The sequence below is a fragment of the Scyliorhinus torazame genome, chromosome 20 (assembly GCF_047496885.1).
Source record: "Scyliorhinus torazame isolate Kashiwa2021f chromosome 20, sScyTor2.1, whole genome shotgun sequence".
NCBI lineage: Eukaryota > Metazoa > Chordata > Chondrichthyes > Carcharhiniformes > Scyliorhinidae > Scyliorhinus > Scyliorhinus torazame.
In genome coordinates, this window is record NC_092726.1 from 27286970 (window position 1) to 27430652 (window position 143683).

A 143683-nucleotide genomic window follows, 5' to 3' on the forward strand; every position below is an offset into this window, starting at 1 on the left:
CTCGCTTGAGATGGGCTGCTCACCTCAGAATCGCAGTCTGTGGAGGAGTTGGCAATTGAAAATAACACGGTAGCACGGCGGTTAGCACTGTGGCTTCGCAGCGCCAGGGTCCCGGGTTCGCTGCCCGGCTTGGGTCACTGTCTGTGCGGAGGCTGCACGTTCTCCCCGCGTCTGCGTGGGTTTCCTCCGGGCGCTCCGGTTTCCTCCCACAAGTCCCCGAAAGACGTCCTTGTTAGGTGAATTGGACATTCTGAATTCTCCCTCTGTGTACCCGAACAGGCGCCGGAATGTGGCGACGAGGGGATTTTCACAGTAACTTCATTAGTGTTAATGTAAGCCCACTTGTGACAATATAATAATCTTTAGGGTTTAGGTAGGGTGCTCTTTCCAAGAGCCGGTGCAGTCTCGCTGGGCCGAATGGCCTCCTCCACTGTAAATTCTATTCTATGATTCTAAGTCAGCTTACATTAACACTGCAATGAAGTTACTGTGAAAAGCCCCTAGTCGCCACACTCCGGCGCCTGTTCGGGTACTCAGAGGGAGAATTCAGAATGTCCAATTCACCTAACAAGCACGTCTTTCGGGGACTTGTGGGAGGAAACCGGAGCACCCGGAGGAAACCCACGCAGACACGGGGAGAACGTGCAGACTCCGCACAGGCAGTGACCGAACCCGGGTCCCTGGAGCTGTGAAGCAACAGTGCTAACCACTGTGCTACCGTGCCGAACATAATTAATAATCCTCCACCATGGTTCTTTTTCCCACTAAATGTTCCTGTCGGAAGGGAGTTTTCAGCGTTAGACCTCCGACCATGCTGAGACCTGAGACCCATTCAAACACACCGCTCTTGTTCATTCATAACTTTACATAGTGTGTTTCACACGGAAAAATGTCCGAAGGCTCTTCGGAGAGTGTTATCAGCCAGAAATGACACTGATGTGAGGTGACTAAAAGCTCGATCGGTGGTAGTCTAACAACGGGGGGAAAAAAGGCTTATTTAAGTACCTTTTGCGGTGTAGTCACTGTTGTCATAGCGTTTTACAACACACAAAGAAGCCTACGGCCCATTGAGTGTGTGCTGGCCATCGAGCACCTCTATTCTAATCCCATTTCCCAGCACTAGGCCCGAGGCCTTGTCTGCTGCGGTGTTTCAAGAGCTCATCTAAACACTTTTTAATAGTTGTGAGAGTTGCTGCCTCTACCACCCTTTCAGGCAGCGAGTCCAAGATTCCCACCACCCCGTAGGGTGAAAACGTTTCCTCAAATCCCCCCGAAATCTCCTGCCCCTCACCTTAAATCTGTGCCCCCTGGTTATTGACCCTCTACTAAGGGGAAAAGTTCCTCCCTATCTGTGTCCCTCATAATGTTGTCCACCTCAATCAGGTCCCCCCTCAGCCTTCTCTGCTCCAAGGAAAACAACCCCAGCCTAACCAGCCTCTCTCCATAGCTGAAACGCTCCAGCCCAGGCAACATCCTGGTGAATCCCCTCTGCACCTTCTCTAGTGCAACCACATCCTTCCTATAGAGTGGCGACGAGAACTGCACACAGTACTCTAGCTGTGACCTAACCAGCGTTTTACACAGCTCCACCATAACCTCCCCGCTCTTATAGTCTATACCTCGGCTAATAAAGGCAAGTATCCCATCTGCCTTCTTAACCACCTTATCTACCTGTCCTGCTGCCTTCAGGGATCGATGGACATGTACCCCAAGGACCCTCTGGTCCTCTGTACGTCCCACAGTTCATTGTGTATTCCCTTGCCTTGTTAGTCCCCCCACAATGCATCACCTCACACTTTTCAGGGTTAAATTGCATTTGCCACCAATCGGCCCATCTTACCAGCCCGTCCATATCGCTCTGTAATTGCTATTCGTCCTCGCTATTTACTACTAATTTTCGAGATCATACCCCCCCCCCCCACCCCTCACATCCCACATTCCTGTCTAGATGATCAATGTACACTGCAAACAGCAAGGGAGCCAGCACCGATCCCTGCGGAACACCACTGGACACGGGGGGGGGGGGGGGGGGGCTAGTCACAAAAACAACCTTCGACCTGCCACTCCGCAAATTTGAATCCAATTTTCCCGTGGATCCTATGGGCTCTTACCTTCTTGATCAGTCTCCTCATTGAAGTCCACATAGACTATATCAACTACACTTCCCTCATCTACACTCCTAGCCATCACCTCGTAAAATTCAATCAAATTTGTTCGATACTAATCTCCTTGACAAAGCCATGCTGACTATTCTTGATTAATCCTTGCCTCTCCAAGTGGAGATTTATTCTGTCCGTCACAATTGTTAATAGTTTCCCTTCCAGTGATGTTAGACTCACTGGCCTGTAAATTACTTGTGATTTTCCCTACTTGCCTTATCGTACCACATTAGCTGTCGTCCAGTCCTCTGGAACCTCCCCTGTGGCCAGAGAGGATTTGGAAACAAACGTCAGAACCCCAGCAATCTCGTCTCTCGCCTCCCACACCAGCCTATGATACATTCATCTGGGCCTGGGGATTTATCCACTTCCAAACCCATTAAAATCGCCAACATCTCAATGCTAATCTGTTGAATTATATCTCAGTTCCCCCTCCCTGCTTTTGATACCTACATCATCCTTCTCGGTAGAGAACACAGATGCGAAATACTCATTTGTTAAATTCCATTTGTGTAGCATCGCCCATTCCCTCGCTAATCTCGGTATCCAAACTTGTCCCTGGCCACTTTGAATGGGAACCCCCCCCCCTAGATTGGCTCATTCACCAGGGACACTTCGCATTCCCCTACATTTAACGAATATCCCGAGTAGGGGCTGGTTTAGCACAGAGGGCTAAACAGCTGGCTTGTCATGCAGAACAAGGCCAGCAGCGCGGGTTCGATCCCCGTACCGGCCTCCCCGAACAGGCGGCGGAATGTGTCGACTAGGGGCTTTTCACAGTAACGTCATTGAAGCCTACGTGTGACAATAAGCCATTATTATTATTTTTAGAATGCCCGAAGCTTCCCCAACAGGCCCATGATGCTCTCCAGCGGGTCTGAAACGTACAAAGTAGGTTGTCCACGTACAGCAACACCCGATTCTCCCTTTGTCCCCTCGTAATCTCTTCTCACTCTGTCGAGTCCCTAAGAGCCAATGCCAGAGGCTCTATAGCCAACGCAAACAGCAGCGGGCACCCCGGCCTTGTATCCCCTGCGCAGTTCAAAGTTCCGTGAACCCGTGGCATTGCTCAGCACACTCTCCATCATTGCCACGTATAACTGGCGCACCCAGGCCACAAACTTTGGCCCAAACCCAAACCTTCCCAGGACCTCAGGCAGGTATCGCCGCTCCACCCGGTCGAATGTCTTCTCCGCATCCATAGACACCACTACCTCCGGTACCTGGGCTCTCGACATGGTCACGATCACGTTTAACAGCCCCCTTATAATACTAGAAAGCTGCCTGCCCTTTGCGAAGCTCAATTACTCCAAATTGCCACCACCTCCGTCTTCCAAAATTGTTCAGTCCAGTCCTCCCCCAGTTTATGCTCCTTGACAAAGTCATTGGCCTCTTCTGGGGTCTTAAAATAGTATTCCCGGCCTTCATAGTTTCGCCAGATCGAGCCCCCCAAACCTTAGCCGCTGATACAGCACCGCCTTGGCCCTGTTGAACCCCGTACGCCTTTTTGCCAGCTCAGCCCCAATGTCCTGGTATATTCGGACCTTGTTCCCCTCCCATTCGCAGTTGCTCTTCTCCCTGGCCCACTTCTTCTCCACGAACTTGTGGAGCCTCGCGATCACCGCCCGCGGCGGCTCCCCCGCTCCAGGCCTCTGCCACCGAGACCTGTGGGCTGTGTCCACCTCAGGGGCCTTGTCCAGCACCCCCTCCGCCACCAACCCCCACAAAACGGACCTCGTGGCACTCGCACCTTCCACTCCTTCAGGCAGGCCCATTATCCGCAGATGCCGACTTCTCGATCTATTTTCCTGCTTCTCCACGTCTTGCAAAGGCCTCCAATTCCACCTCTCGATCGCTGAGCTCCAACATCGCCCTCTCAGTCCCTCGGATGCCTGCTCCTCCACCCGCTCCTCCACCTTCTCCATCGATCCATTCAGGGATGCCACAGCCCCTTCGAGCGGTCCTCCTGCATATCCTTCCTCTATGGGCGGAACTCTTTCCTTGATGAAGGCCCATCAACTGTTCCATCTGGGGCCTTCCAACTTGCATTCGCCCTCCCCCCTCCTTCCACTGCCTGCTGTGCCACAGGCCCCTTCCAGCACGTTGGCCAAGGCTTTCACCCTCTTCTGCCGGGTTTGATAACCAGTAGGTATATACCACTCCCGGGGGAAACATCTCCTCCAACCTTCAGTTACACCTTCCTGTCGACGTTGCCCCCGATTTCGGGTAAAAAGAGCTCTTTTCTATGCCTTCAAGCAAGAGCTGCCCCGTGTCTGACCACTCACACTATGGCTGCCACCGGAAGTAATGCAAACTACTCATTTAATACCTCACCCATGTCTTTTTTCTCTATGCACAGTTGGGCCCTAATGAGCCCTCCTCTTTCCCTGGGTTCCCTCTTGCCTTTAAAAAAAACATTTTTCTTTATTTTACCCGCCAGAAATGTGGCAGCCGATTGGTGCATAGCAAGATCCCGCAAACAGCATTGAGATAATGAGCAGATCATTTAAAAAAAAAAAAAGGTTGATTGTGGGATAAATATATACCCGGTGACCAGGAATAACTTCCTTGCTCTTGTTCAAAATAGCGCTACGGTCTGATATACCTGCCCGAGGAGGCAGATCGCACCTTGATTCAGTGTCACATGCAAAGGACATCTCTTGACAGTGCAGCATTCCCTCAGTCCTGTACTGGCGAGTCTGCTCAAAGCCTGGAGTGTGGGGGTGTGGAATGCGGAACCGTCTGGTCGGCACAGTGGTTAGCTCTGCCGCCTCCAGTGCCAGGGTCCTGGGTTCGATTCCGGCCTCGGGGGCTGCGGAGTCTGCACGTTCCCCCCCCGTGACTGCGTGGGTTTCCTCCGGGTGCTCCCACTGTCAGAGATGTCGTCCTTTGGATGTGACGTTGAATCGAGGGGCGGTCTGTGGGTTTCCTCCCACAGTCCAAAGATGTGGTTAGGTGGATTGGCCACGCAACATTGCTCCTTTGTGTCCGGGGATGTGCAGGTTAGGTAAGGGGAAGAGGCTGGGAGTGGACCTGGTTAGTGTGCTCTGTCGGAGGGTCGGTGCAGACGGAGGGCGGAACGGCCTCCTTCTGCACTGTAGGGATTTTATTCTATTCTGTGTGGTTCAGGGACCAACAGGGCAACTCAAAGGAATGTCTGCAAGAATGAGAGAGGTGAAGACGTTTAAGGACACCTGATTTTGCCAGTCCAACTTTAATGGACTGAACAGAAGATAAACCTTGTTCGAGACACACATTTGGTCGGGGCAGCACGCTGGTGCAGTCGATCCCGGCCCCAGGTCACTGTCCACGTGGAGTTTGCACATTCTCCCAGTGTCTGCGTGCTCTCCCAAAGGTGTGCAGGGTAGGTGAATTGACTAAGCTAAATGACCCGTTAATTGGAAAAGTTAATTGGGTACTCATAAAAATAATAATTTTTATATCTGTGAACATTTGACATCAGTGTGATTATGAAATATGAAGACAGTACTAACGGCATTGAGGGGATTGCAGTCAGGGTGATATTGATGGAGACAGGTTTGTGTGATCCTGTCAGTATTGAGGGGATTGCAGTCAGGGTATGTTTATGGAGACAGGTTTGTGTGATCCTGTCAGCATTGAGGGGATTGCAGTCAGGGTGATATTGATGGAGACAGGTTTGTGTGATCGTGTCAGCATTGAGGGGATTGCAGTCAGGGTATGTTTATGGAGACAGGTTTGTGTGATCCTGTCAGCATTGAGGGGATTGCAGTCAGGGTATATTTATGGAGACAGGTTTGTGTGATCCTGTCAGCATTGAGGGGATTGCAGTCAGGGTATGTTTATGGAGACAGGTTTGTGTGACCCTGACAGTATTGAGGGGATTGCAGTCAGGGTGATATTGATGGAGACAGGTTTGTGTGATCCTGTCAGCATTGAGGGGATTGCAGTCAGGGTATGTTTATGGAGACAGGTTTGTGTGATCGTGTCAGCATTGAGGGGATTGCAGTCAGGGTGATATTGATGGAGACAGGTTTGTGTGATCCTGTCAGCATTGAGGGGATTGCAGTCAGGGTATATTGATGGAGACAGGTTTGTGTGATCGTGTCAGCATTGAGGGGATTGCAGTCAGGGTATGTTTATGGAGACAGGTTTGAGTGATCCTGACAGTATTGAGGGGATTGCAGTCAGGGTATATTGATGGAGACAGGTTTGTGTGATCCTGTCAGCATTGAGGGGATTGCAGTCAGGGTATGTTTATGGAGACAGGTTTGTGTGATCGTGTCAGCATTGAGGGGATTGCAGTCAGGGTGATATTGATGGAGACAGGTTTGTGTGATCCTGTCAGCATTGAGGGGATTGCAGTCAGGGTATGTTTATGGAGACAGGTTTGTGTGATCCTGTCAGTATTGAGGGGATTGCACTCAGGGTATGTTTATGGAGACAGGTTTGTGTGATCCTGTCAGCATTGAGGGGATTGCAGTCAGGGTATGTTTATGGAGACAGGTTTGTGTGATCCTGTCAGCATTGAGGGGATTGCAGTCAGGGTATGTTTATGGAGACAGGTTTGTGTGATCCTGTCAGCATTGAGGGGATTGCAGTCAGGGTATGTTTATGGAGACAGGTTTGTGTGATCCTGACAGCATTGAGGGGATTGCAGTCAGGGTATGTTTATGGAGACAGGTTTGTGTGATCCTGTCAGCATTGAGGGGATTGCAGTCAGGGTATGTTTATGGAGACAGGTTTGTGTGATCCTGTCAGTATTGAGGGGATTGCAGTCAGGGTATATTGATGGAGACAGGTTTGTGTGATCCTGACAGCATTGAGGGGATTGCAGTCAGGGTATATTTATGGAGACAGGTTTGTGTGATCCTGTCAGCATTGAGGGGATTGCAGTCAGGGTATGTTTATGGAGACAGGTTTGTGTGATCCTGACAGTATTGAGGGGATTGCAGTCAGGGTGATATTGATGGAGACAGGTTTGTGTGATCCTGTCAGCATTGAGGGGATTGCAGTCAGGGTATGTTTATGGAGACAGGTTTGTGTGATCCTGACAGCATTGAGGGGATTGCAGTCAGGGTATGTTTATGGAGACAGGTTTGTGTGATCCTGTCAGCATTGAGGGGATTGCAGTCAGGGTATATTGATGGAGACAGGTTTGTGTGATCCTGACAGCATTGAGGGGATTGCAGTCAGGGTATATTTATGGAGACAGGTTTGTGTGATCCTGTCAGTATTGAGGGGATTGCAGTCAGGGTATGTTTATGGAGACAGGTTTGTGTGATCCTGTCAGCATTGTGGGGATTGCAGTCAGGGTATGTTTATGGAGACAGGTTTGTGTGATCCTGTCAGCATTGAGGGGATTGCAGTCAGGGTATGTTTATGGAGACAGGTTTGTGTGATCCTGACAGCATTGAGGGGATTGCAGTCAGGGTATGTTTATGGAGAGAGGTTTGTGTGATCCTGTCAGCATTGAGGGGATTGCAGTCAGGGTATATTGATGGAGACAGGTTTGTGTGATCCTGTCAGCATTGAGGGGATTGCAGTCAGGGTATGTTTATGGAGACAGGTTTGTGTGATCCTGTCAGCATTGAGGGGATTGCAGTCAGGGTATATTGATGGAGACAGGTTTGTGTGATCCTGTCAGCATTGAGGGGATTGCAGTCAGGCTATGTTTATGGAGACAGGTTTGTGTGATCCTGTCAGCATTGAGGGGATTGCAGTCAGGGTATATTTATGGAGACAGGTTTGAGTGATCCTGTCAGCATTGAGGGGATTGCAGTCAGGGTATGTTTATGGAGACAGGTTTGTGTGATCCTGTCAGCATTGAGGGGATTGCAGTCAGGGTATATTGATGGAGACAGGTTTGTGTGATCCTGTCAGCATTGAGGGGATTGCAGTCAGGGTATGTTTATGGAGACAGGTTTGTGTGATCCTGACAGTATTGAGGGGATTGCAGTCAGGGTATATTTATGGAGACAGGTTTGTGTGACCCTGTCAGCATTGAGGGGATTGCACTCAGGGTGATATTGATGGAGACAGGTTTGTGTGATCCTGTCAGCATTGAGGGGATTGCAGTCAGGCTATATTGATGGAGACAGGTTTGTGTGATCCTGTCAGCATTGAGGGGATTGCAGTCAGGGTATATTTATGGAGACAGGGCTGTGTGATCCTGTCAGCATTGAGGGGATTGCAGTCAGGGTATATTTATGGAGACAGGTTTGTGTGATCCTGTCAGCATTGAGGGGATTGCAGTTAGGGTGATATTGATGGAGACAGGGCTGTGTGATCCTGACAGCATTTCGGGGATTGCAGTCAGGGTATGTTTATGGAGACAGGTTTGTGTGATCCTGACAGCATTGAGGGGATTGCAGTCAGGGTATGTTTATGGAGACAGGTTTGTGTGATCCTGTCAGCATTGAGGGGATTGCAGTCAGGGTATATTGATGGAGACAGGTTTGTGTGATCCTGTCAGCATTGAGGGGATTGCAGTCAGGGTATGTTTATGGAGACAGGTTTGTGTGACCCTGTCAGCATTGAGGGGATTGCAGTCAGGGTATATTGATGGAGACAGGTTTGTGTGATCCTGTCAGCATTGAGGGGATTGCAGTCAGGGTATGTTTATGGAGACAGGTTTGTGTGATCCTGTCAGCATTGAGGGGATTGCAGTCAGGGTATGTTTATGGAGACAGGTTTGTGTGATCCTGTCAGCATTGAGGGGATTGCAGTCAGGGTGATATTGATGGAGACAGGGTTGTGTGATCCTGTCAGCATTGAGGGGATTGCACTCAGGGTATGTTTATGGAGACAGGTTTGTGTGATCCTGTCAGCATTGAGGGGATTGCAGTCAGGGTATGTTTATGGAGACAGGTTTGTGTGATCCTGACAGCATTGAGGGGATTGCACTCAGGGTATATTTATGGAGACAGGTTTGTGTGATCCTGTCAGCATTGAGGGGATTGCAGTCAGGGTATGTTGATGGAGACAGGGCTGTGTGATCGTGTCAGCATTGAGGGGATTGCAGTCAGGGTATGTTTATGGAGACAGGTTTGAGTGATCCTGTCAGCATTGAGGGGATTGCAGTCAGGGTATATTGATGGAGACAGGTTTGTGTGATCCTGACAGTATTGAGGGGATTGCAGTCAGGGTATGTTTATGGAGACAGGTTTGTGTGATCCTGTCAGCATTGAGGGGATTGCAGTCAGGGTATGTTTATGGAGACAGGGCTGTGTGATCGTGTCAGCATTGAGGGGATTGCAGTCAGGGTATGTTTATGGAGACAGGTTTGAGTGATCCTGTCAGCATTGAGGGGATTGCAGTCAGGGTATATTGATGGAGACAGGTTTGTGTGATCCTGTCAGCATTGAGGGGATTGCAGTCAGGGTATGTTTATGGAGACAGGTTTGTGTGATCCTGTCAGCATTGAGGGGATTGCAGTCAGGGTATATTGATGGAGACAGGTTTGTGTGATCCTGTCAGCATTGAGGGGATTGCAGTCAGGCTATGTTTATGGAGACAGGTTTGTGTGATCCTGTCAGCATTGAGGGGATTGCAGTCAGGGTATATTTATGGAGACAGGTTTGAGTGATCCTGTCAGCATTGAGGGGATTGCAGTCAGGGTATGTTTATGGAGACAGGTTTGTGTGATCCTGTCAGCATTGAGGGGATTGCAGTCAGGGTATATTGATGGAGACAGGTTTGTGTGATCCTGTCAGCATTGAGGGGATTGCAGTCAGGGTATGTTTATGGAGACAGGTTTGTGTGATCCTGACAGTATTGAGGGGATTGCAGTCAGGGTATATTTATGGAGACAGGTTTGTGTGACCCTGTCAGCATTGAGGGGATTGCAGTCAGGGTGACATTGATGGAGACAGGTTTGTGTTATCCTGTCAGCATTGAGGGGATTGCAGTCAGGGTATATTGATGGAGACAGGTTTGTGTGATCCTGTCAGCATTGAGGGGATTGCAGTCAGGGTATATTTATGGAGACAGGGCTGTGTGATCCTGTCAGCATTGAGGGGATTGCAGTCAGGGTATATTTATGGAGACAGGTTTGTGTGATCCTGTCAGCATTGAGGGGATTGCAGTTAGGGTGATATTGATGGAGACAGGGCTGTGTGATCCTGACAGCATTTCGGGGATTGCAGTCAGGGTATGTTTATGGAGACAGGTTTGTGTGATCCTGACAGCATTGAGGGGATTGCAGTCAGGGTATGTTTATGGAGACAGGTTTGTGTGATCCTGTCAGCATTGAGGGGATTGCAGTCAGGGTATATTGATGGAGACAGGTTTGTGTGATCCTGTCAGCATTGAGGGGATTGCAGTCAGGGTATGTTTATGGAGACAGGTTTGTGTGATCCTGTCAGCATTGAGGGGATTGCACTCAGGGTGATATTGATGGAGACAGGTTTGTGTGATCCTGTCAGCATTGAGGGGATTGCAGTCAGGGTATGTTTATGGAGACAGGTTTGTGTGATCCTGTCAGCATTGAGGGGATTGCAGTCAGGGTATGTTTATGGAGCCAGGTTTGTGTGATCCTGACAGTATTGAGGGGATTGCAGTCAGGGTGATATTGATGGAGACAGGTTTGTGTGACCCTGTCAGCATTGAGGGGATTGCAGTCAGGGTATGTTTATGGAGACAGGTTTGTGTGACCCTGTCAGCATTGAGGGGATTGCAGTCAGGGTATATTGATGGAGACAGGTTTGTCTGACCCTGTCAGCATTGAGGGGATTGCAGTCAGGGTATGTTTATGGAGACAGGTTTGTGTGATCCTGTCAGCATTGAGGGGATTGCAGTCAGGGTATATTTATGGAGACAGGTTTGTGTGATCCTGTCAGCATTGAGGGGATTGCAGTCAGGGTATGTTTATGGAGACAGGTTTGTGTGATCCTGTCAGCATTGAGGGGATTGCAGTCAGGGTATGTTTATGGAGACAGGTTTGTGTGATCCTGTCAGCATTGAGGGGATTGCAGTCAGGGTGATATTGATGGAGACAGGTTTGTGTGATCCTGTCAGCATTGAGGGGATTGCACTCAGGGTATGTTTATGGAGACAGGTTTGTGTGATCCTGTCAGCATTGAGGGGATTGCAGTCAGGGTATGTTTATGGAGACAGGTTTGTGTGATCCTGTCAGCATTGAGGGGATTGCAGTCAGGGTATGTTTATGGAGACAGGGCTGTGTGATCGTGTCAGCATTGAGGGGATTGCAGTCAGGGTATGTTTATGGAGACAGGTTTGAGTGATCCTGTCAGCATTGAGGGGATTGCAGTCAGGGTATATTGATGGAGACAGGTTTGTGTGATCCTGACAGTATTGAGGGGATTGCAGTCAGGGTATGTTTATGGAGACAGGTTTGTGTGATCCTGTCAGCATTGAGGGGATTGCAGTCAGGGTATGTTTATGGAGACAGGGCTGTGTGATCGTGTCAGCATTGAGGGGATTGCAGTCAGGGTATGTTTATGGAGACAGGTTTGAGTGATCCTGTCAGCATCGAGGGGATTGCAGTCAGGGTATATTGATGGAGACAGGTTTGTGTGATCCTGTCAGCATTGAGGGGATTGCAGTCAGGGTATGTTTATGGAGACAGGTTTGTGTGATCCTGACAGTATTGAGGGGATTGCAGTCAGGGTATGTTTATGGAGACAGGTTTGTGTGATCCTGTCAGCATTGAGGGGATTGCAGTCAGGGTATGTTTCTGGAGACAGGTTTGTGTAATCCTGTCAGCATTGAGGGGATTGCACTCAGGGTGATATTGATGGAGACAGGTTTGTGTGATCCTGTCAGCATTGAGGGGATTGCAGTCAGGGTATGTTTATGGAGACAGGTTTGTGTGATCCTGTCAGCATTGAGGGGATTGCAGTCAGGGTATGTTTATGGAGCCAGGTTTGTGTGATCCTGTCAGCATTGAGGGGATTGCAGTCAGGGTATATTTATGGAGACAGGTTTGTGTGATCCTGTCAGCATTGAGGGGATTGCACTCAGGGTATATTGATGGAGACAGGTTTGAGTGATCCTGTCAGCATTGAGGGGATTGCAGTCAGGGTATGTTTATGGAGACAGGTTTGTGTGATCCTGTCAGCATTGAGGGGATTGCACTCAGGGTGATATTGATGGAGACAGGTTTGTGTGATCCTGTCAGCATTGAGGGGATTGCACTCAGGGTATGTTTATGGAGACAGGTTTGTGTGATCCTGTCAGCATTGAGGGGATTGCAGTCAGGGTATGTTTATGGAGACAGGTTTGTGTGATCCTGTCAGCATTGAGGGGATTGCAGTCAGGGTATATTTATGGAGACAGATTTGTGTGATCCTGTCAGCATTGAGGGGATTGCAGTCAGGGTATATTGAGGGAGACAGGTTTGTGTGATCCTGTCAGCATTGAGGGGATTGCAGTCAGGGTATGTTTATGGAGACAGGTTTGTGTGATCCTGACAGTACTGAGGGGATTGCAGTCAGGGTATGTTTATGGAGACAGGGCTGTGTGATCCTGACAGTATTGAGGGGATTGCAGTCAGGGTATGTTTATGGAGACAGGTTTGTGTGACCCTGTCAGCATTGAGGGGATTGCAGTCAGGGTGATATTGATGGAGACAGGTTTGTGTGATCCTGTCAGCATTGAGGGGATTGCAGTCAGGGTATGTTTATGGAGACAGGTTTGTGTGATCCTGTCAGCATTGAGGGGATTGCAGTCAGGGTATGTTTATGGAGACAGGTTTGTGTGATCCTGTCAGCATTGAGGGGATTGCAGTCAGGGTATGTTTATGGAGACAGGTTTGTGTGATCCTGTCAGCATTGAGGGGATTGCAGTCAGGGTATGTTTATGGAGACAGGTTTGTGTGATCCTGTCAGCATTGAGGGGATTGCAGTCAGGGTATGTTTATGGAGACAGGTTTGTTTGACCCTGTCAGCATTGAGGGGATTGCAGTCAGGGTATGTTTATGGAGACAGGTTTGTGTGATCCTGTCAGCATTGAGAGGATTGCACTCAGGGTATATTTATGGAGACAGGTTTGAGTGATCCTGTCAGCATTGAGGGGATTGCAGTCAGGGTATATTGATGGAGACAGGTTTGTGTGATCCTGACAGCATTGAGGGGATTGCAGTCAGGGTGATATTGATGGAGACAGGTTTGTGTGATCCTGACAGTATTGAGGGGATTGCAGTCAGGGTATGTTTATGGAGACAGGTTTGTGTGATCCTGTCAGCATTGAGGGGATTGCAGTCAGGGTATGTTTATGGAGACAGGTTTGTGTGATCCTGTCAGCATTGAGGGGATTGCAGTCAGGGTGATATTGATGGAGACAGGTTTGTGTGATCCTGACAGTATTGAGGGGATTGCAGTCAGGGTATGTTTATGGAGACAGGTTTGAGTGATCCTGTCAGCATTGAGGGGATTGCAGTCAGGGTATATTGATGGAGACAGGTTTGTGTGATCCTGACAGCATTGAGGGGATTGCAGTCAGGGTGATATTGATGGAGACAGGTTTGTGTGATCCTGACAGTATTGAGGGGATTGCAGTCAGGGTATGTTTATGGAGACAGGTTTGTGTGATCCTGTCAGCATTGAGGGGATTGCAGTCAGGGTATGTTTATGGAGACAGGTTTGTGTGATCCTGTCAGCATTGAGGGGATTGCAGTCAGGGTGATATTGATGGAGACAGGTTTGTGTGATCCTGACAGCATTGAGGGGATTGCAGTTAGGGTATGTTTATGGAGACAGGTTTGTGTGATCCTGTCAGCATTGAGAGGATTGCACTCAGGGTATATTTATGGAGACAGGTTTGAGTGATCCTGTCAGCATTGAGGGGATTGCAGTCAGGGTATGTTTATGGAGACAGGTTTGTGTGATCCTGTCAGCATTGAGGGGATTGCAGTCAGGGTGATATTGATGGAGACAGGTTTGTGTGATCCTGAAAGTATTGAGGGGATTGCAGTCAGGGTATGTTGATGGAGACAGGTTTGTGTGATCCTGTCAGTATTGAGGGGATTGCAGTCAGGGTATATTTATGGAGACAGGTTTGTGTGATCCTGTCAGCATTGAGGGGATTGCACTCAGGGTATATTGATGGAGACAGGTTTGTGTGATCCTGTCAGCATTGAGGGGATTGCAGTCAGGGTATGTTTATGGAGACAGGTTTGTGTGATCCTGACAGTATTGAGGGGATTGCAGTCAGGGTATGTTTATGGAGACAGGTTTGTGTGATCCTGACAGCATTGCGGGGATTGCAGTCAGGGTATGTTTATGGAGACAGGGCTGTGTGATCCTGACAGTATTGAGGGGATTGCAGTCAGGGTATGTTTATGGAGACAGGTTTGTGTGATCCTGACAGCATTGAGGGTATTGCAGTCAGGGTATGTTTATGGAGACAGGTTTGTGTGATCCTGTCAGCATTGAGGGGATTGCAGTCAGGGTATGTTTATGGAGACAGGTTTGTGTGATCCTGTCAGCATTGAGGGGATTGCAGTCAGGGTATGTTTATGGAGACAGGTTTGTGTGATCCTGTCAGCATTGAGGGGATTGCAGTCAGGGTATGTTTATGGAGACAGGTTTGTGTGATCCTGTCAGCATTGAGGGGATTGCAGTCAGGGTATGTTTATGGAGACAGGTTTGTGTGATCCTGTCAGCATTGAGGGGATTGCAGTCAGGGTATGTTTATGGAGACAGGTTTGTGTGACCCTGTCAGCATTGAGGGGATTGCAGTCAGGGTATGTTTATGGAGACAGGTGTGTGTGATCCTGTCAGCATTGAGAGGATTGCACTCAGGGTATATTTATGGAGACAGGTTTGAGTGATCCTGTCAGCATTGAGGGGATTGCAGTCAGGGTATGTTTATGGAGACAGGTGTGTGTGATCCTGTCAGCATTGAGGGGATTGCAGTCAGGGTATGTTTATGGAGACAGGTTTGTGTGATCCTGACAGCATTGAGGGGATTGCAGTCAGGGTATATTGATGGAGACAGGTTTGTGTGATCCTGTCAGCATTGAGGGGATTGCAGTCAGGGTATATTTATGGAGACAGGTTTGTGTGATCCTGTCAGCATTGAGGGGATTGCAGTCAGGGTATATTTATGGAGACAGGGCTGTGTGATCCTGTCAGCATTGAGGGGATTGCAGTCAGGGTATATTTATGGAGACAGGTTTGTGTGATCCTGTCAGCATTGAGGGGATTGCAGTCAGGGTATATTGATGGAGACAGGTTTGTGTGATCCTGACAGCATTGAGGGGATTGCAGTCAGGGTGATATTGATGGAGACAGGTTTGTGTGATCCTGTCAGCATTGAGGGGATTGCAGTCAGGGTATATTTATGGAGACAGGTTTGTGTGATCCTGTCAGCATTGAGGGGATTGCAGTCAGGGTGATATTGATGGAGACAGGTTTGTGTGATCCTGACAGCATTGAGGGGATTGCAGTCAAGGTGATATTGATGGAGACAGGTTTGTGTGATCCTGTCAGCATTGAGGGGATTGCAGTCAGGGTATATTTATGGAGACAGGTTTGTGTGATCCTGTCAGCATTGAGGGGATTGCAGTCAGGGTATGTTTATGGAGACAGGTTTGTGTGATCCTGTCAGCATTGAGGGGATTGCAGTCAGGGTATGTTTATGGAGACAGGTTTGTGTGATCCTGTCAGCATTGAGGGGATTGCAGTCAGGGTATATTGATGGAGACAGGTTTGTGTGATCCTGTCAGCATTGAGGGGATTGCAGTCAGGGTATATTGATGGAGACAGGTTTGTGTGATCCTGTCAGCATTGAGGGGATTGCAGTCAGGGTATGTTTATGGAGACAGGTTTGTGTGATCCTGTCAGCATTGAGGGGATTGCAGTCAGGGTATGTTTATGGAGAGAGGTTTGTGTGATCCTGTCAGCATTGAGGGGATTGCAGTCAGGGTATGTTTATGGAGACAGGTTTGTGTGATCCTGTCAGCATTGAGGGGATTGCAGTCAGGGTATGTTTATGGAGCCAGGTTTGTGTGATCCTGTCAGCATTGAGGGGATTGCAGTCAGGGTATATTTATGGAGACAGGTTTGTGTGATCCTGTCAGCATTGAGGGGATTGCACTCAGGGTATATTGATGGAGACAGATTTGAGTGATCCTGTCAGCATTGAGGGGATTGCAGTCAGGGTATGTTTATGGAGACAGGTTTATGTGATCCTGTCAGCATTGAGGGGATTGCACTCAGGGTGATATTGATGGAGACAGGTTTGTGTGATCCTGTCAGCATTGAGGGGATTGCACTCAGGGTATGTTTATGGAGACAGGTTTGTGTGATCCTGTCAGCATTGAGGGGATTGCAGTCAGGGTATGTTTATGGAGACAGGTTTGTGTGATCCTGTCAGCATTGAGGGGATTGCAGTCAGGGTATATTTATGGAGACAGGTTTGTGTGATCCTGTCAGCATTGAGGGGATTGCAGTCAGGGTATATTGAGGGAGACAGGTTTGTGTGATCCTGTCAGCATTGAGGGGATTGCAGTCAGGGTATGTTTATGGAGACAGGTTTGTGTGATCCTGACAGTACTGAGGGGATTGCAGTCAGGGTATGTTTATGGAGACAGGGCTGTGTGATCCTGACAGTATTGAGGGGATTGCAGTCAGGGTATGTTTATGGAGACAGGTTTGTGTGACCCTGTCAGCATTGAGGGGATTGCAGTCAGGGTGATATTGATGGAGACAGGTTTGTGTGATCCTGTCAGCATTGAGGGGATTGCAGTCAGGGTATGTTTATGGAGACAGGTTTGTGTGATCCTGTCAGCATTGAGGGGATTGCAGTCAGGGTATGTTTATGGAGACAGGTTTGTGTGATCCTGTCAGCATTGAGGGGATTGCAGTCAGGGTATGTTTATGGAGACAGGTTTGTGTGATCCTGTCAGCATTGAGGGGATTGCAGTCAGGGTATGTTTATGGAGACAGGTTTGTGTGATCCTGTCAGCATTGAGGGGATTGCAGTCAGGGTATGTTTATGGAGACAGGTTTGTTTGACCCTGTCAGCATTGAGGGGATTGCAGTCAGGGTATGTTTATGGAGACAGGTTTGTGTGATCCTGTCAGCATTGAGAGGATTGCACTCAGGGTATATTTATGGAGACAGGTTTGAGTGATCCTGTCAGCATTGAGGGGATTGCAGTCAGGGTATATTGATGGAGACAGGTTTGTGTGATCCTGACAGCATTGAGGGGATTGCAGTCAGGGTGATATTGATGGAGACAGGTTTGTGTGATCCTGACAGTATTGAGGGGATTGCAGTCAGGGTATGTTTATGGAGACAGGTTTGTGTGATCCTGTCAGCATTGAGGGGATTGCAGTCAGGGTGATATTGATGGAGACAGGTTTGTGTGATCCTGACAGTATTGAGGGGATTGCAGTCAGGGTATGTTTATGGAGACAGGTTTGAGTGATCCTGTCAGCATTGAGGGGATTGCAGTCAGGGTATATTGATGGAGACAGGTTTGTGTGATCCTGTCAGCATTGAGAGGATTGCACTCAGGGTATATTTATGGAGACAGGTTTGAGTGATCCTGTCAGCATTGAGGGGATTGCAGTCAGGGTATGTTTATGGAGACAGGTTTGTGTGATCCTGTCAGCATTGAGGGGATTGCAGTCAGGGTGATATTGATGGAGACAGGTTTGTGTGATCCTGAAAGTATTGAGGGGATTGCAGTCAGGGTATGTTGATGGAGACAGGTTTGTGTGATCCTGTCAGTATTGAGGGGATTGCAGTCAGGGTATATTTATGGAGACAGGTTTGTGTGATCCTGTCAGCATTGAGGGGATTGCACTCAGGGTATATTGATGGAGACAGGTTTGTGTGATCCTGTCAGCATTGAGGGGATTGCAGTCAGGGTATGTTTATGGAGACAGGTTTGTGTGATCCTGACAGTATTGAGGGGATTGCAGTCAGGGTATGTTTATGGAGACAGGTTTGTGTGATCCTGACAGTATTGAGGGGATTGCAGTCAGGGTATGTTTATGGAGACAGGTTTGTGTGATCCTGACAGCATTGAGGGGATTGCAGTCAGGGTATGTTTATGGAGACAGGGCTGTGTGATCCTGACAGTATTGAGGGGATTGCAGTCAGGGTATGTTTATGGAGACAGGTTTGTGTGATCCTGACAGCATTGAGGGGATTGCAGTCAGGGTATGTTTATGGAGACAGGTTTGTGTGATCCTGTCAGCATTGAGGGGATTGCAGTCAGGGTATGTTTATGGAGACAGGTTTGTGTGATCCTGTCAGCATTGAGGGGATTGCAGTCAGGGTATGTTTATGGAGACAGGTTTGTGTGATCCTGTCAGCATTGAGGGGATTGCAGTCAGGGTATGTTTATGGAGACAGGTTTGTGTGATCCTGTCAGCATTGAGGGGATTGCAGTCAGGGTATGTTTATGGAGACAGGTTTGTGTGATCCTGTCAGCATTGAGGGGATTGCAGTCAGGGTATGTTTATGGAGACAGGTTTGTGTGACCCTGTCAGCATTGAGGGGATTGCAGTCAGGGTATGTTTATGGAGACAGGTGTGTGTGATCCTGTCAGCATTGAGAGGATTGCACTCAGGGTATATTTATGGAGACAGGTTTGAGTGATCCTGTCAGCATTGAGGGGATTGCAGTCAGGGTATATTGATGGAGACAGGTTTGTGTGATCCTGACAGCATTGAGGGGATTGCAGTCAGGGTGATATTGATGGAGACAGGTTTGTGTGATCCTGACAGTATTGAGGGGATTGCAGTCAGGGTATGTTTATGGAGACAGGTTTGTGTGATCCTGTCAGCATTGAGGGGATTGCAGTCAGGGTATGTTTATGGAGACAGGTTTGTGTGATCCTGTCAGCATTGAGGGGATTGCAGTCAGGGTATGTTGATGGAGACAGGTTTGTGTGATCCTGTCAGTATTGAGGGGATTGCAGTCAGGGTATATTTATGGAGACAGGTTTGTGTGATCCTGTCAGCATTGGGGGGATTGCACTCAGGGTATATTGATGGAGACAGGTTTGTGTGATCCTGTCAGCATTGAGGGGATTGCAGTCAGGGTATGTTTATGGAGACAGGTTTGTGTGATCCTGACAGTATTGAGGGGATTGCAGTCAGGGTATGTTTATGGAGACAGGTTTGTGTGATCCTGACAGTATTGAGGGGATTGCACTCAGGGTATATTGATGGAGACAGGTTTGTGTGATCCTGTCAGCATTGAGGGGATTGCAGTCAGGGTATGTTTATGGAGACAGGTTTGTGTGATCCTGTCAGCATTGAGGGGATTGCAGTCAGGGTATGTTTATGGAGACAGGTTTGTGTGATCCTGTCAGCATTGAGGGGATTGCAGTCAGGGTATGTTTATGGAGACAGGTTTGTGTGATCCTGTCAGCATTGAGGGGATTGCAGTCAGGGTATGTTTATGGAGACAGGTTTGTGTGATCCTGTCAGCATTGAGGGGATTGCAGTCAGGGTATGTTTATGGAGACAGGTTTGTGTGATCCTGTCAGCATTGAGGGGATTGCAGTCAGGGTATGTTTATGGAGACAGGTTTGTGTGATCCTGTCAGCATTGAGGGGATTGCACTCAGGGTATGTTTATGGAGACAGGTTTGTGTGATCCTGACAGCATTGAGGGGATTGCAGTCAGGGTATGTTTATGGAGACAGGTTTGTGTGATCCTGTCAGCATTGAGGGGATTGCAGTCAGGGTATATTGATGGAGACAGGTTTGTGTGATCCTGTCAGCATTGAGGGGATTGCAGTCAGGGTATGTTTATGGAGACAGGTTTGTGTGATCCTGTCAGCATTGAGGGGATTGCAGTCAGGGTATGTTTATGGAGACAGGTTTGTGTGATCCTGACAGTATTGAGGGGATTGCAGTCAGGGTATGTTTATGGAGACAGGTTTGTGTGATCCTGACAGTATTGAGGGGATTGCAGTCAGGGTATATTGATGGAGACAGGTTTGTGTGATCCTGTCAGCATTGAGGGGATTGCAGTCAGGGTATATTGATGGAGACAGGTTTGTGTGATCCTGTCAGCATTGAGGGGATTGCAGTCAGGGTGATATTGATGGAGACAGGTTTGTGTGATCCTGTCAGCATTGAGAGGATTGCACTCAGGGTATATTGATGGAGACAGGTTTGTGTGATCCTGTCAGCATTGAGGGGATTGCAGTCAGGGTATGTTTATGGAGACAGGTTTGTGTGATCCTGTCAGCATTGAGGGGATTGCAGTCAGGGTATGTTTATGGAGACAGGTTTGTGTGATCCTGTCAGCATTGAGGGGATTGCAGTCAGGGTATGTTTATGGAGACAGGTTTGTGTGATCCTGACAGCATTGAGGGGATTGCAGTCAGGATTTATTTATGGAGACAGGTTTGTGTGACCCTGTCAGCATTGAGGGGATTGCAGTCAGGGTATATTTATGGAGACAGGTTTGTGTGATCCTGTCAGCATTGAGAGGATTGCACTCAGGGTATATTTATGGATACAGGTTTGAGTCATCCTGTCAGCATTGAGAGGATTGCAGTCAGGGTATGTTTATGGAGACAGGTTTGTGTGATCCTGTCAGCATTGAGGGGATTGCAGTCAGGGTATGTTTATGGAGACAGGTTTGTGTGATCCTGTCAGCATTGAGGGGATTGCAGTCAGGGTATTATTATGGAGACAGGTCTGTGTGATCCTGTCAGCATTGAGGGGATTGCAGTCAGGGTATGTTTATGGAGACAGGTTTGTGTGATCCTGTCAGTATGGAGGGGATTGCAGTCAGGGTATGTTTATGGAGACAGGTTTGTGTGATCCTGTCAGCATTGAGGGGATTGCAGTCAGGGTATTTTTATGGAGACAGGTTTGTGTGATCCTGACAGTATTGAGGGGATTGCAGTCAGGGTATATTTATGGAGACAGGTTTGTGTGATCCTGTCAGCATTGAGGGGATTGCACTCAGGGTATATTGATGGAGACAGGTTTGTGTGATCCTGTCAGCATTGAGGGGATTGCAGTCAGGGTATATTGATGGAGACAGGTTTGTGTGATCCTGTCAGCATTGAGGGGATTGCAGTCAGGGTATGTTTATGGAGACAGGTTTGTGTGATCCTGTCAGCATTGAGGGGATTGCAGTCAGGGTATGTTTATGGAGACAGGTTTGTGTGATCCTGTCAGCATTGAGGGGATTGCAGTCAGGGTATGTTTATGGAGACAGGTTTGTGTGATCCTGACAGCATTGAGGGGATTGCAGTCAGGGTATATTGATGGAGACAGGTTTGTGTGATCCTGTCAGCATTGAGGGGATTGCAGTCAGGGTATATTTATGGAGACAGGTTTGTGTGATCCTGTCAGCATTGAGGGGATTGCAGTCAGGGTATATTTATGGAGACAGGGCTGTGTGATCCTGTCAGCATTGAGGGGATTGCAGTCAGGGTATATTTATGGAGACAGGTTTGTGTGATCCTGTCAGCATTGAGGGGATTGCAGTCAGGGTATATTGATGGAGACAGGTTTGTGTGATCCTGACAGCATTGAGGGGATTGCAGTCAGGGTGATATTGATGGAGACAGGTTTGTGTGATCCTGTCAGCATTGAGGGGATTGCAGTCAGGGTATATTTATGGAGACAGGTTTGTGTGATCCTGTCAGCATTGAGGGGATTGCAGTCAGGGTGATATTGATGGAGACAGGTTTGTGTGATCCTGACAGCATTGAGGGGATTGCAGTCAGGGTGATATTTATGGAGACAGGTTTGTGTGATCCTGTCAGCATTGAGGGGATTGCAGTCAGGGTATGTTTATGGAGACAGGTTTGTGTGATCCTGTCAGCATTGAGGGGATTGCAGTCAGGCTATGTTTATGGAGACAGGTTTGTGTGACCCTGACAGTATTGAGGGGATTGCAGTCAGGGTGATATTTATGGAGACAGGTTTGTGTGATCCTGTCAGCATTGAGGGGATTGCAGTCAGGGTATGTTTATGGAGAGAGGTTTGTGTGATCCTGTCAGCATTGAGGGGATTGCAGTCAGGGTATATTTATGGAGACAGGTTTGTGTGATCCTGTCAGCATTGAGGGGATTGCAGTCAGGGTATGTTTATGGAGAGAGGTTTGTGTGATCCTGTCAGCATTGAGGGGATTGCAGTCAGGGTATATTTATGGAGACAGGTTTGTGTGATCCTGTCAGCATTGAGGGGATTGCAGTCAGGGTGATATTTATGGAGACAGGTTTGTGTGATCCTGTCAGCATTGAGGGGATTGCACGCTGCGCCTGCGCAATACCGCCGGGGAAGCGGCTGGTCGGCCAGCCAGTGGCCGGGACGGTTGGTGATGGCGGCGGTGAAGCGGCAGCTGGAGGCGGCGGAAAGCGGGGACGAGGCCGAGCTGGAGCTAGGTACCTGCACCGGGCTGCACACGAGTGGGGGGGGGAGGGGAGAGGAAGCGACAGTGCGGGGAAGGCGGTGGAGGGGGGGGGTTCGTCGGCGCTGCGGCAGCCGGGCCCCGGACTTTTCTCCAGAATGTTCTCCAAGGGGGGAGGCTCACCGCGCGGCCTAGCCGTGCGCAGCCGCAGTGACTCCCGACTCCCGGGCGGTTGGTCCGCGCAGCCGCGGTGACTCCCGGGCGGTTGGTCCGCGCAGCCGTAGTGACTCGGCTCCCGGCCGTTCGTCCGCGCAACCACGGACTCCCGGCTCCCTGGCGGTTGTTCCGCGCAGCCGCAGTGACTCTCAGCTCCCCGGCGGTAGGTTCGCGCAGCCGCAGTAGGCCCGTCTGACTCAATGGTCATGGTGCAGAAGGAGGCCATTTGGCCCATCACGTCTGCACCTGCTGTCTCAATAGGCATGCTGATTTAGTACCCCTGTAGATTGTTTTTGTTCAAATTATCATCCAATACTCTCTGGAACGCCTTGATTGAAGCTGCCTCCACTACAATGGGCAGCACGGTAGCACAGTGGTTAGCACTGTGACTTCACAGCTCCAGGGTCCCAGGTTCGATTCCCCGCTGGGTCACTGTCTGTGCGGAGTCTGCACGTCCTCCCCGTGTGTGCGTGGGTTTCCTCCGGGTGCTCCGGTTTCCTCCCACAGTCCAAAGATGTGCAGGTTAGGTGGATTGGCCGTGCTAAATTGCCCTGAGTGTCCAAAATTGCCCTTCGTGTTGGGTGGGGTTACTGGGTTATGGGGATAGGGTGGAGGTGTGACCTTGGGTAGGATGCTCTTTCCAAGAGCCGGTGCAGACTCGATGGGCCGAATGGCCTCCTTCTGCACTGTAAATTCTATGATAATCCCAGCCTGTGCATTCCAGACCCAAACCACTCGCTCGGTAAATAATTTTTTCACATCACATTTGCTTCTTTTGCAAACCGCTTTAAATCTGTCGCCCCCTCGTTCTCAATCCTTTTCTGAGCAGGAACGGTTTCTCCCTGTCTACTCTGTCCAGCCCCCTCATGAATTTGACCATCTCGATCAAGTCCCCTCTCAGCCTCCTTCTCTCCCAGGAGAACAGGCCCAACCTCTCCGATCTACCCTCAACCAAAGTTTCTCATCCCTGAACCATTCTTGTGAACCTCTTTTGCGCTCGCTCCAAAGTGTTCACATCCTTCCCATAGTGTGGCCCCCAGAACTGTGCACAATATTCCAGCTGAGGTCGAACTAGTGTCTTGTATAAGTTCAGCATAACCTCCTCGCTCTCGTACTCTGTACCCCTATTGATAAGGCCCAGAATACTATACTCTTTATTCACTGCGCTCTCCATCTGTACTGCCATCTTCAATGATGAATGTACATATACACCCAGGTCACACTTCTTAATAATAATAATCTTTATTGTCACAAGTAGGCTGACATTAACACTGCAATGAAGTTACTGTGAAAATCCCCTCGTCGCCACATTCCGGCGCCTGTTCGGGTCACAGAGGGAGAATTCAGAATGTCCAATTCACCGAACAAGCGCGTCTTTCGGGGACTTGTGGGAGGAAACCGGAGCGCCCGGAGGAAACCCACGCAGACACGGGGAGAACGTGCAGACACCGCACAGGCAGTGACCCAAGCCGGGAATCGAACCTGGGACCCTGGAGCTGTGAAGCAACAGTGCTAACCACTGTGCTACTGAGCCGCCCTTTAAGCAATGTACCCCTTATTCAATATTGTCTTTCCATGTTCTTCCTACGAACATGAATCACCTCACACTTCTCCGCATTGAACTTCATCTGCCACCTCTCTGCCCACTCCACCCACTTGTCTATGTCCTTTAGAAGTTGTACACTGTTCTAAATACTTACAAGTTTTGTGTCAGCTGCAAAGTTTTAAATTGTCCCCTGCACACCAAGATCTAGATCATTAATATATATCAGGAAAAGCAAGAGTCCCAATTCTGACCCTGGGGAACACCACTAAAAACCTTCCTCCAGCCCAAGAAATATCCATTGACCATCACTCTCTGCTTCCTACAACTCAGCCAATTTTGTATCCACGTTGTTGCTGTCCCTTCTATTCCGCGAGCTTTAATGATTTTCACAAGTCTGTTGTGTGGCACTGTGCCGAATGTCTTCTGAAATTCCATGCACAGCACATCAAGAGGATTTTTGTTTGGGAAATATTTTAATTAACATTTTAAACAATTTTAATACAAAATCTACAGAAACATAGTATAACAGTTAAACAGTAAGAGCTCCATTTCCCCTTACAACAGTAGAACTTAGTTACTAAATCCCCCCTACCCACCTTATGCCCCCACTCCTAACGCGACCAGCTTTTTAAAGGACAATTGAAACGGTCATCGTCTGCGATAAAATCCTTCCACTGACCCTCTCACGGCAAAGTTCATCTTGTCCAGGTGTTAGAAAACACCCAGGTGCTTGGCGGCGTAGACGACCTCCAGCCCATGACGATGTGCCACCTTGCCATTAGTGAGGCAAAGGTGATGTCGGGTTCATTCTCCTCAGCGCCTCACTCCAAACCTCCTCCAAGATCGGTCCCAGCTTCTCCATCCACTTTGTCTTCATGCCCTCAACAGAGCCCCTATTATCCGCCGGTATACACCCGACATGTTGGCCACCTCCGAACCACAGCAGGATAAGAGCCTCTCGGGTAAGGTAGAAGGCTCCTTCATCGGTAAGGTTGGAAAGTACTTTTAGATCCAGATGAACATTGGCGGCACGGTAGCATAGTGGTGAGCACATTGCTTCACAGCTCCAGGGTCCCAGGTTCGATTCCGGCTTGGGTCACTGTCTGTGTGGAGTCTGCACGTTCTCCCCATGTCTGCGTGGGTTTCCTCCGGGTGCTCCGGTTTCCTGCCACAGTCCAAAGATGTGCAGGTTGGGTGGATTGGCCATGATCAATTGCCCTTCGTGTCCAAGAAGTTTAGATGGGGTTACTGAGTTACGGGGATAGGGTGGGGTGGGGGCTTAGATAGAGCACCCTTTCCAAGGGCCGGTGCAGACTCGATGGGCTGAATGGCCTCCTTCTGCACTGTAAATTCTATGAACACCTGGAGAAACCTGAAGCCATCAGCGTCCGTGAGCCCAGATTATTCTTTCAGTTCCTCTAAGCAGCCAACCGATCTTCTAAAAATAACTCTCCCACTTTCTCTAAACCATTCCGTTCCCTAAATTTCACATCCGCCCCAGCAGTTTCGAATAACTGATTCAAACAGATGGGGGGTCAGCCTCGAGGCAGCCCTCAAGTGAAAATGATGGCGGTCTTGCCTCCAAATTTTTAACATGGCTCCTTCTACCGAGTTTGACAAATGTTTCTTCAGTATCGGTAACGAGGCTGAAACCAGCACTGTTCGGCTTGCTCCCCTCACAAACTCTGCTTCCAACCTGGACCCAAAGCTCATCCGAATCTCCGACCCACTCTCGCACCTTTTCGGCATTAGCCGCCCAATAATAGTATCGAAAGCTCGACAAGACCCAACCCCTCAATTGTCTCTCCCTCTGGAGCACCGTCCTCCTGATCCTCAGGCTCTTACCCGCCCAGAGTAGGTCGATCTCTCTGACAAAAGCTTTGGGCAAGAATATCGGAAGGCACTGGAATAAAAATAAATGTATTAATTTATAAATTTTTGCAACTCTGCTTTGCCATTTGCCATCAGATTCGTATAATTCAACCTCTGGAGTTTCCCCCAGTCTCTTGCTATCTGGACACCCAGATACCAAAAATGACTTGCAGCTAGCCGGAACGGCACATCCCTAAGTCCCCCTCTCTGCTTCGCCACCCCACTCGCAAAGAACTTACTCTTTCCCATATTTATCTTAGAGCCAGAGAGGCCCCAAACCGCTGTAAGATTCCTATAATGTTTCCTATTGACATCTCTGGATTCCTCACAGATATTAGTAAGTTGTCGACGTACAGCTCCTCCTCTAACTATTCCTCCCCATGCATTCGAAGTCCTCAGGGCCAAGGCTAGTGGCTCTATTGCTAGTGCAAGCAGCAACGGGGCCATCGGACATCCCTCCCTGGTACCCCAGTACAGACGAAAAGGGGTGCAGGTCCCTTTGTTCGTGCAAACACTGGCAAATGGGGTGGCACGCCTTCTCCGCATCAAGCGAGATTATGATCTCCGGGACTCGACCCTCCCCCGGAGCAAGCATCGCATTGAATCGTCTCACATTCCCTGTCGACCTCCGCCTCATAACAAAACCCATGTAGTCTTTCCCCAACATATCTGCCAGATATGTTTCCAGTATTAATGCCAACACCTTAGCTAACAGCTTCGTGTCCACATTTAATGGCGATCGGTCGATACACCCCACAGTCTCAGGGGTCCTTATCTTTTTTCAAGAGCAGGGAAATAGAAGCCCGCCTCAGTGCCTGTGGCAAAACACCTCTCTCTAAGGAATCCCTGAATATCCCTAACAATAGTGGGGCTGATAGGTCGATGAATCTTTTATAGAATTCCTGTTGGGTCCCGGTGCCTTCCACGTTGCATCAATTTCAGCGCTTGTTTGATCTCATCCAACTCCAGCGGAGCTTCAAGGTCCATCATAATCCGCCTGCACATTGGGAGACTCCAACTGATCCAGAAATCGCACCCTATCATTCCCATTCCATGGAGGATCCGACAAGTATACATTTTGGTCAACGGTCTGAAAAACCTCATTTACCTTCTGATCCGAGACCATCTCCCCCACCCCGTGTCCTAATCTGGGCAATCTCCCTCTCAATCTTCTTATTCCTCAGCTGATATGCCAGGAACCGACTTTGATTTCTCCCCATATTTGTCGCTCACTTCAGCTGTCGTACAGCCCCCTCTCTGTCGTGATCAGATTAAACTGCATTTGTAGCTTTTTCCTCGTCCCTAACTGTTCTGGGGATGGACTTTCGCATACTTGTGATCTATCTCTATAACCTTGTGGACTAGCTTTTCCTACTCCCTCCTTGCCTCTAGCTCTACGTGGGCCTTGAGAGATATAATTTCTCACCTAATTGCTCTTCCCATAGACCTCCCCATTGTCATTGTGCAAAATATAATCCTGGATGAATCCTGAGATCATTGCACAGAACCCAACGTCTGTGGCAGAGCCACATCCAGCCGCCGCCACCCCTTTCAAATACCCCTGCCTACCCCCAACTCTAGGCCCCCCCCCAATGTGGGGCATGGTCAGAAATGACCACCGGCGAGTACTCAGATTTCTTCACCTCTGTCATTGGCACTCGGTTTATAACAAAATAGTCAGTCCTGGAAAAAATATTGTGTACTGAGGTGAAGAAGGAGAACTCTTTTTTTCCCCTCGGGTGTCTGATCTCCCTCTCCCTCTCTCTATCCCTCTCTCTCTCTGTCTGTCTGTCTCTCCCTCTATCTGTCTCTCTCCCTCTGTCTCTCCTCTCTCTCTGTCTGTCTCTCTCCCTCTCCCTTTGTCTCCCTCTGTCTCTCCCTCTGTCTCCCTCTCTCTCTCCCTCTGTCTGTCTCTCTCCCTCTCCCTTTGTCTCTCTCTCGCTCCTCCCTCTGTCTGCCCATCTCCCTCTCTCTTTCCCTCTCTCTCTTCCCCTCTCTCTCCCCGTCAGTCTGTCTCTCTCTCTCTCTCTGTCTGTCTCTCTCCCTCTGTCTCTCTCGCTCTCTTCCCCCCCCCCCCCTCTGTCTGCCCATCTCCCTCTCCCTCTCTCTTTCCCTCTCTCTCTTTCCCTCTCTCCCCAGTCAGTCTGTCTCTCTCTCTCCCTCTGTCTCTCTCTCTCCCCCCTCTGTCTGCCCATCTCCCTCCCCCTCTCTCTCTCTCCCCTGTCTGTCTCTCCTCTCTCTCTTTCCCGAGTGGAAAACCTGACTCACCCAAGCCTTCCGAAGACGTGCTAGCGCATGTGGGTCTCCTGAAGGAATGTCACCTTGGTTCCCACCCCTATCAACAGATAGCCTGTCGTCTCTTCGAATCACCTCCCCTTCCAGACCCATCTAGCTCGTACAGCTATAGACCAATAACAGACCAATATATCTCGATAAGTCGCAGCCCTATCCCCCACTTGACTTCCGTTAACTCGCTTACTTTCTAGTGCTAGTAAGGTGACCACCCCACCCCAGGTCCTACCTATTCCTTATCCAGCACCTTCTGCCCCAAGCTCGTCTCTCACCCAGATCATCTTTCGCCCCCAAAGGCTTTAGATTAAGGAAAGACTCCCCTATTCCCCATCCGTAAAGATTGATAATCTTAAAAAGAAAACAGAGTAGTGGAAACAATCCCATCCAAACACCTCCACCATGAACGCAACTCAACTCGTAACAAGGTGAAGAATAAAACAGGAATATCATAACAGCCCTGACGCATCCCTCAAGCCGTGTCTGGACCACGCTCCCAGATAAAGTCCTCCGCTTGCTTGGGAGTTTTGAAACGTGACCCTTAGCTTCGCTGGGTGCTCGACCCCAAATCGCACTCCTCGATTGAACAGGCCCATCTTCACCTTATTGAAAGCCGCCCGTCATTCCATGCCATTGTCCTGGTAAATCCTTCCCATATCACCGTCCCAGCTGATGTTCCGAGCTGTCCAGGACCTGCCCCTTTCTCGGGAAACTATGAACCCGAATTATCACCGCCCAAGATGGCTCCTTCGGTCACGGCCCTGTGCCCTGTCGATCTCCGACCCAGAAATGAAAATAGCTTATTGTCACAAGTAGGCTTCAAATGAAGTTCCTGTGAAAAGCCCCTAGTCGCCACATTCCGGCGCCTGTTCGGGGAGGCTGGTACGGGAATTGTACCGTGCTGCTGTCCTGCCTTGGTCTGCTTTAAAAGCCAGCTCTTTATCCCAGTGTGCTAAACCAGCCCCTATACCTCATCGCCGTTCATCAACTGGGAGAACTTTGCAGCAAAGTACTCGGGCAGCCTTGAACCCTCAACTCCCTCGGTAGACCCACCTGCCTCAGGTTCATGGACCTATTTTCCAATTCATCCAGCTTCGCCTTGAGGCCCTTATTCCTGTCCCAACGATTGCCATTTCAGCCTCCAAAGACGTCTGTCTTCACGTTGGGATAAGGCTTCCTCCACCCCTTTCAATTTCTCCACCTGAGCGCCTATGGCTTTCGTTAACTGGGCCCAAAGATATCTTGCACCGTAGCATTAAATGAAGCCTTCAATTCCCTTTTTTAAAGTTAGAGTACCCAATTTTTTCCCAATTAAGGGGCAATTTAGCGTGGCCAATCCACCTACCCTGCACATCTTTGGGTTGTGGGGCAGAGACCCACGCAGACACAGGGAGAATGTGCAAACTCCACACGGACAGTGACCCAGAGCCGGGATCGAACCTGGGACCTCGGCGTCGTGAGGCAGCAGTGCTAACCACTGCGCTGCCGTGCCACCCCAAAGCCTTCAATTCCTGACCGTGTATCTTGAAGCATTCATTCATTTAGCTGCCAAATTTTCACAAGTTCTCTGGCTACCGCCCCACCATCATGCCTTGGTTGCTTCCCCGCCATATTCAATGCGTCCTTATTCAGGCTCGATGTTTGCAATCTCACCCCGATGTCAATTTCGACATCGCCTGATTCCCAGCTGATTGCTCTGCCGGTCAAGCCCGTTTTAAAAAATCCCCAAATCGGGCAGGTGAGCCCAAAGCTTGCGCGGGAGTCACCGAAATGCAACCGCTCCTTCATACCGGCGCACCGGATATTCCACATCAACAACATTACCCCCATCGACCCTCTCTGTTACCACAAAATTGTACTGCAAGTTAGTTAAATACGATTCCCCCTTTCGAAATCCGTGCTGGCTCTTCCTCATAAACCCACATTTTCCCACTAATTCTATCCCAAATAATTGTTTCGAGAAGCTTCCCACCGTGTGGGTGGCACAGTGGTTATCACTGTTTCCTCACAGCTCCAGGGTCCCAGGTTCGATTCCCGGCTTGGGTCACTGTCTGTGCGGAGTCTGCACGTTCTCCCCCGTGTCTGCATGGGTTTCCTCCGGGTCGCTCCGGTTTCCTCCCACAGGTCCCCGAAAGACGTGCTTGTTAGGTGAATCGGACATTCTGAATTCTCTCTCAGTGTACCCGAACAGGCGCCGGAATGTGGCGACGAGGGGATTTTCACAGTAACTTCATTGCAGTGTCAATGTAAGCCTACTTGTGACACTAATAAAGATTATTATTACTTTTCCACTAATGTTAAACTGACTGGCCTTTAATTGCAAGGGCCACCCTTGAAACCTCTGATGTAGAAGGGCGTGAGGTTTGCAATTCTCCAGACGCTGCAAAGGAGCGGGTTTGTGTGGGTATAGGAACGTGGACTGGGATTTTGTGCCGTCCTGTGATCAGTATGCCTCAATCGTGACACTGTGTAGGGGAACCTCAAGCGTTGCCATTACAGATCAGCTCATTGCTCATCTCTCAAATGCTTCTGGGACCTCACAGGCTGTCAGTTTACCACAGAGACTACACTCGGGAAAAGAATTGATTTTTGGGAGCCACTTGATATTTCCATCTCCTGACACCCCGTTGTCCTTTCTTTCTCCTCCTACCTAGCGGCCTCGAAGATTGCAAGAATTCATTCTCAGGAAGAGGAAGATGATCGAAGCAGACACTGCCCCTATTTAGATACAATCAATAGGTGAGTGTTGGCTCGGACTGTCTTGGATTACATTTTTAAAAAAAAACAAGCACGTTACACCCAGGAACAAGGACCGGGATTCTCCGAAAATGGGGCTATGTGCCCACTCCCGCCGGAAAACGGGCGCGAATCACTCCCGATTCTTTTCACAAAGAGGGATTCTCCGGTTTTAAGAGGGACAGCTCCGATGTGCGCCGCACAGCTCCTGCTGCCGATACGGGGCCCTGCACTTCGGGCTGTGGGTCCGCGCTTGCGTGCGGCGGCCGTTTTCGCGCCAGCCGCCGCACAACATGGCGGGCCAGCGCGGAAGAAAATAAGCCCCCCCCCCCGGATCGCGCGCGCCCGCCGATAGGTAGCCCATGATCGCGGGCCTGTCCGTCGTGGAGGAACCCCGCCCCCCACCAGGATGGCCAGCGCGGCCGCGAGCCCGAGCTCCCGCCAGGTGAAACCATGCCGGCGGAACTCGGCGGGAACTCGGCCGGTCGCAGAGAATCGCTGCGGGGGCCTCTTTCAATGGCCCCCGAGCGGCGCCGCGTCACGGTCCTAAGATGTGCAGGTTAGGTGGATTGGCCATAGAATATAGAATTTACAGTGCAGAAGGAGGCCGTGTGGCCCATCGAGTCTGCACCGGCCCTTGGAAAGAGTGCCCTCCACCCTATCCCCGTAACCCTAGTAACCCCACTTAACCTTATTGGACACTAAGGGCAATTTATCATGGCCAATCCACCTAACCTGCACATCTACGGAGTGTGGGAGGAAACCGGAGCACCCGGAGGAAACCCACGCACACACGGGGAGAACGTGCAGACTCTGCACAGACAGTCACCCAGCGGGGAATCGAATCTGGGACCCTGGAGCTGTGAAGCAACCGTGCTAACCACTGTGCGACCCCATGCTAAATTGTCCCTTAGTGTCCAAAAGTTAAGTACGGTTACTGGGTTACGGGGATAGGGTGGAGGTGTGGGCTTAAGTAGGGTGCTCTTTCCAAGAGCTGGTGCAGACTCGATGGGCCGAATGGCCTCCTTCTGCACTGTAAATTCTATGAATGTGAGGAATGGTGTACCACCCAGTGAGGACCAGTCCAGTCATTGTGTGAACAGTTAATAAAGAATATTTATTAACTTAAAAGGAAGACAAAAACCCATGACAAGGACTACAATACACCATAACACTTAAATATACTGATATACACACATCATTTTACATGGAACTATCCAGTGGTCCCCAACTACGTGAACTCTGAGACACTCTTTTTCCCCAACAGCATTCAATATTAAGTAACTTTCTTAGCTAAATTCAGTGAGTAATTACCACGGCCAGGTGAAGGTGGCCACTTCTGGGCAATAGTCTTCAGCTTCAGCGAAGGTGGAAAATGGCTGTTGCTTTCGGTGGAGACTATGGGTGGGTTTCTCAGTCCCACCGTACCAGATTTCTGGTCCGGCACGCCGTCGGAATTCTCCATTGCCGGCTGGCCAATGGGGTCTCCCATTGTGGGGCACCCCCACGCCGTCGGAAACCCCCCTGGGCTGCCGGCAAAACAGAGCATCCCGCCGGCGGAGAATCCAACCCCATATCTGCAACTTGCTGCAGTTCTGATGTGCTCTCTCTCTTGTCCGCTCTCTCTCTCTCTCTCTTGCGCGCCCTCTCTCTCTTGCGCGCCCTCTCTCTCTTGCGCGCCCTCTCTCTCTTGCGCGCCCTCTCTCTCTTGCGCGCCCTCTCTCTCTTGCGCGCCCTCTCTCTCTTGCGCGCCCTCTCTCTCTTGCGCGCCCTCTCTCTCTTGCGCGCCCTCTCTCTCTTGCGCGCCCTCTCTCTCTTGCGCGCCCTCTCTCTCTTGCGCGCCCTCTCTCTCTTGCGCGCCCTCTCTCTCTTGCGCGCCCTCTCTCTCTTGCGCGCCCTCTCTCTCTTGCGCGCCCTCTCTCTTGCGCGCCCTCTCTCTCTTGCGCGCCCTCTCTCTCTTGCGCGCCCTCTCTCTCTTGCGCGCCCTCTCTCTCTTGCGCGCCCTCTCTCTCTTGCGCGCCCTCTCTCTCTTGCGCGCCCTCTCTCTCTTGCGCGCCCTCTCTCTCTTGCGCGCCCTCTCTCTCTTGCGCGCCCTCTCTCTCTTGTGCGCTCTCTCTCGTGTGCGCTCTCTCTCGTGTGCGCTCTCTCTCGTGTGCGCTCTCTCTCGTGTGCGCTCTCTCTCGTGTGCGCTCTCTCTCGTGTGCGCTCTCTCTCGTGTGCGCTCTCTCTCGTGTGCGCTCTCGCTCTGTCTCTCTCGTGCGCTCTCTCTCGTGCGCTCTCTCTCGTGCGCTCTCTCTCGTGCGCTCTCTCTCGTCCGCTCTCTCTCGTCCGCTCTCTCTCGTGCGCTCTCTCTCGTGCGCTCTCTCTCGTGCGCTCTCTCTCGTGCGCTCTCTCTCGTGCGCTCTCTCTCGTGCGCTCTCTCTCGTGCGCTCTCTCTCGTGCGCTCTCTCTCGTGCGCTCTCTCTCTTGTGCGCTCTCTCTCGTGCGCTCTCTCTCTTGTGCGCTCTCTCACTTGTGCGCGCTCTCCCTCTTGTGCACTCTCTCGTGCGCTCTCTTGTGCGCTCTCTCTTGTGTGCTCTTTCCCTCGCTCTCTCTCTTTTTCTTTAGTTAGTTCTACAGTTATACTATTTCTTTCCATTTGATGTTACTCACCCTGTGGCATTGGCTTTTGGCAGGTACATGTCCATTTGCTTCTCTCTCCACTTTGATGTTACTCCTCTCTAGCCCCCATTGTTGCTCTAGTCACATTTGTAAAATACTTGTTTTCCACTGATAGGCGAATTCACATCTCATACTGCCCTAGGCTATAAATACCAGGCTTTTCTTTGTTTTTCTAAACTGAATTTCCCCCGATTTGTAACAGTGCGTCTATGTTAAAGTTAATGAGACTCTGAGACAGCGGTGGGACAGTGCAGTAACTTGAGCTTTATGCTGTTTCCTTGATGTGTGTGTGCGACTCTTTGGGAGAGAGGGAGCTGTTTCTGTTTTTATGAGGGCATTGATGGACCTTTCTTGTCCTTCTGTGAACAGGAGCGTGCTGGATTTTGACTTTGAAAAGCTGTGCTCAGTCTCTCTATCCCACATCAACGCCTACGCTTGCCTGGTGTGTGGCAAATACTTCCAAGGTAAGGTTACTCCGAACCTTTGATGGTTTCCCAAGATGTTCTATGATTCAATTTCATTTACTGCCAGCGATCCCTCTTGGGATCAAGGACGACTCGCTTCCGCCCCGGTTTGATGGCTTCCGAAATGCCCAGTGCGCGATCTGCAGCCTCTGCCACTTGGGGAGGCAGGTGATGCTCGAAGAGTTTGGTAGATTGGTTAGGTTTGTGCTCTCCGCACATTCCCGACCAAATCTCTCCGCACGTTCCCGACCAAATCTCTCCGCCTTCCCGAATGAACGGCGGTCACAAGCCAGCGACTCCCATGAATCGGCGTTGGTGTTTGATGTCTTCACGGATACCTGCAGGCCGTCCCTAAAGCATTTCCACTTTCCCCTCCTGCGAGTCTCCCTCCACGACTGAGTTCTGAGTACAGCAGTCACTCCGGGAGTCTGGTATCAGGCTAATGTGGGCAACATGTCCTGCTCAGTGCAACATGGTTTTGAGCGCCTGGAGGCTGGGCACGTTGGCTTGGGAGAGGAAGCTGTCGTTGCCAGTGGATTTGGAGGACCTTGCGAGGGCTCAGCTGGGACTTCTCCAGTGTTTTGAGGTGTCTGCTGCTGTTGTCCCAAGTTCTCCAAAGGATTTAGTATTATCGTTTGACACTTGACTTCCGGCCTCGCAGATAAAGCCTGGCTCCCTGGATGAGGCTGGTAACTATCGGACCGCACCCTGCAAAGAGCCTACCATCTTCTGCTGCAGGAACGATTGCTGCGGGCGTAGCTTTGACTGTGAACGTTTTGTGTCCCTATAGGACGAGGCCTGAAGTCCTACGCCAACATACACAGTGTTCAGGTCGGACATCACGTCTTTCTGAATCTACATACGCTGAAGTTTTACTGCCTACCGGACAATTACGAAATCATTGACTCCTCACTCGAGGACATCACGGTAAGCGTTTGGCTCGAGACTTCGGCACCCGTGGAAGTAGCTTTATTTACCCTCTTGCTCTGAAAACGTTTGATTCCTGCTGAGATATTTTTGGCCCTGAATATCGATTGAAAGTGCACCCATTCGAGCCTGGAGGGTGAATTTTGACAGAATGAATCCGGTGTGAAATGTAAGTTTGTTCTTTTCCCAAGAAATATCTGCTCAGTTTTTTGGGGGGGAGTATCTTAGAATCATGGAATCCCGGCAGTGCAGGAGGAGGCCATTCGGCCCATTGATTATGTCCCGACTCTCCGAAGGAGCCCCCTACCCAGCTCCGCTCCCTGGCCCATCCCCGTAACCTAACCTGCACATCTTTGGACTGTGGGAGGAAACCGGAGCACCCGGAGGGAACCCACCCAGACACGGGAGAACATGCAGACTCCGCACAGACAGTGCGGGAATTGAACCCGGGTCCCTGGAGCTATGAGGCAGCTAACCGCTGTGCCACCGTGCCGCCCATCTTCACTGAGGTTCACAAACATTGAGGATTAACAATTCCCGTACCAGCCTCCCCGAACAGGCGCCGGAATGTGGCGACTAGGGGTTTTTCACAGTAACTTCATTTGAAACCTACTTGTGACAATAAGCGATTTTCATTTCATTTCATTTCATCTTGTTAAAACTTTGCAGTAAAGATTCACCCTCGGCTAATTGTCAGGACATCCTTGGTACAGCCCTGAATCCATCGTATTAGATGGTCATCATGAACTCTGTACTTGAGGGCCATCCCCTCCGTATTATTGGAGATTGTTGCCTCGTGTTTTTCTCTGCGTTTGGTGTTTGAGGGAGGAGTGAGGAGAATAACTCTGTCCTTTATCTCCCAGTATGTGCTGAAACCAACCTTCACAAAGCAACACATTGCAAACCTGGACAAGCAGTCTAAGCTGTCGCGGGCGTACGATGGAACCACCTATCTGCCAGGAATTGTCGGACTCAACAACATCAAGGCCAATGACTACGCTAATGTGGTGCTTCAGGTAAGGAAACCTAAAACCAATGATCCAGGTTAGACGGAGATCTGCGTTGTGAATGATGCTGATCCTGCTTCAGGCACGGTCTATAATGCGTCTCCTTCCGCGTGCCCCCCGGGCTGACGCGCCTCCTCCACCTGCCTCCGCTTTCCTTTCAGGCCTTGTCGAACGTGCCTCCGCTGCGGAACTATTTCTTGGAGGAAGAAAACTACAAGGACATCAAGCGGCCTCCTGGCGACATCATGTTCCTGCTGGTGCAGAGGTTTGGAGAGTTGATGAGAAAACTCAGGAACCCCAGGAACTTCAAGGCGCACGTTTCCCCGCATGAGATGCTGCAGGCGGTAGTCCTGTGCAGCAAGAAACGTTTCCAGATTACCAAACAAGGTGAGTGACTGGGCCACGTAAACCGTATCATAGCAGCTGGTAAACCTCCACACAGACGATTGACCAAGGTTTGTTTTAAGGATTGCAGGTCATTCTGAATTGGGCGGGGGGGAGGGGGGGGGGGGGGGTCATTGTTAATGGAACAGTGGTTATCGAGGCTGATCTTCGGGAGGTTGGAATGAGCACCTGCCAGAAGTTATTAACGTCAGAGGCAAAAGGCGTTTCATCTCAATCGTGGTTCACGTCAGAAGGTTGCGGGTTTCAAGTCCCACTAAAGTCTACACTGACCCTTCTGGTGCCATGCTGAGAGAGCGCACCACTGTTTAAAGATAGCGGGCGGGATTCTCCATCCCGTGAACCCCGCTTTTCGGCGCAGCGCGCCCCTACTGATTCTCAGCTCCTGCAGTTAGCCAATGGAGTTTCCCATTGTTATGGGCCAGGGCTTAGAGAACCCCAAAGTGTATCATGGAGTTCACCTGACCCACAACTTTTTATAGATTGTGGTTATGGGGAGCACACGGGCCTACTCTGCAGGTGTGATGCAACAGACAGCTAAAGTACTTTTAAAACAAAACAATGTTTATTCTATGAATCCAGTTAACATTTTATAAACCCACAGTAAACATCTTAGCAACTATCAACTCAAATACTCCCTCCAAAGTATACAGTACTCTATAAGTAACCCTTAATCTTTCCTAGCAACATCCATAAGACAATACCTTCTTTAACAAAGATAGCAGGTTTAAATTCTCTACTGAGAGCAGTTATCACTTTTAAATTAGCAACTGATCTGAAGACATTGTTTACATGCAGAGAGAGATCAAAATTACACCTTGTTTGACTGGATGCAGCTCTAACTCTGAAAAAGAAACTAAAACACACGCCAGCTTTTAGCTCACAGCGAAAGGAAAAGCCAAAACCCAGCTCCCCCACACTCTGCCATCACTGCAGCTATTTGATAAACACCCATTTCTTGAAGGTACTCTCACATGATACCATTGTGGTCACCTCGCGCTGTCGGGGACCCCGTGGGCGTGGATGCACTGCCGGAAAATCCCGCTGAGCATCTTTCAGATGAGATGGCAAACAGCCCCATTTTCCCTCTGTATGTTAAAGATCCCGAGGCAGGGGTCAGCACGGCGGCGCAGTGGTTAGCACTGCTGCTTACGGCGCCGAGGTCCCATAGTTCGATCCCGTCTCTGGGTCACTGTCCGTGTGGAGTTTGCACATTCTCCCCGTGTTTGCGTAGGTTTCACCCCCACAACCCAAAGATGTGCATGGTAGGTGGATTGGCCACACTAAATTGCCCCTTAATTGGAAAAAAATTAATTGGGTACACTAAATTTATAAAGAAAAGATCCCGAGGCATCATTTCGGAGAACAGGGAGTTCCCTGGTACCCTGTCCCATCAATGTATCTTAAAGAAAAACCAATGATCTGGTCACTATCACATCGACATTGGTGGGAGCTTGCTGTTCGCAAATTGGCTGATGTGTTTCCTGCATTTGACAACAGCATATACACTAGCAAACCCTTCTCGAACTGCTCGCCCTGTCTCTTTGGGGTCTCTTTGGTCTTTTGCTTGCAAAGTATGTAAGTGCTTTAAAACGTTGCAGAGCGTTTTCATGCAGAATCACAGAACAATCAATCACAGCATATATCAGGAAGTTATTTTAAATTAGCTTTAAAATCCAGTCATGCTCAAATGTTAATGTCAAAATGTGGAGCAATTTCCAAGAAGGTTTCAGCAGCTGTGGAATATTTGTCTGCCGTTGCAGGTGACGCTGTCGACTTTCTGTCCTGGTTCCTAAATGCACTCCATATGGCGTTAGGAGGAAACAAGAAGAAGAAAAGTAAGTAGCATAGGGACTGAGCTCTCCGACCGCCGCGCACAATCTGTGCCTTTCCCCTGTCTTTCCATCGTTCAGAGTGCGACGCTGTGAAAATCTCACAGCCGTTGTCTCCTTGACATCAGGGGAGACCAAACGCAAACTGGGTTGACCGCTTGGCGGAACCCCCCCCCCTCAGTCCGCAAACACGTTCCCCGCCGTGCGGGTTTCTTGCTGAATAAATCTTCACCTTTCTCTCACATTCTTGTCCTCTGCCTGACTATGTTCCAGTGAAGCATAGAAACTTAGAAAATAGAAGCAGGCGGAGGCCATTCGGCCCTTCGAGCCTGCTCCCCCATCCATTATGATCATGGGTGACCATCAAGTTCAATACCCTGATCCCGCCTTCCCCCCCATATCCCTCGATTCCTTTAGCCCCAAGATCAAAATCTCATTCCTTCTTGAAATCACACAATGTTTTGGCCTCAACTACTTTCTGTGGTAGCGAATTCCACAGAGTCACCACTCTGGATGAAGGAATTCCTCCTCACCTCAGTCGCCTGGGGCAGCACGGTAGCACAGTGGTTAGTACTGCTCACAGCTCCAGGGTCCCAGGTTCGATTCCCTGCTGGGTCACTGTCTGTGCGGAGTCTGCACGTTCTCCCCCGTGTCTGCGTGAGTTTCCTTTGGGAGCTCCGGTTTCCTCCCACAGTCCAACGATGGGCAGGTTAGGTGGATTGGCCGTGATAAATTGCCCCTTAGTGTGTGGGATCAGGGGTGAGGCGGGGGAGTGAGCCTAGGTAGGGAGCTCTTTCAGAGGGTCGGTGCCGACTCGATGGGCCGAATGGCCTCCCCTCTCCACTTTCGGAATTCTAAAGTTCTTTGGTTCCAAAAGGTTTACCCCCTTATCCTCAAAACTATGACCCCCTAGTTCTGGACATATACCATCATCAGGAACATTTAAAGCAAGCACGAGGAACAGGGCCTCATCTTCTGAACACAACATTGAGTTCAACTATTTCAGACCGTGAACTCGCTCCTCTCCGTTGATTTTTTCTTTGTTGCCCAGTGTATCTCGTTTTCCTGTTTCTTGTTTGCAGCCAGAGCTGTTCATTATTCTGCCATTAACACCCACTCTGGACCAATGCTTTGTATCTTTTACGAAAGCCATTACCAAGATGTCCCAGGACATCTTTGTTATCGAATCTCTCCCCCACTCTATCCCAGACCTCCCCTTTTGTTCCAGCTTCTTCCCCCCCACCCGTCAACAGCATAAAACCCAGCACATATCTTTTATTTAAATTTATTTTACCCCCAAATACAATCATTACCATACACAAAGCAACTAAAAACATGTTTCATAGAACATACAGTGCAGAAGGAGGCCATTCGGCCCATCGAGTCTGCACCGACCCACTTAAGCCCTCACTTCCACCCTATCCCCGTAACCCAACAACCCCATCTAACCTTTTTTGGTCACGAAGTGCAATTTATCACGGCCAATCCACCTAACCTGCACGTCTTTGGACTGTGGGAGGAAACCGGAGCACCCGGAGGAAACCCACGCAGACACGGGGCGAACGTGCAGACTCTGCACAGACAGTGACCCAGCGGGGAATCGAACCTGGGACCCTGGCGCTGTGAAGTAACAGTGCTTTTTAAAAAAAATATATATTTATTAAAGTTTTTTAACACAATTTTTCTCCCTTACAAACAATGACCCCCCCCCCCCTCGTAACAAAACAAAACGAGAAATCGCGCAGAGCAAGATATATACATGGCAAAATGATACATTTACACAGCTTTGTACACTGGCTCTCACCTGTACGTGCCAGTTTCCCCCAACCCTTCATATTATCTCTTGCTCATCCACCCTCCCAGGCAGTCTCCCCCCCCCCCCCCCCCCCCCCCCCCCCCCCCCCCAAACGTTGCTGCTGCTGCTGACCGACCTTCCTCTAACGCTCCGCGAGATAGAGTGGTGGTGGATGGCAAAATTTCAGCCTGGATCCCAGTTACCAGTGGTGTACCGCAGGGATCAGTTCTGGGTCCTCTGCTGTTTGTGATTTTCATTAATGACTTGGATGAGGGAGTTGAAGGGTGGGTCAGTAAATTTGCAGATGATACGAAGATTGGTGGAGTTGTGGATAGTAAGGAGGGCTGTTGTCGGCTGCAAAGAGACATAGATAGGATGCAGAGCTGGGCTGAGAAGTGGCAGATGGAGTTTAACCCTGAAAAGTGTGAGGTTGTCCATTTTGGAAGGACAAATATGAATGCGGAATACAGGGTTAACGGTAGAGTTCTTGGCATTGTGGAGGAGCAGAGAGACCTTGGGGTCTATGTTCATACATCTTTGAAAGTTGCCACTCAAGTGGATAGAGCTGTGAAGAAGGCCTATGGTGTGCTCGCGTTCATTAACAGAGGGATTGAATTTAAGAGCCGTGATGTGATGATGCAGCTGTACAAAACTTTGGTAAGGCCACATTTGGAGTACTGTGTACAGTTCTGGTCGCCTCATTTTAGGAAGGATGTGGAAGCTCTGGAAAAGGTGCAAAGAAGATTTACCAGGATGTTGCCTGGAATGGAGAGTAGGTCTTACGAGGAAAGGTTGAGGGTGCTAGGCCTTTTCTCATTAGAGCGGAGAAGGATGAGGGGCGACTTGATAGAGGTTTATAAGATGATCAGGGGAATAGATAGAGTAGACAGTCAGAGACTTTTTCCCCAGGTGGAACACACCATTACAAGGGGACATAAATTTAAGGTGAAAGGTGGAAGATATAGGAGGGATATCAGAGGTAGGTTCTTTACCCAGATAGTAGTGGGGGCATGGAATGCACTGCCTGTGGAAGTAGTTGAGTCGGAAACATTAGGGACCTTCAAGCAGCTGTTGGATAGGTACATGGATTACGGGAAAATGATATAGTGTAGATTTATTTGTTCTTAAGGGCAGCACGGTAGCATTGTGGATAGCACAATTGCTTCACAGATCCATGGTCCCAGGTTCGATTCCGGCTTGGGTCATTGTCTGTGCGGAGTCTGCACGTCCTCCCCGTGTCTGCGTGGGTTTCCTCCGGGTGCTCCGGTTTCCTCCCACAGTCCAAAGATGTGCGGGTTAGGTGAATTGGCCAATGATAAATTGCCCTTAATGTCCAAATTGCCCTTGGTGTTGGGTGGAGGTGTTGAGTTTGGGTAGGGTGCTCTTTCCAAGAGCTGGTGCAGACTCGGGGGGCCGAATGGCCTCCTTCTGCACTGTAAATTCAATGATAATCTATGATTAATCTAGGACAAAGGTTCGGCACAACATCGTGGGCCGAAGGGCCTGTTCTGTGCTGTATTTTCTATGTTCTATGTTCTATAGTCTAGGAACGGCTGCCACCGCCTGTAGAACCCCTGCGCAGACCCTCTCAAGGCGAACTTAATCCTCTCCAACTTTATGAACCCAGCCATATCATTTATCCAGGCCTCCAGGCTGGGGAGCTTCGCCTCCTTCCACATTAGCAAGATCCTTCGCCGGGCTACTAGGGACGCAAAGGCCAGAATGCCGGCCTCTTTCGCCTCCTGCACTCCCGGTTCGTCCACTACTCCAAATATTGCTAGCCCCCAGCTTGGCTTGACCCGGACTTTCACCACCTGAGATATTGCTCCTGCCACTCCTCTCCAGAACCCCTCCAGTGCCGGGCATGACCAAAACATATGGACATGGTTCGCCGGGCTCCCTGAACATCTTTCACATCTGTCCTCTACCCCAAAGAACCTACTCAACCTCGCCCCCGTCAAGTGCGCTCTGTGGACCCCCTTAAATTGGAAGTAACAGTGCTAACCACTATGCTACCCTAATTCAAATAGTTGGTCATTTTTTCCCTTTTTCTCCCCTAAACACCCCCCCTTCCCCTACGCGCTGGCGACAAACATACCCTTAAATAAAGACAGATGGAGCCTCCATTCAACACAGATCCCCTCTTCCTACCACCTGAGAACACTTGATCTTCTCCAGTCTTAAAAATCCGGGCAATCAGTGAGGCGAATGCGATAATGTTGCCCCCCCCCCCCCCCCCCCCCCCTCCACCAGTTCTGCACCACTGAAAACCGCCACCAAAGGGCACGGCGACATCCTTACCCTCATTATTTCTGACAGAGTCTCGGGAAGCCCTGCCGAGAAGCCCCCCAACATTGTGCACCCCCAAAACATTTGAGTGATTGTCCGGGCCCCCCCCCCCCCCCCCCCCCCCCCACATCTCTCGCATACCTCCTCCACCTCCGAGAAAAACCCGAGTCACATGGGCCTTTGCACCAGCTTAAATTGTACAAGGCTCATCCTAGCACAGGGTGAGGTTGAATTTATCCGATGCATAATTCTTCCCTCCAATTCCACCTTATCTCCCCAACGGCGCCATCTCCACAAACCATCGGTAAATGTCACCAATCCTCCCCCCACCCCAGCTCATCCTGAATTAACAACTTATCAAACAGTGACGCTCTGTGCTCCCTACCTCCCTCACAATGCCCTTCCACTCTCATCAGGCCCACCGCGTAATGGCCAAGAGCTCAATAGCCAACCCAAACAACAATGGCATCCCTGCCTTGTTCCCCTATGCAGCCTAAAATACCCCAAATTCAACACATTCACCCTCCAACTCGCCGAGGGGGGGTTGCATACATCAACCGCACCCATGAAACACATCGTAGGGCGGCACGGCGGCGCAGTGGTTAGCACTGCTGCCTCACGGCGCCGAGGTCCCAGGTTTGATCCCAGCTCTGGGTCACTGTCCGTGTGGAGTTTGCACATTCTCCCCGTGTCTGTGTGGGTTTCACCCCCACACAACCCAAAGATGGGCAGGGTAGGTGGATTGGCCACGCTAAATTGCCCCTTAATTGGAAAGAATGAATTGGTTACTCTAAATTTATCAAAAACAAAATGAAACCGACATCGGTCAAAACACAAACCTCAGGATGTCAAACAGGGACGCCCATTCTACCCGGTCAAGGGCCTTCTCCGCAGCCATTGATGTGATAACCTCCGGCGCTCGACCACTTGACGGGGGTCATTACCACATTCAAAAGTCTCCTGATGTTCCTGACAACTGCCGCCCTTTAACAAACTCCGTTTAGTCCTCACACAGCCTTCCAATCGCCTCATCAACACCTGAGCTAATACCTTCACATCTGTATTCAGCAGGGAGGTGGGCCTGTATGACCCACACTCGGTCGGGTCCTCATCAAAGAAATAGAAGCTTGTTCAAGTGTGGCCGCCAACTCTTTCCCACGCCAACAACTCATTATCCAGGGGATGGTGTGCCAACTCTGCCAAAAACTGTTTGTAAAATTGTACCAGAAAGCCATCCAGCCCCACACACGCCATTATCTTCTGCAACCCCAGTGGTACCTCCAATCTTTGTCTCCTCCCATTCTCCACTTCTGGAAACACCAACCCCTCCAAAAGCTGCGTATGTCTGCGCCCCGGCCACCGCCTTCAGTGCCCCTCAGATTGTGGATGCGAAAACCTCCCTGCTCTGACTAAGCTCCACGTAGTTCTCAATCGCCACGGCCACCTTCTCGCAGAACCTTTTATCTGCCAGAAACGCTGAATCAAACCCTGGTCTCTGCGCCCAGCACATCTCGAACCTCCCCTCCATATAATGTGGCGCGTGCTCCGAAATTACTATCCCTGCGTATTCTGCCCCCACGACCCCCCCACATTACCCACTTCCCCACCACAAATAATCAATAAGAGTGTATCTGATGTACATGGGGGAGGAAGGAATACTCTCGTATTCCTGAATCCCCCCCCCCCCCCAAATCTGGTTCAGAAATAACCCCAGTTCCTTTGCCAAACTGACCTGGCCATTGACTTGGGGCGTGACCTATCTATCCTCGGATTCAACACACAATTAAAATTGCCCCCCCCCCATTATCAGCTGATGTTAATTTAGCCCAAGACGGACGCTAACACCTTCTGAACAAAATCTGTGTTGTCCCAAGTGGGCGCATATACATTAACTAAAACATCCAACGTCCCCACTAGGACCTCACTCACCATCACGGGCCTCCTCATCCCGCACCTCCCTGCCTACCAGAAATGCCTCCTGTTTACTGAACAGCATCACAACTCCCCCTTGCCTTGGAGTCAAACCCCAATCTAGCCTGAGCCCACCCAAATTGGCCGCCCCTCTATCCGATCCTGAACCCAACCAAAAAGTCATCTGTGTCACGTGAATCTCCACCCCCACCGTCCTACCCCACAACCAACCACTCCAAAACCAACAGGTGCAAAAAACAGTCAAGCGCTTCCCAATATTGCACATATTCACCCCACAAAACCAATACAAAATCAATATGTGCAAGAAAAAAAACAACATATCAACTGCAAAACTAGTAGGTGCATAAATAATCATCAAACAGAGTCATTCCCGACATTATCCCTCCCCCAATCCATTCTCCTCCTCCGGCGTCGTATAGTAACGATCCCTGCCCTGCAAAGTCACCCAAAGTTTGGCTGGGTTCAGCACCCCAAACCTGACCTTGCTCTGAAAGAGCGCCACCCCCTTGCCCACTGTTTGGCCAGGTCGGCCCCAAAGTCCTGGTAAATCCGGATCCGATTTCCCCCCCCCCCCACCCCAGCTACAATCTCAAGTTGCCTTCGTCCACCTCAGAATCTTCTCTTTCTCCCGGAACATAAGGACAATCACCGCCCGCATCGGGTCCCTAGCTCTCGCCCTCTAGCGCAGTGCCCAATGGGCCTGATCCACCTCCGGGGCCTTCTCGAAGACCCCCATCGACCAACTTCTCGAACATCTTTGAAACGGAGCCCATGGCATTTGTTCCCTCCATATTGTCAGGGGGTCCTACAATATGTAAAGCCTGGATCGATTCTCCTGGCCCTCCGCCTTCGCCCTCAGCACCTCCCCCAGCATCGCCATCTCTACCTCCAATGACACGACCCGGTCGCTGTGGTCCCACACCACCCTTTCCAACTCCGGCGCTTCTCCACCCGATCCAGTGTCCCATGAAGACTGCTCCCTCAATCGCCTGGACCAGTCCTGCGTCTCCTTGTGCTATTGCCGAAACTCCACCTTGATAAAGTCCATCAACTGCTCCACAGGGAGTGTGGCAGACGATGACCTTTTCCCCCTTCCGCCATTTTCTCCGTTGGTGCTGTGCCACGCATGTCCTCCAACTCTGTTTTGCCAACATTCCAACACCCTGCACTCACCTCGTACTTTTTGCTCACAAATCACCCATTAACTGGGTAGCAAGGGACCAAACTAACTCCACCGAGCAGGAGTCACGTCGTGTGCGAGCGATCTGCTCATGGCTGCCACAGGGTGGCGGGGGGTGAGGGGGAAGGGGGTCGGGAGAGAGTAATTTCTGGTCAGCTTTTGATTAAAGACGAAGGGAATTGGGGCAGCTCATTATCGAAAGTTGTGCAGTTGCAAATCGGGCTGTTGTGGAAATGTCTGTCTTTGGTGTGAGGCCGGGTAATCCAAAACCCCAGGCGATTCTAATCTTTCCCCTTATTTTATTCCAAATGGTTCCGCGTTGTTGGAACGCTTTCCTCGTTTCCAGCCATCATCAACAGCGTGTTCCAGGGATCCATGCGGATATTCACAAAGAAGTTACCTCCACCAGATCTGGTTAGTTCCTTTGCTATTATCGTGGTTGCTCTTTGACCTTTTATTCTGCTCTTTCTCTCTCTCTCGGTGACCTTCAGAAGGTGTGGCTCAGGCCAGGAACATTGTCCAGGCCACGTGCAGCTCTGCAGCCACTGGGTTGCTATGTTATAAACATGTACTTGCTCATTTCACCACATGGTGGCAGCACATAGGCAGAAATACCTACTGCTCAAACGTTTATGCTTTATAAACCGATTTTACATAAATTTAAAGCTAATGAACGTGAAGGGTTTTAGTACTTAAATGGAGACTGTCGCAGTATAACATCAAACACTCCCAGGACAGGTACAGCACGCAGTTAGATACGGAGTAAAGCTCCCTCTACAATGTCCCCATCAAACACTCCCAGGACAGGTACAGCACGGGGTTAGATACAGAGTAAAGCTCCCTCTACACTGTCCCCATCAAACACTCCCAGGTCAGATACAGCACGGGGTTAGATACAGAGTAAAGCTCCCTCTACACTGTCCCCATCAAACACTCCAAGGGCAGGGACAGCATGGGGTTAGATACAGAGTAAAGCTCCCTCTACACTGTCCCCATCAAACACTCCCAGGACAGGTACAGCACGGGGTTAGATACAGAGTAAAGTTCCCTCTACACTGTCCCCATCAAACACTCCCAGGACAGGTACAGCACGGGGTTAGATACAGAGTTAAACTCCCTCTACACTGTCCCCATCAAACAATCCCAGGACAGGTACAGCACGGGGTTAGCTACAGAGTGAAGCTCCCTCTACACTGTCCCCATCAAACACTCCCAGGACAGGTACAGCACGGGGTTGGATACAGAGTAAAGTTCCCTCTACACTGTCCCCATCACACACTCCCAGGACAGGTGCAGCACGGGGTTAGATACAGAGTAAAGCTCCCTCTACACTGTCCCCATCAAACACTCCCAGGACAGGTACAGCACGGGATTAGATACAGAGTAAAGATCCCTCTACACTGTCCCCATCAAACATCCCCAGGACAGGGACAGCACGGGTTTAGATACAGAGTAAAGCTCCCTCAACACTGTCCCCATCAAACACTCCCAGGACAGGTACAGCACTGGGTTAGATACAGAGTAAAGCTCCCTCTACACTGTCCCCATCAAACACACCCAGGACAGGTACAGCACGGGGTTAGATACAGAGTAAAGCTCCCTCTACACTGTCCCCATCAAACACTCCCAGGACAGGTACAGCACTGGGTTAGATACAGAGTAAAGCTCCCTCTACACTGTCCCCATCAAACACTCCCAGGACAGGTACAGCACAGGGTTAGCTACAGAGTAAAGCTCCCTCAACACTGTCCCATCAAACACTCCCAGGACAGGTACAGCACGGGGTTAGATACAGAGTAAAGCTCCCTCTACACTGTCCCCATCAAACACTCCCAGGACAGGTACAGCACGGGGTTAGATACAGAGTACAGCTCCCTCTACACTGTCCCCCATTAAACACTCCCATGACAGGTACAGCACGGGGTTAGATACAGAGTAAAGCTCCCTCTACACTGTCCCCATCAAACACTCCCAGGACAGGTACAGCACGGGGTTAGATACAGAGTGAAGCTCCCTCTACACTGTCCCCATCAAACACTCCCAGGACAGGTACAGCACGGGGTTAGATACAGAGTAAAGTTCCCTCTACGCTGTCCCCATCAAACGTTCCCAGGACAGGTACAGCACGGGGTTAGATAGAGAGTGAAGCTCCCTCTACAGTCCCCATCAAACACTCCCAGGACAGGTACAGCACGGGGTTAGATACAGAGTAAAGCTCCCTCTACACTGTCCCCATCAAACACTCCCAGGGCAGGTACATCACGGGATTAGATACAGAGTGAAGCTCCCTCTACACTGTCCCCCATCACACACTCCCAGGACAGGTACAGCACTGGGTTAGATACAGAGTAAAGCTCCCTCTACACTGTCCCCATCAAACACTCCCAGGACAGGTACAGCACGGGGTTAGATACTGAGTAAAGCTCCCTCTGCACTGTCCCCATCAAACACTCCCAGGACAGGTACAGCACGGGGTTAGATACAGAGTAAAGCTCCCTCTACACTGTCCCCATCAAACACTCCCAGGACAGGTACAGCATGGGGTTAGATACAGAGTAAAGCTCCCTCTACACTGTCTCCATCAAACACTCCCAGGACAGGTACAGCACGGGGTTAGATACAGAGTGAAGCTCCCTCTACACTGTCCCCATCAAACACTCCCAGGACAGGTATAGCACGGGGTTAGATACAGAGTAAAGCTCCCTCTGCACTGTCCCCATCAAACACTCCCAGGACAGGGACAGCACGGGGTTAGATACAGAGTAAAGCTCCCTCTACACTGTCCCCATCAAACACTCCCAGGACAGGTACAGCACGGGGTTAGATGCAGAGTGAAGCTCCCTCTACACTGTCCCCATCAAACACTCCCAGGACAGGTACAGCACGGGGTTAGATACAGAGTGAAGCTCCATCTACACTGTCTCCATCAAACACTCCCAGGAAAGGTACAGCACGGGGTTAGATACAGAGTAAAGCTCCCTCAACACTGTCCCCATCAAACACACCCAGGACAGGAACGGCACGGGCTTAGATACAGAGTAAAGCTCCCTCTACACTGTCCCCATCAAACACTCCCAGGACAGGTACAGCATGGGGTTAGATACAGAGTAAAGCTCCCTCTACACTGTCTCCATCAAACACTCCCAGGACAGGTACAGCACGGGGTTAGATACAGAGTGAAGCTCCCTCTACACTGTCCCCATCAAACACTCCCAGGACAGGTATAGCACGGGGTTAGATACAGAGTAAAGCTCCCTCTGCACTGTCCCCATCAAACACTCCCAGGACAGGGACAGCACGGGGTTAGATACAGAGTAAAGCTCCCTCTACACTGTCCCCATCAAACACTCCCAGGACAGGTACAGCACGGGGTTAGATACAGAGTAAAGCTCCCTCTACTCTGTCTATTAATCTCTCTCTGGTGAAATGCAGACTGGATTTTGATGCTTTGCCCCTGATCTTAGATGATTGCCCTTTAACTCAACACTGAAATGTTTCCATCTTTGACATTTTCGAGATTGTTGAGATTTAAAATCATTTTGCTTTACTCATGAATCTAAAGTTTAAAAAAAAAAATGACCTTTAGTCATGATTTTATTACCTTTTAGTTCATGAACTATAAATGCTTCAGTGGCAGATTGTATTCGCTCAGATGGGAATCATTCTGACGTGTCTGCAGTCTTTCTTTCCTTTTGACCCAGTTGAACCTTCGGGTCGCTGTTCACCGTCAGGCAGAACCTTAGCCAGAGAATGTTGGGACCGTGGAAGGTCAATATGAAGGAGCTGACTAAATAATTAGATGAGCAGAGAGCTATTTTGTTGGAAAGACTGCGAGGTGAGGCTGGGATCAGATAGGCTGCGTCACTGGCCTTTCCATCACCGATAAGTTGTCATGGTGGGCCACGATTGAATTTAGACGCAGCAACAGAGTAGAGAGCGCATTGCCCATCTGAAAAAAGGGGACAGAGAGATTCCAGCAAGCCTGAGGGAATGATTTGAAAACACTCCATCATTCTGAGAGCTGAGCTCGCCTGGCGTCAGCTTGTTGGATGGCTGAGACAAAGGTTCCATTTGTGACTGTTCAGCCTGTAGTAATGCAGTCAGTGCGTAGATTAATCAGCCCCCCTGATCCCCCAAACTGTTTTGCCGCGTTTGCATTTTGAAGCGGTCCCTGATCACCGGTTTTCTATCCCGTACACAGACACCGGAGGAGAAAGAGCAATTGCTGGAAATGGAGGAGTTCAAGGAGTCGATGACCGAGTCCACTTTCTTGTACTTGACACTTGACCTGCCCACCGCCCCTCTGTACAAAGATGAGAAGGAGCAGCTGATCATTCCCCAGGTCCCGCTCTTCAACATCCTGGCAAAATTCAACGGGGTCACAGAGAAGGTTGTTAATTCTTTCAGCAGACGGGGCAGGATTAACTGTGTGGGTGGCTGAGTTTACGATAGGACTGGACAAAATTCAATTTGGGAGAGATTCACTGCCACTAACCACCCAGACAATGCCCAGTGTACCCGATGCTGCACCCGTTCACCGGGCGTCAGCCTTGACCATGAGTTCGAAGGCGGTGGGTTTGTGCCCCGTTCTGGAGATTTCACTGAACGATGCGGCAGAGTTCGAACTCTTTCATCTCACCGTGCCAGTTCTTGCTGTTTGAACGAGCAATCCAATTAGTCCCGTCCTCCTGATTTCTTCCCAGGCGACCTGCCAGTTCCTTTCTCCGTTTCAAACACATTGATAATACCCCATTGAAAATGGAATCTGCTTAGCGTTCCAGATTGCAACCCACTTGCTGTGTTTTTAAAAAAAAAACCTCAATTTGTACCCAGGATTGTAACTTTGCCCAATACTGGGGCTGGTTTAGCACAGAGCTAAATCGCTGGCTTTGAAAGCAGACCAAGGCAGGCCAGCAGCTCGGTTCGATTCCCGTACCAGCCTCCCCGAACAGGCGCCGGAATGTGGCGACTGGGGGCTTTTCACAGTAACTTCATTTGAAGCCTACTTGTGCCAATAAGTAAGTTTCATTTCATTCATCTCGGCGCCAATCTGGCAAATTTCCCCGGACCCTCGAAGACCCCGATGGCCGTCCCAAAAAGCAGTATCCAGAATCCAATTGGCTTTTCAGGGCTTTAAAGCTCAGGATCCCGGAGGCTCTTTAAAAAACTGAGCCCGTCATCTTGAGGGAATGTTGCACTGTCAGAGATGCTGTCTTTCAGATCTACCCTCAGGGGGATGGAGAAGTAAACGGTCGCAATGAAACTCTGAAAAGCTGCTGGAAATATCCCATCCATTGGCCAATACTTATTCCTCCACCCACATCACCAAAATAGATGATCTGATTACATATTGCAATGCTGATTTTGGGAGCTTGCTGTACGCAAATTTGCTGTTCTGTTATGAATTAATTCTCTGCCTGGGAAGGCCGACATTCATTGCTCACCTCTTTGTCCCAAAAGACAAGTACTTGTTCGGTAATTTGGACATTCTGAATTCTCCCTCTGTGACCCGAACAGGCGCCGGAATGTGGCGACGAGGGGATTTTCACAGTAACTTCATTGTAGTGTTAATGTAAGCCGACTTGTGACAATAAAGATTATTATTCTTACCCATGATATGGAGATGCCGGCCTTGGACTGGGGTGGGCACAGTAAGAAGTCTTACACCAGGTTAAAGTCCAGTAGGTTTGTTTCAAATCACTGGTTTAGCACAGGGCTAAATCGCTGGCTTTGAAAGCAGACCAAGGCAGGCCAGCAGCACGGTTCAATTCCCGTACCAGCCTCCCTGAACAGGCGCTGGAATGTGGCGACTAGGGGCTTTTCACAGTAACTTCATTTGAAGCCTACTTGTGACAATAAGCGATTTTCATTTTCATTCACTAGCTTTCGGAGCACTGCTCCTTAGGTGAATGAAGAGGTCGGTTCCAGAAACATACATATAGACCAAGTCAAAGACGCAAGACGATACTTATAATGTGAGCATTTGCAGGTAATTAAGTCTCTGGACCTGTAAAGACTTAATTACCTGCAAATGCTCACATTCAAAGTATCGCCTTGGATCTTTTGAATTTATCCAGATGTTTCTGGAACCCACCTCTTCATTCACCTGAGGAAGGAGCAGCGCTCCGAAAGCTAGTGATTCGAAACAAACCTGTTGGACTTTAACCTGGTGTTGTAAGACTTCTTACTATTATTATTATAGCAGTGACTCCATTTCAGAAGTACGTCATTGACATTGAAGCACCTCAGGACATCCTGAGTTGAGGAAAGGTGCCGTCTCTCCGTCTGTCGTAAACATTTTCCGTGTTTTCCGCAGGAATATAAAACCTACAAGGAGAATTTCCTGAAGAGGTTCCAGCTGACAAAGCTCCCACCGTACCTCATCTTCTACATCAAGAGATTCACAAAGAACAACTTCTTCATAGAGAAGAACCCGACCATTGTCAACTTCCCAATCACGTAAGCCATGTACACTTGCGTTTTACAGTTTTCCCTTCTAACTGTTTTGGGATACAGTTCCTCCAGCAGTGCGTGACCACATTTTATGAGATGATGAACATTACCTGATCGAGGTCTACAAGATTATGAGTGCCATGGACAGTGGATAGTCAGATGCTCTTTCCTAGGGTAGGAGAGTCAGGTTCTGGGGGACATAGGTTTAAAGTGCGTGGGGAAAAGTTTAGAACAGATGTGCGAGGCAAGTTTTTTTACACAGGGTGGTAAATATATGGAATGCGCCTGGGGAGCTGGTGGGGTCATGTACGATAGCGGCATTAAGACAAATATATGAATAGGATGGGAATGGAAGGATACGGACTCCGTAAGTGCGTACGGTTTTAGTTTAGGCAGGTCCCATGGTCGACGCAGGCTTGGAGGGCCGAAGGGCCTGTTCCTGTGCTGTATTGTTCTTTGTTCTTTCTTTGATTCTCCATCACCGGGTAGCACAGTGGTTAGCACTGTTGCTTCACAGCTCCAGGGTCCCAGGTTCGATTCCCGGCTTAGGTCACTGTCTGTGCGGAGTCTGCACGTTCTCCCCCGTGTCTACGTGGGTTTCCTCCGGGTGCTCCGGTTTCCTCCCACAAGTCCCGAAAGACTTGCTTGTTAGGTAATTTGGACATTCTGAATTCTCCCTCTGTGTACCCAAACAGGCGCCGGAATGTGGCGACTAGGGGCTTTTCACAGTAACTTCATTGCAGTGTTAATGTAAGCCTACTTGTGACAATAATAAAGATTATTATTATTATTATCATGATTTCCACTTGTTCCAGTGATCTGGCATAGGAACACTTACTGAAATCTGGACATTGCTGCAAAAAGAGAAGTGTTGCCGAAGTTTTTCAACTTGAAATGAAATTGTGCGGTGGGACCTTTTAACTCGCCGTTGGATCCCTGGGTATCAGCTTCAACACACTTGGTGCTATGGCCTCCTCCTGGATGCGAGTTCTCCAGATGTTCTGGGATGGGGAAGTTAGAGGATGTGTAATGACGGGGTCCCAAGTAGGAAATTCAGAAGAAACTTCTTCACAAAACATATCAACAAGAAGCAGGATCTGGCCATTCGGCCCCTCCGGTACTTAATAAGGTCGTTCGTAAGTTTCTAAGACTCGTGACCCTCTGAGAAAATATTTCTCCTCATTTCCATTTTCAATAGGTGACCCCTTATTTTTCAGCAGTGACATCCCCCTCATCCTCTCCACATCCTCCCTGTCATAGAATCACAGAATTTACAGTGCAGAAGGAGGCCATTCGGCCCATCGAGTCTACACCTGCCCATGAAAGAACACTCTCCATCCTATCCCAGCAACCCACCTAACTTTTGGACACAAAAGGGCAATTTAACGTGACCAATCCACCTAACCCGTATGTGTTTGGATTGTGGGAGGAAACCGGAGCATCCGGAGGAAACCCACGCAGACGCAGCTTAGTCTCTGACCCAAGCCGGGAATCGAATCCGGTTCCTGGCGCTGTGAAGCAACAGTGTTAACCACTGTCAATACCCCCTCCGGATCTTTAAAGGTTTCGATCAAGTCGCCTCTTACTCTTCTAGTGGATCCAAACCTCGTCTGTTCACCCTTTTCTCATAAGACAACCCACCCATTCCTTATGTTAGTCTGGTAAACCTTCTCTGACCTGCTTCCAAGATCCACACCTTTCCTTAAATAAGGCGACCAATACTGTGCACAATACTCCAGATGTCGTCTCACATCTGTACATCTGAAGCATAACCTGCCTACTTTTATAATCCGTTCCTCTTGCGATAAACGCTAACTTTCGATGAACTTTCCCAGTGACATGCGGTACCTGTAGACTCGTCTTTTGTGATTCATGCACTAGGACATCCAGATCCCTCTGCAACAGAGAGTGGGGAGAATGTGGAACCAGCCCCAACAGGGAGTGGTTGAAGGGACTAATGCCGACGTGTGTTAGGGGAAAACTAGACAGTCACCTGAGGGAGAAGAGTATCCAATTCATTTTTTCCAATTAAGGGGCAATTTAGCGTGGCCAATCCACCTACCCTGCACATCTTTTGCGTTGTGGGAGTGAAACCCACGCTAACATGGGGAGAATGTGCAAACTCCACATGGACAGTGGCCCGGGGCCGGGATCGAACCACCAACTGTGCTAACCACTGAGCCACCGTGCTGCTCTCAAATGGCCTGTAAAATAATAATCTTTACTGTCACAAGTAGGCTTACATTAACACTGCAATTAAGTTACTGTGAAAATCCCCTCGTCGCCACACTCCGGCGCCTGTTCGGGTACACAGAGAGAGAATTCAAAATGTCCAATTCACCTAACAGCACGTCTTTCGGGACTTGTGGGAGGAAACCGGAGCACCCGGAGGAAACCCACGCAGACACGGGGAGAATGTGCAGACTCCACACAGACAGTGACCCAAGCCGGGAATCGAACCCGGGTCCCTGGTGCTGTGAAGCAACAGTGCTAACCCCTGTGCTATTGTAGGGGCGGGGGGAGCCAACTGTTTGTGTAGGGCTGGGGGCATGGCGAGGCTCTCAGTATTACAATGAAAGTGACTTGCTCATTGAATTGTGTGTTTTAGCAATGTTGATCTGAGAGAATACCTGTCTGAGGAGGTTCAGGCCATCCACAAACACACCACCTACGACCTGATTGGTAATGTGGTCCATGACGGGAAGCCGGGTGAGGGAGCGTACCGGGTCCACGTGCTTCACCATGTGAGTACACCGACATTGCCGTTCATGCAGTCACTGGCGATTTAAACCTGTGAGGTATACCGGGCTGGTCCTAGAAATAAAGGTGGGCTTCGGCATGTGAAATAAAAACACAGCATTGTCGGAAACACGCAGCATCTGTGCGGAGCGGAACAGAGTTGATGTGGCAGAACGGTTGGCCTTTTATTTCCGATGTCCAGTCCTTGAGCTTGACGGGGCCCCCGGAAGAGGTTAAAAAAACCTGGATGTGACACATGATGCGTGGCAGGCACAACGAGAGGAGGCTGGATTGTAGTGTAGAGCGCAACGTATGTCTGCTGGAATTTTGTTACTCGCTCGATCCTATTTCCGTATATTCCTTCCCCCTTTTTGCTGCTGACGTGCCTGTTGCCATCTTCACATGTGAGCAATCAGCAGTTATAATTCACAGGAACACACAGAGTTTTACCCGTTACTTTGATATTTCTCTAGTAATGGGGCAATCCTGATATTTATCGCCCTGGATTATTAAGAGACAGCCCGCAGATTTGGGGATTGGAGTCCCACGGGGGCCGGAGTAGGGAGAGAAAAACCTGCCGCTCCTACCAAGTGGCAGGTTCCTTCGGGGGAGAGGTGCGTGTGAGCCAGGTGACTTTGACAGCTGACATTGCCCCTTCACCAGAGTTTTATTACTTTGTTTCGAAGCCATGCTGCAGTTTACACAAAATTGCGGAATATACAGCAACAGTAACTAATCATTCAGCCTAACCGGCCCACACTGACGGCTACCCTAATTTAAATCCCCCCGAAATACACTTTTCATCTTAACCGCTCTCTGTGGTAATGAATTTCATATTCACGCCACTCTGGGAAAAGCAGTTCCTTCTCCGTTTCCTTTTTGGATTTCTTGGTGATTCCTTGGCCTAACTTGCGTTCTCTCTGTATCCACTCTGTTAAAACCTTTTCCTAATTGTTCGTTTTTTACATGTACCCTCATGCCACTCGGTTCTATCTTGTCACCACCTCTCTCGACTCCTCCACTTGTTGCTAAGTTATCAAACTGCTCGTCCGACATCCAATTCTGATGACAAGAAATTTCTTCCAACTAATTATTGGTGAGACTGAAGCCATTTATTTCAGAGCTGCTCCCAAACTCTTCCTCAGTGACCAACTCCATCCCAGTCTGTGATTGAGCCAGGCTGTTCACAACCTCGGTGCCACCTTTGACCCTGAGGTCAACTCCAATCTTATATAAGACCGCCAATTTCTACCTCGGTAACTTCGCCTGTCTCATTCTATCTGCTGCTGAAACCTTCGTCCAAATCTTCGTTACCTCCACACTCAACTATTCTAACGCACTCCCGGCCGGTCTTCCCACATTCGCCCCTCTGTAAAGTACAAAGCACAATACAGCACAGGAACAGGCCCTTCGGCCCTCCAAGTCTGTACTGGTCATGATATCACCTTTGGGCAAAACTCTCAGCACTTCCTTGTGCCGTATCCCTCTATACCCGTCCTATCCATGTGTTTGTCAAGCTGCCTTTTGAACACCGTTAATGTATCTGCTTCCACAACCTCCCCTGGCAACGCGTTCCAGGCACTCCCCACCCTCTGCGTAAAAAACCTGCCTCGCACATCTCCTCTAAACTTTGCCTCATGGACCTTAAACCTATGCCCCCTGGTGAGTGACCCCTCCACCCTGGGAAAGAGTGCCTGTCCATCCACTCTATCCATGCCCCTCATAATCTTGTAGACCTCTATCAGGCTCCGTCTTTCTAATGAAAACAGTCTGAGTCTATTCAGCCCCTCCGCATAGCTAACACCCTCCAGACCAGGCAACACCCGAGTGAACCTCCTCTGCACCCTCTCCAAAACCTCCACATCCTTCTGGTAGTGTGGTGACCAGAATTGTGCGCAATATTCCAAGTGCGGCCGTACCAAGGTTCTACACAACTGCAGCTTGACTTGCCAGTTTTTATACTCGCTGCCCCGTCCAATGAAGGTGAGCATTCCGTGTGCTTTCTTGACTACCTTGTCCACTTGTGTTGCCACCTTCAAAGATCTGTGGGCCTGCACGCCCAGATCTCTCTGACTTTCTATATTCCTCAGAGTTTGGCCATTTATTGTATATTTCCTCTCTATGTTAGTCCTTCCAAAATGCATTACCTCACTGTCTGGATTAAACTCCATTTGCCATTTCTCTGCCCAAGTCTCCAACCGATCGATGTCCCGCTGTATCCTCTGACAATCCTCAGCACTATCTGCCACTTCACAAACCTTGATGTCATCCGCGAACTTACTAATCAGACCGGCAAAACCTGAGCACATTTTACAGTCTCCGGGGAACAAACGACGAAAATCTGCGCCTGCGCATGCGCAGGAAACAGAAGTCGCGCATGCGCAGTTAAAATCAGCCGCGCATGCGCAGTTAGAAAAAGAAGGTACGGGAATTGAACCGTGCTGCTGGCCTGCCTTGATCTGCTTTCAAAGCCAGCGATTTAGCCCTGTGCTAAACCAGCCCCAGATCCAAAACTCTGCTGCCCCGGTTGTTAACTCGCACTGCCCGTGCCCGCTGACCCGCACCGTCTCAGGTCAAGCCATGTCTTAATTTAAAAACTCTCATCCTTATTTTGCTATCCCACCCACAATGGCCTCACACTTCCGTATATCGTCTGAGATAACTGCGCTCCTCTAATTCTGGGCGCTTCTCCGGTCTCCATCATAGCCGCTTGACTATTTTTAATCACTCTGCCATAGTGGCTGTGTTTCCTGTTCAAAGGCTTTGGAATATCCTTCCTATGCCTTTCTGCCTCTACCTCATTTCCCTCCTTTAAGACACTCCTTCAAATCTACTCCTTCAACCAAGCATCTGGTCATTTGACCCAGTATCTATTTGGCTCCTGTGAAGCGTCTTGGGGAATTTCACTGTGTTAACAGTGCTATATAAACATAAGTTGTTGTTGTCACAGCTTTGACTGATTGGTGCATTTGTACCCCCTGACCCCTCTGTCACTTTACCCCGTTTAGATTTATTTATTCCCATGTTCCTCAAAGTTTGCTGATATCCACTTGAGGTTCGTCAACTAAATCCCGCCCCAATTTGATGTGCTTTGCCAGTTTAGAAATAGTGGAAGTGTACTTTACGTCCCCGTTTTAGGCGGGCGGGAATGGCAGAGGAGCAGAGAATTAAACGAGGAGGCCCGAAACGGCTTTTACTGCCGGGATTTCCCCCCCCCCCCCCCAATCCCCATTTTAAAAGTTGAGATCTATACTTGCATCTAATTTCCGTTGTGGATCATTGTCTCCCCCATGTTGGACTGTGCATTCACATTGGCGTGAAGTGGGGGGGGGGGGGTAAATGCAAGGGCAGTCTCCTGACACTGCTCCTGGGCATTGACCCCGGACTGGGGGGGGGGGGGGGGGGGGGGGGCATGCCTGGGCAGGGACTGAGCACCGCCTCCCAGGCATGGCCATTTCTGTGGGGACCCTTTTTATTTATTTTTATTATTGTTCCTGGAATCTGAACACTGTTTCATATGTTTCCCCTTGCTATTTTACATTGTTGTTTGCCAATATTGTCCATTTTACAAGTCCCATTCTCATTCCCTCGCAATCATCTTTTCTTCAATCTATTAGCCTGGTCTTGTCACACTTGCATCCTCGAGCTAGAACGGCAAGGGCAGCCGATGCATGGGAACAGCCGTCTCCACCAAGTCACCATTCAGACTTGGAAATATATCGGACATTCCATCACTGTCGCTGGGTCAAAGTGCTGGAACTCCCTCCCTGACGGCACTGCGGGTGTACGTACCCCACACGGACTGCAGCGGCTCAAGAAGGTGGTTCCACCACCTTCTCAAGGGCCAATTAGGGATGGGGAACAAACCCTGGCCTTCCAAACGATGAGCACATCCCATAAAAGAATTTAAAAAATAAACAAATCATCCTAAACCATATTATGGTCACTATTGCCTAGATGTTCCTCCCACTCTCATCGTCTCTACATTGAGGGCGAAGGGGACAGTGATCTGGAGTCGAAGGATACCTAAATTGCACCAATTTGTGACCATAAATGTAAATGATGGAAGGTGAACCGCACGAAAGATCTATTTGTATCTTTGAGAGGAAAGACTGGTGTTTCAGTGGGACCCTCTGTCAGACCTGGCGTAGTAAACCGGAGAAGACATTTTGTAGACTTAGCAAAATAAAGTGGATAACAACAATTGGGAGCGGGGAAGATGTGTATTGAAGATTAAACCAATCGCCGAGCCTCCCTGTTTGGCTCAGTCTAATAAAGGGGCTTTATTGGTCTGGTGAAGTTAACCTGATTTATTTGGATGGTGATGGACCTGTTGTGTATTTCCCAGAACCTTCTGGTTTTGTTTCAGGTTTCCAGGAGTCAGTTTTGGTTCTGTTTTTGTGTATGCCACACGCCCGCGATCCTTCACTTGCCGCTGCACGCATCTGTGAAAGATGTCGGTGGGGTGTGTAATCTAGAAACGGACCGAGAGAGGGAGGGACAGCGCTGCGACGTGAGATTGCGTCCTCGGTGTGAAAGGGTAACCTGTTTGCGATGCTTCTTTCAGGGCACAGGAAAGTGGTACGAGCTGCAGGATCTACAAGTATCTGACATCTTGCCACAAATGATCACCCTCTCTGAGGCCTACATTCAGGTCGGTATTCACAGTGTTGGACACTTGCTTCTTTTCTATGACTGCTCGAGCAGCAACCATTTTGTGTACGAATCTTTTTTAAAAAAAATGTGTTTTATTACAAACATGCATCAAAACAGGTTACAGCAAATAAACACCTCGGGAAACATGCTTCCCAACAATCAACTATACAGTGTGTACAGACTTTTCCCCTTTTTCAACCCCCCCCCTCCCCATCACCCACCCCCCCGCGACGAACAGCTCCTCAAACACGGTCACAAACATCCCCCACCTTTTCTCAAACTCCCCCGCTGAGCCCCTTAACTCATACTTTATCTTCTCTAACCGCAGGAAGTCGTACAGGTCACCCAACCAAGCCGCTACCCCCGGTGGCGATGCCGACCGCCACTCCAGCAAAATTCGCCGCCGTGCAATCAGAGAGGCGAAGGCCACGACATCGGCCTTCCTCCTCTCCATGAGCTCCGGCTTCTCTGAAACCCCAAATATCGGCACCAAAGGGTCCGGGTCCACTCCCTCCTCCACTGCCCTGGCTAAGACCGCGAACACTCCCGCCCAGAATCTTCCCAATTTTTCACAACCCCAAAACATGTGCGCGTGATTCGCTGGCCCCCGCCCACACCTCTCACACTCATCTGCTACCCCCTGAAACAACCCACTCATTCTCACCCGAGTCATATGCACCCTTGCACCACGTGGGGCAGCACGGTAGCACAGTGGTTAGCACAGTTGCTTCACAGCTCCAGGGTCCCAGATTCAATTCTGGCTTGGGTCACTGTCTGTGCGGAGTCTGCACGTTCTCCCCGTGTCTGCGTGGGTTTCCTCCGGGTGCTCCGGTTTCCTCCCACAGTCCAAAGATGTGCAGGTTAGGTGGATTGGCCATGATAAATTGCCCTTAGTGTCCAAAAAGGTTTGGTGGGGTTAGGGAGATGGGGTGGAGGTGTGGGCTCAAATGGGGTGCTCTTTCCAAAGGCTGGTGCAAACTCGATGGGCCGAATGGCCTCCTTCTGCACTGTAAATTCTATGATACCTTAAACTGTATCAGGCTCATCCTTGCACAAGAGGAGATCCCGTTTACCCTTTGCAGTGCCTCACTCCATACTCCCCAATTGATCTCCCCTCCCAACTCCGCTTCCCATTTCTCCTTGATCTTCACCACCCGCTCACCTGCCTGCTCCCCCAGCCACTTGTATATATCCCCAATTCTTCCCTCCCCTTCCACATCCGGAAGCAGCACTCACTCCAGCAGGATGTATCCCTGCAATCTAGGGAACCTCTTCCAGACCTTTCGTGCAAAGTCCCTAACCTGTAGATACCTGAACTCACTCCCCCTCGGCAGCTCTTCCCTCTCCCTTAGCTCCTCCAGACTGGCGAACCCTTCCTCAAATACAAATCTCTCACCTTGACCAGCCCCACTTCCCTCCACCTGCTGTATACACTATCCATCCCCCCGGCTCAAACCCATGATTCTCGCACAGCGGCGTCAGCACCGACATCCCTTCCACCCTAAAATGCCTCCTCAGCTGATTCCATATCTTCACCGTGGGCTGCACCACCGGGCTCCCTGAATACCTCCTCGGAGCCATTGGCAACGTTTGTGTACTAACCTATCGAGTAACTATGGTACATTTCACGTCCATGTTCATACAATTAATGTCGACGCAAGAACTTTACAGAATGAGTGCACAAGAGATTAATCTGAGACCGATTCAGATAGAGCGCGAGGAGCTGTTTGACCGTCTCCTTGGACACTGGAGCCGGTTACTGATGGTAACGGTGGAGGTGATTGGTTACAGTGAGGAGGAGGGGGGGGGGGGACGGACTCTCCAAACCCCCGCCTTGTGCCAGAGGCAGCTAGCTACTGGCTGCCAGCGGCACCACCCAGTCCCGCCCAAGTTGATGGTGATTTCCATTCTTCGCCTGTGCCACTGTCGGGGAACGTGCGGCGGAGGTCAGCTTTGGGGGAGACTGGAAGATCATGCCAGAGGGAAGGGTTGGTAAACCACCGCAGTGTCTTCAAGGCAAGATTGGGCAAGGATCGTTTTTTGGCATATATGACCAGTAAAAATACAAACAATGAGAAGTAGACAAGAGAATACTTCGGGAGTACCGTTAAGAGTTATTTACACTGAGATCGGATTTAACTATTTCCATGGATTTATCACAGTTTCTGCTTTCCGTTCTTTTATCCATTCCTCGCCGTGTTTGCTGCGGCCATTTTGGTCTCCTGTGTATCGCTGCCCTCCGGGTTTCCCCTCTTACTCTCCCCCCTCCCCCTCTTCCCCGGTTCCCATTGTTGCTCCTGCCCTCCCCTCCCTCGTGTCCCCAGGCTCTCCTGTTCAGTTTGGCTGAACTTTCTTATCTCCCCCCCCCCCCTCCTTCTCTGTTCTGGCAGTTCTTTCTGAATCTTTGGCTCCCCAGTTGTTGGCCACAAACAGGTCCCGGAACAGTTGGGTGAATGGCTCCCACGTTCTGTGGAAGCCCCCTCCCGACCCTCGGATGGCCAATTTGATTTTCTCCATTTGGAGAGATTCTGAGAGGTCGGACAGCCAGTCTGCAGCTTTGGGTGGTGCTGCTGACCGCCAGCCGAACAGGATTCTACGCTGGGCGATCAGGGAGGCAAAGGCAAGGGCGTCCGCCCTCCTCCCCAGGAATAGATCTGGCTGATCCGAAACCCCGAAGACCGCCACTTTTAGGCATGGCTCCACCCTCATCCCCAACACTTTGGACATTGCCTCGAAGAAGGCTGTCCAGTACCTCACAAGTCTGGGGCAAGACCAGAACATGTGGGCGTGGTTGGCCGGGCCTCCTTGACACTTTCGAGCTTTGTTGGTGTACGTGTTCCTAACTGGCAGCGTCCCCCCCCCCCCCCCCCCCCCCCCCCCTACCCCCCGTCGATAAATTCAGGGCGTTTTCAATCCAGTCTTCGTGTCCCCCAGTTGCTGTTTTGTGTTTTCGCTCCGCCTGCCTTTAGGCTGACTGCTGCCCTGGACCGTGACCATTGGCCTCAGTTGCCCTATAACAGGATTTCCCAAACTGGGTTCCACGCCAGGCTGGGAAGATTGGTGCCATTTGCATTTGGTGCTGGTGTGTGTGTGTGTGTGTGTGTGTGTGTGTGTGTGTGTGTGTGTGTGTGTGTGTGTGTGTGTGTGTGTGTGTGTGTGTGTGTGTGTGTGTGTGTGTGTGTGGTGTGTGTGTGTGTGGTGTGTGTGTGTGTGGTGTGTGTGTGTGTGGTGTGTGTGTGTGGGGTGTGTGTGTGGGGTGTGTGTGTGGGGTGTGTGTGTGGGGTGTGTGTGTGGGGTGTGTGTGTGGGGTGTGTGTGTGGGGTGTGTGTGTGGGGTGTGTGTGTGTGGGGTGTGTGTGTGGGGTGGGTGAGTGCGCGCGGGTGGGTGAGTGCGCGAGGGTGGGTTGAGTGTGCGTGGGTGGTTGAGTGTGCGTGGGTGGTTGAGTGTGCGTGGGTGGTTGAGTGTGCGTGAGGGGGTGAGTGAGGAGGTGTGAGTGCTCGAGGGTGGGTGAGTGAGTGTAAGGGTGGGTAGTGTGAGGGGGCTGAGTATGTGTGAGGAGGGGTGAGAGTGTGCAAGGGGGTGTGAGTGTGCAATGGGGGTGAGTGTGCGAGGGCTGTGAGTGTGCGAGGGGGTGCAAGTGTGCAATGGGGGTGAGTGTGCGAGGGCTGTGAGTGTACAGACCCACTGTACCAGCAACACGTTTTTATTTGAACCAAAGGCAGCAGCAGTCGTCCCGTTAGAAATAAGAAACAGAGCAGACCCGAGAGAATGTTTTAATTATAGTGAATATACACAAATAATAGAAACGGCTTCTATAAATGTGCATTTGTATGTTTGTACTCTTTGCGTGAAAACAGTTTTTTGTGGTTCGGCTCTTCGGCGCAATAACCCGGTTTCTTGGGGTTCCTTCGGTACACTACGGAAGTCAAAAGGATTCGGTGGTTGGAAATGTTTGGATGCCCTGCTCTACAGCGTAGAGATGGTGATTGTTTTCCCTCGAATCGTCGTGACGATTCAGAGGGGGGGGCATGATGTGCGCTGGTTCCAATTGAGATGCTGGGAAAGTTAGAAATAATGTTTTGAGAAATAAAATGTTGTATCTGAGCAGCCCTTCCTCTCGCAGAAAGGTGAGGTCCCAGCTGGAGTATTGTGGCCAGCTCGGGCCACCGCACTTTAAGGAGGAAGTGAGGGGCCTCGAGGGGCTGTGGATCGAAATGTTCCGGAATCAAGGTGAGGTAGGTCTCCTCGGAGTGAAGGAGGTCGAGGGGAGATTTGATCGAGGCGTACAAGAGGGTGACAGGTTTAGGTCAGGTGGACAAAGAGAAGCTGTTCCCATTGGTTATTGGTGCAGGGCCTGGGGGGGGCACAGGTTTAAGCTTTTGGATGAGGGATACATGGGGGAATATGAGGAAGAAATATATTTAGGGAGAAAGCAGGAATGATCTAGAACTCTCTCTGAGGGCGGAGGAAGCAAGACGATAAATAATTTCTTTTTTAACATAAATTTAGAGTACCCAATTATTTTCTTTCCCAATTAAGGGGCAATTTAGCGCGGCCAATCCACCTACCCTGCACATCTTTGGGTTGTGGGGGCGAGACCCTCGCAGACACAGCGGCGCGGTGAGGCAGCAGTGCTAACCACTGCGCCGCCATTCCGCCTGACGATAAATAATTTCAAAAGGAATAAATTGTTCACCTGTCATAAATAAAGTTGCGACGTTATAGGGGGGGGGGGGGGTGATGGGACCGACCGGATTGACCTACAGAGAGCAGTGTGGACTCGGACGGGCAGAATGGCCTGTGCTGGAAGTACCTCTGACGCCTCTGGTGCGTGTGGGACTGAATGTTGCACGTTTGGTTGGAGCTCCCTTCATTCTGCTGTTCTTGCAATGTTCCTGAAACTTGTCTGGAAAACTGCTGAAAAAAGCTGGTGGCGGTTCATGTCTGAGCTGCTGCTTGAAGTGAAACCGTGAGGTTAATTGGGTGGAATTGCGACTACTTTGTAAATGTGAACGAGTACGTGAGGAAGCTGCATAATCCCCGCTGCTTTGCCTGTTATTTAAAAACAAAACTGTTGTGTTTCACCACCACCAGATCTGGAAGAGACGTGAGGACAGTGAGGACAGTGTGTCCAGTCAGAAAGGAGCATGACCTGGAGCAGGGGCAACAATTGTGGATGATCGGAACCTCACCCACACCAAGTGAGGACTTAACTCGTGTGGACCTGGAAGAACCCAGCAATATTTAAAAGCAAGTCTGCCAAAGGTTTTACAAGCAGGAAAGTGTGGCTCACGCTGATGTTGCAGCCTGTGTAGCCACCTCAGGACAGGTTCAAATCTGCAACATCACCATTACCGACATGGAGCAGTAACTCTCAGACTACAAGATGTTGCTGTCAGCGTTTCTAATGTCGAGCAGTAGCAGAGATCCTCAGATTCGCCCGGGACAGTCACGACTGCTCATCTCATCCTAGTCAGTGTATTCAGCTTGTGGAACTCTGACACAGTTTATTCCCACAGGACGTTACAAAGCTCATTGTACTTTTGTTATCACCTTGTTTCCTTTTTTTTTTGTACAAGTGTGGACATTTTACATTCTGCCTGCAGTGACATCAGGTGGGGACAGAACGTCACTTTCCGGTTTCTAGATTGTGGGCACATGCGGTGTGAATTCCCTCTGTCACGCTGTACAGAGTCTGAGGAGCAGTCTCTTTCGGAACAGTCTGCCTATTCCTGAACGTTGGATCATTGAAGAAGGACAACCTCGGGATTCAGTTTGGGATGATTCCTTTAGATGGTACATTTTTGGAAAGCTACACAGGCTTATCTTCTATTATTTTCAGCACTGATTCGTGTGTGCTAGTCGGGGGCAATAAAATTCTCAGTGGAAAAACGGAGTTTGGTATCCGGTGTTAGTGTTGAGTGTGTTTCTGGATCAGTCCCGTGTAACTAACTGGTGGAGGTGTTTGAAGCACCGAGAACAGGAAATGTGCCACATTAATTGAAGACGAACTTGCCCCTCGAGGGGAATAAGCACAAATTGTAATGATGCACTCCGGGCTGGTTCCCCCCCGCAGTCTCGCGCCAATCGGGGCGGGGGGGGGGGGGGGGGGCGGGGGCGACATTCTTCGTCTGCCACTGCGGTCTGAGTCCGCTATGGCGCTCGGCGTGCCGCTGGAGGCCGCCGGCGTGCGCAGGCGCGGACTCCAAACCGGACGTGCGGGAGCCCCCTATCCGCAGCTAAAGCCACGTGAATCATTCTGGGTCCCTGCGAGCTCCCTGCAGGCGAGTGAATTGGCTGCTCTTTTTTTTTATAGGAAACTGCAGAGTGAAACCCCAGCCTTTTTACCCTCCCATTTTGGGAGAGTGCACCTGGGTTTCTTTGCTCTTGAAGATTCTGACTCTTGCACAGGGAAAGATCTCTCTGATGTCTCACTCAAGTGGTTACCTGCCTGAGTCTGTCCTCCTGGAGGAATCTCCCAGCAGTAGGAATTCTGGGGAGGGGTAATTTGGCGGGAGGCAAAAATATGTTTCTCAATGGTGGGACAGACTTCGGAATTTCGTTCTCCCGACTTTCGAAGCTTGTTGGCGACCAGGCGAACTTCCCAATGAACAATGTCAGAAACCGTGGGCTGGATTCTCCGTTTTCGGGACCGTGTCCCTACGCCGTCGTGAAAACTGTGGTCTTTTGCTCCAGGGAAACAGGCGTCAGTCGGCCACAGATTCACCGCCTTGCTGGGGGCAGCTGTCATGGAGTTCGCAGCTCCGGCTGCCGAAACGTACCGCAGCACTTCCGGGTCAGAGGTCACGCAAGCGGCCTCCATGGCGGACTCAACCCTCTGACGTGGACCGCCGAAATAGTGCCCCGATCGGCCGCTCCCCCGACTGTGGTTGCCCCGTACTGAGTCCGCAGCCACCTCGCGGGTATCACGGACGGTGGGATCATGAGCGGTCCACGCCGTCGGCAATTCGGCCGGTCAGGCACGGAGAATAGCGGGGGCTGCAGGCCATGGTCTGAGGTGGTGAATACTCAGTGCGGCGTACTCCCCGGGTACGCCGCCTTCCGAGGGGTGGAGAATCGCCGAACCGGCGCCGAACGCGATTTCAGCGTCCGGGTGCGGAGAACACAGCCCCTTGTTTCCTGCATGAGCAATTCAAGCGTTGCTCACGAGAGGGCCACCTTGCCGGAATTCGGCTTTCCCACAAAGTGAATTCCCCGACAGTGGAAATTTCGAATGTCCGGTTTCCCGGAGCGGTGTCCACCCCGGTAAGCTTCGCTGTTCCAGGGCTGCTTCACTCCCGTTGACTGCCGATTGGGAACGCTGTGCTGAGGGTGAACACGGGAGAAAGGCTAAGTGGAGAGGTTGGGTGGACGAAGGGTCGTCCAGGGAAGGGGGTGGGGGGTGTCGGTGTCGACAGTGGGGTCCTGAACTCGGCCTACTAGTGGAGATGTAGCTGAGTTATCAGGAGGGGGCAGGGTGCACATGGGGGGCAGGGTGCACATGGGGGGCAGGGTGCACATGGGGGGCAGGGTGCACATGGGGGTCAGGGTGCACATGGGGGTCAGGGTGCACATGGGGGCAGGGTGCACTTGGGGTGAGGGTGCACTTGGGGTGAGGGTGCACATGCGGGTCAGGGTGCACATGGGGGTCAGGTGCACATGGGGGCAGGGTGCACATGGGGTCAGTAATGGATGTTGATTCTGAGGGGAAGGAAGGCATGTGGAGGTGGATCATAACGGTCCACGGTAAAGGGGGTGAGGTTTAAAGGTGGCAGAGCAGAATGGCCATATTGGGTGGATCAGGGGTGATGGAGGAAGCTGGTGGCTGATGAGGGGAGGGGGTAGAAGATTGTGGACCTTCCAGACCTTGACCATGAACTTGGTCAACAAATGTCCATTGAAGTGGGAGGAAAGTGTTTACAGGTGGTTGGAGTTCAAGGTCAGAACGACTGACTAAAGGGACATCCTCGTAATTATGACCAACTGGATGTTGGCTTTGAGGTGGCAGGAAATCTGTAAAGACCCGCTCACTAAATTTGCCACTTCGATCCGTTCATAGATCCACTGAGGTGGCGATTGCTGCAGGCTGCAGGCAACCTTGCCTTGGTACAGGCCCGCTTCCAGGTGAGGAGGGCCCATCGCAGCTGAGCACTAGACCAGGGCGAAAGGCAATGCAGCTCCTGGGATGAGGTGGCTCAAATCTGCTCGCTTCTCCAGCACGAGCTGTGCCCGCAATGACTCTGAAGGAGCAGTGTGGATCTCCTGACTTGCACTTGTGTTGTTTGAATATGGCACCAGGACCTTAGAGTCATAGATGTTTACAGCACGGAAAACAGGCCCTTCGGCCCAGCTTGTCCATGCTGCCCAGTTTCTATCACTAAGCTAGTCCCACTTGCCCATATCCCTCTATGCCCGCCCTGCCCATGTAACTGTCTAACTGCTTTATAAAGAACAAAATTGTACCCGCCTCTGCCACTGCCTCTGGCTGCTCGTTCTGGCTGCTCGTTCCAGATGCCCACCACCCTCTGTGTGAAGAAACTTGCCCTCTGGTCTCTTTTGTATCTCTCCCCTCTCACCTTTAACCTATGCCCTCTAGTTCTAGACGCCTCTACCTTTGGGAAAAGATAGAACATTACAGCGCAGTACAGGCCCTTCGGCCCTCGATGTTGCGCCGACCTGTGAAACCACTCTAAAGCCCATCTACACTATTCCCTTATCGTCCATATGTCTATCCAATGACCATTTGAATGCCCTTAGTGTTGGCGAGTCAATTACTGTTGCAGGCAGGGCATTCCACACCCTGACTACTCTCTGAGTAAAGAACCTACCTCTGACATCTGTCCTATATCTATCTCCCCTCAATTTAAAGCTATGTCCCCTCGTGCTAGACATCACCATCCGAGGAAAAAGCCTCTCACTGTCCACCGTATCCAAATGTCGACTACCTTACCTATGCCCCTCATTATTTTATAGACCTCTATAAGATCACCCCTAAGCCTCCTACGCTCCAGGGAAACAAGTCCCAGCCTACCCCAGCCTCTCCTTAAACTCAGACCATCAAGTCCTGGTAGCATCCTCGTAAATCTCTTCTGCACTCTTTCTAGTTTAACAATATCCGTCCTGTAACAGGGTGACCAGAACTGAACACAGTATTCCATGTGTGGTCTTACCAATGTCTTGTACCACTTCAACAAGACGTCCCAACTCCTGTATTCAATATTCTGACCAATAAAACCTAGCACGCTGAATGCCTTCTTCACCACCCTGTCCACCTGCGACTCCACCTTCAAGGAGCTCCGAACCTGTACCCCTAGATCTCTGTTCTGTAACTCTCCCCAACTCCCTACCGTTAACTGAGTAGGTCCTGCCCTCGATTTGATCTACCAAAATGCAGCACCTCACATTTGGCCAACACCAAGGTAATAGTGAGACAGACGACTGCTTTCCTGCCTACCACAATATGCACCGCGCACCTCGTGGAGGCGGAATTAACGAGCTGAACAGCGGGAGGTGGTCTGTGTTGAGCTGTCTCGCGTCCCCATGATAAAAGGCTAATTGAGCGAGGTATTAAATAGGATTGAAAGACATGGCAACGAAACGCATCAATCCCAAATAAGTATGTTAGTAAAAGTTTATTAAACAAGAAAATCATAGTTAACTGTCAGAATGCATCATTGCACCACACATCAGCAACAGGGGCAGAAAAAAATAAAGACTTGAACCCAAACAGTGGCTTACCACATCACAGATATACCTCTCAGACTTTCACCAGCAATACATTTCTTCCAAATTGACTGTTACAGGGGGAAATGTTTCAGCTGAATATTTCCATTCTCAGACTCTGAACATAACGCAACAACAAAGGGGTTGAACTGTTTCACTTCGATTGCGAGAGGATAGCACGGTCTCTGCAATAACACACACAATGGAAAAAAAACGAGGAAGCTTCCATCTTATATTGCTCCATTCCCAATCGTCTTCTGAAGGTTTCAAAATCAGAAATGACTAAATTTAAACTGTTAGTGCATGGGATAAATCTGATTAAAAAGCAAAATTCACATTCGATATCCTAACCTCAAGACATCATCCAGAAGGGAAAAGGACATCCAGTACTCAATCGGAGCTGCAGGTTTCACAATATAAAAGTTGTGCTGTATTAATAATCACAAACTATAAGCGCAGGAAATTAACAAAAATATGCACGCCTGCAGTCCGACACAACTACATGTGCCGATGCTGAATTCAATTTTTAAGCAAAATACTGCGGCAATGGATTTTTGTTGTTGTTTAAATTGAAGAAGTATTGAGCCAGAGATATTTGCAATGTGGCTTTAGCCCCAGCCGTGCTTCTCACAGTAATCGACAGTCTGTAAGAAAGGACAAACAAAATACAAAAATGAGAGCTCTCCGCATTGAAAATACATGACCGGTTCTGGCAGGACACCATTTTCTGATAGTATCTGAAACGAAACCTAGTTCCTGAAGTTTGACACCACTTAATCGCAGCTTCCTCATTTCGGGTTTCATCTCCGCTTTTCACTCTGTGGCTACTTTTACAGCCTTCCACAAAACCTGACATTCGATTATCGCTGCTGCCTAATTTTGAATTTCACCTCCTTTTGGGGCCTTTCACAAAACCTCCAGGTGCAAAATAAGTACACAGCTGAGAATAGAATCATAGAATAGCTACCGTGCAGAAGGAGGCCATTCGGCCCATCAAGTCTGCACCGGCCCTCTGAAAGAGCATTCGACTTAGGTCCTCTCCTCTCGGGCTGGTTTAGCACACTGGGCTAAATCGCTGGCTTTGAAAGCAGACCAAGGCAGGCCAGCAGCACGGTTCAATTCCCGTACCGGCCTCCCCGAACAGGCGCCGGAATGTGGCGACAAGGGCTTTTCACATGAACTTCATTTGAAGCCTACTTGTGACAATAAGCCATTTTCATTTTCATGGCCCTAGCCCCATAATCTGTAGCCCCATCTAACCGCTGGACACGAGGGGCTATTTATCATGGGCCAAGCCGCCGAATCTGCACATCTGTGAGAGGAAACCGGAGCACCCACGCAGACACGGGGAGAAGGTGCAAACTCCACACAGTTACTCAAGATCAGAATCGAACTCGGTTCCCTGGCACGTTGAGACTGCAGGGCTAACCAGAATCGAACCCGGGTCCCTGGCGCAGTGAGGCTGCAGTGCTAACCAATGTGCCACTGCGCCGCCCCCCCCTCCTCCTTACATGGGTACAACTTTTATTAGCTGCCAGCCGCTTTCTTGTCTGAGTGCAGGCTCAGTGTCACTTGATGAAGAGTCATCCAGACTCGAAAATCAATCACTACCTTAACTAAGTGAGGGATCAGGCAGGCATCACCAAAGTTCCAGTCTGCTTTGTAAAGTCTGTTCACCAACATCAGATGAAAGAGAAATCTAGCGATACTGTCTGAGGATTTAGCAAGTGTGCATTGTCTGGATGAACATTCCCTGTGCTAACTGGAGCGAAGAGTGTTAGAGGTGAAAATATTCACACGAAAGCCTGAGTAGAAGTAAAAAAGCAGTTTGTTATGTCAGAATTCTGGGAGGAAAGGCCTGAGACTCCACAGCCTTTGACAGCACCTTTTCCCACTTGAGCTAAGGCTCACACGGATTAATATACAGATTCAAGGGGCGGAATTAGTTGTATTCTCATTCACATACAATCAATCAACTATATTCGCGTCACACTTCATTACATGCAGTCAATCAATTTTCCTAGCATCCCAGTTATCACATATATGGTTAAAGTGGGTGTTACCCGCCCCTAACTTCATACAGAAGTCATTCAAAACTAACATAATGATTTCCTGTCTGCAACTGGGGTCCTTGATAAGATCAAGGACACAAAGCATTTCTTGTACTGGGAAGCTATTATCAGCAGCTGTTGAAATACTCCCTAGGTTCTCGTGAGGTAGTTTTCACAGTTTGTAACTTATTGTTAAAAGAAAGTGGCTAGTTTGGCCATTTTGTGTCTTTAGTATTGCTAAAATAGTTAACCATTTTGTGTCCTTTCTGATATTAACAAGCATTGTGTATACACTATCTATTTCTACAAATTGCCTCTTCTAAACAGGCATCTAAGCCCATGAGTACCTTTTGTCACATCAGGACTATTCAAAAGTAATATAGGAGCACAAATGTAGTTACAGGGCCACCTATAATTTATATCATAGCCCAGTATCACAAAATGCCGTCCAACAAAGAGTATGTGTGGAAGTTCTTTCAGTACGAGGTCAGGAATCAGTCATGATCACAATATGAAGGGAGCGTAAGGTCCGGGCCTACTCAATTTTGTGGAACCAAAATAAGAATGCAGTGCGAAAGTCAAATAGTAATTAAAAAAACACAAGCTTTAAATAAGTTTGGAATATCAGAATGATCTGTTTCGATATCTTACCCCACTACCACCATTGCACAGAGGGTCGAGGTTATGCTTACCTTACACTTGACGGCAGTTTCTCGGGACGAGCACCAGTGCGATGGTCCCCAGGTGCACTCATTGAGTCCAAGCAATCGGGCCTCCTCTTTTCTGACACAGAAATCCAGTTCCTGAGTAAATGCATAAGGATGATACGGGTTGAGGCTGATTCCTGACTATACAGCTCTGAGAGACCGGCAAAGGGGACACTTTGGTGTTTTTACAAGATAGGGGAAGGGGGTCCTCATGAATCTTCCTATCTGTACAGCTCGAAGGATGTTGGTTCTTTTCTGATACCCCGACTACACGTAAGCAGGAACCTGGTCAGTCAGCCTCATATTGTCCATCAGATTTGTCACGGAGGACACCAGCAGATATTTTAGTTTAACAAGAAAATATCACAGAAGAGTGCAGAACAGAAGGAGGCCACTTGGCCTGTTAAATCTGCACTAGATCTTCACATGAATTATCAAATCATCCTCGCTCTGACGAGCGCAGGTCGGAGAATGAGAATGCTAACCTTCGTACTGATGCACGATCAATGACCACTAAAGCGAGGTTGTAGTCCAACTGAAGGCTTTAATAAGCTAGATGTTTCCCCCAGCAGCTCAGGTACAGAATGAGGGCTGCTGGGGCGGCACGGGTTCTTATACCCCGCCTAGCAGGGCGGAGCTATCATACACTCTAACCAACAGCAAGCATACAGTTTCCACCAATGGTGCTTTAGCCTATCAGGTACCGTAATACCTATAATACCACACGGACAACTTACCCCACAAAGATCACTTTGCTCCTGGTTCTGAAGAAGATTGTTCAGCTGCGGTTTGTTGGTGTGGATAAAGTCTTCACACTATAAGAACCAGGTTAAATGAAAAAGAAAATCAGCCAATCCCGATCTTGCGGAACTAATGGCTTCAATGCTCTTCACGATCTAAGTGGTTTATACAATGGTGACAAAACAGAAACACAAAGCAAGAGGAAAACTGAAGCAACTATTTAGAGTCATGGAAGAGGAATTGAATCGTTACAGTGCAGAAGGAAGCCATTCATAAATACATAGATGCATAGAAGATAGGAGCAGGAGGAGGCCTTTTGGCCCTTCGAGCCTGCTCCGCCATTCATCACCATCACGGCTGATCATCCAACTCAATAGCCTAATCCTGCTTTCTCCCCATAGCCTTTGATCCCATTCTCCCCAAGTGCTATATCCAGCTGCCTCTTGAATATATTCAAAGTTTTAGCATCAGCTACTTCCTGTGGTAATGAATTCCACAGACTCACCACTCTTTGTGGGAAGAAATGTCTCCTCATCTCTGTCCGAAATGGTTTACCCTGAATCCTCAGGCTGTGACCCCTGGTTCTGGACACACTCATCATTGGTAACATCTTCCCTGCATCTACCCTGTCTAGTCCTGTTAGAATTTTATACGTCTCTATGAGATCCCCCCTCATTCTTCTGAACTCCAGCGAGAACAATCCCAACCTCGTCAATCTCTCCTCGTACGTCAGTCCCGCCATCCCTGGAATCAGTCTGGTAAACCTTCGCTGCACTCCCTCGAGAGCAAGAACATCCTTCCTCAGAGAAGGAGACCAAAACTGCACACAATACTCCAGGTGAGGCCTCACCAAGGCCCTGTACAATTGCAGCAACACATCCCTGCTTCTATACTCGAAACCTCTCGCAATGAAGGCCAACGTACCATTAGCCTTCTTTCCCGCCTGCTGCACCTACATGCTTACCTTCAGCGTCTGGTGCACAAGGACACCCAGGTCCCGCTGCACACTCCCCTCTCCCAATTTACAACCATTCAGGTAGTAATCTGCCTTCCTGTTTTTGCTTCCAAAATGAATAACCTCACACTTATCCAAATTATACTGCATCTGCCACTGGTTTGCCCACTCGTCCAACCTGTCCAGATCTTGCTGTAGGATCCTGCATCCTCGGCACAATTCGCCCTCCCACCTAATTTGGTATCATCTGCAAACTTTGAGATGTTACATTTTATTCCCTCATCCAAATCATTAATATATATTGTGAAGAGTTGGGGTCCCAGCACCGATCCCTGTGGTACCCATTGGTTACTGCCTGCCAATTTGAAAAGGACCTATCAATCCCTACTCTTTGTTTCCTTTCCGCCAACCAGTTTTCTATCCACCTCAATACATTTCCCCCAATCCCATGCGCTTTAATTTTGCACAATAATCTCTTATGCGGGACTTTGTCAAACGCCTAATGAAAGTCCAAATATACCACATCGACTGGCTCCCCCTTGTCGACTGTACTGGTTACCTCTCCAAAGAATTCTAACAGATTTGTCAAGCATGATTTTCCCTTCATAAATCCATGCTGACCCTGACTGATCCTGCCACTGCTTTCTAAATGTTCCACTATAAAGTCCTTGATAATGGATTCAAGCATTTTCCCCACTACCGATGTTAGGCTTACTGGTCTGTAATTCCCTGCTTTCTCTCTACCTCCCTTTTTGAATATCGGTGTGACGTGAGCGACCCACCAATCTGCAGGGACAGTTCCAGAGTCTACAGAATCCCGGAAGATGACCACCAATACATCCACTATTTCCAGAGCCACTTCCTTAAGCACTCTGGGATCCAGATTCTCAGGCCCTGGGGATTTACCCGCCTTCAATCCCATCAGTTTTCCCTGCACCATTTCTCTACGAATGTTGATCTCCCTCAGTTCTTCCCTCTCACTAAACCTTTCATTCTCCAACATTTCTGGGATCTGATTTGTGTCCTCATTTGTGAAGACAGAACCAAAGTGTGTATTCAATTGCTCAGCCATTTCTTTGTCCCTTATTATACAATCCCCTGTTTCTGTCTGCAGTGGGCCTACATTTCACTTTACCAATCTCTTTCTCTTCACATATCTGTAGAAACTCTTAGTGTCAGTCTTTATGTTCCCTGCAAGCTTCCTTTAGTACTGTACTTTCCCCTTCTTAATCAATCCCTTCGTTCTTTGCTGAATTCTAAACTGCTCCCAATCCTCAGAACTATTATTTTTCTTGGCCAATCTGTATGCTCCTTCCTTGGATCGGATACGATTTCTAATTTCTTTTGTAAGCCATGGATTGGCCCTCTTACCCCCTTTGCTTTTGTGCCAGACGGGAATGAACAGTTGCGGTAGTTCCTCCATGCGTTCCTTGGACTGTTTACCATTGACTATCCACTGTCATCCCTTTAAGTAACTCTCCCCAATCTATCAAGGCCAACTCACGCCTCATATCCTCATAGTTCCCTTTATTAAGGTTCAACACCCTCATCAAGAGGGTAGCCAGGGAAAGGGTTGGCCCTCTGAAGGATAGGCAAGGGAATCTATGTGTGGAGCCAGAGGAAATGGGCGAGGTACTAAATGAATACTTTGCATCAGTATTCACCAAAGAGAAGAAATTGGTAGATGTTGAGTCTGGAGAAGGGTGTGTAGATAGCCTGGGTCACATTGAGATCCAAAAAGACGAGGTGTTGGGCGTCTTAAAAAATATTAAGGTAGATAAGTCCCCAGGGCCTGATGGGATCTACCCCAGAATACTGAAGGAGGCTGGAGAGGAAATTGCTGAGGCCTTGACAGAAATCTTTGGATCCTCACTGTCTTCAGGTGATGTCCCGGAGGACTGGGGAATAGCCAATGTTGTTCCTCTGTTTAAGAAGGGTAGCAAGGATAATCCAGGGAACTACAGGCCTGTGAGCCTTACTTCAGTGGTAGGGAAATTACTGGAGAGAATTCTTCGAGACAGGATCTACTCCCATTTGGAAGCAAATGGACATATTAGTGTGAGGCAGCATGGTTTTGTGAAGGGGAGGTGGTGCCTCACTAACTTGATAAGAGTTTTTCGAGAAGGTCACAAAGATGATTGATGCAGGTAGGGCAGTGGATGTTGTCTATATGGACTTCAGTAAGGCCTTTGACAAGGTCCCTCATGGTAGACTAGTACAAAAGGTGAAGTCACATGGGATCAGGGATGAGCTGGCAAGGTGGATACAGAACTGGCTAGGTCATTGAAGGCAGAGAGTAGCAATGGAAGGATGCTTTTCTAATTGGAGGGCTGTGACCAGTGGTGTTCCGCAGGGATCAGTGCTGGGACCTTTGCTGTTTGTAGTATATATAAATGATTTGGAGGAAAATGTAACTGGTCTGATCAGTAAGTTTGCAGATGACACAAAGGTTAGTGGAATTGCAGATAGCGATGAGGACTGTCAGAGGATACAGCAGGATTTAGATTGTTTGGAGACTTGGGCGGAGAGATGGCAGATGGAGTTTAATCCGGACAAATGTGAGGTAATGCATTTTGGAAGGTCTAATGCAGGTAGGGCATCTTCAGTGAATGGTAGAACCCTCAAGAGTATTGAAAGTCAGAGAGATCTAGGAGTACAGGTCCACAGGTCATTGAAAGGGGCAACACAGGTGGAGAAGGTAGTCAAGAAGGCATACGGCATGCTTGCCTTCATTGGCCGGGGCATTGAGTATAAGAATTGGCAAGTCATGTTGCAGCTGTATAGAACCTTAGTTCGGCCACACTTGGAGTATAGTGTTCAATTCTGGTCGCCACACTACCAGAAGGATGTGGAGGCTTTAGAGAGGGTGCAGAAGAGATTCACCAGAATGTTGCCTGGTATGGAGGGCATTAGCTATGAAGAGCGGTTGAATAAACTCCCCAGGGTAGAGGGGTCAATTAATAGGGGGCATAGGTTTAAGGTGAGAGGGGCAAGGTTTAGAGGAGATGTACGAGGCAAATTTTTTACACAGAGGGTAGTGGGTGCCTGGAACTCGCTGCTGGAGGAGGTGGTGGAAGCAGGGACGATAGTGACATTTAAGGGGCATCTTGACAAATACATGAATAGGATGGGAATAGTGGGATACGGACCCCGGAATTGTAGAAGATTGTAGTTTAGTCGGGCAGTATGGTCGGCATGGGCTTGGAGGGCCCAAGGGCCTGTCCCTGTGCTGTACATTTCTTTGTTCTTTGTCTCCGAGCTTTGACAAAGGGTTATCTGGACTCCAAACATTAGCTCTTTTCTCTCTCTACAGATGCTGCCTGACCTGCTGAGATTTTCCAGCATTTTCTCATTGTAACATAGGTGAATCTTGAGGAAGGAGCTCGTGATTCAAACCAAACCTGTTGGACTTTAACCTGGTGTTGTAAGACCTCTTACTGGACTCTGAAATGCCCTCTGAAATGGCCCAGCAAGCCGCTCAGTTCTAGGGTAATAGGGATGGGTGATAAATATGGGCCCAGCAAACGACCCCTCACCCCAGGGTTTTTTTTAAAAGCACACTAACCAATCAGTATTCTCTTCCAATCGAGTAAAAAGTGTTGTTTTCCCCTCATATTGGTATTCTTGCAAAGTGTGCAAGACGCAAAACGTCAACAGGTCTCTTTTTTACAGCAATATGATCCCTTTAGACTCCTTATTTCCTTTCTCTCTTACCTCTATTTGTGTCCATGGTCCAATAATCATGCACCTTATTGATATAAATTGGAAATGGACATCCGGTGTAGGCCATGGAGCGAGTGGTGGCACATTTGGTGGCTCCCCCTAAAGGTGGGTGTTGTTGGTCCTTCCCCACCTGTTTGGGGGGATTATTGAGGGCGTGTGAGCGCCCAGGGAAGGTAATACTCCCTGGCGGGATTGATGTCCGGATTAGAGGACGGGAAGTGCCACGAGAAAGAGCGAGCAGCTGGAGCAATCGTGGTGTGCCCCAGGTTAAATTGTTGGAGGGTTAGGGGGCAGCGTTACCCGCCCAGTGGTCGACGGAGCAGCTGGCAGAGTATTTAAGGAACAAGACAGCAGCGCAGGAAGGAGGCCTCGGAAGACCTGGCTGAGGTGGTGGAGCCGCTCAGAGCTGCGATTGAGAGAGTGAGGCAGAGGCTGGAGGCTCAGGGCCTAGCGATTCAGAAGGTGGAGGAGGCGGTGGGGGAGCAGGTGGGCCCTTTGGGGACGGTTTTGGACAGCAGCCAGAAGAAGCTGAGAGAGAAATTAGGGGACCTGGAGAATGGCTCCAGGAGGCAGGAATTGAGGATCATCGGGAAGCCTGAGGGCATCGAGGGAGCGGAGGCCGTCAACTATGTGGCGAGGATGCTGGAGTAGTTGATGGGGGAGGTGGCCTTTGATGGGCCTGTCGAGGTGGATCAGCGCTGAGGAGGAGGCCGCAGGCGGGGGAGGTGCCGAGGGTGACGGTGTGGCTGCACCGTTTCTTGGACAAAGGAAATATATTGAAATGGGAGCAGCAGACCAGGAGATGCACCAGGGAAGGGAGTGAGCTGTGGCTCTACCAGGACCTGGGTGGCATGATGGCGAAGAGGAGAGTTGGGTTCAAACGGGTAAAGGCTGCCCTCTTCAAGAATGGAGTGAAGTTTGGGGTTTGGTACCCTGCGGGTACAGGTACAAAATCAAGTTCGCCTTGAGCGGGTCAATGTCAGGGTTCGTCCGGAGATGGCAACCGTTCGTCGATGGGCGACTCGCCATTTATCTCGACTGTCTGCTTCCTGCCAGCTAGTTATCAATGAAAAGACCAAGGCCGGGCAAGAGGTCCAGGTGGAGGAAGAGTATTGGAGACCCGTGTAAGAATCCATTGTGAAGAGTGGAGGTCTCCTGTTCGAAGAGGTGAACATGGAGACAAACGCTATGTGGGTCTTTCCTAATTGGTTATCACCTTCGCTGACAGACCTACACTGCCAGGAGTGTTTGCTGGGCCCGCCTCAAGCACAACTCTAGTTTTGGAGGGAAGAATCTGGCATTGTGCTGTTTCACATTTCAATCAGACATTCTTCATCCAATTCACAGATTTGCCACATCCTGGTCCCTGCACATTATCTGATCTCAACGCGGTCCACAGAAGCCCTTTCAACTTCCCCTTACAAGAACTCACCATCGACTTGGAGACATCAGAATACGGGTTGCAGGCTTCAGACAGAATCGCGTCCACTTTTGCGCCCTGCTTCCAAGCTGACCAGAGACGAAGCATTATTTCCTCACATGTATCACAGTCCATCAGAGGCAGCAGTCTTTTGTGGGAATGGGGGAGAGGTTCAGATTGAGCTCCGCCTGGGGAAATACGCACATCAAAGCAAGTGAACGAGAGAAATTGTTGTGATCAGCCTCGGATGGGTTCATTGGCCAATCCTGAACCGGGCTAAACTAATTTGAAAGCTTTGTGTTGAAGCCACATCACTGGGAGAAATTCACATACTTTCTAATTTCACGATATGTGCTGCAAGCGGAGCTCACCGATTTAAACCAACGACAAAACGGTGGCATGAGAACAAGCTTACTTGTTTTTAAAAACATTGCATCGAGGTATTTTTGGTTTTACAACGACAAAATAAACAATGTACATGAGTCTATAAAGATAGTGCAAAAAGCCGTCTCCCTTCCTTACAGGTTGATGCACAATCAATAACTCTCGAGACAAGGAGAGTCATACTAATCGGCTTTAATCAGCTAGAACTGTACCCAGCAGCTTCGATACAGAAAGTGAAGGCTGCTGGGACGGCATGGGTTCTTATACCCCGCTTCTCAGGGCGGGGCTACGTATGTTGGCCAGTGGTAGACTCCTAGGTCTAGCCAATGGGCACGAACTTCTTCACCCAAAGGGTTGTGAATCTATGGAATTCCTTGCCCAGTGAAGCAGTCGAGGCTCCTACATTAAATGTTTTTAAGATAAAGATAGATAGTTTTTTGAAGAATAAAGGGATTAAGGGTTATGGTGTTCGGGCCGGAAAGTGGAGCTGAGTCCACAAAAGATCAGCCATGATCTCATTGAATGGCGGAGCAGGCTCGAGGGGCCAGATGGTCTACTCCTGCTCCTAGTTCTTATGTTCTTATGTACCTCTCAGGTACTGCAATACCTGGTATTACCACACAGGTCCCACCTTTATTAGCCCCCTACTCTAAGCTAAACGAACCACCACCCCCTTTTGCGAATGATTTATTTTCCGCGAAGAAGTCGATGAACGGTTGCCATCTCCGGACGAACTCTGACATTGACCGTCTCAGGGCGAACTTGATTTTCTCCAGACAGAGAAAGCTCGCCATGTCCGATCGCCAGGTCTCCGACTTCGGGGGCTTTGAGTCCCTCCAAGCTAATAGTATCCGTCTCCGGGCTACCAGGGAGGCATAGGCCAGAACGCCTGCCTCTTTCTCCTCCTGGATTCCCGGATCTTCCGACACCCCGAAAATCGCCACCTCTGGACTCGGCGCCACCCTTGTCTTTAACACCGTGGACGTGACCTCCCCAAACACCTGCCAGAATCCCCTAAGCTTCGGGCAGGCCCAGAACATGTGAGGACAAGCTTACATTTAATCATCGCGTGGTTAGGACCTGAAACGCACTTCCCAAGAGTGTGGTGGAGGCAGATTCAATCCAGGCCTTCAAAAGAGAATTATTTGAGGGGAATAAATTGCAGGGCTACGGGCGAGAGACCATACCAGCCTCCCCGAACAGGCACCGGAATGTGGCGACTAGGGGCTTTTCACAGTAACTTCATTTGAAGCCTACTTGTGACAATAAGCCATTTTCATTCAGATAGGGGAGTGAGGCTAGCTGAATTACTCTTGCTGCTGCTGCTCATATGGTTATCAAAATGGTCTCCTGTTTTGTAACCATTTAGTAATTCTGTATCAAAGGGACACAATGCATCCTATTACCAGTGTAGTGGCTTAGAAGACAGATATTTTTAGGAAGAAATAAACTCCAGACGATTAACCACTTTTTGATATATCTCAATTCTGTCCAGAAATATCAAATTGCCCCATGAACGTATTTGTAGTGTCTATTTGTGACTGGCCCTTTCCTGTAACCTATTTCACAATGTGTACGCCCGGAGAATGAAGTCTGACCGTAGGGGCGCGATTCTACGGAAAAACTTCCAAGTGTGGTAGCGAGTGGAGAATTGCCGAAACCGGCGACGCAATTGAATGTTAATTAGTCCACTTAACGAGACCCCACGGGCTTCTCACCGCAAATAACGCCTCGCCAGCTGATTCGCCGACGCTCGGCAGCCCCTCCCCCCGCTAACGCTGGCGAGCAGCACTTAAACTGCACTTGCTCAATCAACCTCAGCCAGCTCGCAGAAACGGTGCCGAGGAGACGAGCCCCAAGATTTGGCGATGCTGACCTGGGGAGGCTCCTGGACGAGGTGGAGACCCAGAGGGATGTCCTGTTCCCCCCCCGAGGGGTGTCAGAAGGTGAGCCACAAAGGCAGCCAGTGCGTCCTGGGATGAGGTGGTGGCAGCATTCAGCTACAACAGCATGACCATGAGGACTGGCCAGCAGTGCAGGAAGAAGGTTAACGACCGACACCAGGCAGCACGGCTAAGTAGGCACCACTCCTCCCCCAAGGCAGTATCCAGCCCCTCAACTCTCCACATTACCCCCAGCAACACCCCTCCCCCTAACTCTTCACCACCCCCCCCCCCGATCTCCCACCACTGTGGACCACACCTGTGGCTAACGATGCCCTCTCTGTGTCTCCTCAGTAAAGGCTCTTCACAATCGGCAGGAGAGGGCCCAGGCTGGTGTGCCAGACATAAGGGGCGGGATTCTCCGACACAGCGCCCGGTCAGAGAATCCCCGGGGGAAGGCGCGAATCCCGCCCCCGCACCCCCCCCCCCCACCTCCCCGCCCCGCCCCACCGCCGGCTGCCCGGTTCTCCGGCACCATTTTCTGAGGGCCGCCGGGATTCCCGCCAGGCCGGTCGGGGGCCGTTGACAGCAGCCCCCCAGCGATTGACCAGGCCTCGATGGGCCGAGCGGCCGGAACGTTTGGCCCAGTCCCGCCGGCGTGAATTACTGCCCTCACACAAGGTGGGACCTGGCAGGTAAGTGTGCGGGGGCCGTCCTGGGGAGGGGGGGGGGGGGTGCCACGGTGGCCTGGTCCGCGATCGGGGCCTACCGATCCTGCAGGCGGGCTGGGTCCGTAGGGGCCTCCTTTCCTCGGCGCTGGGTCCCTGTACGTATCTGCCATATTGCCCGGATATCGGTATGGGGGAGGCTCCCAGTGACTTTCAAGATGGCGGTCGCACTCAAGGTTTATGCCATGGGGTCCTCCCAGTCGCCGAGTGGGGACCTGTCCGGCATTTCACAGGGCCCAGCGCACAGGTGCATCCGTGCCGTCACAGACGCCCTATATGCCCAGGCGGACCAGTACATCCAGTACCATGTGGACCGTGTCAGGATGCCCGGGCAGCGGGGTTCGCTGCCGTCGCCGGGCTGCACCGGGTCCAGGGGGTGATCGACGGGATGCATGTCACCCTATGGCTACCGGTGGATAACAGGCCGCAATTCACAAACAGAAAGGGCGACCACTCGATGAGGATCCAGCTGGTCTGCCACCAGCAGATGCACATTATGCCCGTCTGCGCCCGCTACCCGGGCAGTGTGCCCAACACATTCACACTGGCACACTCGGTGATCCCCGACATCTTTGAGGGGCACCAAGCCCTGGTTGCGGGGCTGGTTGCTGGGCGACAGGGGTTATCCACTGTGGTCGTGGCTGATGACACCTATCCGGAGGCCACAGACCGACGCGGAGACCCGCTACAACGGCGCCCATACCGCGACCAGGGGTGTGGTCGAGTGGTGCTTCGCAGTCCTGAAGATGCGCTTCAGGTGCCTGAACCGCTCTGAAGGGGCCCCCCAGTACCAGGCTAGGAGGGTGGCTTCCTCCACAATATAGCCCAGCAGAGGAGAGATGGATCAAGGAGGATGAGGAGGCAGGGCAGCCTCGACCGACGAGGAGGATGAGGGGGAGGGCGATCTTTTGTTACCTTACTGTAGTGTGTTTGGTCGCACGACTGTGACATCAGCATAGTTCCAGCCTTGTGCTATTAATCTGAGATCCGTGACAAAATTAGAGATTGTCTCGGCGTTTCTTTGGAACCTGTTGCGCAGGTTAAATCTTTCCAGGATTTCATTAGACTGTATCTTACAGTGTTCTTCATATTTTGTGAGTTTTGTCTTCATTTTCGACGTAAGTGAAAGGGTTATAAATGTCTACAGCTTGCTGGCCTGCCCTTGCTAGTAGCAGCGCAATCTTTCTCTCGTCGGAGGCTGTGTTTAAGTCAGTAGCTGCCATGTATATTTGGAACTGTTGTTGAAACATTGTCCAGTTACTATTTAAGTGACCGGTCGTTTTCAGCTGCCGTGGAGCTTGCACGTGTTCCATCACGTCGGTTGGTTGACTAGGATCCAAATGCTGCAAAGTCTTCCACAGTCTTTCTTTTCTCGAATGTAATCTAGCTAGTATTGTTTGTTTAAAGCCAGCCTGGTACCATCTTTTGCTACCTTACTGTAGTGTGCTTGGCAGCACTACTGTGTGTAACATGCATTACTCAATCCAGTTGCGGCAGAGGCTTTCTGCACCTTGATGAAGAAGGCTCGAAGTCGTCCAGAGGTATTGAAAGGTTTATTGAGTAACAGAATTTCACAACTGCGTGAGTTCTTTTAGATCAATGCCAGTAGAAAGGTTACAACGTTTATATACAGTAGCTATGTCTGACCACACTAGTAGCCCTGAGCTAGATCTATGCTCCTGCTCTTGTCACAGTCTAATCACCAAGGGAGACGCTTGCGTCTGCTTTTATACCCGCCAGTGCTGCCCCCTAGTGATCTTTCAATTTCCCATTAACCCATTGTACATACCCCTGTAAAGATCACTACAGGGGACAATGAGTGAGACATGGGGCCTGGGCAGGGACGGGAGGCCGCACAACGCCATTGCCAAGGCCAATGACCACGGGACGCCCACGTTTGACCGACTGGGGGGTTTGTTGGCCAGGGGCGCGGACATCCCAGACCCATACCCCCTCACCTCCCACACCACTAAACCACCCACATGCACATCCTCTCCATGACACATACCTGGGGCCCTTCGAGCCGGGGGCACTGGGTTGGCAGTGACAGCGGGTCTGGTCCATGGCATGGAGGATGATGACAGCCCGCTCTGCGATGAGCTCCGAGCTCCACATGGTTGGACAATGCCTGACTCATGCCCACCTGGGTGATCCCTGCATGCGAGCTGGCCAGTCCATCACACAGTCCCGTCGAATCCCAGGGATAGGGGTGATGGGGATGGTTGGGACTGGGGGCTGGGAGGAGGGGGGCACGGTCCACCCAGTAGGCCTCACTCGTCCCCCATCCCCCACACCCATCAGACAGAGGCAGCTATCAACGGTGTTAACAAGTGTTTATTGTGAACAAATATATACAGTCTGTGCCCGAGCCCCTATAACTCAACTGTGCCCTCCACCCGTGCCAACTTAACTGGTTCAACTTTCTGTCCTTAGGGGCCCTAACACTACGCCTAGGTGGTTCCCCAGACGGTACAGCAGGAGTGGAAGCAGCCTGCTGTGACTCCTGCCCTGCGCCAAGGGACCCTGGGACAACCCGGCCTGGATAGGCCCGGCTGCTGCTCGGGCGTCCCGGGTGGCGTTGTGCTGCCCTGATCTGCCCGCTGCCCACCAAATGCACCAGGAACAGGGAGGGGGGTCGGGAGTGGGTCCGAGGTGCTGCGCTGTTCCAGCACCTCCTCCTCCCTCGGCTGCCCGATGCACCCCGGGCGACTCCATGGGATGGGGAGGGGGGGGCCTGAGGCTCCCCCCCCTCCGCCACCTGGCACTGCCAGTCCTGGAGGCCCACTCTGGTCTCGACCAGGGTCTGCACATTAGTGGCCATGGAGTACAGGGAATGGCCCATCTCCGTCTGGGACTGTGTCACCACACTGAGGGTCTGTGCCACATCCGCCAGTGACTAGGCCACGTCCCTCTGGGTGTCGGCCACATCAGCCAGTGACTAGGCCACGTCCCTCTGGCTGTGGGCCACATCAGCCAGTGACTAGGCCGCATCCCTCTGGGTCTGTGCCACATCAGCCAGTGACTGGGCCGCGTCCCTCTGGGTGTGGGCCACATCAGCCAGTGACTAGGCCGCATCCCTCTGGGTGTGTGCCACATCAGCCAGTGACTAGGCCACGTCCCTCTGGGTGTGGGCCACATCAGCCAGTGACTGGACCGCGTCCCTCTGGCAGTAGGCCACATCAGCCAGTGACTAGGCCGCATCCCTCTGGGTCTGTGCCACATCAGCCAGTGACTGGGCCGTGTCCCTCTGGGTGTGGGCCACATCAGCCAGTGACTAGGCCGCATCCCTCTGGGTCTGTGCCACATCAGCCAGTGACTAGGCCACGTCCCTCTGGGTGTGGGCCACATCAGCCAGTGACTAGGCCGCATCCCTCTGGGTCTGTGCCACATCAGCCAGTGACTAGGCCGCGTCCCTCTGGGTGTGGGTCACATCAGCCAGTGACTAGGCCGCATCCCTCTTGGTCTGTGCCACATCAGCCAGTGACTAGGCCGCGTCCCTCTGGGTCTGTGCCACATCAGCCAGTGACTAGGCCGCGTCCCTCTGGGTGTGGGCCACATCAGCCAGTGACTATGCCGCGTCCCTCTGGGTCTGTGCCACATCAGCCAGTGACTAGGCCGCGTCACTCTGGGTGTGGGCCACATCAGCCAGTGATTAGGCCGCGTCCCTCTGGGTGTGGGCCACATCAGCCAGTGACTAGGCCGCCTCCCTCTGGGTGTGGGCCACATCAGCCAGTGACTAGGCCGCGTCCCTCTGGGTGTGGGCCACATCAGCCAGTGACTAGGCCGCGTCCCTCTGGGTCTGTGCCACATCAGCCAGTGACTAGGCCGCGTCCCTCTGGGTGTGGGCCACATCAACCAGTGGCTAGGCCGCGTCACTCTGGGTCTGTGCCACATCAGCCAGTGACTAGGCCGCGTCCCTCTGGGTGTGGGCCACATCAGCCAGTGACTAGGCCACGTCCCTCTGGGTGTGGGCCACATCAGCCAGTGACTAGGCCGCGTCCCTCTGGGTGTGGGCCACATCAGCCAGTGACTAGGCCGCATCCCTCTGGGCGTGTGCCACATCAGCCAGTGACTAGGCCACGTCCCTCTGGGTGTGGGCCACATCAGCCAGTGACTGGACCGCGTCCCTCTGGCAGTAGGCCACATCAGCCAGTGACTAGGCCGCATCCCTCTGGGTCTGTGCCACATCAGCCAGTGACTGGGCCGTGTCCCTCTGGGTGTGGGCCACATCAGCCAGTGACTAGGCCGCATCCCTCTGGGTCTGTGCCACATCAGCCAGTGACTAGGCCACGTCCCTCTGGGTGTGGGCCACATCAGCCAGTGACTAGGCCGCATCCCTCTGGGTCTGTGCCACATCAGCCAGTGACTAGGCCGCGTCCCTCTGGGTGTGGGTCACATCAGCCAGTGACTAGGCCGCATCCCTCTTGGTCTGTGCCACATCAGCCAGTGACTAGGCCGCGTCCCTCTGGGTCTGTGCCACATCAGCCAGTGACTAGGCCGCGTCCCTCTGGGTGTGGGCCACATCAGCCAGTGACTATGCCGCGTCCCTCTGGGTCTGTGCCACATCAGCCAGTGACTAGGCCGCGTCACTCTGGGTGTGGGCCACATCAGCCAGTGACTAGGCCACGTCCCTCTGGCTGTGGGCCACATCAGCCAGTGACTAGGCCGCATCCCTCTGGGTCTGTGCCACATCAGCCAGTGACTGGGCCGCGTCCCTCTGGGTGTGGGCCACATCAGCCAGTGACTAGGCCGCATCCCTCTGGGTGTGTGCCACATCAGCCAGTGACTAGGCCACGTCCCTCTGGGTGTGGGCCACATCAGCCAGTGACTAGGCCGCATCCCTCTGGGTCTGTGCCACATCAGCCAGTGACTGGGCCGTTTCCCTCTGGGTGTGGGCCACATCAGCCAGTGACTAGGCCGCATCCCTCTGGGTCTGTGCCACATCAGCCAGTGACTAGGCCACGTCCCTCTGGGTGTGGGCCACATCAGCCAGTGACTAGGCCGCGTCCCTCTGGGTAATGGCCACATCAGCCAGTGACTAGGCCGCGTCCCTCTGGGTGTGGGCCACATCAGCCAGTGACTGGGCCACGTCCCTCTGGGTCTGTGCCACATCAGCCAGTGACTAGGCCGCGTCCCTCTGGGTGTGGGCCACATCAGCCAGTGGCTAGGCCGCGTCACTCTGGGTCTGTGCCACATCAGCCAGTGACTAGGCCGCGTCACTCTGGGTGTGGGCCACATCAGCCAGTGACTGGGCTGCGTCCCTCTGGGTGTGGGCCACATCAGCCAGTGACTAGGCCGCGTCCCTCTGGGTCTGTGCCACATCAGCCAGTGACTGGGCCGCGTCCCTCTGGGTGTGGGCCACATCAGCCAGTGACTAGGCCCCGTCCCTCTGGGTGTGTGCCACATCAGCCAGTGACTAGGCCACGTCCCTCTGGGTGTGGGCCACATCAGCCAGTGACTAGGCCACGTCCCTCTGGCTGTGGGCCACATCAGCCAGTGACTAGGCCGCATCCCTCTGGGTCTGTGCCACATCAGCCAGTGACTGGGCCGTGTCCCTCTGGGTGTGGGCCACATCAGCCAGTGACTAGGCCGCGTCCCTCTGGGTCTGTGCCACATCAGCCAGTGACTGGGCCGCGTCCCTCTGGGTGTGGGCCACATCAGCCAGTGACTAGGCCGCATCCCTCTGGGTGTGTGCCACATCAGCCAGTGACTAGGCCATGTCCCTCTGGGTGTGGGCCACATCAGCCAGTGACTGGACCGCGTCCCTCTGGCAGTAGGCCACATCAGCCAGTGACTAGGCCGCATCCCTCTGGGTCTGTGCCACATCAGCCAGTGACTGGGCCGTGTCCCTCTGGGTGTGGGCCACATCAGCCAGTGACTAGGCCGCATCCCTCTGGGTCTGTGCCACATCAGCCAGTGACTAGGCCACGTCCCTCTGGGTGTGGGCCACATCAGCCAGTGACTAGGCCGCATCCCTCTGGGTCTGTGCCACATCAGCCAGTGTCTAGGCCGCGTTCCTCTGGGTGTGGGTCACATCAGCCAGTGACTAGGCCGCATCCCTCTTGGTCTGTGCCACATCAGCCAGTGACTAGGCCGCGTCCCTCTGGGTCTGTGCCACATCAGCCAGTGACTAGGCCGCGTCCCTCTGGGTGTGGGCCACATCAGCCAGTGACTATGCCGATTCCCTCTGGGTCTGTGCCACATCAGCCAGTGACTAGGCCGCGTTACTCTGGGTGTGGGCCACATCAGCCAGTGACTAGGCCGCGTCCCTCTGGGTGTGGGCCACATCAGCCAGTGACTAGGCCGCCTCCCTCTGGGTGTGGGCCACATCAGCCAGTGATTAGGCCGCGTCCCTCTGGGTGTGGGCCACATCAGCCAGTGACTAGGCCGCGTCCCTCTGGGTCTGTGCCACATCAGCCAGTGACTAGGCCGCGTCCCTCTGGGTGTGGGCCACATCAACCAGTGGCTAGGCCGCGTCACTCTGGGTCTGTGCCACATCAGCCAGTTACTAGGCCGCGTCACTCTGGGTGTGGGCCACATCAGCCAGTGACTAGGCCATGTCCCTCTGGGTGTGGGCCACATCAGCCAGTGACTAGGCCGCGTCCCTCTGGCTATGGGCCACATCAGCCAGTGACTAGGCCGCATCCCTCTGGGTCTGTGCCACATCAGCCAGTGACTGGGCCGCGTCCCTCTGGGTGTGGGCCACATCAGCCAGTGACTAGGCCGCGTCCCTCTGGGTCTGTGCCACATCAGCCAGTGACTGGGCCGCGTCCCTCTGGGTGTGGGCCACATCAGCCAGTGACTAGGCCGCGTCCCTCTGGGTGTGTGCCACATCAGCCAGTGACTAGGCCACGTCCCTCTGGGTGTGGGTTACATCAGCCTGTGACTGGACCGCGTCCCTCTGGCAGTGGGCCACATCAGCCAGTGACTAGGCCGCATCCCTCTGGGTCTGTGCCACATCAGCCAGTGACTGGGCCGCGTCCCTCTGGGTGTGGGCCACATCAACCAGTGACTAGGCCGCATCCCTCTGGGTCTGTGCCACATCAGCCAGTGACTAGGCCACGTCCCTCTGGGTGTGGGCCACATCAGCCAGTGACTAGGCCGCATCCCTCTGGGTCTGTGCCACATCAGCCAGTGACTAGGCCGCGTCCCTCTGGTTGTGGGTCACATCAGCCAGTGACTAGGCCGCATCCCTCTTGGTCTGTGCCACATCAGCCAGTGACTAGGCCGTGTCCCTCTGGGTCTGTGCCACATCAGCCAGTGACTAGGCCGCGTCCCTCTGGGTCTGTGCCACATCAGCCAGTGACTAGGCCGCGTCCCTCTGGGTCTGTGCCACATCAGCCAGTGACTAGGCCGCGTCCCTCTGGGTGTGGGTCACATCAGCCAGTGACTAGGCCGCATCCCTCTTGGTCTGTGCCACATCAGCCAGTGACTAGACCGTGTCCCTCTGGGTCTGTGCCACATCAGCCAGTGACTAGGCCGCGTCCCTCTGGGTGTGGGCCACATCAGCCAGTGACTAGGCCGCGTCCCTCTGGGTCTGTGCCACATCAGCCAGTGACTAGGCCGCGTCCCTCTGGGTCTGTGTCACATCAGCCAGTGACTGGGCCGTGTCCCTCTGGGTGTGGGCCACATCAGCCAGTGACTAGGCCGCATCCCTCTGGGTCTGTGCCACATCAGCCAGTGACTAGGCCACGTCCCTCTGGGTGTGGGCCACATCAGCCAGTGACTAGGCCGCATCCCTCTGGGTCTGTGCCACATCAGCCAGTGACTAGGCCGCGTTCCTCTGGGTGTGGGTCACATCAGCCAGTGACTAGGCCGCATCCCTCTTGGTCTGTGCCACATCAGCCAGTGACTAGGCCGCGTCCCTCTGGGTCTGTGCCACATCAGCCAGTGACTAGGCCGCGTCCCTCTGGGTGTGGGCCACATCAGCCAGTGACTATGCCGCGTCCCTCTGGGTCTGTGCCACATCAGCCAGTGACTAGGCCGCGTTACTCTAGGTGTGGGCCACATCAGCCAGTGACTAGGCCGCGTCCCTCTGGGTGTGGGCCACATCAGCCAGTGACTAGGCCGCCTCCCTCTGGGTGTGGGCCACATCAGCCAGTGATTAGGCCGCGTCCCTTTGGGTGTGGGCCACATCAGCCAGTGACTAGGCCGCGTCCCTCTGGGTCTGTGCCACATCAGCCAGTGACTAGGCCGCGTCCCTCTGGGTGTGGGCCACATCAACCAGTGGCTAGGCCGCGTCACTCTGGGTCTGTGCCACATCAGCCAGTTACTAGGCCGCGTCACTCTGGGTGTGGGCCACATCAGCCAGTGACTAGGCCATGTCCCTCTGGGTGTGGGCCACATCAGCCAGTGACTAGGCCGCGTCCCTCTGGCTATGGGCCACATCAGCCAGTGACTAGACCGCATCCCTCTGGGTCTGTGCCACATCAGCCAGTGACTGGGCCGCGTCCCTCTGGGTGTGGGCCACATCAGCCAGTGACTAGGCCGCGTCCCTCTGGGTCTGTGCCACATCAGCCAGTGACTGGGCCGCGTCCCTCTGGGTGTGGGCCACATCAGCCAGTGACTAGGCCGCGTCCCTCTGGGTGTGTGCCACATCAGCCAGTGACTAGGCCACGTCCCTCTGGGTGTGGGTTACATCAGCCTGTGACTGGACCGCGTCCCTCTGGCAGTGGGCCACATCAGCCAGTGACTAGGCCGCGTCCCTCTGGGTGTGGGCCACATCAGCCAGTGACTGGGCCGCGTCCCTCTGGGTGTGGGCCACATCAACCAGTGACTAGGCCGCATCCCTCTGGGTCTGTGCCACATCAGCCAGTGACTAGGCCACGTCCCTCTGGGTGTGGGCCACATCAGCCAGTGACTAGGCCGCATCCCTCTGGGTCTGTGCCACATCAGCCAGTGACTAGGCCACGTCCCTCTGGGTGTGGGCCACATCAGCCAGTGACTAGGCCGCATCCCTCTGGGTCTGTGCCACATCAGCCAGTGACTAGGCCGTGTCCCTCTGGGTGTGGGTCACATCAGCCAGTGACTAGGCCGCATCCCTCTTGGTCTGTGCCACATCAGCCAGTGACTAGGCCGCGTCCCTCTGGGTCTGTGCCACATCAGCCAGTGACTAGGCCGCGTCCCTCTGGGTCTGTGCCACATCAGCCAGTGACTAGGCCGCGTCCCTCTGGGTCTGTGCCACATCAGCCAGTGACTAGGCCGCGTCCCTCTGGGTGTGGGTCACATCAGCCAGTGACTAGGCCGCATCCCTCTTGGTCTGTGCCACATCAGCCAGTGACTAGACCGTGTCCCTCTGGGTCTGTGCCACATCAGCCAGTGACTAGGCCGCGTCCCTCTGGGTGTGGGCCACATCAGCCAGTGACTAGGCCGCGTCCCTCTGGGTCTGTGCCACATCAGCCAGTGACTAGGCCGCGTCCCTCTGGGTCTGTGCCACATCAGCCAGTGACTAGGCCGCATCACTCTGGGTGTGGGCCACATCAGCCAGTGACTAGGCCGCGTCCCTCTGGGTGTGGGCCACATCAGCCAGTGACTAGGCCGCGTCCCTCTGGGTAATGGCCACATCAGCCAGTGACTAGGCCGCGTCCCTCTGGGTGTGGGCCACATCAGCCAGTGACTGGGCCACGTCCCTCTGGGTCTGTGCCACATCAGCCAGTGACCAAGCCGCGTCCCTCTGGGTGTGGGCCACATCAGCCAGTTGCTAGGCCGCGTCACTCTGGGTCTGTGCCACATCAGCCAGTGACTAGGCCACGTCACTCTGGGTGTGGGCCACATCAGCCAGTGACTAGGCCACGTCCCTCTGGGTGTGGGGCACATCAGCCAGTGACTAGGCCGCGTCCCTCTGGGTGTAGGCCACATCAGCCAGTGACTGGGCCGCGTCCCTCTGGGTGTGGGCCACATCAGCCAGTGACTAGGCCGCGTCCCTCTGGGTGTGGGCCACATCAGCCAGTGACTAGGCCGCGTCCCGCTCGGTGTGGGCCACATCAGCCAGTGACTAAGCCGCGTCCCCCTGGGTGTGGGCCACATCAGCCAATGACCAGGCCGCGTCCCTCTGGGTGTGGGCCACATCAGCCAGTGACTAGGCCGCGTCCCTCTGTGTGTGGGCCACATCAGCCAGTGACTAGGCCGCATCCCTCTGGGTCTGTGCCACATCAGCCAGTGACTAGGCCACGTCCCTCTGGGTGTGGGCCACATCAGCCAGTGACTAGGCCGCATCCCTCTGGGTCTGTGCCACATCAGCCAGTGACTAGGCCGCGTCCCTCTGGGTGTGGGTCACATCAGCCAGTGACTAGGCCGCATCCCTCTTGGTCTGTGCCACATCAGCCAGTGACTAGGCCGCGTCCCTCTGGGTCTGTGCCACATCAGCCAGTGACTAGGCCGCGTCCCTCTGGGTGTGGGCCACATCAGCCAGTGACTATGCCGCGTCCCTCTGGGTCTGTGCCACATCAGCCAGTGACTAGGCCGCGTCACTCTGGGTGTGGGCCACATCAGCCAGTGACTAGGCCACGTCCCTCTGGCTGTGGGCCACATCAGCCAGTGACTAGGCCGCATCCCTCTGGGTCTGTGCCACATCAGCCAGTGACTGGGCCGCGTCCCTCTGGGTGTGGGCCACATCAGCCAGTGACTAGGCCGCATCCCTCTGGGTGTGTGCCACATCAGCCAGTGACTAGGCCACGTCCCTCTGGGTGTGGGCCACATCAGCCAGTGACTAGGCCGCATCCCTCTGGGTCTGTGCCACATCAGCCAGTGACTGGGCCGTTTCCCTCTGGGTGTGGGCCACATCAGCCAGTGACTAGGCCGCATCCCTCTGGGTCTGTGCCACATCAGCCAGTGACTAGGCCACGTCCCTCTGGGTGTGGGCCACATCAGCCAGTGACTAGGCCGCGTCCCTCTGGGTAATGGCCACATCAGCCAGTGACTAGGCCGCGTCCCTCTGGGTGTGGGCCACATCAGCCAGTGACTGGGCCACGTCCCTCTGGGTCTGTGCCACATCAGCCAGTGACTAGGCCGCGTCCCTCTGGGTGTGGGCCACATCAGCCAGTGGCTAGGCCGCGTCACTCTGGGTCTGTGCCACATCAGCCAGTGACTAGGCCGCGTCACTCTGGGTGTGGGCCACATCAGCCAGTGACTGGGCTGCGTCCCTCTGGGTGTGGGCCACATCAGCCAGTGACTAGGCCGCGTCCCTCTGGGTCTGTGCCACATCAGCCAGTGACTGGGCCGCGTCCCTCTGGGTGTGGGCCACATCAGCCAGTGACTAGGCCCCGTCCCTCTGGGTGTGTGCCACATCAGCCAGTGACTAGGCCACGTCCCTCTGGGTGTGGGCCACATCAGCCAGTGACTAGGCCACGTCCCTCTGGCTGTGGGCCACATCAGCCAGTGACTAGGCCGCATCCCTCTGGGTCTGTGCCACATCAGCCAGTGACTGGGCCGTGTCCCTCTGGGTGTGGGCCACATCAGCCAGTGACTAGGCCGCGTCCCTCTGGGTCTGTGCCACATCAGCCAGTGACTGGGCCGCGTCCCTCTGGGTGTGGGCCACATCAGCCAGTGACTAGGCCGCATCCCTCTGGGTGTGTGCCACATCAGCCAGTGACTAGGCCATGTCCCTCTGGGTGTGGGCCACATCAGCCAGTGACTGGACCGCGTCCCTCTGGCAGTAGGCCACATCAGCCAGTGACTAGGCCGCATCCCTCTGGGTCTGTGCCACATCAGCCAGTGACTGGGCCGTGTCCCTCTGGGTGTGGGCCACATCAGCCAGTGACTAGGCCGCATCCCTCTGGGTCTGTGCCACATCAGCCAGTGACTAGGCCACGTCCCTCTGGGTGTGGGCCACATCAGCCAGTGACTAGGCCGCATCCCTCTGGGTCTGTGCCACATCAGCCAGTGTCTAGGCCGCGTTCCTCTGGGTGTGGGTCACATCAGCCAGTGACTAGGCCGCATCCCTCTTGGTCTGTGCCACATCAGCCAGTGACTAGGCCGCGTCCCTCTGGGTCTGTGCCACATCAGCCAGTGACTAGGCCGCGTCCCTCTGGGTGTGGGCCACATCAGCCAGTGACTATGCCGATTCCCTCTGGGTCTGTGCCACATCAGCCAGTGACTAGGCCGCGTTACTCTGGGTGTGGGCCACATCAGCCAGTGACTAGGCCGCGTCCCTCTGGGTGTGGGCCACATCAGCCAGTGACTAGGCCGCCTCCCTCTGGGTGTGGGCCACATCAGCCAGTGATTAGGCCGCGTCCCTCTGGGTGTGGGCCACATCAGCCAGTGACTAGGCCGCGTCCCTCTGGGTCTGTGCCACATCAGCCAGTGACTAGGCCGCGTCCCTCTGGGTGTGGGCCACATCAACCAGTGGCTAGGCCGCGTCACTCTGGGTCTGTGCCACATCAGCCAGTTACTAGGCCGCGTCACTCTGGGTGTGGGCCACATCAGCCAGTGACTAGGCCATGTCCCTCTGGGTGTGGGCCACATCAGCCAGTGACTAGGCCGCGTCCCTCTGGCTATGGGCCACATCAGCCAGTGACTAGGCCGCATCCCTCTGGGTCTGTGCCACATCAGCCAGTGACTGGGCCGCGTCCCTCTGGGTGTGGGCCACATCAGCCAGTGACTAGGCCGCGTCCCTCTGGGTCTGTGCCACATCAGCCAGTGACTGGGCCGCGTCCCTCTGGGTGTGGGCCACATCAGCCAGTGACTAGGCCGCGTCCCTCTGGGTGTGTGCCACATCAGCCAGTGACTAGGCCACGTCCCTCTGGGTGTGGGTTACATCAGCCTGTGACTGGACCGCGTCCCTCTGGCAGTGGGCCACATCAGCCAGTGACTAGGCCGCATCCCTCTGGGTCTGTGCCACATCAGCCAGTGACTGGGCCGCGTCCCTCTGGGTGTGGGCCACATCAACCAGTGACTAGGCCGCATCCCTCTGGGTCTGTGCCACATCAGCCAGTGACTAGGCCACGTCCCTCTGGGTGTGGGCCACATCAGCCAGTGACTAGGCCGCATCCCTCTGGGTCTGTGCCACATCAGCCAGTGACTAGGCCGCGTCCCTCTGGTTGTGGGTCACATCAGCCAGTGACTAGGCCGCATCCCTCTTGGTCTGTGCCACATCAGCCAGTGACTAGGCCGTGTCCCTCTGGGTCTGTGCCACATCAGCCAGTGACTAGGCCGCGTCCCTCTGGGTCTGTGCCACATCAGCCAGTGACTAGGCCGCGTCCCTCTGGGTCTGTGCCACATCAGCCAGTGACTAGGCCGCGTCCCTCTGGGTGTGGGTCACATCAGCCAGTGACTAGGCCGCATCCCTCTTGGTCTGTGCCACATCAGCCAGTGACTAGACCGTGTCCCTCTGGGTCTGTGCCACATCAGCCAGTGACTAGGCCGCGTCCCTCTGGGTGTGGGCCACATCAGCCAGTGACTAGGCCGCGTCCCTCTGGGTCTGTGCCACATCAGCCAGTGACTAGGCCGCGTCCCTCTGGGTCTGTGTCACATCAGCCAGTGACTGGGCCGTGTCCCTCTGGGTGTGGGCCACATCAGCCAGTGACTAGGCCGCATCCCTCTGGGTCTGTGCCACATCAGCCAGTGACTAGGCCACGTCCCTCTGGGTGTGGGCCACATCAGCCAGTGACTAGGCCGCATCCCTCTGGGTCTGTGCCACATCAGCCAGTGACTAGGCCGCGTTCCTCTGGGTGTGGGTCACATCAGCCAGTGACTAGGCCGCATCCCTCTTGGTCTGTGCCACATCAGCCAGTGACTAGGCCGCGTCCCTCTGGGTCTGTGCCACATCAGCCAGTGACTAGGCCGCGTCCCTCTGGGTGTGGGCCACATCAGCCAGTGACTATGCCGCGTCCCTCTGGGTCTGTGCCACATCAGCCAGTGACTAGGCCGCGTTACTCTAGGTGTGGGCCACATCAGCCAGTGACTAGGCCGCGTCCCTCTGGGTGTGGGCCACATCAGCCAGTGACTAGGCCGCCTCCCTCTGGGTGTGGGCCACATCAGCCAGTGATTAGGCCGCGTCCCTTTGGGTGTGGGCCACATCAGCCAGTGACTAGGCCGCGTCCCTCTGGGTCTGTGCCACATCAGCCAGTGACTAGGCCGCGTCCCTCTGGGTGTGGGCCACATCAACCAGTGGCTAGGCCGCGTCACTCTGGGTCTGTGCCACATCAGCCAGTTACTAGGCCGCGTCACTCTGGGTGTGGGCCACATCAGCCAGTGACTAGGCCATGTCCCTCTGGGTGTGGGCCACATCAGCCAGTGACTAGGCCGCGTCCCTCTGGCTATGGGCCACATCAGCCAGTGACTAGACCGCATCCCTCTGGGTCTGTGCCACATCAGCCAGTGACTGGGCCGCGTCCCTCTGGGTGTGGGCCACATCAGCCAGTGACTAGGCCGCGTCCCTCTGGGTCTGTGCCACATCAGCCAGTGACTGGGCCGCGTCCCTCTGGGTGTGGGCCACATCAGCCAGTGACTAGGCCGCGTCCCTCTGGGTGTGTGCCACATCAGCCAGTGACTAGGCCACGTCCCTCTGGGTGTGGGTTACATCAGCCTGTGACTGGACCGCGTCCCTCTGGCAGTGGGCCACATCAGCCAGTGACTAGGCCGCGTCCCTCTGGGTGTGGGCCACATCAACCAGTGACTAGGCCGCATCCCTCTGGGTCTGTGCCACATCAGCCAGTGACTAGGCCACGTCCCTCTGGGTGTGGGCCACATCAGCCAGTGACTAGGCCGCATCCCTCTGGGTCTGTGCCACATCAGCCAGTGACTAGGCCACGTCCCTCTGGGTGTGGGCCACATCAGCCAGTGACTAGGCCGCATCCCTCTGGGTCTGTGCCACATCAGCCAGTGACTAGGCCGTGTCCCTCTGGGTGTGGGTCACATCAGCCAGTGACTAGGCCGCATCCCTCTTGGTCTGTGCCACATCAGCCAGTGACTAGGCCGCGTCCCTCTGGGTGTGTGCCACATCAGCCAGTGACTAGGCCACGTCCCTCTGGGTGTGGGTTACATCAGCCTGTGACTGGACCGCGTCCCTCTGGCAGTGGGCCACATCAGCCAGTGACTAGGCCGCGTCCCTCTGGGTGTGGGCCACATCAACCAGTGACTAGGCCGCATCCCTCTGGGTCTGTGCCACATCAGCCAGTGACTAGGCCACGTCCCTCTGGGTGTGGGCCACATCAGCCAGTGACTAGGCCGCATCCCTCTGGGTCTGTGCCACATCAGCCAGTGACTAGGCCACGTCCCTCTGGGTGTGGGCCACATCAGCCAGTGACTAGGCCGCATCCCTCTGGGTCTGTGCCACATCAGCCAGTGACTAGGCCGTGTCCCTCTGGGTGTGGGTCACATCAGCCAGTGACTAGGCCGCATCCCTCTTGGTCTGTGCCACATCAGCCAGTGACTAGGCCGCGTCCCTCTGGGTCTGTGCCACATCAGCCAGTGACTAGGCCGCGTCCCTCTGGGTCTGTGCCACATCAGCCAGTGACTAGGCCGCGTCCCTCTGGGTCTGTGCCACATCAGCCAGTGACTAGGCCGCGTCCCTCTGGGTGTGGGTCACATCAGCCAGTGACTAGGCCGCATCCCTCTTGGTCTGTGCCACATCAGCCAGTGACTAGACCGTGTCCCTCTGGGTCTGTGCCACATCAGCCAGTGACTAGGCCGCGTCCCTCTGGGTGTGGGCCACATCAGCCAGTGACTAGGCCGCGTCCCTCTGGGTCTGTGCCACATCAGCCAGTGACTAGGCCGCGTCCCTCTGGGTCTGTGCCACATCAGCCAGTGACTAGGCCGCATCACTCTGGGTGTGGGCCACATCAGCCAGTGACTAGGCCGCGTCCCTCTGGGTGTGGGCCACATCAGCCAGTGACTAGGCCGCGTCCCTCTGGGTAATGGCCACATCAGCCAGTGACTAGGCCGCGTCCCTCTGGGTGTGGGCCACATCAGCCAGTGACTGGGCCACGTCCCTCTGGGTCTGTGCCACATCAGCCAGTGACCAAGCCGCGTCCCTCTGGGTGTGGGCCACATCAGCCAGTTGCTAGGCCGCGTCACTCTGGGTCTGTGCCACATCAGCCAGTGACTAGGCCACGTCACTCTGGGTGTGGGCCACATCAGCCAGTGACTAGGCCACGTCCCTCTGGGTGTGGGGCACATCAGCCAGTGACTAGGCCGCGTCCCTCTGGGTGTAGGCCACATCAGCCAGTGACTGGGCCGCGTCCCTCTGGGTGTGGGCCACATCAGCCAGTGACTAGGCCGCGTCCCTCTGGGTGTGGGCCACATCAGCCAGTGACTAGGCCGCGTCCCGCTCGGTGTGGGCCACATCAGCCAGTGACTAAGCCGCGTCCCCCTGGGTGTGGGCCACATCAGCCAATGACCAGGCCGCGTCCCTCTGGGTGTGGGCCACATCAGCCAGTGACTAGGCCGCGTCCCTCTGTGTGTGGGCCACATCAGCCAGTGACTAGGCCGCATCCCTCTGGGTCTGTGCCACATCAGCCAGTGACTCGGCCACGTCCCTCTGGGTGTGGGCCACATCAGCCAGTGACTAGGCCGCATCCCTCTGGGTCTGTGCCACATCAGCCAGTGACTAGGCCGCGTCCCTCTGGGTGTGGGTCACATCAGCCAGTGACTAGGCCGCATCCCTCTTGGTCTGTGCCACATCAGCCAGTGACTAGGCCGCGTCCCTCTGGGTCTGTGCCACATCAGCCAGTGACTAGGCCGCGTCCCTCTGGGTGTGGGCCACATCAGCCAGTGACTATGCCGCGTCCCTCTGGGTCTGTGCCACATCAGCCAGTGACTAGGCCGCGTCACTCTGGGTGTGGGCCACATCAGCCAGTGACTAGGCCACGTCCCTCTGGCTGTGGGCCACATCAGCCAGTGACTAGGCCGCATCCCTCTGGGTCTGTGCCACATCAGCCAGTGACTGGGCCGCGTCCCTCTGGGTGTGGGCCACATCAGCCAGTGACTAGGCCGCATCCCTCTGGGTGTGTGCCACATCAGCCAGTGACTAGGCCACGTCCCTCTGGGTGTGGGCCACATCAGCCAGTGACTAGGCCGCATCCCTCTGGGTCTGTGCCACATCAGCCAGTGACTGGGCCGTTTCCCTCTGGGTGTGGGCCACATCAGCCAGTGACTAGGCCGCATCCCTCTGGGTCTGTGCCACATCAGCCAGTGACTAGGCCACGTCCCTCTGGGTGTGGGCCACATCAGCCAGTGACTAGGCCGCGTCCCTCTGGGTAATGGCCACATCAGCCAGTGACTAGGCCGCGTCCCTCTGGGTGTGGGCCACATCAGCCAGTGACTGGGCCACGTCCCTCTGGGTCTGTGCCACATCAGCCAGTGACTAGGCCGCGTCCCTCTGGGTGTGGGCCACATCAGCCAGTGGCTAGGCCGCGTCACTCTGGGTCTGTGCCACATCAGCCAGTGACTAGGCCGCGTCCCTCTGGGTCTGTGCCACATCAGCCAGTGACTAGGCCGCGTCCCTCTGGGTGTGGGTCACATCAGCCAGTGACTAGGCCGCATCCCTCTTGGTCTGTGCCACATCAGCCAGTGACTAGACCGTGTCCCTCTGGGTCTGTGCCACATCAGCCAGTGACTAGGCCGCGTCCCTCTGGGTGTGGGCCACATCAGCCAGTGACTAGGCCGCGTCCCTCTGGGTCTGTGCCACATCAGCCAGTGACTAGGCCGCGTCCCTCTGGGTCTGTGCCACATCAGCCAGTGACTAGGCCGCATCACTCTGGGTGTGGGCCACATCAGCCAGTGACTAGGCCGCGTCCCTCTGGGTGTGGGCCACATCAGCCAGTGACTAGGCCGCGTCCCTCTGGGTAATGGCCACATCAGCCAGTGACTAGGCCGCGTCCCTCTGGGTGTGGGCCACATCAGCCAGTGACTGGGCCACGTCCCTCTGGGTCTGTGCCACATCAGCCAGTGACCAAGCCGCGTCCCTCTGGGTGTGGGCCACATCAGCCAGTTGCTAGGCCGCGTCACTCTGGGTCTGTGCCACATCAGCCAGTGACTAGGCCACGTCACTCTGGGTGTGGGCCACATCAGCCAGTGACTAGGCCACGTCCCTCTGGGTGTGGGGCACATCAGCCAGTGACTAGGCCGCGTCCCTCTGGGTGTAGGCCACATCAGCCAGTGACTGGGCCGCGTCCCTCTGGGTGTGGGCCACATCAGCCAGTGACTAGGCCGCGTCCCTCTGGGTGTGGGCCACATCAGCCAGTGACTAGGCCGCGTCCCGCTCGGTGTGGGCCACATCAGCCAGTGACTAAGCCGCGTCCCCCTGGGTGTGGGCCACATCAGCCAATGACCAGGCCGCGTCCCTCTGGGTGTGGGCCACATCAGCCAGTGACTAGGCCGCGTCCCTCTGTGTGTGGGCCACATCAGCCAGTGACTAGGCCACGTCCCTCTGGGTGTGGGCCACATCAACCAGTGACTAGGCCACGTCCCTCTGGGTGTGCTGGAACCTCTGAACTTCTATACCATCGCCTACAGGGGGATGGGCACGGGAGCAATAGGTCAGAAGTTGAGAGCATTGAGGGAGAACCAGGGAATAGGGACAGTGGGGCTCTGAGGCAGAGCAGACAGGGAGAAGTTGCTGAACACAGCTGGTCTGGTGGCCTGAAGTGCATATGTTTTAATGCAAGAAGTATTACGGGTAAGGCAGATGAACTTAGAGCTTGGATTAGTACTTGGAACTATGATGTTGTTGCCATTACAGAGACCTGGTTGAGGGAAGAGCAGGATTGGCAGCTAAACGTTCTAGGATTTAGATGTTTCAGGCGGGATAGAGGGGGATGTAAAAGGGGAGGCGGTGTTGCGCTACTGGTTCGGGAGAATACCACAGCTGTACTGCGGGAGGACACCTCAGAGGGCAGTGAGGCTTTCTGGGTAGAGATCAGGAATAAGAAGGGTGCAGTCACAATGTTGGGGGTTTACTACAGGCCTCCCAACAGCCAGCGGGAGATAGAGGAGCAGATAGGTAGACAGATTTTGGAAAAGAGTAAAAACAACAGGGTTGTGGTGATGGAAGACTTCAACTACCCCAATATTGACTGGGACTCACTTAGTGCCGGGGCTGAGACGGGGCGGAGTTTGTAAGGAGCATCCAGGAGGGCTTCTTAAAACAATATGTAGACAGTCCAACTAGGGAAGGGGCGGTACTGGACCTGGTATTGGGGAATGAGCCCGGCCAGGTGGTAGATGTTTCAGTAGGGGAGCATTTCGGTAACAGTGACCACAATTCAGTAAGTTTTAAAGTGCTTGTGGACAAGGATGAGAGTGGTCCTAGGATGAATGTGCTAAATTGGGGGAAGGCTAATTCTAACAATATTAGGCGGGAACTGAAGAACATAGATTGGGGGCGGATGTTTGAGGGCAAATCAACATCTGACATGTGGGAGGCTTTCAAGTGTCAGTTGAAAGGAATTCAGGACCGGCATGTTCCTGTGAGGAAGAAGGATAAATACGGCAATTTTTGGGAACCTTGGATAACGAGAGATATTGTAGGCCTCGTCAAAAAGAAAAAGGAGGCATTTGTCAGGGCTAAAAGGCTGGGAACAGACGAAGCCTGCGTGGGATATAAGGAAAGTAGGAAGGAACTTAAGCAAGGAGTCAGGAGGGCTAGAAGGGGTCACGAAAAGTCATTGGCAAATAGGGTTAAGGAAAATCCCAAGGCTTTTTACACGTACATAAAAAGCAAGAGGGTAGCCAGGGAAAGGGTTGGCCCACTGAAGGATAGGCAAGGGAATCTATGTGTGGAGCCAGAGGAAATGGACGAGGTACTAAATGAATACTTTGCATCAGTATTCACCAAAGAGAAGAAATTGGTAGATGTTGAGTCTGGAGAAGGGTGTGTAGATAGCCTGGGTCACATTGAGATCCAAAAAGATGAGGTGTTGGACGTCTTAAAAAATATTAAGGTAGATAAGTCCCCAGGGCCTGATGGGATCTACCCCAGAATACTGAAGGAGGCTGGAGAGGAAATTGCTGAGGCCTTGACAGAAATCTTTGGATCCTCACTGTCTTCAGGGGATGTCCCGGAGGACTGGAGAATAGCCAATATTGTTCCTCTGTTTAAGAAGGGTAGCAAGGATAATCCAGGGAACTACAGGCCGGTGAGCCTTACTTCAGTGGTAGGGAAATTACTGGAGAGAATTCTTCGAGACAGGATCTACTCCCATTTGGAAGCAAATGGACGTTTTAGTGAGAGGCAGCATGGTTTTGTGAAGGGGAGGTCGTGTCTCACTAACTTGATAGAGTTTTTCGAGGAGGTCACTAAGATGATTGATGCAGGTAGGGCAGTGGATGTTGTCTATATGGACTTCAGTAAGGCCTTTGACAAGGTCCCTCATGGTAGACTAGTACAAAAGGTGAAGTCACACGGGATCAGGGGTGAGCTGGCAAGGTGGATACAGAACTGGCTAGGTCGTAGAAGGCAGAGAGTAGCAATGGAAGGATGCTTTTCTAATTGGAGGACTGTGACCAGTGGTGTTTCACAGGGATCAGTGCTGGGACCTTTGCTCTTTGTAGTATATATAAATGATTTGGAGGAAAATGTAACTGGTCTGATTAGTAAGTTTGCAGACGACACAAAGGTTGGTGGAATTGCGGATAGCGATGAGGACTGTCAGAGGATACAGCAGGATTTAGATTGTTTGGAGACTTGGGCGGAGAGATGGCAGATGGAGTTTAATCCGGACAAATGTGAGGTAATGCATTTTGGAAGGTCTAATGCAGGTGGGGCATCTTCAGTGAATGGTAGAACCCTCAAGAGTATTGAAAGTCAAAGAGATCTAGGAGTACAGGTCCACAGGTCATTGAAAGGGGCAACACAGGTGGAGAAGGTAGTCAAGAAGGCATACGGCATGCTTGCCTTCATTGGCCGGGGCATTGAGTATAAGAATTGGCAAGTCATGTTGCAGCTGTATAGAACCTTAGTTAGGCCACACTTGGAGTATAGTGTTCAATTCTGGTCGCCACACTACCAGAAGGAAGTGGAGGCTTTAGAGAGGGTGCAGAAGAGATTTACCAGGATGTTACCTGGTATGGAGGGCATTAGCTATGAGGAGCGGTTGAATAAACTCGGTTTGTTCTCACTGGAACGAAGGAGGTTGAGGGGAGACCTGATAGAGGTCTACAAAATTATGAGGGGCATAGACAGAGTGGATAGTCAGAGGCTTTTCCCCGGGGTAGAGGGGTCAATTACTAGGGGGCATAGGTTTAAGGTGAGAGGGGCAAGGTTTAGAGTAGATGTACGAGGCAAGTTTTTTACGCAGAGGGTAGTGGGTGCCTGGAACTCGCTACCGGAGGAGGTGGTGGAAGCAGGGACGATAGTGACATTTAAGGGGCATCTTGACAAATACATGAATAGGATGGGAATAGAGGGATACGGACCCAGGAAGTGTAGAAGATTGTAGTTTAGTTGGGCAGCATGGTCGGCACGGGCTTGGAGGGCCGAAGGGCCTGTTCCTGTGCTGTACATTTCTTTGTTCTTTGTTCTTTGTACAGGGCAATTTAATTATTGTGAACCTAACAGGGTGTGACTTTGTTCGTCTTTTTCCCCAGCCATTACGAATCCGAAAAACAAATAATGACCTTCGAATCAGTAGCTTCTGACCAGCCCCTTAAACTCCCGCAAAGTGAAGTTAGTTATTTTAACAAGAAACTTAAACACACCATCAAATATCTAAATGTGGGCCGTCAGGTTTTGTTGTTGCTGGAAAGTCCCAGCTGCCGACGGCAAAATAATCGAGCAATGGATTGTTCGCAAAGAAAAACACTGTTTTCAGCAGAATTTATTGAACCTACGGATCACCACCTGGAGCGAGAGCCATTCACAACTGCCAGGAGCAGGTCAAGCATGAGATCTGCCTCCCAACATTTTACTCCGATTCCAAACGGGATCGCTGTGAGGTGAACAGGTACGTTTTCCGCTCTGTTTATGTAGCTTCACAGAGTGAGGCACAGAGTCTCCAGGTATCTGTTCACGTCCACCACACAACAGACCCGCTGTGAAAGAAAACATCTTGGCCGGGATTCACCGATATCGCGGCCAATTGTTGACGGCGGCTTCAAAACCGGCGCGAGTGTTGTCGACCTGTCGTGCGCAGAGAATCGCGGCAGAGTCACTGAACACACAGAGGAAACACATTACAACTTTGGATTACAATCTGAGCTGCAACTTCACAAACACTTAAAAGAAGCGAGACAGCAACGTGGAGTGACACACACTGATACTCAGCCCTCTCTCCGAGTACTGGAGAAATACATTTTACTCAGCGGCTGACACCTTACCTGGAAGGGCGAATAACAAGACAAGGAACACAATGGGAGTCATCTCTGCTTCCTTAGTGTACAAACCACACTGACTCTCACTGTTATATAGAAGGAACGACCCTCAGCAAAGACTTCATCGGCCAATTAGAAAATAGTGAGTGTCAAACAAGAAAGTTTCATCCAATAGAAAACATGCCAATATCCACGTCCCTTACTCAAGCCAGCAGATTTATTGCAATGTGCCAGTTCTTAAAGTGGTATTTCCTCCCCGTCACCCTGTTACAATTAAAATTTCACGTTCAAAGGGAGCCACTCTTTAACGTGTTCTCTTTAAAGCCACAAGGTAATTCCGTAACAGCCTCCCCGAACAGGCGCCAGAATGTGGCGACGAGGGGCTTTTCACAGGAACTTCATTTGAAGCCTACTTGTGACAATAAGCCATTTTCATTTCATTTCAGCAGAACATTTTTCCATTGGAATGTTTCCTGTGTTCACTTTCTCACTCCCATCCAACATCACCAGCAATAAAAACCATTGAGTTATACGTGATTCAGAGAGCGAGGCCCAGCTTCCTACATGTGATACTCAACATGAACAACAGTAGCATTTTTTAGAAGAGGTTTTTAATCTTCCATCTTGCCAGAATCCATTCTCGGGATTTGGAGGCAAATGTTCAAAACCATTCCTTTCAAAAACTGCTGATGTTTATTGGCCGCTGACACCTGGGCACCTTCGCACTGCTCGCCTGGTACCTTGGCGAGAGGCAATGCCAGGCTAGCAGGGACACTGCTAGGGTGCCAGGTTAGCAATGCCTAGTAGCCGTGGGTAAGAAGCTGTTCCTATGTCTGGATGTGCGGGTCTTCAGACTTCTGTACCTTCTGCCTGATGGAAGGGTCTGGGAGAAGGCAGTGCCTGGGTGGGAGGGGTCTCTGATAACGCTGTCTGCCTTCCTGAGGCAGCGACAGGTGTAGACAGAATCAATGTGCGGGTGGCAAACTTGCGTGATGCGTTGGGCACTGCAGGCACTTAGAAACAGCCCGCCAAACATGCCCGAAACGGGACTCTGTTTTGTCTGTTCAAGCCCCACTCCAGAGATTCAAGCACAGTAATCAGACTGACACAAGTGTGCTATTGACTGGGCTGCTGAAAGTGTCTTTCCAGTGAGACATTCAACAGACAGAAATCTTCCTGTCTTGCTACTTTGAAGAACATGAGGACAGTTAATCCTGACGTTCTGGCCAATATTTAGAACTGAGACGACATCAGAGAGAAAAAAAACATCCAGATATTTGCTTGCTGTTGTTTGTTGGAGCTTGCTGTGCACAAATTGACTGCGGCGTTCCCTACATTCAAAACAGTGTCGACATTGAATCATAGACATTTGCAGCATGGAAGAAGAGGTCTGTTCGTTCAACACAGAAGATGGTCATGATCTGGAATGAGTTACCTGAAAGGGTGGAATCGATTGCAACATTCAAATAGCGATTAGACGTGTCCATCAAGAGAACTAGTTTGCTAGGTTCAGAGCAAAGAGCTGGAATGCGGAAATTGGACCGTGCGTTGGATGGGCTGAATGGGCTGCCTCTGTGCTTCAAGATTCTACGATTCTCTTTGATTGTCCCAGGAAATAACAGAGAAGTTTGATGAAGGTTGTGTGGAGGGTGTCTCGATGAACATGCAAAAGATGTCCCGTAAAGCGCTACACGATCGACGTGAGCAAATTAAAGCCTGTGGAACTGAAGGTTTTTTCACAAAATAATTCAGGAGATGTGGGCGTTGCTGGTTGATAGAATTCATTGCCCTTCCCTAATTGCCATTAACTGAGTGGTTTGCTGAGCCATTTCAGAGGGCATTTCAGAATGAACCACATTGCTGTGGGTCGAGTCACATGTAGGCCAGACCAGGTAAGAGTGTTTTGCAAGAGAGTTTTACAACAATCGGCAATGATTTCATGGTCATCCAGATTTCCAGATTTCATTCCAGAGTTTTATTGAATTCAAATTTCACCATCCGTCCTGGCAGGGTTTGAACCAGGGTCCCCAGAATATTACCCTGTATTTCTGGATTACTAGCCCAGTGAGAATACCACCACATACCACCTCCCGGTCAGCAGCAGAATGAATATAAAACTGATTCTGGCCAATGAAGAGCAGTGGTGAGCAGTTGTGGTTCAGACTGGAGGGTAGGAGACACTAGTGTTCCCCAGGGGTCTGCATTATCTTTGTAATATTTGTTAACGACCGGGGCTTGGGTAACGTTTCGACGTTTCTCGATGATGTGGGACTTCGAAAGGTTGAAGACGGTGAGGGGGATAGTGAAGTGACATCTCGGAGAGATGTGGAGGTGGATGAGGGTGGGGTTTGTAACTCCCGGTTGGCTATGGGCTGGGGTGTAGGCCTGGAGGAGCTCAGATGTGGAGGCAGCTCGGTGACTTGTGCCAAATAACAGGGCAGTTATCGGCGCCGTTCAACATGTTCCACCCGGATACAACCCCGGAAGCCCACTGGAGTAGAACTCTGACCATCCCACTCAGGTACTCATTGCTCATGTCACTGAATGCTGAAACCTTGCTGCCCTGTGAGAGCTGGCCCATTAAGAGTACTTTGTGTACTCATTAGCCATCCTGTGTCCGCTGTTCAACTCCCAACGTCGCCGCTCGACCCTAAGCTCTGTGTCCGCTGCTGTAACTATCTTTTGCTGCTCCTCCCTGAAAGTCGTTGGGCGGAATTCTGCATTCCCGAGACTAAGGACAAAAGCCGCGGGTGAGCTAAGTAACCTGGAGAAGTCCATTGACCTCAGGGGGGGATTCTCCGGTTGCAAGGCGGACGCGTCCGGAGAACCCCGCCCTAATTGTTGACATCAGGACAGGATTTGTGGATTTCTACAACAGCAAAGCTGGCACCGAACCTGGGCCGATTCAGCGTCTGTGGAAGGGCTAGCACCGGGTCCACGTGGAACACACTCGATTCCAATGGGAAATGGTGCGGGATTCACCGGGACCGTGATTGACACTCGGGAGGCTGACAAGCTGCAGCCGCACATACACATTACACTCCCCACACACACTCATCCCAGCCAACAAGGTGGCACAGGTTGTGCTGGGCCGCACTCATCCAGCTAATGGGTAGGGTGGGGCCAGAGATCACCTGGGGTGGGGGGGGGGGGGGGGCACGTCCTGGGTAAGACACCCCCACGATCTGTGCCGTACGTTCCCAGGGCTGTCAGCGGCGTGCGCAGCTGCATGGCTGCCTTGCCGGCTGCAGCAATGGTGTTCTGTGCCCGGCCACACCGACCCCACAACCCACCTCCTGGCCCCCCAAACCCCCAGCTACTCGATACTTTCCGTCCCCCCCTCTCTCTCCCTCAGCAGCAACGGCGCCGGTTTCACCATTTTTAAAGGTGCAAGCGGACCTCTCCATTGGGAATTCGCCCAGCATCAAGGAGGCCCTGGGGAATACCAGATCAGGGCCACTAATGATGTGCCAATTGTTATGGGCCAGGGTTTAGAGAACCCCAAAGTGTATCATGGAGTTCACCTGACCCACAACTTTTCCTAGATTGTGGTATGGGGAGCACACGGCCCACTCTACAGGTGTGGGACAGCAGAAATGGAAAAGTATTTTTTAAAGCAAAACAATGTTTATTCTATGAACTCAAGTTAACCTTTTTAAAACATACAGTGAACATCTTAGCAACCATTAATTCCAATACAACCCCCAAAGACTGCAACACTAAGTAATCCTTTAAGCTTTCCTTTTAACATCCATAAGACTTAAAAACACCTTTTTACAGAAAGACATCAGGCTTAACTTCACGACTGAGAACAGTTACCACGTTGAAATCAGCAAATGGACACTCTGCAGCTTGCAGAGATTCACACACATCCTGCTGTGATTGCAGCTTCTCCAAAACTAAACTGAAACCAAACCCACCCTGCAGCAAAAAAGCCTAAAACGAAAGTAAAAAGCTTACAGACAGGTCCAGCTCCACCCACTCTCTGACATCACTGCAGAAATAAACACCCATTTCTTTAAGGTACTCTCACTACAGATATTTATATACACCCCCATTTATAAACACCCATTTCTTAAAGGTACTCTCACTGCAGATATTTATATACACACCCATTTATAAACACCCATTTCTTAAAGGTACTCTCACTGCAGATATTTATATACACACCCATTTATAAACACCCATTTCTTAAAGGCACTCTCACTGCAGATATTTATATACACCCCCATTGAGAAACCCCCATTTCTTAAAGGTACTCTCACTACAGATATTTATATACACACCCATTTATAAACACCCATTTCTTAAAGGTACTCTCACTACAGATATTTATATACACACCCATTTATAAACGTCCATTACTTAAAGGTACACTCACTACAGATATTTATATACACCCCCATTTATAAACACCCATTTCTTAAATGTACACTCACTACAGATATTTATATACACACCCATTTATAAACACCCATTTCTTAAAGTTACACTCACATGACACAATGTTGTTTACTGTTCATGCATTCTGGGACGCATTGACGCCGCCGCCGAGACACCGAAGAATTGCGATTTGGTGCCCACCTTGATTTTGAGTCAAAAACGATTCTCTGCCCGATCCCGTTTCCCAATTCCGCTGTCAGCTGACGAAGAATCCCGCCCATTGACTTCTAATAGAATCATTATGCAGCATTTAACAAAGCAATGGACATGGTCACAGCAACACTTTCCAGCTGCTTCACCCCTCACTCATCACTCAGACCCGCTGACACCCACAACACCCATCTGAATGCCGTCCTCTCCACAGACACCTTGCACCATGCTTGCTACCAGAAGCACCGCAAACCAAGCTACTCAAAGGCCTTGAGCCCTAACTGCATTGATGAAACGAGGCATGGCTTGCTATCCTGTCACTTGTCAGGCAATGCTGAGGCCACCTTTCCTCAGCAGGCGCACGCACAGTCGGACCTTCCCCTCACTTACATTCAATCCCATAAGGGACACGAAAGGTCATGGGTGCCACACATCATTAATACATACGGACTGGAGCAGGAGTAGGCCATTCAGCCCCTCTTCCATTCAAAAAGATTATGACTCATCTGATTAACCAGGCAGTCTTGAGGAGGAGTTTATAGAATGTATCCGCATTAGTTCACTAGAACAGTATGTAATGGAACCTACGAGGGAACAAGCGATCCTAGATCGGGTCCTGTATAATGAGACAGGATTGATTAATGATCTCATAATTAAGGATCCTCTCGGAAGGAGCGATCACAATATGGTGGAATTTAAAATACAGATGGAGGGTGAGAAGGTGAAATCAAACACTAGTGTTTTGAGCTTAAACAAAGGAGATTACAATGGGACGAGAGAAAAGCTAGCTAAGGTAGACCGGGAGCAAAGAGTTTATGGTGAAACAGTTGAGGACCAGTGGAGAACATTCCAAACGATCTTTCACAGTGCTCAGCAAAAGTTTATACCAACAAAAAGGAAGGACGGTAGAAAGAGGGAAAATCGACCGCGGCTATCTAAGGAAATAAGAGAGAGTATCAAATTGAAGGAAAAAGCCTACAAAGTGGCAAATGTTAGTGGGAGACTATAGAATTGGGAAATATTTAGGGGGCAACAAAAAGCTACTAAAAAAGCTATAAAGAAGAGTAAGATAGATTATGAGAGTAAACTTGCTCAGAATATAAAAACAGATAGTAAACATTTGTACAAATATATAAAACAAAAAAAAGTGGCTAAGGTAAATACTGGTCCTTTAGAGGATGAGAAGAGAGATTTAATAATGGGAGATGAGGAAATGGCTGAGGAACTGAACAGGTTTTTTGGGTCAGTCTTCACAGTGGGAGACACAAATAACATGCCAGTGACTGATGGAAATGAGGCTATGACAGGTGAGGACCTTGAGATGATTGTTATCACTAAGGAGGTAGTGATGGGCAAGCTAATGGGGCTAAAGGTAGACAAGTCTCCTGGCCCTGATGGAATGCATCCCAGAGTGCTAAAAGAGATGGCTAGGGAAATTGCAAATGCACTAGTGATAATTTACCAAAATTCACTAGACTCGGGGGTGGTCCCGGCGGATTGGAAATTGCAAACGTGACACCACTGTTTAAAAAAGGAGGTAGGCAGAGAGCGTGTAATTATAGGCCAGTGAGCTTAACTTTGGTAGTAGGGAAAATGCTGGAATCTATCATCAAGGAAGAAATAGAAAGGCATCTGGATGGAAATTGTCCCATTGGGCAGACGCAGCATGGGTTCATAACTGGGCAGGTCGTGCCTAACTAATTTAGTGGAATGTTTTGAGGACATTAACAGTACGGTAGTTAACTGGGAGCCAATGGATGTGGTATATCTGGATTTCCAGAAAGCTTTTGACAAGGTGCCACACAAAAGGTTGCTGCGTAAGATAAAGATGCATGGTGTTAAGGGTAAAGTAGTAGCATGGATAGAGGATTGGTTAATTAATAGAAAGCAAAGAGTGGAGATTAATGGGTGTTTCTCTGGTTGGCAATCAGTAGCTAGTGGTGTCCCTCAGGGATCAGTGTTGGGCCCACAATTGTTCACAATTTACATCGATGATTTGGAGTTGGGGACCAAGGGCAATGTGTCCAAGTTTGCAGACGACACTATGATGAGTGGTAAAGCAAAAAGTGCAGAGGATACTGGAAGTCTGCAGAGGGATTTGGATAGGCTACGTGAATGGGCTAGGTTCTGGCAGATGGAATACAATGTTGACAAATGTGAGGTTATCCATTTTGGTAGGAATAACAGCAAAAGGGATTATTATTTAAATGATAAAATATTAAAACATGCTGCTGTGCAGAGAGACCTGGGCGTACTAGTGCATGAGTTGCAAAAAGTTAGTTTACAGGTGCAACAGGTGATTAAGAAGCTGAATGGAATTTTATCCTTCATTGCGAGAGGGATGGAGTTTAAAACTAGGGAGGTTATGCTGCAACTGTATAAGGTGTTAGTGAGGCCACACCTGGAGTATTGGTTCAGTTTCGGTCTCCTTACCTGAGAAAGGACATACTGGCGCAGGAGGGTGTGCAGAGGAGATTCACTAGGTTAATCCCAGAGCTGAAGGGGTTGGATTACGAGGAGAGGTTGAGTAGACTGGGACTGTACTCGTTGGAATTTAGAAGGATGAGGGGGGATCTTATAGAAACATAAAATTATGAAGGGAATAGATAGGATAGATGCGGGCAGGTTGTTTCCACTGGCAGGTGAAAGCAGAACTAGGGGGCAGAGCTTCAAAATAAGGGGAAGTAGATTTAGGACTGAGTTTAGGAGGAACTTCTTCACCCAAAGGGTTGTGAATCTATGGAATTCCTTGCCCAGTGAAGCAGTTGAGGCTCCTTCATTAAATGTTTTCAAGATAAAGATAGATAGTTTTTTGAAGAATAAAGGGATTAAGGGTTATGGTGTTCAGGCCGGAAAGTGGAGCTGAGTCCACAAAAGATCAGCCATGATCTCATTGAATGGCGGAGCAGGCTCGAGGGGCCAGATGGCCGACTCCTGCTCCTAGTTCTCATTATGTTCTTCTGATTGTGACCCCAATCCCTTTGATGCCCTTACTAGTCAAGAATTTATAAATCTCTCCCTTAACTATAATCAGTGACCCTGCTGCCACCACTCTCTGGGGCAGTGAGTTGCAGAGTCAAGATCCTCAAAAAAAAGTTTATTCTCATCTCTGTATTCAGTAGGGGGGCACTTATTTTTAAACCGTATCTCCTAGTTTTCATCGCTCCCACAAGGGGAAATAGTCTTTCGTCATCTACTCTGTGAAGCCCCTTTAGAATGTTTAATGTTTCAATTAGACCACTTCTCATTCTTCTAAAGTCTGTAGTTCTATGTAGTAGTCTGTAGGTTGATTCCCGTAACAGCCTCCCCGAACAGGTGCCGGAATGTGGCGACTCGGGGCTTTTCACAGGAACTTCATTTGAAGCCTACTTGTGACAATAAGCCATTTTCATTTCATTTCAGCAGAACATTTTTCCATTGGAATGTTTCCTGCGTTCACTTTCTCACTCCCATCCGACATCACCAGCAATAAAAACCATTGAGTTATACGTGATTCAGACAGTGAGGCCCAGCTTCCTACATGTGATACTCAACATGAACAACAGTAGCATTTTTTAGAAGAGGTTTTTAATCTTCCATCTTGCCAGAATCCATTCTCGGGATTTGGAGGCAAATGTTCAAAACCATTCCTTTCAAAAACTGCTGATGTTTATTGGCCGCTGTTCATCCTTCAGTGTTTCCTTGGGCAGCAGCCTGCGGTTTGATGGCCTCGTTACGCCCGGCTTGGTGACAGGACGAGACTATTGAATCTCGCGAGAGTCGCGATGATTGAAACTCGCGCTTGCTGGGCGAGATCCACAACGTCTTTAAATGAGACCGTGCTCATTTAAATATGTCTGCCCCCGATTCTCCCGGGGCCAGGGAAATAAATGTCTTGGCCTGGGAGGCCTTGCCAGGACGCCATTTAGCACGGATTACCACAAACGTGCACCAGGTGTGATGTCACCTGGGATGACTCCCAGGCCACCTGGGGTGACTCCATGGGTGGCCGAGCTCTGGGCGGGGCGGTACCGTTGCACTTCCGCTGACACCTGGGCACCTTCGCACTGCCAGCCTGGTACCTTGGTGAGAGGCAATGCCAGGCTAGCAGGGACACTGCTAGGGTGCCAGGTTAGCAATGCCAAGGTGCCCAGGTCCCAGGTTGCCCATGCCAGGGTTCGGGCTGCCTTGCCCTTGTGGGGTAAGTTGACTGCTTTGGCGGGGTTTCTGGAGACCACAACGGGGTGCTCCTCCCTGAAAGTCCCTCACTCATAACTCAGACCCGCTGACACCCACAACACCCATCTGAATGGCGTCCCCTCCACAGGCATCTTGCCCCATGCTTGCTTCCAGAAGAACCGCCAAACTCCTCAAAGGCCTCGAGCCCTAACTGCATTGATGAAACGAGGCAAGGTTTGCTATCCTGTCACTTGTCAGGCAATGCTGAGGACACCACGCCTGGGCCTTGCCAACCCTTTCCTCAGCAGGCGCACGCACAGTAGGACCTTCCCCTCACGAACGCTCCATCCCATAAGGAACAGGAAAGACCATGGGTGCCACACATCCCACATGTGTACAAACGTATGAAGTCGGAGCAGGAGTAGGCCATTCAGCCCCTCTGTGCTGGCCTAGGAAAGGGCCCAGAGGAGGTTCACAAGAATGAAGAGCTCGTCATGTGAGGAACGGGTGAGGACTCTGGGTCTGTACCCGTTGGAGTTTAGAAGGATGAGGGGGGATCCTATTGAAACTTACAGGATACTGCGAGGCCTGGATAGAGTGGACGTGGAGAGGATGTTTCCACCTGTCTGCTTGATTGGTACCCCTTCCTCAAACAATTAAACCCTCAGCTTCCGACGCACAGTGGCAGCCGTGTGTACCATCTACAAGAAGCACTGCAGCAACTCACCAAGGCTCCTTCGGCAGCACCTTCCAAACCCACCACCTCTACCATCTAGAAGGAATGAAGCAGCACAGCTCCCCCCTCAGTATTAACTGGTACGTATCTGATGCACGATCAATGACTCTCAAGAAGAAGTGATTTCATAACTGAAGGCTTTAATCGACTAGAACTTGTTCCCCAGCCGCTTCGGTACAGAAAGTGAGGGCTGCTGGGATGGCACCGGTTCTTATACTCCGCCTGTCAGGGCGGAGCTACGTATCAACAGCCAATGGTAAACTCCTAGGTTTAACCAATGGTCATCAGCCTCTTTGGTACAGCAATACCTGATAATACCACATTATCCAAACTCCGTATGGCAGACAACATCTTCTTCATTAACCCTGCGTCATCCCAATTCGGGGAGTACACACGAACCGACACCCCCAACCTCCGCCCTCCCAAAAGCACCCGTCAATATCACTTACCTGCGCCCCTCGGTCAGGCCAATACCTTCTCCAATTGAAACCTCGCTCTCTTACCCATCATATCGCTCACCCTCAGGCCCAAATATCAAAGCCCCTGACTCACGCAGCCGTTCCGGAGCCTTACCTGGTCCTTCACCCTCAAATGGGTCTCTTGCAGCAGCACACGTCGCGGTTCCAAGCTCTTCAAATGTGAGAAACCTCGCGCTTCCTTCACTGGTTGCCCAACCCTCACATGTTCCATGTTCCATACAGAACAGGGTATCTCTCATTGCCCAGCCCCCCCCCCCCCACCCCTCCTGTCAGCTGTCAGTCATAACCGCCACTCGTGGCCCTGCTCGTCAGGGGCGACCCAGCCCTAGCCCTATACCAGCCAAATACCCCTCCCCTTTCCCAGAAACCCCAGCCACTGCCTCTCAAAACCAATTCTCCTGGGTCGTCCCCATCCTCCCATCATTCCCATCTCCCAGGCCCATCCAAACCTGTCCATACAGATTCCAACATTCGCAGCCCCTCCCTTCCCACATCGTTTCCACTGTAATAGGAGCAGCCCCACCCGGCAAGCTTGCTTCCCCCATCTTTCCTCCCATAGCGCTCCCCACCGAACCCGGGCCCGCTGGCTGCCTATCGCTCGCACCTAGTATTTCAGCATCCTTTGGTTGCTGCAACTTTTCTAACAATCAATCAGGTAAATTCTCCCCCAAATCTGGGTGAAATGGGCCACGAAAACGAAAGCTCTAGTACGAGATACCCAACGTCCAACCTCCACCAACGTGTCGCCCCTGGAAGTTCCTTGATTTTGGTTCTGACTATGAAGCGATTCCCGAACAGTTTTTACGAAATAGACCTATCCCTAATTTGGCGTGAACAATTGATAAGCATTTCTTCCAAAGCTCGGTGAAGGACACGGCGACCCGGAAGAAGAAAGGGCATTGGAATTTTCTAAAAGTCAGTTGTTGTCGCCTCTTGCAGTGAATCTATTACCACGCCCTTCATGTGAATTTCCCAGAGCAGGTTGACTTTTGTAGCCATCTGGGACGGCCACTTACAATCAGGAACAGGGAAGGTCGCAAAGCATAGTAGGAAAATTGGACAATGCGAGATTCGGGCAGGCCCTGAGCCTGAATGTATATTTGTGAGTGAGGAATCCAGACGGTATCGAAACAACCGATTAGCATTTTGATGGCCCATCTACGCAAGACAAAGGACAATTCTGGAAAGGTTGAAAATAGATAAGTCCCCTGGGCCGGATGGGATTTATCCTAGGATTCTCTGGGAAGCTAGGGAGGCGATTGCTGAGCCTTTGGCTTTGATCGTTGAGTCATCTTTGTCTACAGGAATAGTGCCAGATGACTGGAGGATAGCAAATGTTGCCCCCTTGTTCAAGAAGGGGAGTAGAGACAACCCAGGTAACTATAGACCAGTGAGCCTTACTTCTGTTGTGGGCAAAATCTTGGAAAGGTTTATAAGAGATAGGATGTATAATCTTCTGGAAAGGAATAATTTGAATAATCATAGTCAACACGGTTTCGTGAAGGGGAGGTTGTGCCTCACAAACCTTATTGAGTTCTTTGAGAAGGTGACCAAACAGGTGGATGAGGGTAAAGCAGTTGATGTGGTGTATATGGATTTCATTAAAGTGTTTGATAAGGTTCCACACGGTAGGCTACTGCAGAAAATACGGAAGAATGGGATTCAGGGTGATTTAGCAGTTTGGATCAGAAATTGGCTAGCTGGAAGAAGACAAAGGGTGGTGATTGATGGGAAGTGTTCAGACTGGAGTCCAGTTACTAGTGGTGTACCACAAGGATCTGTTTTGGGGCCACTGCTGTTTGTCATTTTTATAAATGACATGGAGGAGGGCGTAGAAGGATGGGTGAGCAAATTTGCAGATGACACTAAAGTCGGTGGAGTTGTGGACAGTGCGGAAGGATGTTACAAGATACAGAGGGACATAGATAAGCTGCAGCACTGGGCTGAGAGGAGGCAAATGGCGTTTAATGCAGAAAAGTGTGAGGTGATTCATTTTGGAAGGAATAACAGGAAGACAGAGTACTGGGCTAATGGTAAGATTCTTGGCAGTGTGGATGAGCAGAGAGATCTCAGGGTCCATATGCATAGATCCCTGAAAGTTGCCACCCAGGTTGAGAGGGTTGTTTAGAAGGCGTACGGTGTGTTTGCTTTTATTGGTAGAGGGATTGAGTTTCGGAGCCATGAGGTCATGTTGCAGCTGTACAAAACTCTGGTGCGGCCGCATTTGGAGTATTGCGTGCAATTCTGGTCGCCGCATTATAGGAAGGATGTGGAAGCATTGGAAAGGGTGCAGAGGAGATTTACCAGAATGTTGCCTGGTATGGAGGGAAGGTCTTATAAGGAAAGGCTGAGGGACTTGAGGCTGTAACAATTCGAGAGAAGAAGGTTAAGAGGTGACTTAATTGAGGCATACAAGATGATCAGAGGATTGGGTAGGGTGGACAGTGAGAGCCTTTTTCCTTGGATGGTGATGTCTAGCACGAGGGGACATAGCTTTAAATTGAGGGGAGATAGATATAGGACAGATGTCAGAGGTAGGTTCTTTACTCAGAGAGTAGTAAGGGCGTGGAATGCCCTGCCTGCAACAGTAGTGGACTCGCCAACACTAAGGGTATTCAAATGGTCATTGGATAGACATATGGACGATAAGGGAATAGTGTAGATGGGCTTTAGAGTGGTTTCACAGGTTGGCGCAACATCGAGGGCCGAAGGGCCTGTACTGCGCTGTAATGTTCTATGATACTCGAGTAACCGATACAATCCCAGACATTTCGGCGTCACTCCCTGTACCCAGGAAGCATCAACAACAGGGTCAATGACCGCTTACGACACGCCCAGTCAGCAAGGCACCCGCCCCTTTATTGGTTCGAATTGAACTCAGTGATCAGGAATTACCCAATTAGTGGGGTCCAAACTGAAGGCCCGCCCAAAAGAGCGTGAAACTCCCCAAGGATAAAGAGAGACCCCCATGTGTTCGATCCCTCTTGGACCTGGCTCTCCGGCAACGTCCACCTCCAATCGCAGCCCCACCAGAAGCAAGTTCAAGTTCAACGCCCGCTAACCAGACGGATGAGCCCAGCTGAGCAGCAGTTACTTCTCCAGACCCGATAGGCCCAGAATCGGACAACGGCCACTGTTCCTCTGACCTAAGCCGGGTGCCTGAAGTTAAGTACAGGTTGACATAGTTGTTAGGTGTAGTTTAACTAGTAGTGTTTATGCTGCATGATTAACTGTGTGTAAATAAAGTCCCCTTGACCTTAAACTAAGTAACTGGTGTTTGGCTCTTTGATCGATCGCCGGTTGAACCTTGTGGTGGTATCATTTGATACCTGGCGACTCTGAGCATTAGAATATTGATATCCAAAGAAAGGAGGGCAAACTCACTGACTGCCATATTTACAGTAGGTAAAAAAGGCAACACTTTGAAGGAAAGGATACGTGACGGCATGGTATCAGCTATTCAGGACAAGGACAGTAAGGGTTGTGACGTGATACGAAGCGAGCGGCTCATTAACCCACATCCTTTTGACGGTCTACAGCGCCTCTTCGAGGTAACTGAAGTAGATAGCAATGGAGGTGAAGTAATTGGCAATCAATTCCTTTTGAGAGTTAAGAGGAAGGAGGATGGAGAACCCTGTTGTGCTCTGTACCCACAGATGTTAGCAAAACCCAAAACGTTCATAGAAGCAATAATACTCTGATTCTGAAGTAGAAAAGCGAAATTGGAATCAGGAAAGCACAAATCGTGTCATTCTGTATTACTGACTGGCTGTGCAAGTTGTGTTTACGAAAACTCCAATCAGGAAGTATAAGTCGTCACTGTAGGAATAGTGCATTTCAAGTCAACCAGCCCTGAGAGGACTGACCCCTCAGCTGCCCTTGTTGCTGAAGGTAGCAATGTGAAGGCCAAGAGATAATGTAAAGCTGGGGGAGGGGGTGTGTGTTGAAAAGGGTCTATTGGTTAAAAGAGAACCCAATACATCTCTGTGTTGGCAATCCTACTCGTAGATTGGTTGCAGGCGATCGTCAAAACTTGGTTAAACATTGATTAGACAATCAGGAAAGACTGACGGTATGACACGAGGGACAGAAAGAGAGAGAAATAGTAAACGTACTGGAAGAGTAGAGATGGGGGTGTAGGAAACACCAGGGGTTACTCTGCTAACTACTCATGCTGTGGACATAAGAAACTACGAGCCACGAAAACCACATCCGCCTCAATTAGAATCACAGAGACTGGCTCGGTTTAGAGACTGCGGAACAATGTACGTTGGACATGTTGCAGAAACAAATGAAACTGTGTGGACCACGGAACATCAAGGAGGGTTTGGAAGATTGATGGCTGTGTTGGGAGGATATTGGAGACTGCCCTGGACTTTTCCAAACCATTATCTACTTGCGTTTTTAGAGTAAGAAGTCTTACAACACCAGGTTAAAGTCCAACAGGTTTGTTTCGATGGAAGGAGCAGCACTTCGAAAGCTAGTGACATCGAAACAAACCTGTTGGACTTTAACCTGGTGTTGTAAGACTTCTTACTGTGCTCACCCCAGTCCAACGCCGGCATCTCCACATCATGCGTTTTTGAGGTGTTGAAGACCCAGAATGCAGGATTATTCTGTTGGAATTTATTGTTGCAACAACTTGCCGATGGCTTGGGATGGCCCACAATGGGAACCCCCTTTGGCTGGCTGCGGGAACATGGGGGTGTGCCGTGCCGGAAAACGGGGCTGGCGGGACAAAGAATCCCGCCCACTGTGTCTGTAGACGCTTTGACACGCACTTAAAGGCAGACTCAAGTAATGATGCAGAAAAGGGGAAAGGACTTGTCTAATAGGGCTAGTTTCAATGGGAACCTGTTGGTGTTTTATGTCTTGGATACTTCATAATGAAACGTCTGTGCCCTGACGTTTCATTCGTTTAGAGGGCCAGGTATGTAAGGATCCTCCTCTTTAATCCCTGACTGTCCCCTTTTTGCTTTAAATTTCCATTAATCTTTTTGCCATTACAACATTGGGTCCATGGATGTTTAATGCCTTTAAAACCAAGCGGCATACCTTAAATTTGAAAACAGGAAATTCCGTCAGGAGTGGTCATTCTGGTGGAGTTGGAAACAAGTAAGAATTAAATAGGCTTGAGGGTGTTCCTTTGAATGAAGGCCCAGGTTAATGAAAATTGAAGTGTTTATCCAGAGGACATCCTATTGTCTGGGAGGACTGGCTGAATGTAGCTGCCAGAAGACCATCTCCAATGTGACTGTTTGATCCCTAAACATTCTGGGAGGACAGCCTGCTGCAGAGATTTTAACATCAGAAGCAAGGATTCTCTCTTTATCGTAATCCCTCTTATTTTACCCCTCCCTCTGTGTTTGTCTGTCTTGTCTGTGTGTTCGTAGAGGGTGGAATGTTAGAAGAGGGGTAATACATTAGACGACCGTTATTCCTTTATAATTATTGCAGATTTCAACTTTGTTTCTGTAATAAATGAACAGTTATTGTGTTCAACTTACCAACCTGGTGGCTGTAACTTACTGAGTCAAAGGGGGAAGCGGTTCTGCACATTTTATTTGTATTATTGGTTAATTCACTTGTGTTGGGACTCCGGGGTCTGTGGGGCCCGAATCGACCGTGCACTAGCCCAGGGTGTCGTGTCAACTCGTTTCGCAGAGTCTATCCCATGTCTTATATGATTGAGACCATTCCTTGAGTTCCATGTTTAGTCCAAGATCAAATAAGTGAAATGGTGACCCCCCAGTCTGTGCTGCGACCCCCAGTCTGCTCTGAGTGACCCCAGTCTGCGCTGAGTGACCCTGCCTGTTGGCGTCAGCTGCTACAGGTTTGCTGAGGTGTGGATATTGGGTAGGACCCAGACTGAGCTTTGATGGTTCACGACAGCTGTAGAAACATCCTTCAGAAACTCAGGGCTGGATTTTCCAGCCGCATCCCTAGAAAGACCGCCACAGAAGGGAACCATGGAAAGGTCCTGGATCTCGGGCGGGAATTACTGGTCACCAGGCGAGTGTCGACGGGACATCCCGCCCTCAATGTTCAGCCTCCCCGATGGTAAATGGCTCATTGAAGGATTGAAAGACATGACAACAAACCGCATCAATTTGCAAATATGTAGATTGGTAGAAGTTTATTGAATATGCAAATCATCTGGATCATTTGGGCAGCACGATAGCATTATGGATAGCACAATTGCTTCACAGCTCCAGGGTCCCAGGTTCGATTCCGGCTTGGGTCACTGTCTGTGCGAAGTCTGCACATCCTCCCTGTGTGTGCGTGGGTTTCCTCCGGGTGCTCCGGTTTCCTCCCACAGTCCAAAGATGTGCAGGTTAGGTGGATTGGCCGTGATAAATTGCCCTTAGTGTCCAAAATTGCCCTTAGCGTTCGGTGGGGTTACTGGGTTCTGGGAATAGGGGGGAGGTGTTGACTTTGGGTAGGGTGCTCTTTCCAAGAGCAGGTGCAGACTCGATGGGCCGAATGGCCTCCTTCTGCACTGTAAATTCTATGAAATCTATGATAACATTGAACATTAGTTGGGGCGTGTGGGTGGGAGTGTTGGGGGGAGGGGGGGCTGTGTGTGTTAATGGCGACTGTGGGAGGAAACCAGAGCACAGCATAAATCATAGATGTTAGGGAGTTAATGCAGATTTACAACAATGGTGACAATTGTCACAATCACTTCTTTGTTTTGTAAAAAGTGTGCCTTTTCCTTTTAAATCAGGAAACCTGGGTTGGTCCTCATAGCGTCGTTGGTTTGACCATGTCCGGAAAATCATGGTGTAGGGAATCCTGGAAGTATGGAGGGAAAGGAGTATTCAGTGTCATGTGAGAGCACCGTTAAGAAATGGGTGTTTAAGAAATGTACCTTTAAGAAATGGGTGTTTATCAGTGATGTCAGAGAGTGGGTGGAGATGGGCTGTCTGTCAGCTTTTTACTTTCGTTTTAGGCTGTTTGCTGCAGGGTGTGTTTTTGGTTTCGTTTTCAGTGTTGGAGCTGAAGCCAGACAGAGCAGGTGTACTGTTGATCTCTCTGCCATCAAAAGACCATCTCTTGATCATTTCGTGAATTCAGAAGTATAAATGTTCTCAGTAGTGAATGTAAACCTGATGTGCTTCTGTTGAAAGGTGTTTCTTTTGTCTTCTGGATGTTGTTTGGGAAGTTATTCAGGATTACTTCGTGTTGTATTCTTTGGGGGTTGTATTTGAATTGATGGTTGCTAAGATGTTCACTGTATGTTTTAAAAAGGTTAACTTGAGTTCAGAGAATAAACATTGTTTTGCTTTAAAATATACTTTTCCATTTCTGCTGTCCCACACCTGTAGAGTGGGCCGTGTGCTCCCCATACCACAATCCAGTAAAAGTTGTGGGTCAGGTCAACTACATGGTTACACTTTGGGGTTCTCTAAACCCTGGCCCTAACACTTTTAATATATTTTATCGTCATGCTCCTGTTATCGTTCCAGGATTATGATTTGACTGCTGTTTAAAATAAATAATACTGATTATTTTCTCATTGCTTCGCTGAAAGTTTCAGAGCACAAACGATCATTTTCCGTAAAGGAAGGCACATCAATATATTCCCAGGATTTTTCCCATAGTCGAGACAGAGATTTCAATAATGATTCTTCTCATTTGAAAGTGCAGATGTTTGTTCCAATAATTCTTATCGTTGTCAACCATTAATTCCCACGGCATGATTTAACCATGTGGCATGATTTGACCCCCACAGTGCGCCTGGCACAGATCTGGTGGCGCCGGGTACAAAGCGCAAGAGGCCAAAATCTGAGCCGGGCACGAACCAGTTTGTAACTCAACCCAGCCCACCCCTGCTGGCGCGTTTCGGATCTCATCCGAACACGGCGAGCATGTCATTAACCCTCATTTGCGTTCATTTCAACCTCATTAGCGAGATTGCAGCAGCGTGCTGGTCCAGTGCTCAGTGAGCGGGGGGGGGGGGGGGGACGACACCCCTCAAGGGCCTTGGTCGGGGGGGGGGGGCTGAGGCATTTCAGGTCAAGTCGTCCCTCGGCTGTGGCGGAGGGGGAGAGGGAGGGGGGTGGGGGTTGGCGTCTGTGAGAACCTCAAGCCGCCTTTAAATATTGTGGATACCCATGACAGGGGCAACCACAGCTGTCGCCTGTCTGTTCCACAAAACACATCTAGGACAGAGTCTTTCTGGGACTCAGTGCTCAAAGTCAATCGCACTCCCTTTGACTGGGAGCAGCCTCCAGCTTCACAAGCCTTTGTTGGCTCTTCACCGCTGCAGGTTGTGATTGCTGCTCGCTCCTGCTGGTGGCTGCAGATGCCTGGAGGCTGCTGTTGCTGTTTCCTGCCTTTTCTGTCGCCGGAAAGGAGGACAATTTGTTCGGGGCCAGTTGGGTGCTGGAACACGGGGCTCAGGGGACGTATGCATCCAGGAGGAGATCCGGTTTGAAGCAAGAAGACACCGTGGGACCTGGTGCGCGACATTGGTCAAAATGTGCTACCTGATGACTCCGTTGAAGAAATGCTTTTGCAGATTTCTGGTGTTTTTGTTGTTAGTGTGGTGAGTGCTGCATGTAACTGGCATGTCACCACGGGATGAACACGCTAGAAGTCAAGGATGTTCAGCTGCACTGATATGTGGAACAAGCCACACATTGATGGACAGATCATTTCTACGACAAAGTTCTGGACATGATCACACATTCTCCTGGTTATCCTCCTTTTGCTGCTCAGGAAGCTGCGAGCGGTGAGACAGTGGGCTGGATTCTCCACAAATGGGGCTATGTCCCCACAGCAGTGTCAAAACGCGGGCGTTTCACTCTGGACTTTGCTCAAGAAAGTCCAGGGTGGTTCTCCAACCTGCAGGGGACTAGCAGGGCCCCGGAGTGCTCCTCGCAGCTCTGGCTGCCAATACAGGGCCCCGCACCTCCGGTCGGGAGTCCGCGCATGCGCCTGCGGCGACCGCCCCGTGCGTATTGGCGGACTCGCACCCGCGGACCCTGATGCAAGAAGTAGCCCCCCTCGAGATCGCGCGTGCCCGCGGATAGGTGCCGCCCGACAGCTTGCCCGGCCGTCCATTAGGGGGTCCCCCCTCACCCCCGGTGAACGATACCCCCGCCCTGAGTCCGCAGCGGCCACCCGAGGGTCACGACGGCCGATATGTGGTGAAAACCACACCGGCGGGAACGCGGCCCGTTACCCTCGGTGAATCGCACGGGGGGGGCCACTGTGACTGGAGAATCGCTTCAGCGGCACGCGTCACGATGCCGCGCGAACGCCCATTCTCCGCTCCCGCGCCGAACGCGATTTCGACACGGAAGCTGGGAGAAGCCTGTACAGTATGTTTGGTCTCTTTGTGAGAGTGAGCTGATATGGCTTTGTATTGGTACCAATATGAAACAATGACATTTCCTCAATGTTCAATGATTAGTGTGAGAATAATAATCTTTATTGGAGCCATTCTTGTGAACCTCTTCTGCACCTGTTCACATCCTCCCTATAGTGTGGCCCCCAGAACTGTGCACAATATTCCAACTGAGGTCTAACTAGTGTCTTGTATACATTCAGAATAACCACCTCGCTCTCGTACTCTGTACCCCTATTGATAAGGCCCAGAATACTATATTCTTTATTCACTGCTCTCTCTACTTGTACTGCCACCTTCAATGATCAATGTACATATACACCCAGGTCCCTCGTCTTCTCAACAATAATTAGGGCATCACGGTAGCATTGTGGATAGCACAATTGCTTCACAGCTCCAGGGTCCCAGGTTCGATTCCCGGCTTGGGTCACTGTCTGTGCGGAGTCTGCACATCCTCCCCGTGTGTGCGTGGGTTTCCTCCGGGTGCTCCGGTTTCCTCCCACAGTCCAAAGATGTGCAGGTTAGGTGGATTGGCCGTGATAAATTGCCCTTAGTGTCCAAAATTGCCCTTAGTGTTGGGTGGGGTTACTGGGTTATGGGGTTAGGCTGGAGGTGTTGACCTTGGGCAGGGTGCTCTTTCCAAGAGCTGGTGCAGACTCGATGGGCCGAATGGCCTCCTTCTGCACTGTAAATTCTATGAAATAATAATCTTTATTGTCTCAAGTAGACTTACATTAACACTGCAATGAAGTTACTGTGAAAATCCCCTCGTCGCCACATTCCGGCGCCTGTCTGGGTCACAGAGGGAGAATTCAGAATGTCCGATTCACCTAACAAGCACGTCTTTCGGGACTTGTGGGAGGAAACCGGAGCGCCCGGAGGAAACCCACGCAGACACGGGGAAGAACGTGCTGACTCCGCACAGAGAGTGGCACTCTGAGAGAAGGCAGGACAGTTGTGGTAAGGTTGGAAGGGTGGGGGAGGCTTGTGGGACATCGGGGATGTGGAATGGAAGCTGTAACTGATTGCCGGGCTGTGGCCTTCTTCAATTCCTTACAGATACCAAGATCGATGGTGGTGTTCGGTCCAGCAGCGGGCTCCCTCACGTTGCTGGTAGTAGCCCAGGCGGGTAGACACCGCAGAAGGCAACAGCGACAACGCAATCTGGAGGCGGCACCTCATGTGCAGAGGGACCACTGCACCACCCTGAAGATCCGACCACCCATCAGGCTGAGGAGGAGCCCAGAGGGGTCGGCCAATGATGGCCCAAAGTGTACAGGCATCGATGGTCTTTCAATGAGTCGACGGACAGCGCGTGCCCGCAGGAGACTCCATCTCAGGAGTCAGGCAGGGCGGCACCTGTGCCAAGTTCTGGCAGACTTGGCATCATCTGGACGAGGTGGATACCCGTTCCCAGCGGCCGGGATTGTCACCGCAGCCCTCAATCTTTATGCCGCTGGGTCATTCCCGGGCTCGAGCAGGAGGTCACAGATGCCCTGTATACCCGGGCATCAGAATTTATCACCTTTGAGGTGGACCAGGCCCACCAAGATGCCCAGGCTGCAGGATTCGCTGCCATCGCCGGGATGTCCCAGGTCCAGGGAATATTGATGGCACACATGCCACCCTGTGTGTACTCGGGCACCAGGGAGTGTCCTTCACTCACAGGAAGGCGTTCCACTCCCTGAAACCTCAGATTATGCGTAACCATCGCCTCCATCCCATGTCCGTGTGTGCCCGCTAACCAGGGAGCGTGTGCATGGCAGCTGCGCCCTGGGGCACTCGGAGATCCCCAGTGTGTTTGGCCGCCTGGGTTTGCTCTTGGGGGGGGGCAAGGAATACCCGTTGAGGACCTGGCTGATGTTGCTGTTGCGGAGGCTGTAGACTGATGCGTTTGAATGAGGCCCATTTTACCACCCATGCTGTCGTTGAGCATCGGACTGCTGGAAATCTGGTCCCAATGTCTCGCCCGCTCTGGTGGGGCCTCCCAGAGGGTCTCCCGCTTTGTGGTGGTCTGCTGTGCTCTCTCCAATCTGGCACAGCAGCGGGGTGGCATGCTGGAGGAGGCTGCGCGACATGTGGCCTCGCCTTCGGAGGAGGGGGAACCAAACCGAGAGAAAGTGGAGGACGAGCCGGGGGTGGAACCACAGAATGGAGGTCGGGGGGGGGGGGGGGGGGGGGGGGGGGGGGGCGGACGTCGTGCCCCAGGTTTTCCACACTGCGGTCGCCTCTGTGTTGGCCTCGGTGCCACGCATTGTCAGCACCATCTCCTGCCATCTTGGGGACTCCTCCAATGGGCATTGCAGTTGCTGGAATGTACCTAAAACCCCCTCCTAAATGGCATGGCCCGTCACCTGCAGCAGTCCTGGGAGAACCTTGGGCATCTGACTGGGACCCATCTGAGCCCTGGGATCCAGCAGACCTCTGCCTGGAAGGTCTTGCCTCCACCAGATGTACATTAGAGATTTTGTGGAGCTCGCCAGATTGTGCCCCGGGTGCCTGTCCCTTAATGTCGCCCACCCAGGTGTGTGTCCCTGCTGGTGGAAGGCGGGGGTGATAGCTGAGATGCCTAGATGGCGGTCACCTCGGCGCTCTTCTCCGAGGTCATCTCTTGTGTGGCCAGAGAGAGGGAAGGTGACTCAGGAAATTCTGGCCCATCAGGATGGAGATCCTGCAAGACAATGGGCGTGTGGTCACTGAGAGGGGAAGGATCGTTTTGTCTGACATGAACTGCTGAATTGAGGCCTACTGGGAGAATGGGCAGTGGAGCCTCACCTGTGCGGCTAACCTCACTGTCATTGACTGCCTCCTCGGTCAATCCCACAGTCTCCACGGCCCGGTACTCATAGTGGGTGAGGGCTCGGATCTCTGGGACTCCACCTAGCCCGGGCTTGGGCCTTCCCTGCTTATTATGGGATATCTTCTGCGAAGACAAAGAGAGGCCGACGTGAGTTGCACGCTTGATGGGTCGAGAACAGGTGGCATGTGTGGGCACGGTACCGGGACATGAAGAGGTTGTGCTGGTGGGTGCCGTGGTGGGGGGGGGGGTTTGGGAACTTGGAGGGCTGCTAGATTGAAGCGATGCCAGGAGAGTGGTGGTAACTTACCCTTGCAGCTCAGTGAAGGTTCTTGGTCTTCTTCCGACATTGGACGGCTGTGCCTCCTGGTCACTCTGCCCGCACTGAGAGGTGCTGCCACTGCCTCCCAGGGGGCATCGCTGACTCTGCTGCTGGTCATCCGACCCCCTCGGGCAACAATGTGGAGAAGCCTGGACTGGTGGGCAGGCCGAAAATGAGGAGCACACCTGCACTCTTGTGTGGTCACTGGGAGTGAGAGCTTCTAAACAGCTCCCCCTGGTTAGCAGAGAGTCCGGCCCATCAGACGGCGAGCCAGCCAGGAATAGCGAGAAGCTCATGGGAGCTCATCTTCGCCACCAAGTGCCGTTGAACACTGACCACGATCTCACCAACACGGCCGTCGAGAAACATCCTTCGAAACATGCCCAAATTGGCACTTCGAAATGTTTCCACTGAATCATGCCCATGTACTTGTAACAAACATATTATTTCAAACCGATTTTGTTTAATAAGTGAAATGGAGGAGTGTTATACCGTCAATTCACCGGCTTTAATATCCATGAACTCACTTGCCAGGGTCGGCCGTACAAAGGGGCAACACAGGTGGAGAAGGTAGTCAAGAAGGCATACGGCATGCTTGCCTTCATTGGCCGGGGCATTGAGTATAAGAATTGGCAAGTCATGTTGCAGCTGTATAGAACCTTAGTTAGGCCACGCTTGGAGTATAGTGTTCAATTCTGGTCGCCACACTACCAGAAGGATGTGGAGGCTTTAGAGAGGGTGCAGAAGAGATTTACCAGAATGTTGCCTGGTATGGAGGGCATTAGGTATGAGGAGCGGTTGAATAAACTCGGTTTGTTCTCACTGGAACGACGGAGGTTGAGGGACGACCTGATAGAGGTCTACAAGATTATGAGGGACATAGACAGAGTGGATAGTCAGAGGCTTTTCCCCGGGGTAGAGGGGTCAATTACTAGGGGGCATAGGTTTAAGGTGCGAGGGGCAAGGTTTAGAGGAGATGTACGAGGCAAGTTTTTTGTACAGAGGGTAGTGGGTGCCTGGAACTCGCTGCCGGAAGAGGTGGTGGAAGCAGGGACGATAGTGACATTTAAGGGGCATCTTGACAAATACATGAGTAGGATGGGAATAGAGGGATACGGACCCCGGAAGTGTAGAAGATTGTAGTTTAGTCGGGCAGCATGGTCGGCACGGGCTTGGAGGGCCGAAGGGCCTGTTCCTGTGCTGTACTTTTCTTTGTTCTTTGTTCTTTGTTCTTGAGTGCCACCCACAGGTGACCGGACTATATATGGCCCCGGTAAGGGCGGAGCCAGAGGCGGAGGCCACCGTGGTCCCAGTACAGTACTTGGAAGTAGCCCATATCATCACTTCCAGGTCATGGGTCACATCATTATACAGACACTACAGACAGCTCATGTGAAATACATTCATCACAAGGAGATTGAGCTGTGATATTAGAGAATGATTCATCAGGGAACAAATCTTCTTATTCTGACTCAGTATGCAGTCAGAATCCAGCATTTATATTTTGTCAACACTTTGGAACTGTGATTCCAACAGGCTCAGAAGTGGTCTTGATGCAATTGGCAGTTGGAATGAGATTAAATCTTTTAAAAATAGAATATCGGACCTTAATTGATGGCCAGGATTTTTAGGATGGCGCGATTTCCCATCCTGCCGTCTGATAAGTCGACAGAGGACGCACCCCGGCCGGTGCTCTGAGACAAGTCTCAACTCAAACAGTAATTAATATAACACACAAGTTTTAAAATAAGATTCAGTCGTCATCCACTGCCTGTTGTCTTTTAACCTTTGATTTAATATCATTCAATGCTCAGAGTTGGGATTGTCCTTACTTTGCACTTCTGGGCACTTTTCAAGGTTGCATATCACGGCGGCACGTTGTCGAGGCTATCTCTATTCTTATACAGATACCCAGATCCTGTTGTGGAGAAGAAAATATTACATTTTGTAAATATTTCTGTGAAGCAGGAGTGTGTGTCTGTGTCTTTGGGGCTAAGACGTGGACGTGACTAAAATAGGATGCACTAAAAATAAGATGCTCTTTGAACAAAGTACAAAGAAAAGCACAGCACAGGAACAGGCCCTTCGGCCCTCCAAGCCTGTGCCGACCATGCAGCCCAACTAAACTACAACCTTCTACACTTCCGGGGTCCGTATCCCTCCATTCCCACCCTATTCATGTATTTGTCAAGATGCCCCTTAAACGTCACTATCGTCCCTGCTTCCACCACCTCCTCCGGCAGCGAGTTCCAGGCACCCTCTACCCTCTGTGTCAAAAACCTGCCTCGTACATCTCCTCTAAACCTTGCCCCTCGCACCTTAAACCTATGCCCCCTAGTAATTGACCCCTCTACCCTGGGGGAAAGTCTCTGACTATCCACTCTGTCTTTGCCCCTCATCGTTTTGTAGTCAAAGAGAAGTTAAAAAAAGGAGTTGTGCAACTGGCAAAGGTCATAGATTAATAAAGGAAAGTTGGTCAGTTTCATATGATCCAAGGGGGGGGGGGGGGGGGGGGGGTCAATAGAGAACGTGAAGGAAGGTCGTATTTTGAAAACCATTAAATTCAGAGAGATGTTGCAAACGATAGTTTTAATGATGCAAGAGAGAAAACATATTAAAGAAAAGGTGGGAATCTGTGTTGAGGGGAGTGGCGATGTAAGATTCTGTACATAAAAACATAAGGAGTAGGAGTATGCCATCTGGCCCTTCGAGCCTTCTCCACCATTCAATGAGATCATGGCTGATCTTTTGTGGACTCAGCTCCACTTTCCGGCCCGAACACCATAGCCCTTAATCCCTTTATTCTTCAAAAAACTATCTATCTTTATCTTTAAAACATTTAATGAAGGAGCCTCTACTGCTTCACTGGGCAAGGAATTCCATAGATTCACAACCCTTTGGGTGAAGAAGTTCCTCCTAAACTCAGTCCTAAATCTACTTCCCCTTATTTTGAGGCTATGTCCCCTAGTTCTGCTTTCACCCGCCAGTGGAAACAACCTGCCCGCATCTATCCTATCTATTCCCTTCATAATCTTATATGTTTCTATAAGATCCCCCCTCATCCTTCTAAATTCCAACGAGTACAGTCCCAGTCTACTCAACCTCTCCTCGTAATCCAACCCCTTCAGCTCTGGGATTAACCTAGTGAATCTCCTCTGCACACCCTCCAGTGCCAGTACGTCCTTTCTCAAGTAAGGAGACCAAAACTGAACACAATAAGTGTGCCCTATGCAGGGAGAGCGCTGTGCAAAGGAACAAAGCAACCCAGAAAGTGACTATTATTTTCAAAAGCAGGGTTTTGTTCTGAATCTCATGGAATCCCCTACAGCAGAGAGAGAGAGAGAGAAGCTTTGTGATGTTCCTTCCTCACAGCAACAGTGATTGATTTGTGGTCAATTAACTGGAACTTTTATAGATTAAATATCCATACAGATTGTGCTTAAAAGAGATATTCGTTTGTGGGTCCAACCAAATAAAGGTTTTTCATGGAATTGTTTGTGAGACTAATTTTATCTGTGTAATGTAATCATGTGTTTTTAAGTTTTCTTTTCTGTCATAAATGATTATTTTAATTGGCTCTATAGCCAAGGCAAACAACAGTGGGGAGAGTGGGTGGTGAGAGTGAGCATCCCTGTCTTGTCCCCCGGTGTAGTCGAAAGTAGTCCGAACTCACCCGGTTCGTCCGCAAACCTCTTATAAAACCCTGCATAACAAAAATGACAATCCCAATCCCCCCCCTCAACAAAATGATCACCTGCTCACCCCCACTGCACTTACGTGAGCTAGCCCGCCGTACCCCCCACTGAACTCCCTCCCCCCCCACCCCACCCCCCCCCGCTCGAACATACATATGCGAACATTACAATCCCCAACAAACACAAAGAAGAAAATTTCACCCACCATCCCCCATTAAGAACAAAGTTAGCCCGCAGACAAAACTGAGGCACGGCCCAAAACTTAGTGCAAAACAACAAAACCCCAAAAGAAAAAAGAAATTCAGCAGCAGAATAATAACACAGCTACTCGCCCTCAAGTTCAATGTCCTCCATCACCTGCCAGTCCCCCGTCTTCAACAAAGTTCATCGCCTCATCTGGCGATCCAAAATATAGTTCCTGGCCCTCAAAGGTGACCCACAAACGAGCTGGGTACCGCATGCTAAACTTCGCCCCCTTCTTAATGAGGGCCAATTTCACTTTGTTGAAACTGGCCTTTCTTTTGGCCAGTTCCACACCCAAGTCCTGGTAAATGCGCAGCTCGCCATCTTCCCATTTGCAGCTCCTCGCCTGCCTGGCCCACCTCAAGATCTGTCCCTTGTCCAGGAACCGGTCCACCATCGCCCTCAGCGGTTCGTTCTTCAACGGCTTCCTCATCAGAGCTCTGTCCACCTCCAAGGGTCGAACAAACACACCTCCCCCCCCCATCGCATCCAGGTATTCTTTTCCTTGCTGAGCAAATGTCTCGGGGAAAATCCACCAGTTGACCACTGGGCCGGCGGTTTCGGTCCCTGAGCCTCCGCCATATTCTCCTATGCTGCATATTCCACTCCCTTCTTCGACCAACGGTCTCTCCCTTTCAGAACACTTCTGGTCCACGAATGCATGCGCCGGTGAGGAGTCCTCCTCCTCTACCTCACCAATCCCCTGTTTTGTCAATCAAATCCCCCATAAATCAGGAAAAAAGGTCCTATAGTTCCACCACGAGCGGGAGCTACCAGGTAAGCGACCACTCACTCCATACTGCCACCGGAACTCAGCCTCGTATTGTCCATCAGATTTGTCATGGAGAATGCCAGCAGATATTCTATTTTAACAAGGGAATATCTAAACACAGAAGAGTGCAGAACAGAAGGAGGCCTGTTAAATCTGCACTAGATCTTCACATGAATTATCAAATCATCCTCGCTCTGACCACTAAAGCGAGGTTGTAGTCCAACTGAAGGCTTTAATAAGCTAGATGTTTCCCCCAGCAGCTCAGGTACAGAATGAGGGCTGCTGGGGCGGCACGGGTTCTTATACCCCGCCTAGCAGGGCGGAGCTATCATACACTCTAACCAATAGCAAGCATACAGTTTCCACCAAAGGTGCTTTAGCCTATCAGGTACCGTAATACCTATAATACCACACGGACAACTTACCCCACAAAGATCGCTTCGCTCCTGGTCCTGAAGAAAATTGGTCAGCTGCGGTTTCTCGGTGCGGATAAAGTCTTCACACTATAAGAACCAGGTTAAATGAAAAAGAAAATCAGCCAATCCCGATCTTGTGGAACTAATGGCTTCAATGCTCTTCACGATCCAAGTGGTTTATACAATGGTGACAAAAATGGTCACGATCTAAGTGGTTTATACAATGGTGACAAAACAGAAACACAAAGCAAGAGAAAAACTGAAGCAACTATTTAGAGTCATGGAAGAGGAATTGAATCGTTACAGTGCAGAAGGAAGCCATTCATAAATACATAGATACATCGAAGATAGGAGCAGGAGGAGGCCTTTCGGCCCTTCGAGCCTGCTCCGCCATTCATCACCATCATGGCTGATCATCCAACTCAATAGCCTAATCCTGCTCCCCCCCATAGCCTTTGATCCCATTCTCCCCAAGTGCTATTTCCAGCCGCCTCTTGAATACATTCAAAGTTTTAGCATCAACTACTTCCCGTGGTAATGAATTCCACAGGCTCACCACTCTTTGTGTGAAGAAATGTCTCCTTATCTCTGTCCGAAATGGTTTACCCTGAAACCTCAGGCTGTGACCCCTGGTTCTTGGTAACATCTTCCCTGCATCTACCCTGTCTAGTCCTGTTAGAATTTTATAAGTCTCTATGAGATCCCCCCTCATTCTTCTGAACTCCAGCGAGAACAATCCCAACCTAGTCAATCTCTCCTCATATGACAGTCCCGCCATCCCTGGAATCAGTCTGGTAAACCTTCGCTGCTCTCCCTCGAGAGCAAGAACATCCTTCCTCAGAGAAGGAGACCAAAACTGCACACAATACTCCAGGTGTGGCCTCACCAAGGCCCTGTACAATTGCAGCAACACATCCCTGCTTCTATACTCGAAACCTCTCGCAATGAAGGCCAACGTACCATTTGCCTTCTTTCCCGCCTGCTGCACCTGCATGCTTACCTTCAGCGACTGGTGCACAAGGACACCCAGGTCCCGTTGCACACTCCCCTCTCCCAATTTACAACCTTTCAGGTAGTAATCGGCCTTCCTGTTTTTGCTTCCAAAATGAATAACCTCACACTTACCCAAATTATACTGCATCTGCCATTGGTTTGCCCACTCGCCCAACCTGTCCAGATCTTGCTGTAGGATCCCTGCATCCTCAGCACAATTCACCCTCCCACCTAATTTGGTATCATCTGCAAACTTTGAGATGCTACATTTTTTTCCCTCATCCAAATCATTAATATATATTGTGAAGAGTTGGGGTCCCAGCACCGATCCCTGTGGTACCCACTGGTTACTGCCTGCCAATTTGAAAAGGACCTATCAATCCCTACTCTTTGTTTCCTCTCCGCCAACCAGTTTTCTATCCACCTCAATACATATCCCCCAATCCCATGCGCTTTAATTTTGCACAATAATCTCTTATGCGGGACTTTGTCAAACGCCTTCTGAAAGTCCAAATATACCACATCGACTGGCTCCCCCTTGTCGACTGTACTGGTTACCTCTCCAAAGAATTCTAACAGATTTGTCAAGCATGATTTTCCCTTCATAAATCCATGCTGACCCTGACTGATCCTGCCACTGCTTTCTAAATGTTCCACTATAAAGTCCTTGATAATGGATTCAAGCATTTTCCCCACTACCGATGTTAGGCTTACTGGTCTGTAATTCCCTGCTTTCTCTCTACCTCCCTTTTTGAATATCGGTGTGACGTGAGCTACCCACCAATCTGCAGGGACAGTTCCAGAGTCTGCAGAATCCCGGAAGATGATCACCAATACATCCACTATTTCCAGAGCCACTTCCTTAAGCACTCTGGGATCCAGATTCTCAGGCCCTGGGGATTTACCCGCCTTCAATCCCATCAGTTTTCCCTGCACCATTTCTCTACGAATGTTGATCTCCCTCAGTTCTTCCCTCTCACTAAACCTTTCATTCTCCAACATTTCTGGGATCTGATTTGTGTCCTCATTTGTGAAGACAGAACCAAAGTGTGTATTCAATTGCTCAGCCATTTCTTTGTCCCTTATTATACAATCCCCTGTTTCTGTCTGCAGTGGGCCTACATTTCACTTTACCAATCTCTTTCTCTTCACATATCTGTAGAAACGCTTAGTGTCAGTCTTTATGTTCCCTGCAAGCTTCCTTTAGTACTGTACTTTCCCCTTCTTAATCAATCCCTTCGTTCTTTGCTGAATTCTAAACTGCTCCCAATCCTCAGAACTATTATTTTTCTTGGCCAATCTGTATGCTTCTTCCTTGGATCGGATACGATTTCTAATTTCTTTTGTAAGCCATGGATTGGCCCTCTTACCCCCTTTGCTTTTGTGCCAGATGGGAATGAACAGTTGCGGTAGTTCCTCCATGCGTTCCTTGGGCTGTTTACCATTGACTATCCACTGTCATCCCTTTAAGTGACTCTCCCCAATCTATCAAGGCCAAATCATGCCTCATATCCTCATAGTTCCCTTTATTAAGATTCAACACCCTCGTCTCCGAGCTTTGACAAAGGGTTATCTGGACTCCAAACATTAGCTCTTTTCTCTCTCTACAGATGCTGCCTGACCTGCTGAGATTTTCCAGCATTTTCTCATTGTAACATAGTGAATCTTGAGGAAGGAGCTCGTGATTCAAACCAAACCTGTTGGACTTTAACCTGGTGTTGTAAGACCTCTTACTGGACTCTGAAATGCCCTCTGAAATGGCCCAGCAAGCCGCTCAGTTCGAGGGTAATAGGGATGGGTGATAAATATGGGCCCAGCAAACGACCCCTCACCCCAGGGTTTTTTTTAAAAGCACACTAACCAATCAGTATTCTCTTCCAATCGAGTAAAAAGTGTTGTTTCCCCCTCATATTGGTATTCTTGCAAAGTGTGCAAGGCGCAAAACGTCAACAGGTCTCTTTTTTACAGCAATATGATCCCTTTAGACTCCTTATTTCCTTTCTCTCTTACCTCTATTTGTGTCCATGGTCCAATAATCATGCACCTTATTGATATAAATTGGAAATGGACATCTGGTGTAGGCCGTGGAGCGAGTGGTGGCACATTTGGTGGCTCCCCCTCAAGGTGGGTGTTGTTGGTCCTTCCCATGCCGTTTGGGGGGATTATTGAGGGCAAAAGGCGTGTGAGCGCCCAGGGAAGGTAATACTCCCCTGGCGGGATTGATGTACGGATTAGAGGACGGGAAGTGCCACGAGAAAGAGCGAGCAGCTGGAGCAATCGTGGTGTGCCCCAGGTTAAATTGTTGGAGGGTTAGGGGGCAGCGTTGCCCGCCCAGTGGTCGACGGAGCAGCTGGCGGAGTATTTAAGCAACAAGACAGCAGCGCAGGAAGGAGGCCTCGGAAGACCTGGCTGAGGTGGTGGAGCCGCTCAGAGCTGCGATTGAGAGAGTGAGGCAGAGGCTGGAGGCTCAGGGCCTAGCGATTCAGAAGGTGGAGGAGGCGGTGGGGGAGCAGGTGGGCCCTTTGGGGACGGTTTTGGACAGCAGCCAGAAGAAGCTGAGAGAGAAATTATGGGACCTGGAGAATGGCTCCAGGAGGCAGGAATTGAGGATCATCGGGAAGCCTGAGGGCATCGAGGGAGCGGAGGCCGTCAACTATGTGGCGAGGATGCTGGAGTAGTTGATGGGGGAGGTGGCCTTTGATGGGCCTGTCGAGGTGGATCAGCGCTGAGGAGGAGGCCGCAGGCGGGGGAGGTGCCGAGGGTGACGGTGTGGCTGCACCGTTTCTTGGACTTCGCCTTACAGGAACTCACCACCAACTTGGTGACATCAGAATACGGGTTGCAGGCTTGAGACAGAGCCGTGTCCACTTTTCTGCCCTGCTTCCGAGCTGACTGGATCCGATGCATTACTTCCTCACATGTACCACAGTCCATCAGAGGCAGCCGTCTTTCGTGGGAACGGGGGAGAGGTCCAGATTGAGCTCCGCCTGGGGAAATACGCACATCAAAGCAAGTGAACGAGAGAAATTGTTGTGATCAGCCTCGGATGGGTTCATTGGCCAATCCTGAACCGGGCTAAACTAATTTGAAAGCTTTGTGTTGAAGCCACATCACTGGGAGAAATTCACATACTTTCTAATTTCACGATATGTGCTGCATGCGGAGCACACCAATTTAAACCAACGACAAAACGGTGGCATGAGAACAAGCTTACTTGTTTTTAAAAACATTGCATCAAGGTATTTTTGGTTTTACAACGACAAAATAAACAATGTACATGAGTCTATAAAGATAGTGCAAAAAGCCGTCTCCCTTCCTTACAGGTTGATGCACAATCAATAACTCTCGAGACAAGGAGAGTCATACTAATCGGCTTTAATCAGCTAGAACTGGACCCAGCAGCTTCGATACAGAAAGTGAAGGCTGCTGGGACGGCATGGGTTCTTATACCCCGCCTCTCAGGGCGGAGCTACGTACGTTGGCCTGTGGTAGACTCCTAGGTCTAGCCAATGGGCAGGAACTTCTTCACCCAAAGGGTTGTGAATCTATGGAATTCCTTGCCCAGTGAAGCAGTAGAGATCCTTCATTAAATGTTTTTAAGATAAAGATAGATAGTTTTTTGAAGAATAAAGGGATTAAGGGTTATGGTGTTCGGGCCGGAAAGTGGAGCTGAGTCCACAAAAGATCAGCCATGATCTCATTGAATGGCGGAGCAGGCTCGAGGGGCCAGATGGTCTACTCCTGCTCCTAGTTCTTATGTTCTTATGTACCTCTCAGGTACTGCAATACCTGGTATTACCACACAGGTCCCACCTTTATTAGCCCCCTACTCTAAGCTAAACGAACCACCACCCCCTTTTGCTAATGATTTATTTTACGCGAAGAAGTCGATGAACGGTTGCCATCTCCGGACGAACTCTGACATTGACCCTCTCAGGGCGAACTTGATTTTCTCCAGACAGAGAAAGCTCGCCATGTCCGATCGCCAGGTCTCCGACTTCGGGGGCTTTGAGTCCCTCCAAGCTAATAGTATCCGTCTCCGGGCTACCAGGGAGGCATAGGCCAGAACGCCTGCCTCTTTCTCCTCCTGGATTCCCGGGTCTTCCGACACCCGGAAAATCGCCACCTCTGGACTCGGCGCCACCCTTGTCTTGAACACCGTGGACGTGACCTCCCCAAACACCTGCCAGAATCCCCTAAGCTTCGGGCAGGCCCAGAACACGTGAGGACAAGCTTACATTTAATCATCGCGTGGTTAGGACCTGAAACGCACTTCCCAAGAGTGTGGTGGAGGCAGATTCAATCCAGGCCTTCAAAAGAGAATTATTTGAGGGGAATAAATTGCAGGGCTACGGGTGAGAGACCATACCAGCCTCCCCGAACAGGCACCGGAATGTGGCGACTAGGGGCTTTTCACAGTAACTTCATTTGAAGCCTACTTGTGACAATAAGCCATTTTCATTCAGATAGGGGAGTGAGGCTAGCTGAATTACTCTTGCTGCTGCTGCTCATATGGTTATCAAAATGGTCTCCTGTTTTGTAACCATTTAGTAATTCTGTATCAAAGGGACACAATGCATCCTATTACCAGTGTAGTGGCTTAGAAGACAGATATTTTTAGGAAGAAATAAACTCCAGACGATTAACCACTTTTTGATATATCTCAATTCTGTCCAGAAATATCAAATTGCCCCATGAACGTATTTGTAGTGTCTATTTGTGACTGGCCCTTTCCTGTAACCTATTTCACAATGTGTACGCCCGGAGAATGAAGTCTGACCGTAGGGGCGCGATTCTACGGAAAAACTTCCAAGTGTGGTAGCGAGTGGAGAATTGCCGAAACCGGCGACGCAATTGAATGTTAATTAGTCCACTTAACGAGACCCCACGGGCTTCTCACCGCAAATAACGCCTCGCCAGCTGATTCGCCGACGCTCGGCAGCCCCTCCCCCCGCTAACGCTGGCGAGCAGCACTTAAACTGCACTTGCTCAATCAACCTCAGCCAGCTCGCAGAAACGGTGCCGAGGAGACGAGCCCCAAGATTTGGCGATGCTGACCTGGGGAGGCTCCTGGACGAGGTGGAGACCCAGAGGGATGTCCTGTTCCCCCCCCCAGGGGTGTCAGAAGGTGAGCCACAAAGGCAGCCAGTGCGTCCTGGGATGAGGTGGTGGCAGCATTCAGCTACAACAGCATGACCATGAGGACTGGCCAGCAGTGCAGGAAGAAGGTTAACGACCTACACCAGGCAGCACGGCTAAGTAGGCACCACTCCTCCCCCAAGGCAGTATCCAGCCCCTCAACTCTCCACATTACCCCCAGCAACACCCCTCCCCCTAACTCTTCACCACCCCCCCCCCGCAGCCAGTGACTAGGCTGCGTCCCTCTGGGTGTGGGGGCACATCAGCCAGTGACTGGGCCGCGTCCCTCTGGGTGTGGGCCACATCAGCCAGTGACTAGGCCGCGTCCCTCTGGGTGTGGGCCACATCAGCCAGTGACTAGGCCGCGTCCCTCTGGGTGTGGGCCACATCAGCCAGTGACTAGGCCGCGTCCCTCTGGGTGTGGGCCACATCAGCCAGTGACTAGGCCGCATCCCTCTGGGTGTGTGCCACATCAGCCAGTGACTAAGCCGCGTCCCTCTGGGTGTGGGCCACATCAGCCAATGACCAGGCCACGTCCCTCTGGCTGTGGGCCACATCAGCCAGTGACTAGGCCACGTCCCTCTGGGTGTGGGCCACATCAGCCAGTGACTAGGCCGCGTCCCTCTGTGTGTGGGCCACATCAGCCAGTGACTAGGCCGCGTCCCTCTGGCTGTGGGCCACATCAGCCAGTGACTAGGCCACGTCCCTCTGGGTGTGGGCCACATCAGCCAGTGACTAGGCCACGTCCCTCTGGGTGTGCTGGAACCTCTGAACTTCTATACCATCGCCTACAGGGGGATGGGCACGGGAGCAATAGGTCAGAAGGTGAGAGCATTGAGGGAGAACCAGGGAATAGGGACAGTGGGGCTCTGAGGCAGAGCAGACAGGGAGAAGTTGCTGAACACAGCGGGTCTGGTGGCCTGAAGTTCATATGTTTTAATGCAAGAAGTATTACGGGTAAGGCAGATGAACTTAGAGCTTGGATTAGTACTTGGAACTATGATGTTGTTGCCATTACAGAGACCTGGTTGAGGGAAGAGCAGGATTGGCAGCTAAACGTTCTAGGATTTAGATGTTTCAGGCGGGATAGAGGGGGATGTAAAAGGGGAGGCGGTGTTGCGCTACTGGTTCGGGAGAATATCACAGCTGTACTGCGGGAGGACACCTCAGAGGGCAGTGAGGCTTTCTGGGTAGAGATCAGGAATAAGAAGGGTGCAGTCACAATGTTGGGGGTTTACTACAGGCCTCCCAACAGCCAGCGGGAGATAGAGGAGCAGATAGGTAGACAGATTTTGGAAAAGAGTTAAAACAACAGGGTTGTGGTGATGGAAGACTTCAACTACCCCAATATTGACTGGGACTCACTTAGTGCCGGGGCTTAGACGGGGCGGAGTTTGTAAGGAGCATCCAGGAGGGCTTCTTAAAACAATATGTAGACAGTCCAACTAGGGAAGGGGCGGTACTGGACCTGGTATTGGGGAATGAGCCCGGCCAGGTGGTAGATGTTTCAGTAGGGGAGCATTTCGGTAACATTGACCACAATTCAGTAAGTTTTAAAGTGCTGGTGGACAAGGATGAGAGTGGTCCTAGGATGAATGTGCTAAATTGGGGGAAGGCTAATTATAACAATATTAGGCGGGAACTGAAGAACATAGATTGGGGGCGGATGTTTGAGGGCAAATCAACATCTGACATGTGGGAGGCTTTCAAGTGTCAGTTGAAAGGAATTCAGGACCGGCATGTTCCTGTGAGGAAGAAGGATAAATACGGCAATTTTTGGGAACCTTGGATAACGAGAGATATTGTAGGCCTCGTCAAAAAGAAAAAGGAGGCATTTGTCAGGGCTAAAAGGCTGGGAACAGACGAAGCCTGCGTGGGATATAAGGAAAGTAGGAAGGAACTTAAGCAAGGAGTCAGGAGGGCTAGAAAGGGTCACGAAAAGTCATTGGCAAATAGGGTTAAGGAAAATCCCAAGGCTTTTTACACGTACATAAAAAGCAAGAGGGTAGCCAGGGAAAGGGTTGGCCCACTGAAGGATAGGCAAGGGAATCTATGTGTGGAGCCAGAGGAAATGGACGAGGTACTAAATGAATACTTTGCATCAGTATTCACCAAAGAGAAGAAATTGGTAGATGATGAGTCTGGAGAAGGGGGTGTAGATAGCCTGGGTCACATTGTGATCCAAAAAGACGAGGTGTTGGGTGTCTTAAAAAATATTAAGGTAGATAAGTCCCCAGGGCCTGATGGGATCTACCCCAGAATACTGAAGGAGGCTGGAGAGGAAATTGCTGAGGCCTTGACAGAAATCTTTGGATCCTCACTGTCTTCAGGGGATGTCCCGGAGGACTGGAGAATAGCCAATGTTGTTCCTCTGTTTAAGAAGGGTAGCAAGGATAATCCAGGGAACTACAGGCCGGTGAGCCTTACTTCAGTGGTAGGGAAATTACTGGAGAGAATTCTTTGAGACAGGATCTACTCCCATTTGGAAGCAAATGGACGTATTAGTGAGAGGCAGCATGGTTTTGTGAAGGGGAGGTCGTGTCTCACTAACTTGATAGAGTTTTTCGAGGAGGTCACTAAGATGATTGATGCAGGTAGGGCAGTGGATGTTGTCTATATGGACTTCAGTAAGGCCTTTGACAAGGTCCCTCATGGTAGACTAGTACAAAAGGTGAAGTCACACGGGATCAGGGGTGAGCTGGCAAGGTGGATACAGAACTGGCTAGGTCGTAGAAGGCAGAGAGTCGCAATGGAAGGATGCTTTTCTAATTGGAGGACTGTGACCAGTGGTGTTCCACAGGGATCAGTGCTGGGACCTTTGCTCTTTGTAGTATATATAAATGATTTGGAGGAAAATGTAACTGGTCTGATTAGTAAGTTTGCAGACGACACAAAGGTTGGTGGAATTGCGGATAGCGATGAGGACTGTCAGAGGATACAGCAGGATTTAGATTGTTTGGAGACTTGGGCGGAGAGATGGCAGATGGAGTTTAATCCGGACAAATGTGAGGTAATGCATTTTGGAAGGCCTAATGCTTGCCTTCATTGGCCGGGGCATTGAGTATAAGAATTGGCAAGTCATGTTGCAGTTGTATAGAACCTTAGTTAGGCCACACTTGGAGTATAGTGTTCAATTCTGGTCGCCACACTACCAGAAGGATGTGGAGGCTTTAGAGAGGGTGCAGAAGAGATTTACCAGGATGTTGCCTGGTATGGAGGGCATTAGCTATGAGGAGCGGTTGAATAAACTCGGTTTGTTCTCACTGGAACGAAGGAGGTTGAGGGGAGACCTGATAGAGGTCTACAAAATTATGAGGGGCATAGACAGAGTGGATAGTCAGAGGCTTTTCCCCGGGGTAGAGGGGTCAATTACTAGGGGGCACAGGTTTAAGGTGAGAGGGGCAAGGTTTAGAGGAGATGTACGAGGCAAGTTTTTTACGCAGAGGGTAGTGGGTGCCTGGAACTCGCTGCCGGAGGAGGTGGTGGAAGCAGGGACGATAGTGACATTTAAGGGGCATCTTGACAAATACATGAATAGGATGGGAATAGAGGGATACGGACCCAGGAAGTGTAGAAGATTGTAGTTTAGTTGGGCAGCATGGTCGGCACGGGCTTGGAGGGCCGAAGGGCCTGTCCCTGTGCTGTACATTTCTTTGTTCTTTGTTCTTTGTACAGGGCAATTTAATTATTGTGTACCTAACAGGGTGTGACTTTGTTCTTCTTTTTCTCCAGCCATTCCGAATCCGAAAAACAAATAATGACCTTCGAATCAGTAGCTTCTGACCAGCCCCTTAAACTCCTGCAAAGTGAAGTTAGTTATTTTAACAAGAAACTTAAACACACCATCAAATATCTAAATGTGGGCCCTCAGGTTTTGTTGTTGCTGGAAAGTCCCAGCTGCCGACGGCAAAATAATCGAGCAATGGATTGTTCGCAAAGAAAAACACTGTTTTCAGCAGAATTTATTGAACCTACGGATCACCACCTGGAGCGAGAGCCATTCACAACTGCCAGGAGCAGGTCAAGCATGAGATCTGCCTCCCAACATTTTACTCCGATTCCAAACGGGATCGCTGTGAGGTGAACAGGTACGTTTTCCGCTCTGTTTATGTAGCTTCACAGAGTGAGGCACAGAGTCTCCAGGTATCTGTTCACGTCCACCGCACAACAGACCCGCTGTGAAAGAAAACATCTTGGCCGGGATTCACCGATATCGCGGCCAATTGTTGACGGCGGCTTCAAAACCGGCGTGAGTGTTGTCGACCTGTCGCGCGCAGAGAATCGCGGCAGAGTCACTGAACACACAGAGGAAACACATTACAACTTTGGATTACAATCTGAGCTGCAACTTCACAAACACTTAAAAGAAGCGAGACAGCAACGTGGAGTGACACACACTGATACTCAGCCCTCTCTCCGAGTACTGGAGAAATACATTTTACTCAGCGGCTGACATCTTACCTGGAAGGGCGAATAACAAGACAAGGAACACAATGGGAGTCATCTCTGCTTCCTTAGTGTACAAACCACACTGACTCTCACTGTTATATAGAAGGAGCGAGCCTCAGCAAAGACTTCACCGGCCAATTAGAAAATACTGAGTGTCAAACAACAAAGTTTCATCCAATAGAAAACATGCCAATATCCACGTCCCTTACTCAAGCCAGCAAATTTATTGCAATGTGCCAGTTCTTAAAGTGGTATTTCCTCCCCGTCACCCTGTTACAATTAAAATTTCACGTTCAAAGGGAGCCACTCTTTAACGTGTTCTCTTTAAAGCCACAAGGTAATTCCGTAACAGCCTCCCCGAACAGGCGCCAGAATGTGGCGACGAGGGGCTTTTCACAGGAACTTCATTTGAAGCCTACTTGTGACAATAAGCCATTTTCATTTCATTTCAGCAGAACATTTTTCCATTGGAATGTTTCCTGTGTTCACTTTCTCACTCCCATCCAACATCACCAGCAATAAAAACCATTGAGTTATACGTGATTCAGACAGTGAGGCCCAGCTGCCTACATGTGATACTCAACATGAACAACAGTAGCATTTTTTAGAAGAGGTTTTTAATCTTCCATCTTGCCAGAATCCATTCTCGGGATTTGGAGGCAAATGTTCAAAACCATTCCTTTCAAAAACTGCTGATGTTTATTGGCCGCTGACACCTGGGCACCTTCGCACTGCTAGCCTGGTACCTTGGCGAGAGGCAATGCCAGGCTAGCAGGGACACTGCTAGGGTGCCAGGTTAGCAATGCCTAGTAGCTGCGGGGAAGAAGCTGTTCCTATGTCTGGATGTGCGGGTCTTCAGACTTCTGTACCTTCTGCCTGATGGAAGGGTCTGGGAGAAGGCAGTGCCTGGGTGGGAGGGGTCTCTGATAACGCTGTCTGCCTTCCTGAGGCAGCGACAGGTGTAGACAGAATCAATGTGCGGGTGGCAAACTTGCGTGATGCGTTGGGCACTGCAGGCACTTAGAAACAGCCCGCTAAACATGCCCGAAACGGGACTCTGTTTTGTCTGTTCAAGTCTCACTCCAGAGATTCAAGCACAGTAATCAGACTGACACAAGTGTGCTATTGACTGGGCTGCTGATAGTGTCTTTCCAGTGAGACATTCAACAGACAGAAATCTTCCTGTCTTGCTACTTTGAAGAACATGAGGACAGTTAATCCTGACGTTCTGGCCAATATTTAGAACTGAGACGACATCAGAGAGAAAAAAAACATCCAGATATTTGCTTGCTGTTGTTTGTTGGAGCTTGCTGTGCACAAATTGACTGCGGCGTTCCCTACATTCAAAACAGTGTCGACATTGAATCATAGACATTTGCAGCATGGAAGAAGAGGTCTGTTCGTTCAACACAGAAGATGGTCATGATCTGGAATAAGTTACCTGAAAGGGTGGAATCGATTGCAACATTCAAATAGCGATTAGACGTGTCCATCAAGAGAACTAGTTTGCTAGGTTCAGAGCAAAGAGCTGGAA

The 143683-nt window shown here is 51.1% G+C and overlaps 2 protein-coding genes across 2 annotated transcripts; one reads left to right on the forward strand and one right to left on the reverse strand.

The window, feature by feature from the left end:
* Positions 1–22365: 22365 nt before the first annotated feature.
* usp39 (ubiquitin specific peptidase 39) lies at positions 22366–65335 on the forward strand. Its single transcript, XM_072486051.1, has 13 exons — positions 22366–22473; positions 31017–31105; positions 34133–34227; positions 35018–35154; positions 36018–36170; positions 36323–36548; positions 38327–38401; positions 45938–46005; positions 49793–49981; positions 51908–52050; positions 54653–54788; positions 59351–59437; positions 64534–65335. The coding sequence occupies exons 1-13, from the start codon at positions 22414–22416 to the stop codon at positions 64588–64590; spliced, it is 1515 nt and encodes a 504-aa protein (XP_072342152.1). The 5' UTR covers positions 22366–22413; the 3' UTR covers positions 64591–65335.
* Positions 65336–69056: 3721 nt separating this feature from the next.
* Positions 69057–104075, reverse strand: LOC140397019 (prosaposin-like). Its single transcript, XM_072486052.1, has 5 exons — positions 104009–104075; positions 78772–78947; positions 72658–72735; positions 71906–72016; positions 69057–69806 (listed from the first exon to the last, which is right to left on the reverse strand). Exons 1-5 carry the CDS (start codon positions 104049–104051, stop codon positions 69771–69773), a joined length of 444 nt encoding a protein of 147 aa, XP_072342153.1. The 5' UTR covers positions 104052–104075; the 3' UTR covers positions 69057–69770.
* Between the last annotated feature and the right edge of the window lie 39608 nt (positions 104076–143683).

Bases quoted from the DNA above. Each gene is read 5' to 3' on its own strand.
- usp39 (XM_072486051.1), top strand. From the start codon at position 22,414: ATGGCGGCGGTGAAGCGGCAGCTGGAGGCGGCGGAAAGCGGGGACGAG. The intron at 22,474-31,016 runs CTAGGTACCTGC...TTCTCCTCCTAC, and splicing joins GGGACGAGGCCGAGCTGGAG to CTAGCGGCCTCGAAGATTGC. The intron at 31,106-34,132 runs GTGAGTGTTGGC...TTCTGTGAACAG, and splicing joins TATTTAGATACAATCAATAG to GAGCGTGCTGGATTTTGACT.
- LOC140397019 (XM_072486052.1), bottom strand. From the start codon at position 104,051: ATGACTCCCATTGTGTTCCTTGTCTTGTTATTCGCCCTTCCAG. The intron at 78,948-104,008 runs GTAAGGTGTCAG...GTATTTCCCCAG, and splicing joins CTTGTTATTCGCCCTTCCAG to GCGGAGCTCAATCTGAACCT. The intron at 72,736-78,771 runs GTGAGTTCTTGT...TGGTTCTTATAG, and splicing joins CTGATGTCTCCAAGTCGATG to TGTGAAGACTTTATCCACAC.